We start from the raw sequence: 144,179 nt of genomic DNA, 5'->3' as shown, positions 1-144,179 counted from the left end.
TGAAATCCCAAGCAAAGAAGTAGGGGAGACATGGCCACCTGTAAAAGCTTCTTGCCAAAATGAATGGAACAAACTCTCCTCTGTGTCCATTGCAGATCAGGCACAAAACGACAGGCTGTCACTTCAGCAGCGGTGACTGAAGAAAAGCATTTTACCAGAAGGGGAAGTGAGTCATGCAATAAATTGCTCAAGAAATTTTTTCAGCCCTCAGCACCAGGGGATTTAGAGAAAAGTCAGATGAACCGTGAAGACATTAGTTACAGGTTACCCTGGCCTGGTTGGGGAAAGGGCATCCAGGTGCCCTCCTTAGCCCTCCTCCAGCAGACTCATGGTGTTGTATGTCAGCCCACTGTGTCTGGGTCTGCCACCCTTCTTGCACAGGAACAGAAATGTCTGTCCTTCTGTCACCATCACATAGCTGAAGACATATTAAGTGAATGTATATGCATATCTTTATAGGAAATATTTCACAGTTTGGTTATGAGACAGTCTTCCAACTTAAAGCTCCTCAACTGTTCACAAAGGAAACCTCTTAAAGTATGAAATGTATGAAATGAAAAGAAATCTCACTTGCACATGCTATGGCTCATATTGCATTGGCTGGAATAGCATTGAATTTTTAGGATTTAAGGGATAAGGTTTATTATGCTTCTGTCACACCATGACTTTGTTTCATAGGAAATAAAATGATGTGAGGAACAAAATGGGGAAAAAATGCTCAACAACCCAAAGAATCCATCTGAGTGAAGGCTCTGGAAAACACTGTCATTTTATGAATTATTCCAGTGCTATGCTCATAGTTGTATCCTAGCTGACAGAAAAAACCCTGATCTGCTCTTTATACAAACACCAGGGGAAACTGGAATCTGACCTTGTCTCAACCCTGTTTCACCATTTCCCTCCTTTGGGAATCTGGGATCAGTCCAATGTTATCTGTTAAACGATGCTCCTGTGTCAGCTCCCCAGCCTGGACATCCAAGCAGTGCTCCTTCAGACTGGGGAGAATAGGGAGCTTATTTTGAGGAGGAATGAGTTGTTCTGAGGACAAACATCCACACAAATTAAATTAACCACTAGCCTAGAAACAGGATCACACAGCCATCATCCAAAATGCAGCACTGGAGACATTCATTTCCCACACAGCTCTCCATGATGCTGCAGGGCACTGTCTGGGGATGAATCTTGTAGCTCAATTGTTCAGCAGCAGAAATGGAAAGGGGAGCTTTGAGGAGGAAGCCTGAATCCATGAGGGTCCTGGGGAGCACATGAGGATGTAGTGGGAAAGGGATGATGGATCAGGATGAAGCTAAAGGTAGATTGAGGTTCTTCTGCCTGTGAGCCAAGCCATCCATGCATGGATGATTTTTTAATTAATCACAAAAAGAAGCAGAAGCAGAATGTTGGCTACTGGGACTCAAACCTTCTGGGTCCTGCTTACCCCAGGAACCCCACAGAGAGCCAAAATAGAGTTTTCCAGATTTTCAGAGCCCTTCTATGACCAGAGTTCCATTTCCACTTGTAATTACTACATTATACAGCTTTTCAGGAGAAATATTTCAATGTGTCAGTCCCAGTTCAGTGATGCTCTACACTTATATCACTGACAACTCTATTTATACACATTTAAATCAAAATTATAAGCATCTGACATTTCAAAAACTATGAGAAGGCAAGAGTTCAGCTAAATTGCTTGATTGTAGAATCACAGAATTATAAAATAATTTAGATTGCAAAAGCCCCCTTAAGATAATTGAGTTCAACCATTTTCACATAAAACATTTACAATAAAATATTTGTAAGTGAAAACACATGACTTTTGTTTTTTGGGTTAATAGCTGAAACAAAATGTTCCACCAACCTACTTTTGTACGTCTCTTTTCAGGAGATCTCTATATATGGTCACAATAGGAAGACCTTCTCTTTTATTGAAATTACAAGGGCAAACAACACAATTACTTGTATCATTATCTTAAAAATTAGTAACAAACCCAGCCCATTGCACAACACTAATTTTGATACGTGGTAAGAGACATGCTGCCATCTGACCCGAACAGCTACATGCTAGCTTGGAACTGACCTCTCTGATAGACAGCAGGGAGCTCAAGGTAAAACGTTTCTTGGGGACAAAGGTGACTCCAGCAGCCAAAGCGCCCTGCATTTTCCAGCATTCCATGGTGAGTCTGGCTTTACAAGAAAAGGTGTTCCTGAAAAGCAGATGACTTTTCAGACTCAAAACTTGTGACATTTCCCTCATGGCTTGTCTCATGCAGCCTGTGGAAACTTGGAAGTTTCCGCATGCTCAGCAGTGCCGCTCCGGTCCCCAGGAGACGTTTGCAGCCCTCAAAGGACAGACAATAGTAAACCACGACAGACATTACGCCAGACCCATCCTTTACCACTCCCTCTCCCACAGGGAGGAAGCCTCCAAGGGGAAGAGCACTGACTTACAAAAATCACTTGGGCAGGACCCAGTAAGTCTTATTCCCACTAGTATAGATGAAGCTGTCAGTGGTGCCTCTGTGTCACAACCTCCTCCAGTCACCCAGGTTTTTACAGCGCCGGGGGCAAAGCCCACAACTGTAAGCTGCCCTGCTTACAGCGCCTCTCCAGAAAAGCCCACCTAAGGCCCTGGGAGACACATTTGTTAGTCTGTGGTGGAGTGTGACATGTGTCCCTTGGATCCAGTAACCAGTACCTGTTTGCCGGAGAGTGACCCACCTCTCATCAGGTATTTTACTTGCAAGAAACGTGGCATTCACAAAGCAGTAGCTAAAGGCAGAGTGCTAATAACTACCATAGCTGCCTTTTAACAGGGCTCAAGTCACCAGGGAATGTAGACTAATTTGCTGCAATTGGTTTAATATGTTTAGTCTGAGAAAAATATTTTCAGCCCAATAGAATTCTGAGAAATCCCATGTCAGTTTTAATTGGTAGAGGGTTATGGAAGCACTGAGGTGCCCTAGGGCCAGGGGGTGCAGGTCTCTACAGGTTTCCTCCAGGCAGGGCTCAGCCTCCTTTGGGCTCACCCCAAGGCACCCCAGCTGGGGTCTGACCTTGCTGCTCTTGGAAACAAGATCTTCACTCACTGCCTTTCTTTCTCCTTTCCTGTTTTTTTTTTTTTTTTTTTTTTTTTTTTTTTTTTTTTTTTTTTTTTTTTGTGTTTTTTTTTTTGTTTTGTTGTAGTAGTTGTTGTTGTTAGTTGTTGTTGTTGTTTTCTTCTTTCTTTTTCCCATCCCCTTTTTCCCTTTTTTCTTTTCACCCCCTCATTATCCTTTCTTACATTTTTCTTTTTTCTTCTTTATTTTTTACACAGCCAGAATAATAAACAAACAAACAAACAAACAAACAAACACCTGAATGTCAGTGGCAATATCTAAGCAAGAAGGCCAAATGAGTTTAGGTTTTGGAAACCCTGCACAGGGTCAGCCTGAGTTTTTGCAAGACTCTCACATACCTTTTCATGAGACACACAAGGATTTGTGTGTGAGGTGCTCACTGCTTGTCGTCTCCCTCTGAATGGAGCTGATAGTATCTTCAAAATATCATTGTCACCACTTCTGGGCAACCAGGAAGGTCTGGACTCAGGAGTGAGGAATTTCCTTCTGCAGAGACAAATGACTTAAGACAGATACAAGGTACCATAACCACATCAAATTTATTTTGAAGTATGTACATTCCTGAACAAGTATATTAGATGGCATAAGTAATGAGAGCTTAATAGTTCACAGATGATGTACTCACATACACTTTACAAGCTCCAGCAGGCAGCTGTAGCCAAGTCCCCAGTTTATGTCCCTGACTCTTTGCTTTACTCAAACACTGCTCCAAGTGTGTAAAAGTACTAAATCCTACAGCCATTTCCCTCTTCCTTTTGGCCTTGGAACTCTGCAATCTGGAATTAAACTGAAATATTTTCCTGTGCTATTTCTTTTGAGTCAATATTCAGTCTGGACGTGGTATTTGTCAATTAATACTGAGATTATAGACTAAGTTTCACATATCTGATTGCACAAATCTAGGAGGGATGCTCCAGCAAGGAAGGCAGAGAGCAAACATGGGCTTGGAAGGAGAGTTTTTGTGGGTCAGACTTAAAGCAACAAAAGTTTAACCAAGCAAGAGGGGTATCATCACCAACCCTGAAATGTAATATTAAGAATTGTACATCGTAGTGCAGTTCTTTTTTCATAAAATTCCTCATTTTGTCACTATCTGGCAGGCTGAGGAGAAATGTGGGGCTTCTAACCATGTTTTCCCCTCATTTATTAAGTGTCTTTGCTCAGGTAATGTCTAGAGCTAGATCATTTCTTATGTCCTCAAGAATGGATGGAATTTAGCTGTTGCCACTAAAACAAATGGATGAGTTTGGTAGCTCATATAAACAAAGTCAAGCCTGGAGAGGAATGGTGAAGCAGCCTGACAAATCTTCCAAACAGCAAAATGAGCATCAGCTCCAGTATTTGGGAGATGCCTGTTCTGGATGCTAAAAATGCTGGCTTTCTCTTCTGTTTGACAGTGACATACAACCAAAATGTTTTCCCGAGACAGCAAAACAATAGAGGAAATTTTAGGCAGAATATAAGGAAATAAGTCCTAATGGTCAGGTCTGCTACTCTGTTGCACATCCACCCCAGGGAACACGTGCAGAGAAGCTGCCCTGGGTTGTAGTATAGGATGTGCACAAATTATTCTATCACCATCTTCATGAACTGTTGAATCCAGGAGGGGCAGTGCTCTTCCCAAGGCCCCCTCCCTCAGGGCTATCTTCTGCTAATGGCCCATGAGATGCCTTGCCCATGACCCACAGATAACCCCCTCCGGGAGCTATCTCTGTTTAATGGGCCATCAAGGACCCCCTGCATGACTCATCATCCCATTGTGAGATGCTCCGCCCAGGGGGAGGAGCCAAGCATTCTCACCTGGATATAATCTGGGGTTTGGGACTGTACAGGCAGCCCTTACCTACTGGATTCCCAGAGGACCAGAGCTACCAGACCTTTCTACGGGATCACTGCTTCAGGAAGACCACCTCATCTGGACTGCTTCCATCACTCCGCTCAGGTTGTATTCTGACTCTGTCAGTGGTCTTTTGTATTATTGCATCTATTTTATTTTACTTTTTTTCCCCCCTTTCTTCCTATTAAATTGTATTTCTGACTTGGAGCCTCTCACTTGTTTTGCTTTCAAACCACTACAGAAGCCTAATTGATTGAATCATATAAAACTGTATTGAAGTGAACACTGGAAAACATGCAGTGAAAGAAGAACTATCTTCCACTGACAGATCTCTGATTTCTGTCATTATTCAAAAAGCCAACATCACTGTCATTATGGGAGTGATATATTGCTGTGGCTGGGGAGCCGAGGATGACAGATCAGCCCCATCTGACAGCAACCAGAAGGCGCTAGGGCCATGTTGTGTACAAGTGGGCTCATTGCACTGTGACTGTGGGAGTCACTCTGGAGCTGACACCAGCCCCTGCCCTTGGGAATTTGACCCATGGCTGGCAGGGAGCAGCAGCCCGCAGCAGCCCCAACCTGCACCAGTTCCGTCCACCTCACCCACATGGGTACCACACACATGGGACCACCGCACGAAGCTCAGAGCCTCAGAGCTGTTCAAGGATTGAGATGGCTTTGGTTTCTTTTAGGTTGCAGGACTTTTGGCAGTGATTTGGTTTTAGGCTCACTAAGTTTATCTGGAGCTGGAGGGCTCGTACAACTGTTCACCATGCATCTGATGAGGATGCCTTTCTCAAACCAGTAATTAAAACCCAGTGCTAGCTGGAGTTTCCAGACTGAAGGACCTTACATTGAAACTGTTATGAAACCCTGTTATGGTTATCCTGAACCTTGGAGGGTCCCATGCTGCTAGGGGGATCAGCAAAGAGATGAGCTCCCAGGGAAGACACAAGACTGCAAAGGTATTGTGTGTCCTGATGGAGAGTTTGAGGTTGCGTGGAGATGTTCAGTCTGGGAAGAAAGCAAGCAGTCAGGGAAGACTGGGGGAACTGCCCTGACTGTCCTACACCAACCTGATAGAGCAGACAATGGTTACCATTGAGGAAAGCAATTAGAGAAAGGGGGAAAAGCACACCCAGCAAGTCCAGAAACCCTACTGTTCATTAAAAGAAACTATACTAAAAATTATGACACCCCATCACGTTATTGCTTTTACAGAAAACCTCTATAGCTTGTGCAAACCTGGTCCTGTCTGTTCCCCTGTGGAATAAAAGTAGGGAATGAGAAAGACAGGCACGTTATATTCCAAAGTTTTCAAGACTGACAGTCGGTTCAGGGATCTGCTAGTTTCCAATCTGTTAGTTAGTTCTGCACACCATCTCTGTGACCCATCACTGTCACCCTGAATAACAGCACCTTCAGCCTGCAGAAAGTGCCTTGGGGTTTTCACTGGTGAAAATAGATGAAGCACAAAAATATCAGTACTGGAACAAACTTCACATTGCACAGCTGCAGTGTAAGTGCCGTCCCCTAGAGACCCTCTAGAATTTGATTAAGGTATACGGAAACTCGACTCATATTTTATGGACATTCATTTTCATGATACATTTTTAAAGAGACAGCATATATTTCCATTCTTTGGAAGAAATTAAGGTTGTTATTTTAAGAGAATATGTTTATAACATGCAGCAGATCTTGATGGCAGCTGAAGCAGCCGCTGTGGGGGGCTCTGTTTGGTGGGAGAAGCACCATGAACCATTGTAGAAATCACAGTGATTTAAGTTTCAATATTTAAGAGGAAGAATAAGCAGGAGAACTTTAAAGCTGCCAGGGGATGTGTACCCCAGGCTTATGGGAGCAGAACTGAGTGTTCAGCATCAGCAGGCAGGGAAGGAAGCAGGGCTACATCCTACACCCACTGGCAAAAGCCCAGCCAAAAAAGTTGTGATACGCTCTGGGACAAAAAAATTAACATTGAAGAAGGATGAGGTGCCACCTATCTTCCCACAAAAGAACCTTTGGGCTTTTAAAAAAAGAAATGTTATCAGACTGGGCGTGAATAAATTAATGAATGGGCAAACACATAAAATGGGCTAATTAATAGCAAAGTGGGGTAATGCTTAGCAGAGCACATGCCCTTTAGGGCCATTCTGTGTGCTGTGAGACCTGCCAGCACGTGCTGCACCTGCCCCCAAAATGTGGGGTGCATACAAAAAACACTTACCTGTGGACTTTAACATTTCTGCAGGTTATGAAACTTGCAAGATGCTCGAGCAACAAATGCAGGGTCTGCTCCACCTTGTACCTGGGGCCCCAGGAAAGACAGGGATGCTGTTGGGGATTCACACCCCTGGTGACAGCAGAATAAACCCTGTTGTTTGCAGAAAGATGGTGACTGTGAAAGGCATACTTTGCTAAAACCTCATTATCGCAGTAGGAACACTCTCCATCTGTTTTTATGTAAATAATTTCAAAGTGTATGATTTGTGTAATGTATTTTGTTTGAATTAGTTTTCACCAGCAAGATGAGGATAAAGATTTTCTTTTATATTACACAGCTGGTTTTACTTCTTCTTAGCATCCGATACTTTTATTATTTCTATTCAAATTCCTTTACTGCAGGAGATTTATTACTTATAGTAATCTTGCGTGCTGTGAATTTCTTATAGCTCATTCATTTGGTCTTTCATGTGACTACTCTAGACAGGAGACAGAATGAAAAGGAGATCTAAATCTGGTCAATTTTATGGAGTGGTTCATCAGGAGTCATGCCTGCTGTCTTTTTTACAGTATCCAAGTTTTTATGTACATTGCTCAAATAATTAACTAACTAGTTAACTCAAATAGAGCAGCAGAACCAAATTATTTAATGTATCAAAATCCCTCAGAGATACTGAAAATTAAGAGTCTTCAGAGACAAATATTGTTTTTATTACATAGCCAGACAAGGACCCCTAAACCCACCAATGCTAATGCAAATAATAAATAATAATGAAACCTGCAGGAGTAGTTTCAGAAAATGCATTGATACTGAACATGAAACTACATGTGTCTAGCTGAGAAATTGGTTGAGTACAGCAAAATTTTGTTAAGTGATAGAACCAATAGCAAATGTGATGTGATTTCCTGGGTCATTTGTCCAAAATAGAGAGGATAGGAGGAAGGGAATGATGTACATTCAGATAATTTTCTTTTGGCAATTTCAGAATAAAATCTTTTGATGCTTTTGTTCTGAAACAGCATTGCTTTTAGAAGAGGTAAAGGCTTTAAACTGAAAGAGGGTGGGTTTAGATTAGACATTAGGAAGAAATTATTTACTGTGAGGGTGGTGAGGAACTGGAACAGGTTGTCCAGAGAAGTTGTGGGTGGACAGTTCATGGACAGGTTGGACAGGGCTTAGAATGTGGTCTAGTGGAAGGTGTCCCTGCCCATGGCAGAGAAGTTGGAACTAGGCAACCTTTAGGGCCCTTTCCAACCCAAACCATTCTGTGATTCTATGACCTTTGCCATAGGATGAGGTGTTTCATGCAGCCCAAACCATGAGCATATGGACGGTGAAGTCCTGTCACATCCTTGGCTGAGCTGCTCTTTACACATAACCATGTGGAGGATCAAAGGTTATTGACAGAAGTCATACAGGTTCAAGCTGTATATACTGATCCTTCTTCGTCTAACACTAAATTATTGCTCCTCCACCTAGAGGGATATCCCCACAAGATTATGTTGCCTGCCTTATGAGTCTACTTGATATGTATCAAAACAGCATTTGTAAATGATGTGTGTGAGACGCTAGGAGGGAAATGTAAAGTAAGCATTGCAGAGGTATAGCCACAGGGCAGCACCACGTAAAACACACTCAAGAGATTAGGGAGTGTAAGCAATTTCCAAATATCACCTGAACTGATCTCTACAAATAAGCAAGAGTAGTGAGACAGACAGATACAGAGAGGCAGACATGACGTAGGAATCTTTTTTCATTTCAGTCCGAGCCCTGACTGCAGGGGATGGATTTAACAGTGGGAATGTGAAAGGCTGAGGATGGCAAACTAATGCTCTCTTGCTGAAAGATGGAACCCACAAAGCCCCTATACCACCCACACCACCCATTTCACATGTAAAACTCAAATCACCTCATCCCTGAAAGCCTCTGGACTTTTTGCTGCATATAGCCTTATTGCAGGTCAAAGTATAAGTCTACCTCTGAACCTACAGTGGTCTGGGGAACAATGTCTGGCATCTTACAGAATCAGAGAATTTTTAAGGCTGAAACAGACCTCTAAAAATACCAAGAGCTCTAAAAATACCAAGATCTTGAACCAGACCCACCCCTACAGATGGGGCTCAGGATAACTGAGCATCATAAGGTGTGCAACTCCATTTCCACTTTGGGCTACTGTATCAAATCTTACTTAAATCCTCCATGTGGGTGTGTGTGTGGTAGAGAGGGGATGCAAAGCATGAAACTGACACTGCGTCCCAAAAGCCAAGGGCTGAAACAGGCTGAGTAAAACCAGTTTTCCCTCATCTTTCTCTTTGGTTTTAAGTAAATGGATTAAACACTATTAAGCCAGTCCAGTTAAAGTAAATGGTATAGAGCAGTGTAAAATTCAAGCAATGTTAGAAGGAAAGATGCAAAAATTGTTTCTTTTATTGTTTGTTACCTTTGCCTACTGAAAAGACTTGTTCACTAGACTGGATCACTATATAGACCTACAGGATGTGACTTTGATTTTCAAAGCTTTTTCAAAAAAACCCAACCAAGCAGGCAATTACGGATACCCCTTATGACGATTAAAATGAAAAACAAATCAGCATTGCTCAATTTTTTCATGAGAAATGGAGTTCAAATTGCAGTTTCTTTTTGTTTCCTTTACTTTCACCACTAAAAAATGAGTACTTAGACTTTAAAATAGCCACTGGAGGCCATTGGATCAAGGTATATGTGGATCTGCCTAATGAGTTACTGCACTCTTACCACAAGGCTAACATCAAGCTATGTTAGACATAAATGAAGTGAGGTAAGATGACTTTGTTGACTTGCAGTATATGTTTCATTATTGTACAACTCCCCTGTTGTGGGGAACATTTTTAATCTCAGCTTCCATCAGTTGTTACAGCTTAAAGGCAGAAGAAGGAGTACACAGGACTTCCCGAGGCCTCCTTTGAGCTAGAAGAATAAATCAGGGTGTGTTTATTTTTTAAGAATTAATTTTGTTTCTTGTCTGCCCTCAGTATTGCCACAAGAACATTGTGATTTCTTCAAATTGTTGTTTTGTCCGTCACATTTATCATAGTCCTTATAGGTCTGTTTCTATTCTACAGACAGTTCATTAACCATTGACAGCATTGGATAGCCGGTATCCAAAATTCATTGACTCCAATTGACTCCATCCTCTAAATCTAAATAACTCCACACTCCATCCTCTAAATCATGTGGTGTAAATAACTCCACACTCCAAACTAGGGGACAGAGGAAGCAAGCTGCTCCGCCAAGCAAGATGATAACTTTCAGTAATAACCTTGACAAGCAGCAGAGTGAGGCGGCAGGGCTTGGAGCACCATCTGCTGGCATCCTCTCTGCTGACTGCTTTTGCTTTTGGTCGCTCCCTCGCATTCCCGGACACCGCAGCTTACTGCACCCAGAGGACACGGTGGCCAGGGAGCCTTGCCCGCACTTGAGGAGCATAGGACACGGTGGGAGCCCCCGGGGCGTGCAGGAAAGGGCAGGAGAGTGGGTTTTCTCCCCACCAAAGAGTGTCAGGAGCCCAGGGGGCTGCGACAGCCCCAGGAGCACGGCCCGGAGCTGACACTCCATCCCCCACGCTCCCACTTCCCCGCGCCTGGGCACCAGGGAATCTCGCCACCACTGCCGGAGAGGCAAATCTCTCCGCAAAAACAGCTGCGAATTGCGGTGTGATCAACTTTCCAACACCTAATTTTTGGCATTCTGGGTACTGCTGACCTTGCCTGAGGCCTTCCCTGAGCAGAGCGGAATAGATTTTTGCAAGGGTCGTTGACTGCCAGGAGAATTAAATATGATTTTTTTTGGGGGGGGGGGGGGTTGGGGGGAGGGGGGGGCGGGGTTGGGTGGTGTTTGTGTGTGTGGTTGCGCGTTTTTTTTGTTGTTGCTGTTGGTTTTTTTTTTTGTATTGTTTTTGTGGGTTTTTTGGTGTTTTTGTTTGGTTTTGGTTTGGTTTGTTTTTGGTTTGTTTTTTTTTTTTGGGGGGGGGGGGGGGGGGGGTGTTGGGGTTTTTTTGGTGTTCCGGTACATCACCATACCTGTTCTCCCTGTAAAACATCCTTTCAGAGTCTGGTTTGGTAACTGTCAGAGGACATTCACATATTTTCCCTTTCCCCACATTAACTGCTGCAAACTCAGTTCATGCATGGATTTCTTGCCACATGCATTCCATAGAGGACAGAAGGGCCCAAGCAGCTGTGGAGAAATCCCGGCTCATGTGGAGGTCTCCACAACTTGGAGCATCCACAGGTGCCAAAAGAAACTTTTTACATGGCCACATTTTCTATTTAATAGTCACTGAATAAAATACACACACAAGAAACTGCAAAGGAGAGATCAGTAAGAATGATCTCAAAAAAGTGACCTATGAGGTCACTCAGAGCCCCCTTAGGATACAAAAACCAAGAAAAGGGGAAAGTAACTGTCCTGTCATGCAGCACAGAGGAACAACACATTGTCCTCTGTGTCTGGGAATAGGACACTGTGTTCTCTGTGTCTCCGGGAGTAGAGAGCTCAGCTTGCCAGGAAAAAGTTCAGATTGGACAGTTACTAGAGCACTACAGCAAGCTGCATGTGGGGTCTCTATGGCCAGGAATAAGTCAGGCTTTTCTCAAGAATGAGGGAAGAGTAACTGACCTTGTCCCAGTTCGTATCTTGAAATCCTCTTCCAGCTGTGTCTGCCAGCCTTAGTGTCCTGAGAGCAAAGTCATGCACCCTGGTGCAGACTTGCCAGAAGGAAACACATTTGTCCTCTTAGAGGCACATCTTGGATGTCTGGAGAATAAGGGAAACTACAGATGAAGTTAGGAAGCAGATGAAAGTGGATGTTCAGAGTTACAGGTTTAAATTCAGACAGAAATTAGGATCAAATTCTACTGTAGCATCCTAAACATTTTTTCTCCCACTTTGGAGCTGAAGTTTGGTCCTCCCTACCACAGTCTCATAACTAATATTTATGAAGACTAGGCCAACATCTAAGCATGCTCAATGTCCTAACATTTTAGGGCCCAACTGTATTATTATGTATTATTATTATTCCTCTACACATTCTCAACCTTATAAGCAAAATATGGCTCAAAAAACTCAGGTGCCATTTTAGGCTCCAACAGGCAGACAGAAAATTTGCCATGTTAGAATGAACAATAGGACCCTTGTCTGCATAAAACTGAGAATTCCCATGGTGAACAACTAGATGTGGAAGGAGTGAGAAAACAGGGAAATTTTTAAGGAAAGATAGCAGACTGAATTAAAGACTAAGTTTCAAATGTTTCCAAGCCTCTGTCACTAGCATCAGTGCACTTAACAGGAATCATGCTAATATGCAAATGTTTTCAATTAAGCTATTATCTTTTCATATTTCATTTGCTTATTTAGCCATGGTGTTAACAGTAAAATTATCTTTTCAGCACAGGACCTTTGGGGATATTAAAGAAAGTTCCTTTATTGTTTCAGGAGGATCCTGGGAATAGCATATATGTTTTATGTAGATGTGGCAGATCAGTGAAAGCATTTCCTCACAAGACACACAAATCTAACGTTTTGTATTTTGTTCTCATGCAAATGCATAACAGGGAAAAAAAGTTATGAAAGACACAGAGCAGCAAGTTAGGAAAAATCCTGTAGTCAAGCACCACAAAGAGCCAAATACTTAAACCTCTTTAAATCAAGTCTTCCTAACTTGCCTTCTAGATCCTGGTATGTAACTGACACCTCACACTCTCACCTGTTTGGGTAGAAGTCTGGAAGAGAAATGCATACTTCATCTTTGGATTTCACCCCGCATGCAGAACCACATGTGCACCTCAAATGTGTCCCCAGTTGAGGATTAAATTTTAATCTGCATTTTAAAGCACATGTGGTGGTGATTGAAAAAAAAAAAAAAAAAAAACTGGGGAAGAAACATTGCTGTAACCACAAGTTATTTAAAATGTTGACTCTTTGAAACTGTCCTGAATGCTGTAGAGCTGGATTAACCCAGCTGGTGAGGTAGATTAATATGCTGATGTGGCTGATGTGCTCATGTACCTCGTAAATTATACACATATATACACAGTACACAATGCTAGTGACATTTAAGAAAAAGACATGGTAGGAATTTTATCAAAAGTACAGAAGTTTCTCCAAATTTCTCTATTATGTGCAGATGTATACAAGTAAAATGTGTTTGAACTCAGTGATTGTCAAGATGGCAGCATGAGAAAGCTTCTTTGTTGTGATGGTGAACAACTCAGGGGCATGTTTTTCTGAATAAGGAAAGTCTCTGGTGGTTAATAATTTCTTGAAAGCATACCAGGCTGCTAGCTACACATTTCTATACTGTGAAAGAAGACGAACTTGTGTAAAACGATCACCCTGTATCATCTGTATCCTGCCAATATATAGGCTACACAGCTGACCCCTGAGTATGAAAAGCATGGAATGTGAAATTTGTTACATAAGCCTAAGCCTTGAGATAGAGCTAGTTTCCTATTTCTCTGGACTGCATCAACATTGTAATGAAAACAAACCAAAGTCTAAGGAGGCCACAAATGCCACATTCTGTCTGCTGTGCTGATGAAACTTTTAATTACAAAATGAGTGAAGCTAGTTAAACTCCGTAAAACTGTTGATTGTGTTGGCCTAACACAATTACAGTTCTTGCAGAAACATACCTTTCTGCTAGCTCTTTCTCCTTTCTCTTAGGCATATTGCTCAAAAAACATAGAACCGAAGAATTTTTAAACTCCACAAAATGTAATTTGCATCACTGGATTTGTGATGCTGTTGTTAATGGCCAAGATCAATAAACTATTTAAGTGTGTCAGTATGCTTTGCTGGCTGCCTGTAGGTATGAAATAAACCCAGTTTCTGCTGTAGCCTTGTGAACTGGAGAAACTGAGTGTGTTGGAATAAATCCATATATGCTCACTGGAAAAGTGTGGAGTTTATCTCTGAAAGCACACTTTCAAATTTTCTAGCTGTTGAATGTGATCAGTATGTAAAATGGATCACATTCATTTTTGATGGTATTATGTCATCCTCAAAAATGGGTTGACCTCTACATGTTTCAAATTCAAAATAATATACTTGGTCCTGTAAATTTTCTGCATGATTTTGTAATAGCAGTGTCCATCAGTGAACTCAGCTTCAACTATGCTAAAATTGTGAGTCTTAAATTCATAATTCATGAAAATAGAACACTGCAGGAACTTGAAATAAATACATGTGAATAAAAATATTTCCTAACAGGAGCTGCATGGATTTTTAAGAAGTCACAATGAGCACTCTTCTGGACAATTACTTTGTACCAAACTATTAGATGCTAAGGAAATTAACTCATTAAAAACTTCTTCATCAATTCTCATATGAATTCTGTTATACAGTATTTCTGTGCTGCACGGCTGAATAAAGAGGGAAATCATGTTGTGTGCTGGAGCACATGTTAGCAAAGCAAGGCATTGCCTGTACAAGGCATGGGGAAAGCAATTTTGAGTCAGCTAAGTACCTTTTGATGTTTCTCAAACCAGATAGCAGAACAGATCCTGAGAAAACCAGGCACCTGATAAAAAATTATGACTAGAATATAATCCAACAACAATGACCAAATTTCTGCAGGGATAACAGACCAGGCTCCCACAGGTTGCACCTACAGAGGTAAATCAAGAAGTGTCAGGGAACATACTGTTGTAACAGTCCCTGCCTGTTGTCTCAAACAGTTCTGGGCATAGGGGAGAGAAATTTCTATCTCCACATTGTCTTGGTGTGCCCGCATTTACCAGTGTGCATCTTCCTAAGGTGGGCTTCTTGCGCTAACTGCTCCTACAAAGACTCTGTCTGCCACTGCAGCGAATAGGTTGGTGAAAAAAGATGAAAAAGAGCCTGAGATCAGAAGAAGAGGATCTTTTTAGATCCTCCCATATTTGCTGCAGTTTCATCTCACAGATACTTTTGGAGAAGTGAAATTCTCTGAAACAGAGGGCAGAGAGCTGGCTTTTGTCAATGCACCCAACACTCCTACCCTCTGGCCACACTGTGCTTGTCAGCTTCCTTCAACAGGTTTTGCAGGTGCTGAGGAGTGACAGCTGCACGTTTCACTGTGAAAGGAGCGTTATGAACTGAGGCTGTGTTCACTTCCCCCAAAGCACCTGGTGTATGAGGTGCTGAGAGCAGGCAGAAATGCTGCAGTGATGAGCGCATGGTGCCTATTTCCATTGCCCTGTGTTTCCGGGATGAGTTGACAAGGTGTGTGACACCCCAGGACTGCACTCCCCTCAGAGCTCCCAGGCAGGGTTAGTGCTGGTGTCACCCTCACCAGGGAGTTGGAGGGTACCAAACTGGGGCACAGCTGCTGCCATCAGTGCAAGGCCAAGGACTGCAGAGACACGATGGAACCACCTCTGACTGCAGCACCCGATTCCCCACTCGCTCACACACACACTGAACCACAAGTGACTCCGAGACAGCACCATAAACAGCCAAGAATCAGACCAAATAGGACTGAGATCTCTACAAACCTTAGTATTTTGAGCAGCTCACAAAAGAGTTTCTTTCCACTCCAGGTTTGTACCATCACAGTTTGCTTGTCAAAATTGGAATCTTTTGTTTTGCTCCACCAGATATGTAGGCTTTGAGTGGCTTTTATTTTTTCCCTAAAAACAATCAGCACAAATTAAAGGCATCTCAGGCACTTGCTGAAGTACAAACACCCATTTAAACTATATGTGGAAGGCATAGCTACCTCCATACACTAGTTATTCAATTCTGACACATTTCCAAGTCCAGAAACATCAGGCAGAGCTGAAATACTGAAAACCAGTTAAACCCACTTTGTCTTCAGAACACAGATAATTGTTTTTAAGGTCTTTCTTTTTATGTCATCTGAAATTCATAACTGTCTTCATACCTAATATACCATTTGAATGTGCAGTTTATTTCTACTAAATACCAGTTTGCCACAGCTGAAGGCCCTTGAAAAAAAGCCCTGTTAGATCATGGCTTACCTGAATTCTGTTTTTCCAATGGTACTACACAGAAAAGAAATATGTATGGCAAAGTACACACTGCCGCTGGCAGCTAAATGAGGCTTGTTGTAGTATTTAAGTAGTGAATCTTGGGGCCAGCCCATCACCATGTAAATCCACACTCCTTTGTTGGTGTTTTTTTGTAGGAACCTGGTACCATTAATGTCTCCCCAAGTCCAACAAAACAGTTCATCAGTGGGGAACCCACCAGTCCTGCTTTGCAAGTGAAAGACTCATCATGAAGTCTTTCAATATCAGCAGACTATTTAAAAATTGAATTTGTGGCAGTCTGCAAGAGACTTCTGTAATTTCAATTAGGCTTTCTTTGGAATGGGTTATCTGAGAAAAGTATGGCTTTGGAAAATAAAGGCTTTATCTACTTATTAGCAAGTCAATAAAAGCCATGAAGACTCCAAACTTCTGCTTTGGCTTTGTGTGCCTTAACAGACCAAACAACCTAGCTTCATTTGAAACTGGTTTCAAATTACTTGCAGATGGCTGGATGCAGATGAAAGACTGCATAAAGGTGTTCCTTATTCTATTCTCTACTCCCTAGACTATTGGGCTATGTGCTGACACTTGGATGCTTGTTTTACAGTATCATTTGACATGTGGGATTTATGTGTCAAAATTTCATTTAAAGCCAAGAAAATGTCAACTAGCAACTACAGAGAAGCAGCAAAAGACTGTGCTTTTCAAGACAGAAGTCAGTGAGTTGGACACTGCCAAGTCTTAACCCTGTACCAAGCACACACAGACAAAAATTTGACCCAACTGCCAGCAAACTAAGATTCCTTTGGTGTGTTCTGCTGAGATTCCATTACTGCCTTTATCATTAAGAAAATAATGCAATAAAATGAGACCTTTTCCCTGAATGCATTAATAAAGATAACTTGTTGGTCAAGCTCCAAAACCACTGGAGCCACATTTAATTTACTGCCTTTATGGATTTAGGATTTGGTTTGCTGCTATGTTCAGACCACTGCAACAATATAATGGGAAATTGTAATGGCATGTTTGAAGGAAAGGGTTTATAATTTATCACTGAAACTTTAAAATGTCTTGTGCAGACATCCACAATTAAATGCTACCAAAAATGGGCTTTTCACATGGTTTCACCACAGCTCACCAAAGGGGAAAGTGCGGACGAGCCAAATAATCATCAATGTAACTATTTATGCCAGTCACCTTAAACCAGCTTGGTGCAAAGAACAACTAAAATAGCTTTTGAGGGCATTGCAACCCCATTTTGCTACTTGTTATGTCAAGAGTAACTGTGTATTACTTCATAAAATATCAGATATACTGCTTTATTCCAAATCAATAAAAATAATGAGTTATCTAAATGTCCTTCTGATACCTTATGAATAGCTGCTCAGAAAGGCACTAGTATTTTGTCCATGCCTAGTTTAGGCTGAGGAGACTTTGCCATCACCAACACATGAAGCACTGAGAAAACCAGAGCACCTGTGAGGTGGCATACCACGGCATCACATCATGACAGAGATAAAGGTGGCATGAGAGACCTGTATCCCAACACTGTCCACACAGGAAGAGTACTGCTTATTAAGGGCCTGATTCTGCAGCCTCCCACATTGAGCAGAAACTGCTCCAACAGCTGCATTCTCTTGGGTTTGCTACCACCTTGTGATACAGGAAAAATGGGAAATTGAGTATTCACTAGTTTGAAATGTCCCTTACCTCTACTGGAGAACATTCTTCAGAATGAGTTTTTAAGGTAAAAGGCCAGCCTGAATGATTAGACATAAATTGGCATGGCTTCAGCTCACTGGCAAAAGATGGGCTCGAGGTCCTCTCCAAAAGCCATGTGTGTTCCTCTCCTCCTCCTGGGAGAGCAGGATCCTCCTCTTCCTCCTGCTTTAGGAGATGACAGCAGGAGCTTGGTCTTCATGCGGCTGAGCAGTCCTTCATGACACCGCAACATGATCCAACCCCTGGCTGAGAACACATAAAAGCCCCTGACAGAGGGTGATCACCAAACTCACACAGTTCATTTAGATTAATTCTAAGATTGCAGAATATGGTAAAGAATATCTGAAAAAAATCTTTCAAATTGTCCTTGGAAATGTGATCAGCTCTTTACTTTGGGGCAAGGTAGAAAGGAATTTGCCATTTTAAATTTACCATCAGAACTGATTAAATGCTTTGTAGGTTGTGTTGAATAAGGCATTCTTCCACTCAGGTGAAAAAAAGGCCTTATTTAGAAAATGCAGCTTGTCCAGAGACTTGCTCTTACTGCAGAATTAAACAAACACATTTTTTGTGTTTAAGAGTTTCCACTTCTGCAGCTTTTGCCAGAAGACTGAAGAGGTCTGTGATGTGTAATTTACTGCTCAGTGATTTTAAAGATGAATATTTGGGTTCTCATTGATATTTGGTTTTTATTAGCTCATTTTGTTACCAGGGAGGTTTCCACAAGCAGCTTTATATAAACTCAATCTATTTTCTTGTTCTGTCTTTGGGATACAGTTTGTCTTGCTTCAGGAAGAATTTGGAAACAAATGCTCTGGGGTTTTTTGGTTTCCTTTGCTTTTCTTCCTCTCCACAGCTCATGCTTATACTTTCTATTAATTCCCTGCTGAAGGTAAATTCTTTATTGCTGGGACTTCTGTCAGTAGTTTTGGGATTCCTCCTCCTCCTTGTAGACCTCGAGAGCCAGGCTCCCCAGAGCAATGGGGGGCACTGCCTGCATCCTCACATTTCACATCCCAAAACTTACCTGAAGCATATGGGCTTGTGTCTCCAATAGGGGCCCACCATAGCCAGTGAGAAACAGCTGAGACCCTGAACAGCCAGATCACACCAGGGCCCTTTGGACCAGTTCAGCTTTATCACCTTAAATCACTTTATATAGGTGCTGTAAAATCCACCATGGCCAAAGCAGCTTTTTAGGAACCTCTAAGATGTGAAAGACCACAGAAAGTCCTGAGAGACATAAAATCATGCTCGGATCAAGTTTAGAAGTGGAAATCCAAAATATGAGTCCTGACAGCCCATGCTCAGCAGGCAGCCAGCCCTTCTGGGAGCACCAGGACCTGGATGGCCCCTTGATAAGGGCTGAGCATGGTCCTCCTGTCCACACCGGGTGCTGCCCAAGCCTTGGCAGCTCGTCAAGCTTCACCCAAGTCAAGGCCCACAGACATGACCCACTTAGATGATCACTCCAATGGATGCCCAAGGACACACCTCATAGGAGTTTTCAGAACAGGACTTTTCACAAAATACAGCAGCAATGCTAGTGAAAGGTGGGCAGGGGGAGGCGACACACCTTTGCACAACAGCCGAACAGCTGGAAGGCTCTGCCAAGGAGCAAGCAAATCCACTTCATTTCCTCCTCCCTGTGGAAGGCTTACAGCTCACCAGGTTCCCTGATTGTGTTTCACCTGGGCACCTAATCAAACAAACTGTTCATGAAGTAAGAGCTGACTGAGCAATATTTCAAACCCTGCAGCTCTATGTACCATAGAAGTTGTTTTAAAATTACTTGCCAAATTAGCTCAAGCGAGCCAGAAGCACGAACTCCTAGCCAAAGCCCTCAGTGCAAGTCTGAAAGTTGAAATAAAACTTTTAGGGCTCTTGAAAGAACAGGAGATGAGGGAAATGGCATTCACATTTATTACAGAAATGTAGTTCATAATCCCAGTGGTGGGAATGTTAATGCCTTATGATTAATGACAGCGATTTCTTTGTGAAAGCAAAAACATCTCTGGAACTGAGGACAATATAAAGAACAAATGAAACGTCCTGTAATCATGGCAACGACTCAGAAAAACAGGAATGTGCCCTACCTTAAGTACCTGCTTAAGTGCTTTTCTGCCTAGTGCTGTGCTTGAGTCAATGTGTTCTTTTCCTGTATTAATGTTTGTCTTGCCTTTTTCTTGGTGAATGCATTCTGTTTCTTCTTCATTTAATTTTTAAGAAAAAATAGCTTTCCAGAAATGGCTAAAAAAATTCAAAATATTTATTCACTAATGTTTCTTATCTGCCATTAATAATGCATACAAGAACTGCCTCTACAAATTAGCACTGACTTCAGTATGTCTACCATCCCAAACAAAAAACATGTGTATTCCAACAAAATACCTCTGAACTCCTTCATTGGCATCAGATATTTTCACCGCAAAATTATTTCACATCTAATTTATTTCCTGTCCCATTTTTCTTCATGTTTGCCTGTAATATAGAAAGGTTGTGTAATAGATGCAGTGTATAAATCTGTGTATTAAAATATTGTACGTGGTAAAATTATACATTGTAACTAAAACCTGGATTCTTGGAAGCGAGGGCGTCTCCAAAATTCCAAAGTCCATTGTCCAGCTGTGAAAACCACCAAATTTGCAACAGAAACAGTGAAGCTAACCTGGAGATGGGCCATTAATCAAGGGTGGACTGCACTTTCACAGCTACTCAAGAATCTGATATCGATCTTGGTGGAAGATCTAGGAGATGAGTACATCAAGTGCCTCAAAAGAAGATGGGGGAGATCTTTTGGGATGTCTTTTCAATTCACCAGGAAATCCTTTCAAAATCTTACTTGGAAATAAAAGAATACATGAATATTTGGACTTTTCAATGGACCTTGCCTCCAGGCAGAAAAACTGTATAAGAACCTTGCACTGAGACCCAGCATTTGTGGGCAAGATTGGAAGGCACCTTTGCTGCTGTTCCATTTGTCCACCCAGCATTCAATCCATGTTGTCCTGATTTATCATGGCGTTTTGAAAATGATTTCTGAAATTGCTAAATAAATCTTTGGATTTTGGATTGGGTCTTGATCATTTATAACAGTTGTGACAGGCAGAACAAGATAGGTACTATCTTATTCTGTGGGTATTCCACCACAGCATACGAACCACTACCTATTTGTTGTTCCGTTCATAGAAAGTGAGGTTAATTAACTGTCCCAGACACACACAAAAATGACATTGTAGGAAGAAAAGACATCCAGCAAAGTCTGAATTACAGTCTTATGTTCACATGTTGTGCAGTTTCCTATCACTGATAAATCCCTGAATTCTTATAAACAGGTAACTTGGCACTGAGCATTTCCCTGTCTGAGAACCAGATGCTCTCTAGTTGTGAGGTTCTAAACCTACCCGATCTTTCAGTCAGTCTTGCACAAGAAAAACAGTGATTTTTAATTGAATGCAAAATGACTAAGTAGATTTCCACAAAGTTTCAAATGTGAGAAGTATGTGTCATTGCTCATTTGGAGAGAAGGACTCCTAAACATCTGCAACTGAAGGCTTCAAAAGAAAGTGCCACGCAGTAATCTAAGCAGAGTGATCTCAGTGTCATCTCTGGGACATCAGCAGCAAAGCATAACAATTCAGGTAACAAAAAAATTTGCATTAATATGCCATGATTCCTGTAAATTTCTCCTATGAATAAGAATGTTTTCAGATTAAGAACTGGTACTTTACCTCTGCTTGCTGCTCCACTGTGGTTACTTCAGCTGCACTCCCACCCTCGAATCACAACAGGGAGTGAAAGCTGGCAACCGACAGCTTCCCTCCTCCTGAAAAAAATTATTTATTTACAGCAGGGAGTGGGCAGGGAAGAGAGGAAGGAATATAACTGTTAAACTATAGGCTATACACAGAAATTTTTTTTTCCCCAAGTAATATACATTGGAATCTCAAGTAAATGGAGTGTGTAATTCTTTGTGAAATGGACACAGAGTTGACACAGAAACAAGTACTCTGAAACACAAACCAGCACATGCACAGAAATGCATATATGTCTGTTTTGCACTTGGACACGCACAGAAACTGAGATTCTTTTTATCCAGTTAACTGTATGTTTTTCCCTAGCATCTTCCTTTCTATACTTTCAAACCCTTATTTTTTAATTAAGAACATTTTAAATTTTTTTTTAATTTTTTTTTTTTTTAATGACAAAGCCGCAGCAGACTTGTGGTAGGCTTCTGGAGTGCAATTACCCAATTCCACAGCACCAGTCCCTTCTCCTTTTGGATGGGAGTCACAGACTCCAGATGCCAATGTACTGAGGCTAATTTTTTCCATCAGCAACATCCAGCTATTTGGCAGGCAGCTCAAGAATTTTTGCTGGCTACCTCAGAGCAGTTAAATGGCAGCACTCTCCATATATTGCCTGGGAAACTGATTTACCTGGGTGGTATTTTAACCAATGTTTTACCTTATCCGTACATTTTATGCAACCGTTTCCTACCAATAAACATGCCTGTGAATTATCTTCACATTAAATTTCCACAAAGACATATTTTTATTTGTAGTCAGAGTGCTGTGCTTAAATGTTCTTTCACTATTCACAGGCTCCTGTGGTCAGAAATTCAGGGTACCAGGATTCCTGAACTCCTGTGTTGAAGGACAGTGGAAGCCATGCAATTAATCTCCTCAATTCACTGCTTAGCCTGGAAGAGACAAAAGCAAAATGGTTTTGGCCCCTGATCCCAATTTCAATTTGCATTTGTTTGCAGTACATTTCCCTTCTCAGTGTTCCTTCCACTGTACCAAAACATTCTACATGATTCAAAAGTTTTAGAGCACACTTATTTCCAAGTGAAAAATCTATTAAAAATATATATATATTTTTAATTTGCTTAACAAATGTTGAAAAGAGGTGTGCTTTTTTGTTTACTTTTCTGATTTTTTTTTTTCCTGACCAGAAGCATTCATGGAGTTTTTTATGCATTCACAAGAAAAAATATATGCCTGTTATCCATGTCATGAACTTCATATTATACCATACAGATCATACACAATATTGGTGCTAAGTTCACATATATTTCTAAAAACACATAAATATATATATATAAACATAATGCATGCTATCAGGCGCCCAGCTTGAAAAATAGAGTTTACTTGAAAATACATAATGCCTAAGCTGAGTGACACAAAACTAGTCCTCAGTAAAGGCGAGTGGAGGGCACAGTTCCAGTTGGCGAGATCGAAAGGAGAATTGAGGCTCTTGGTTTCCATGTGGTACTGGATCAATGGGACAGACCTGCACCTGGGGATGCTGAAGCTAAGGACCAAGATAAAGGTTTTATGACATAGCTAAATATCGTCCAAGCTTGTCTGTGGAGGAGGGAGGTACTCAATATCAGATCCAGGGAGTGCCTGCTGGAAAAGGTTTGGTTTTAGCTGACGTTCCAGTATAAAAGGGAATAGCATCTGGGTGGTCCATGAGCCCACACATCCATCACAGCTCTGTGAGACCATGACCCCCGGCTTGCTCTCCTGACTGTCCTCACCTCTTTCTTTCACCAGAACTTGACTCCCTTACAAATGAGAGATGACAGGTCATTGCTTACATCCCCTGCAATCAAACCATCCGGCACTTTCCAGGGAATGGTGAATGATAGTCTCTCCTCAAAGGGGGCCAACAATCTGCTGCTGTTCAGCTGAATGCTGGATGTCTTTCCGTGAGCTGAGTCACAGGGATTAAGCCTTCTGCCGGTTTGTCTATTAAACCTTTGGATTTTAATTAGGGGTCTGGGAGGAGGGCTGTTTTCTTTGGAAGAGGAAGGGTGTCATTCTCATTTTTTCCCTCTGGTGTTCCTTCCTCTTGGGAAAGTTCCCCCATGGAGCTTAAGTGTGGATAATTTGCTTTCTGCGTCAGGAAAAGCATCATGTGCGGAGTATGTATTCCAGTGGACAGTGTCCCTTGGCTGCAGGACACATGCCTCAGAGCAGGCAGGTATCCATGGAGAGGTGGGCAGCTCTCCCCACTGCCCGTGATGGGAAGTGCTTGCCCTGTTCACTGCCTGTGCACTGCTCCAAGCAAAAAGAAGTCTCCCACCCGTCCCTACAGAAACAGGTACCTTTGTGTGTCTGTGCTGTGTCGTTGCAGAAAATGTCACGTTAAAACACGAAGGACCCTCCACAATTTTTCATCACTGCAGGGTTGTCTTTACAGTTTGTGATGGGTTCTCTCCACATAGGAGACAGGTTCTTCATCACAGCACTGTTCCTTCTGTGCATCTTCTTCTGCAATCCCAGCTGGTTTCAGTGCTGTCAGAGCCTTCACGAGAGCTGTGCCTGCCTCCCCTGGAGCTGATGACAAGCCACATGAATGACCACAAGAACATTTTGTCTCATTCCTCTGCCTGGAGCCTTTCTCATCTCCACCCCAAACCACAGACTTACCAAGAGCTGGGGAATGGAGATGAAGAATTAAACCACATTTTACTCTGTTTCTTAAAAAAACATAGCAAGCAGTCACATTTTGTAGAAAGTGGTAAACAATCAATTTTTGTCGAACTGAATGCATCAGAATGACAAGAAGTACCTCTTGAACTTTCTCTGAAGCTACATTTCATATCCATTACTGACATAGCAATGTACAATGTCCATCTTTTCACCAACATACCATATTAGGAAATAAGATAATGACTGGAACTAACTGTAATTTCTATTTTAAATTTATGGAGGTCAGATCCTCTTTAGGATGAATTGAAAAGTCTTCCTCTTGCCTTCATCATTGATTCAGTTTTAGTGTGCTGGACTGTGCCCAAGTGCTGGCAAACCACCTGCAGGTTGATATGTCCTTGCTGCAGTTGGAGCCCCTGGGAAGACCTGGCAGTGCCAGGGCTCCCAGTGGAAATCCAGGACTCCATTCATTTATCAGTTTCACAAGGAGCTTGCCACTAGCTTTAGGCACCTACACGCTCTGCAAAGCTGACTCCACTGCCAAATAGGACTTCTCCCTATGGTGTGAAAAATGTATCATTTTTTCCCTTAACAACAATTTAAGAAGCCTCATCCCCATGCCAATTGAGATACTGCAAAATTCTGAGGAGCTATATGTAACTTGCAGCCTGACCTCCAGAGCTACTTAACAATCTCAATTTGCGTGTAACTCAGCTGAGTCACCTCATTCCCCAGTGTCCTTGGCCAGGTTATTTTGTCTTACAAAAGATAAATTTACAGATGGAGGCCCAAGGGCTAAATTGCATAGGGTACAAGATCAAGATGAACCTATGGAGGCCTTAAGAAGTCCTGGTTAGATGTCAGCTGTAAACCTCGTGCTGGCACTCTTGGGTTATGCAGAAATGTTAAGTTCCACACACATGCTCTGTTGACACTGCTGTTTGTCCCATGAAGTGTTTCTTCTTGGACAGACAAGTCAGATCCTGGGACATAAATACCACTATTTTATCACTGACTGCTGCCACGTGGAAGATAAAACTTGCTACTCTCCCCTGCCTTGCTGTCAGCCCTTTCTCCCCCAGCAGTTTGTCAAATGCTGTTGGCAGATCACACAGCTTTCATCTACCCAGCCTGCCTGCTGTGATTCCACATGCTCACAGTGCAGGGCACAGGGAAGGCTGAGCACCATCCACCCCCTGATGCAGCCAATGACTGCCCCATCCTGAAGCCCATCGGTGGGCCACTGGGAATAGGAATATCCAGTGTTAATGGTGAGCAGCAACTGGCATTGCAATGGTGCTGTGTAATTTTCAGACTTGAGGCTGCAGCTTCTCGTGTCCTTAGCCAGGAACAGTTTGTCAGCTGCCTTTGTACCAGCTGGGCCCCAGCTCTGCAAGGCTTCACCCTTCCAAGAGCAGCAGCAGTGAAAAGGAAATACAAAGAAATCAAATAGAATGGTGTGACAGGTGGAGGGCTGTGTTCAAGTGTGGCAGTGCCTCATCCTTCATTTTTACTGCATTATCTGTTACAGATGTCTGTAGGCTGTGACTTTCCAGTCCCCTGTAAGATCAGGCTCTGAACAGGAGAGACCAGATGACGGTCTTTAGCTGAGGAAGAGAAATCAATTACCATGATAGATGGGCTGTAGCAGCTGGAGGTGAGGAAAAGAAAAAGAGCCAACGAGCTCTCCTACAGCACACAGCAATAGTTCATGTAAAGCAGCTGTAGTTCCCCTTCAGGAGCTGTTTCCAGCCACATGAAACAGCCATGGCCAGCAGAGTAAATGCCCACCACCAGACAAGTGTGTTACCAGGAGCAGCTCCTGTCAGACTCAGAAGCTTCTGACAATTCAGTCTTGAGGAGATCCTACTGGTATTTGTGTACTTCCATGGCTTGGTGATTAGAAAATAGTCATCCTTCAGTAAGGAAAAGTGCTGGTGAACAAAAGATTTTTTCCCCTTTGATAAATTTGTTGACTAACCAAATATTTTTTTCATTATTTTTTGAATGAGAGTGGGTAAAATTTAAAAAATCATGGCACTGAGTGCATCACATCTTAGCTGTTCATGTGAGAGACTCTGACAATGTCAGGTCTTCAGAAAGCATCAAGAAGTAACCTTCTGAAAATGAATCCTTCCTAAAGTTACTTTATGTAGATATCCAAGACATATGACCCCTAAAATAACAGTTGCTTTTAAAACCTCTTTCTATAAACTAGGAATCATTCCACTATAATTTTGATGTAGCAATAATTAATCAAATTCTGTTGGAATATCTGTACATGTAGTCATAAATGAGATCATTATTTTCTTATCTCTTATTATGTAAATATTCAATTGCTTGCATAGAACAAGTTTAGTTACTGTTTTAGGAATAGAATACCTTGGTTTTACACTAAATCCCCTGCTTATCTCCTGTACTTTCTGCCCAACAGACGATCTGAAACACAGCACTTTTTTAATATCAAGAAAAATACTATATATGAAGTGCTTTTTCAGTAAGAAAAACAGGCCCTCCCAGATATGAATAGTGGCCATGTGCTAGACAATGGTGCTTGTTTAATTTGCAATCATACACAAACTTAGCAGTAAACAACCTCAGCAAATAATGAGCAATTGATGGAGAGCATTTTTTACAGGGGACAACAAACATGAAAGCCAAGATGAATCCATTGCTTCAGTTTCACAGACAATATGAATTAGAAACAGGCTGCATACATTCTATTTTAACTTAAAGAATAAAGGGTTCTCCTTGTCTAAAAATCTAGATTAACTTTCAGTAAAATTCAAAACTTATTTTACTTCCTCCTAGTGGTTTTTCCAAAAATTTTATAAGTAGGGATAGCTGTGGTAAATAAGGCAAATTAATTTTATAACTTGGATAGATGTGAGACAGCAAACTGTCTTGCTATTAAGCTACAGAAAAGATGCAATGGATCACCTCAGACCGCTCAGATAAATCTTTTTGTGTTCAACATTTGTTTTGAAAACACAATTTTTCAAGAGATTAATGAGAAGAAAATTGGCTACAGTCTCCTTCTGCCATATTATCCACAAATGTCTATATTAAAACTTAACACGCCCCCATAGAGATAAAATGTGCATGGGAAAGAATACCACAGCTCAGCAAAGCATGGGGAAAAGAGCCCACTGGGAAGAGCACAGAAGCAGCAAGAAGAGGATGCCACAACAAGCAGGAGGATGGTAAGCAAGCCCCAGAAAAAGTGAAAGGAGACAAAGAGCAGATGGCAGTGAATAAATAAAGCCAGAAACATAGCGATGATTATAAAGTATTTTTATAGTAGATGAAAAAGCCTATAAGAATGGTAAAATATTTTTTATTAACTCCCAGTCTCTGATTTTATGGTGCCCACCTAATTGGCAGGTGTATGAGCCCAGTTCCCACAAAGAAAACTCACTTCTCAGGCACATTGCTGCATCTGGAGGGAGGTGTTCTGTATTTGTTTTGATGTGGATTTTTGTCTACATCCACAGGCTGTCATGTTGCAGAGAATAACCCCAAATGCTGCAGGGAAAAACCTGCCACAGTTCCATTTGCAGCTAAGGACCAGGGAACTCTGCCAAGCCTCTCTAAAAAATGATATTTTCTCACTTCCTCAGAGCAGATGACTGTAGATGTCACACACAGGACATTCAAGTTAGAGAACTGAATTGCATGGAGAAAACAAACATTTTGGGAAAGTTTGAGCGCTCTGAAACTGGAGAATATTCTTGGCTGAATAAAAAGAGAGGAAACAGTCTACACTTGGTATGCCATATATTCTTACAACAGAGAAGATGAGCTGACAACTACCTCACCTGACAGCCATCTATGAAACTCCAAAAACGTGTTATTTTTACCAAAGCAACAACAGTGAGACACTTGGAAGTACAATACATCGTGGTGACTCCATACAGGGACGTTGAGAAAGAAACCTACCCTGAAGTACAAGTTCTATGTTAGATCCTGACACTTCTGTATGGATTAGATGTGGATGGGTATGCAGTTCCCTTCAGGAGCCACTATATTATTTACTAACATTTTTCCATGTGCAGTGGATTGAGCACAGAACAGGATAATATTATCTATCCAAAACTGCGCTCTGTGTCAGACTGACTAAAATCATGCGTCCAGCCTGAAAAGTGACAAGTAAAGTGTTGTAAGAGTACAATAAAACCCCAAAGGCTAGGTATGAAATGGATAATATTTAATGATAAAAGACAAGTTGTTGAGTCATGTCTGACTAAATTAGATGCAAACTATTTCTGTTTAGCTATATTCCCCTCTGGAGGGGAACTATGACAGGGGTCTATAGCAGTGGATTGACAAAACCTGTTTAAAATGAGAACACAGTTTTTGCAGTAAGCCAAAACTGAGAGGAACTTCATTCACCTCTGCCCCCTCTGAGGGGGCAGGGATTTTTGTTAGCCATCAACATTAACTCTTTCATTTGCCAGAGTTCATATCCTTGGCATGTGTGATCAGCTTTATTGGCTTCATCTATTCTTTTAAGGAAAGAGTGAATTGTCTTTCCTTGATTTTACAAATTTGAATATAGCCCAGACTTATGATTCTGGATGTACTTCCCTCCATGCCACTTAGGAATCCTAAAGACACTAAACTTTTAACTCCAGAGTTGCAGCTGGCTTCTTTTTTTAAAAGGTTTTTACAATAGAACACTCAAAAGTGTTTGTTGGTGTCTGCAGTGCATAATCTGCTGATCTAATGCTTTAGGTTTTAAATGAAGTTGATGCTTGTATGAGTCTTAATAACTCATTTTTGGTCACAGAGAAATATTCCCAAACATACACATCACCCAAAACAGCTGATTTTGGATGCCATGAAGATAAAGAAAGGCCTTTTCCCACATAGTGCATGAGGATATGGTGAAACATTGTCCTCACCATACGGAAACCAGAAGTGTAAAGGAATTAAAAAAGAGATTAGGGCAGTTAACAGGAGACAGGGGAATGCAGTGGCTCTTGAAGGCAATTTTGCCCCTCCACCTTGTAGCTTACCATGTGTCACAGTGGATGCCAGGCTCTCAGTGGACAACTCTGTTCTGGTTGTGGTATTCTTCTCCCAGACATCTGTTGTTGCTTGTGGCTGGGGCAGAATGTTGGATAGTTCCTATGATCTTCACTGCCTTCCTTAGGAGCTGTGGATACAGCAAGCCTTCCAGCAGCTGCCTCTGGAGCAAAATTATGACTCTCTGAGGAGAGGTCACCGAGGCATTTGAGCTGTGTCTTTGGCAGCTCAATTTTTTCTCTTTCCTCTCATGGTACACGCTCCAGAACCATCACAGAGTACAACTGGGCTAAATATGCACATGGGTGCAGAGAAAAGTTTTTGCAAAAGCAGATACTACCATAGTCACTCTGGGACTATGATGAATGTTTAAGTTCACAGAACTGACTGTTCATTAGCAGAAAGTATCATTCTTTCATTGCTGGTCTGCATTGCTGCAGCTCTGCTGGTGACACACAAACTGGAATTCAAGCTTCCAGTGTAGCTGGGACTTGGCTGATCAACATGGTGGAAGACTGGGGCCTAAGCCCTAAGCCAGAATCCAGAGCTAATGGACAACTGAAGGGCTGGAGTGCTGGCCCAGCCTCCTCTCCACATGGAGAAGGCAAGCAGCCACGTGCTGCAACCACAAACATCCTGTCCAATGGTCACACATCTAAATATTCTACTACACTCCCTGGCAACAAACAAAACCAGAACAAAATTGCAGAAATCTTGCAGATCAGTAGATGTGCTCTGAGCTTTTGGAGACTAGACCACTTGGATTAAATTGTCTAGCTTCATAATGTTTGTGGGGCAAGGAAGGGAGGGACCTTTAGCCTTAAACTCCTCAGTTTATTATCATATCTAAGCTCTTTCTCCCATTTTTTATCAGATGGAGCAGATACTCAAAAGGGAGTAACATCCTCTGATGGGGTCTTTACGCAGTTTTGCGTAACACGTTAATGATTTTACTTGGATTGTTTATAGTGCTCTGTTGACTAAAGAAGGGTGACCTTTTCTTGAAGAAATGCTTTTCTCTAAAAATGTTTGTTTAAAGCAATCAAAATTCTTTGTGATTTGATTGATAATTTTTGGCCAAAAATAATTGGACCTTCAAACAATTCAGAAGTTCAAATGTTTTGATTTGTCATTAGCTTGAACTGTTTTGCCTCCTGCGTTACTAAGGACTTAAAAAAAAAAAATGAATGCTTTTACTGAGCTTTCAATGAAATCCATTTTTGGTGGTGGTCATGATTTTACAAGGACATAATTAATTGAACCTTCTTCACCACTTCCTGCAGTTTTAGGGGTTGTCTACCAAACCCAAAAACTTACTGTCTTAGCACCTCTCCCATGCAGGCAGCCAGGGATAACCATTAGTCCAGCTTACTGAAATTTAGAAATGCCTTCCTAGTGAGACTTGCTGCTGTATAACATTAATACTCCCTAACCCTTCTGATCCATAAGGAAAGAGTTCATAGGCAAAGTAGCAATGCTCAAAATGCTCAGGGAGCTTATGATCACTGCATGGGCACTATGCTCCAAACCTGGGTGCACAATCACAATTTTCCTAAAGCTGGGTCCGTTTTTACCTACGTGAGACTGACTGTTGTGTCTTTTATTTCATTAAATATATCACACAGGAAGTTACACCCCTTAAAGCCCTCTTGGCTCTACTTTTTCATGCCAGTAGAGGTAGCCTCTCCCCTGTGAAAAGTGCTTGTGCTATTGCTTCCTCCTAAAGCTTCAGTGTTATACAGTCAGCAGTTACTTGGAAGGTAAAGGCCCCAATCAGCAGTTCAGAGGCCTTTCTCACTTGACTGGATCTGGATTTATTTGGTGCTCAGCAGGACAAGTTCAGCAAAGGGAAATAAGTGTCACTTATCAATGCTGTTAGCACTGGCATGCCTCAACTCTAAACCCAACCAATAAGCAACATATTCTTGAATAACAAGTGCTGGAAAAGGACAAGAGTTTGCACAGCAGTCACTCTGTAAAGTACAAACACAAGAAACAAACATGAGAAAGTTGCCACACCATGTAAGATCTCCTTGATCATAGATGCAAGGCTGAAGGCTCAGCTCACATTCACTTGAGAGAATTGAGCAGGCAACCTGAGTTAATCCATTAGCCACCATGATTCCCAACTCTTTCCTCGGACTGCAGAGCACTATGACAAATGCGGCCAGCATTGCACCAGGACAGAGTGCCATACCAGAACCAAAAGTATCTGACTGACCCCTTTTTTCTCTAACACTTCCCTTGGGTTATCTTCATTCTCTGGTCTCTTGGTGAACTGCAACTTACTCTTCAGATAAAAGGTAAGAAACTGCACAGATCCAAGATGTGATCCTGTTGATTTCATTGACTAGAGATCATAAGGATTTTACACTCTTATGTCAATACTAGAACAGCCAGGAAAAACAAGTAAAATACCAGACATTTTGTATCACTACAGCAATTATTAGCAAGCGAATTCACAACCTCATCACAGGTTTTGATTTACTTCATGAATTATATTGTAAATTATACTGTATATGCAAGAACACAAATTTTCTACAGAACGACGTAGTAAATTATCTTTTCCCTTACCTCAAGTCTCACCTTTGTGAACTGACATTAGGTATTTTATTGCTGTTTAACTCCCTCTTGAGTCACATTTCAGCCTCTCCAACATTTTGTTCAGCCAGGCTGACAAGCCCACAGTAATGACTCCAGTTGTCTCAATGTCAACATTGACTTAATATTTACATTTATGAGTTCCCCATGGTGTGAGGAACTGCCCCATTTAAAAACCGGCCCCTTCTCATGTAGCTCTTTACAAACTCTCATGAACTAATTATTGAGACTTGTGGGTTAACCAACTTGGCTATGTCAGTGGAAAGCATTGCATGACCAGCAAGAACAAGAGCATTGCTTGCTTGCCTCTTCTGTTTGTCACCTCCAGTATTTCCCTAACAGGAACTTCAGTGCTAAGCCTTTCTCCTTAGCTTTATCCACTGTGGCTGACCCAGCTGGATTAACAGCTTGAATCATTTAAAAGAGAAGCCAGCTGCAAACCCAAGAAACAACTCCCAACGCCTCGTCTTCACGAAGCCACAAGAAGGCAAGACCTTTCCCCAGCCATCTTTTGCAGGAGCTCACTGAGAACAGACCCAGCATGTCTGTCTGACTCCAATGTGGGGCGCTAAAAGCTCTCAGGATGTTTACAATGACAGCAGCCACAGCAGGAAAATGATGCCTATTTTTTTTCCATGGAACTTAAGACAAAGCAGTAAACATTCAATCTTCTCACAGGAAGCCTCTCTTCACCCTGCTGTTGTTTTGTCCACCCAGGTCTGTGCTAACTGGATCAAAGCTCCATCCAACCCAAAAAATCTAGTTTTTTCAGAATATGTTCCCAAGTTCCAGCTAATTGTGGCTGGAGGATTTCCTGAGCCAGAACAATGTCTTTCTATGAAGATGTCTGCACACGGGTCTTTACCACAAATTTCTGCAAGACATTTTTAAACTTTACATACAAACACAGGCATATGTATGTGGCACATTTTTGTTGCTATAGATATATTAGTTCAGAAGAGACTATGTATCATTGATAAGCAAAGTTATTGTTAGAATAGCTGCTTAGTAGAGGCCCAATGGTTACATAAGCAAAATGAATCCAATTAAAAGTCCATTTTTCTCATAACCACAGTCTTCTGAATCACTCATTGCTCAGGCTGAAGTTTTCCATGCCTAGAGAGAGAGGTTTTCTTATCCCCTTACAGTCAAAGCAAAATCCCTGCAACCATTTCTAGGTTATGGGAGAGTGATTCTAACCATTTTTTTTTCCAGAAGAACTGCAGTAAAAACAGATGAAATTTGAAACTTGGCCATGACTGACTAATCAATAAAAATTAGTGCCCTTGCATGCTTTGAAAGTAATTTGCTTTAATTTAGCAAAGTTGCGGCTTTTCACAAATAGCGTGCTGTGTACTCATGGCTAAGATGTTGTCTACAGGTGGATGTACTGCAGGGGTGAGTGAGCACATGCACTGATTTCAAAAAGATTTCTGTTGCTGCAGAGCCTGCTATTCACTGAAGTCACCCTGTGGAATAAATAATTCTCTTTTATGGGTATGAAGATCTGAGCTAATCCAGCCCTTGAATTTCTTCAAACTCCACCAGGTGTGAGGGCCTTGTGCTCAGAATGCAAGAACAGGGTAGCGCAGGTAAAAGGCAAGAATCAATAAACCAACTATCTTTTCTAAGAACTTTACTGAGTTTGAAAAATCTGCTTCTTACTCTTCCCTGTTTTAAGAAAATCCTTGCAGCAGCTCATCTTTGGAGAAGAAAGAGTCTTCCCTCAAAAAAACCAGTGGTCCCCAGGCAGTCAGGGATGCCCCTGAGATAAAAATGTTGGTGGCGAGTACTCCTTAAGATAGGTCTTACCTCATAATTCTTAGTTCTTGAACGAGTGCTTTTACTCCTTTGCAGCCAGGGAACAGCAGGAGTTCTGGGTGAAAAGAGGCAACTGGAGATTCCTGCTGTGTTCCATGCATTCCCTGAGACAGTGATGACAGCCAGGTCATCTTCTGAGCATGACACTTTAGGGAGTCAACAAAGTTAAAAGCTGATTGCTCAGGGCACATCTCCCAGAGGCACCTGTTGCCTCAGTAAGGACTTCACTGACTGAGTAAATAATCCAGGATAGGCAAGAACGCTGGCAAGGCCAAATGCTTAGAAAATTGAAAAGCCAGTGACTAAGATAGGCCATTTGAACCTCCCACTCTGCTTTTAGAGGAAATATTTCTTTTAATGGTGGCCACATCTGATTGTTTTAAAAGTTTCATTGTGCTTGAAACAATATAAGAAACCACATAAGGCCACAACCAGCAAAGGAACAAACAAAAATCAGCCTCAGCTTCACCCAGTGACGTTTTCTGAGAGTTCTTCTGAAATATCTCAATATCCCTACACATCACTCATCTGCGCCTCTTTGTTTACATGAATAAATGGTTCCCACAATGTCGGAAAGGTTTCAATTCTGGCAGTAATCTTCAAAGAAATTCCTATTAAGCAATTTCCTCCATGTTGATTTTCAGTGATTTAAAATAAGATTCCTCTTCTGGGAATTGTTTCCTTGGACAAAAAGTTACAAGAGAAACTCTTTCTCGACAGAATTTATAAATGCAAGAATAAAGAAAATAACACCATTCTGACTAATCTGAAAATTACGGTTGTGTCTTTTACCTATTCTTAAAGACTTGAAAGCATTTGGACGATACATGACAGATTTTTACCTTGAATTTATACACCACTGGGAAATGTCATTATCCACCAAGCAATACTGAAACACAGAACTCTAGAAGTTATTTATATCTTTTGTACATTTTTTTTATCAAGAGCTTATCAATTTATTATATTTATCTATTTTGTTCTTTGTTGAAGCACACAGTGTCAAGTTCTGAGCACTTTTAGAAAACGAAGTAAACAAACAAGGCTGGCCAGGTAAAATCACATAGAAAATTATGCACAAAAATGATACTAGAATTACTTTCAATATTGAAAACACTATCATGGATGACCAGGGAAGCATTAGGTATGAAGAAAAAGATGTCTTCAATACTGTAAAATCTTAGGTTTTCACTGCTTTACTAGTTTCAATCCATTGCAAAGTTGCAGCTGTAACTGAATAAAACCTGCTACATAAAACCAGAGAGAAATAATCCATGACAATTCTCATTTCTTTGAAAACACAGAATTCTTTTCAGTACTAATTTTAGCAGTATTCAAGACTGAATTGTGAAAAGTATCTAATACAAAATAAGCAACTTATATGTTCTTTCCAAAACAAATCAAAATATCAAAGCTATTTTACTGTTGGGTTAACCAACCTCTAGCAACCAGTGAAGTACCAACTGGAATACTCTGAAGCATCTCAGCATAGGCAAGCAAGAACCAAGTCAGACCCAAGAAAAGAGTTATTTTTAAAATGCTTTGGCAACATAATAAAGTTGTTTCTATTAGAAACCCTAATTTACTTTTTCTTTTATAGGCTCTCAATCCCACTACTTGAGATTTTAATTTTTGTCACTTGCCATGGAAAGACTTTGAACATGTGGTAAATGGTTTTACAGTAAGAGGGCAGGACTGCAAGTAGCAAGATGCAGAACAAGAAGCATATCCTCAAGAGTTTCATTTTGATGGGTTGCCTTTGATCCCACAAAGACCGGATGACAACTTTAACGTCCATCCTAGCAGTGGGTGCATCACCTCAGGAACCCACCAGAGAACAAAGCACATTCCAAAGACAGAAATTGCAGGACCTGGTTTAAAACTCTTGAGCTGCAATTCAGGGAATTTACCAAAAAAAGAAACCTGATACTTGTGCCAAGCCATCTAACAACCACAGAATTTGGGAGAGTGTTCAGTTCACTTCCTTTTTGATCTGTTTGTCCAGTTTCCAGGTTTCCCCTTTAAGATCAACAGGTTTGTTCTTCACTAGCCACTGTAAAACAAAGTTCTTTCTTGAATATTGTATTGAACTGTATTCTGTTCTGCCTATACCTTGTCCAAATGAAAGGAACTGTTTAACGTTCATAGGAACGCAACAGAGAAAAGAATTTGAAATGCTTCAAAACTTCACAAGGTGAAAAAAGTAAAAGCATTCAAAATGTCTACAATAAAGGAAGGAGAAGAAGGCAAAAGAAGTCAAAGATTAGCTTTTCCTTTGGTGAAAGCCAGCCAGGAATTCTTGAAATTCTTCAAGCTACATTGAGCTGCATCTTCTAGATCTAAACATGAAGCTGCACAGGATTTAAGCACATGTTTCCAAAGACCTTTCAACCACTGGCAATTTCTGCTCTGACAGAAAGACCATCTCTTATCTTATTGGGTCTCTAAATCCTTTACAGACTATTCATTAAAGTTGTCTCTGACTCTTAAATTCTGTTTCTGAGTAGTGAGTTTTGTGGAAGTCATAAAGTGTTAGATTTAATGCAAAAGCAAGCATAAAATGATGTAATTTTTCATATGTGACCACTCTTCCACATATCTAAGAGATCTGTCCTGGGCGAGAATTCCTACTGATGCCCTGGGGAAGAATTGGATTCAAATGCATCATTCCCAAACGGCTAAGTTACAGTCTTATACTTGCAGGTACTGAAAAGAGGGAAAACATTGACATTGTGGCTAATGTCAAGAAGAGGAAACATTAGAGGGAAGAAAAGCAGTTGGACTTCTGTCTCCTGTGTCCCCTGACATGAACAGGCTCCTGGCTTGAAGTCCATTCGGGAAAGGACATTGTATTGCATTTGAATTGAGCACTCTGACCAGGAGGAGCATCCATAGGGAAAAATAACTAATTAAACCACCAGCAATCCATTTAAAACAACAAAGCCTGCTGGGAAGGCTCCTGGGGAGGAGGTACTACTGTTGAATTTGGGGCATTTCCTCCAAGATTTCCACATAAAATTATACAATTATAGGCTGTAATACATAAAACCCAGTGATTAATTCAGCCTTTGAGCTACAGATGATGCTTTGTAGAGTATCAGCGGATAGGAACTTGGGATTCAGCTGCGGTAGTTTTGTATGCACAGAGGACCCAGACACCAGTCCTGTGAGCAGCATGATGCTTTCTCCAAGTTAACTCCTCTCCCCCCAAACAAACCCTATGAATCTCACCCATTGAACTAGCCTGCTCAGAATAAAACCTACTGATAAGCCTAATGACCTGCCTAGGCTCAAAACAAAATACTTAGTTTAATTAAAGAAAACAGGAAGCTCTTCCTATCTGTCTATGGTTTAAAAAGATCCATCTGTCACTGATCATGAGATATTCTGCTTTAGCAAGTGCCAAAAGTTCGAAGATCCTTTCTAGAGGCTTCTAAATGCATTATTTACAAGTTCCCTTACTCTCACAGAATTCTTTATAGCTGGAATTGTAGTATTAATAGAGCTTGGCTTTACAGGCAGAGACAGAAATAGAAACAATAAAACTTTAAAACTTACTGAACTATTTTATGAATAAGCTGCTGTAAAATACCAGGCATCTACAGAGCATGCTGTGGTGTGAAATGTGTGGCTTCTTGGAGATGACCTATATAACTCATTCACAGCATCTTCACTCAGAAATACTGAATCTTTCCAAATGCACACTGCAAAACTTTCTCAGACCACATTCCAAAAATGTTACAATTTTTATACCTATCCCAAACACATATCTTCTGTACTTTCACATCTCTAAAATGGAGTGAGATGATTCAGTAATGCAACATTTAATAGCAAAATATGCTTTCAGCAATCTCACTACAGCTGTCCGGTTTGAGTTCAATTCCCAAAATAATTTTTGGCAGGAAGAGATACTGGGGGGATGGGGAGAAAGAGAGGCAAGGAAACAGAAAAAGAAGAAAAAAAAGTAGATTTGTGAATCTGGAAGCTTAAGTAAAATGTGCCTGCCTTTGAATTTTCGTGCATTATTTATTAAATGTGAACATTTCCATTACATTTCAAAATTCCTTGATGAGAATTCAAACAAAATATTTTTAAATATTTGAGTCCCTGGGCAAATTTTGAAAAAACTCAGTTGGTCCCAAACTCCCATCAAGAAATGGCAGCTCTAGATAGCCTAATGGATTAAACAGAGCTCTGTGAAATATGGTACCCTGAAGAGTTCTGAAGCCCATGCCAATACGCACATTCTCTTCTGTACTTGCATTCATGTTTTATGCAACCTTTACAAACGATAGTATTTTCTTTCTCTGCACAAATAAAGGTAAATTCTTTCTTCAAATATAAGTGTGCGTGAAGCACTGTTAATTCAATAGTGTTCAATATTTCTTTCTGGTTTGCTCTTCTGAAGGAACATGAAGAACGGCCAGCAGTATTCACGGATAATAAGCATTGTCCAGTCCATTAGTAAGGGAAGGAATGGGATGTTATGAAGGTCGGAGAACACATAACAGGATGAATATGGCTCAGTCAGAAGCTGGGGTACTTTGCAGACAACAATCAAATAAAAATTGGCTGCAAATACCTCAGGTCTACAGATGTTAAGCGGCAATTATTTTTGGTATTTAAGAATACTGGAATAACAACTGAATTAAATGTATTTCAAGGTGTTGAAAATGTAGGTTCTGATGACAGCCACAAAAATTTCTCAAGGACTAGAAAAAATGATGTATTGGTGTGACAGTAGAAAAGGCTGAAGAGATTATATTAGATACAGTTACAATGAGTAATCATATCAGGTGCTCCTTAACCTAAAGCAGAAAAAGATATTGTATGATCCAATAGTTGGTGGATGAAGTTTGGCCAACTCACATATGAAATTAATCCAAATTCCCTTTTTTAAACTGACCAAGTTCTGTTTCAATCAGGCTTGTTTCTGTCACTGGCTTTACTGGAAAATATTAAGCAGTCCAGAAAAATCTATCTGTCTCTACCAGCGACCTCGCTCCAACTCTATTTTTCCCTGCCAATATACTCTGCAATAAATGTATCGTGTTGCAGTTCTAGAATTAACTCTCACTTGGCACCGTGTCAAATGCCTTTCACTCAAATACATGAATTCCAATGAATTTATGCATTGATTTATCTTCTCAAAGAGTGCAGTGTTTGGGCACGTGACCTACCCTGAAATTCATGCACAATACTATTGCATCTGTGTGTCGTGATTTTTCTCCAAAGCTGATTTCATTTCAGTGGAGGTAACTGTTGGAGGGCTAGGTGAATCCTTTAATTTTCCCCTTCTGTGCTAGGGGGACTCCATCATGACTTCCCAGTGGCATAGTTTTATCCTTTCTTTGGTTAAAAGCCACACAATTTCATGCCATACCATACCATGCTGTTTCGGCAAGCTAACTGCACATCCACATACTCCTTTTCAGCCTTAGGACAAGGACTATTATTTCCCCTCTATTTGAGCACATTGTCTTCACCTTAGGCATGGTCTCTTTTCCTTCTCTGCCATTACTATTACCTTTGTCCTGTCATTAATCCCATGATCATCATTATCAGTAGCTTTTCTGCAAATTAAGGTTAAAAATGCTTTCACTTTAGCTAGAAGAGATTATTTTTAACTTCTTCCTCAATTTTCAGGGTTCCTACTTCTTTTCTTTCTTCTTATGAGCAAAAGGTCTTTGGCAGTTTGCAGTAATATTCTTAAGTCTATTTACTGACTGTTTGCAATCCTTTTCCCCCTTTTAAACATAAGCACTTCTTACAGGACAGTCCATACCCCGTGGGGTTTTTTGCCCTGAATAATCTTTGCTATCCAGACAGTTCCAGTTAATGTTCACATCTTTGGCTTGATACAATTCTAAAACTCTCCAGCATTCAGACTGCTGTGTCCCAACGCTTTCACCTCTATATTTATGAAAGTTTGTTCTTTGAAGTCAGTAATCCTAGAATTTAGCTTAAACAACACAGTAGGGAATACGATCAAAGCCTTTTTGGGTAGCATAGCTATGTCAGTGTGATGTTCCACTTGAGCTAGTGAATTTGAGTCTGTTAGCTGGAGCAAAGAATGTAGCAGTACAGCTTCAGATATTCAGATCAGCCTGTTCAGAAGTAAATTGGTTCTCTTTGCTGGATAGATAATGTTGTGTAGACATAATTCTTAGTTACAGACCTATTTCTTCCTTTCTTTGGAACAGGCTTTTTATTTTTCATTTTAACAAAAGTAACTTCTGGTTACAGATACAAGCTTGTATTCCCCAGTAAAGTCTTCTGTAGCATGCTAATTTTTTATGAAAATAAAAATAAATATAGGTCACCGTTGTCAATAACAATGTGAATAAGTGTGCTAGCTCTATATAATTAGCAGTATCTATTTACCAGCCATATATATACTATTACAGAAAACACCCCAGCAGTACAGTTATAGAAAATCCTAATTGTACATATATACATACCTGCACCTAAGCCAAACTTAGAGGCTACAGCAGGCTTTGTAACCAACCAAAACCCACTCTACCTGGACAGTGCACATTTTTTTGAATTGGAAGAATTACAATTGGAACTCATCTCACCTCCTCACCTGATTTTTCTCTTCCATGTAACCCAACCAGGCTTGAGAAACCATATGTGTCCTCCCTGACCTTCCCCACACTGTCTTCCCCTATTCTTTCCCTCTTCTTGGCTGGCCAGCAGAACTCTGCTGAAGGTCATTGTCATGGTTTAGGAATGGTGTTCTCCAGTTTAGTGCTCCCACACTGCTGCTCGCTCCCCCTCTCCACCCTCACTCCTGTGTTGGGATGGAGAGGAGAATTGGAGGAACTAAAAGCAAAAATCACAGGTTGAGATAAGAAAAATTTACTGAAAGAGCAACAAGGCAAGAAAATCAACAGCAACAGTAACAATACTAACGACAGAGGGTATAAGAAAAGAAATGATTCACATGGAATACCACCCAACAATAGACAATAATGGATTGCTCCCCTCCAATGGAAGGGACCTCTGTTCCCCCAGAAGAGAGGCCGTGGCCCCACCTGGCTACTGACAAAGTTAACCTTGTCCTGGCTGGAACCAGGACAGTCATCTAGGCTGCAAGGTCCTGAAGCCCCAGCTTTTCATCACTATCCTTGACAGACTCCTGTAGACAGTTTCTTTTATCAGGAGACTGCAGATGAGCAAAGAAGCTTTTTTTTTCTTCCTCAGAGATTAGTTCTTTGTCAGGTCTTTAACAAGTAATTCTGTCCCTGGCAAGACAGCACAACATTATTTTCTGAAACAGCTGAGCTGTCAAATAGTCAGTTCTTTTTAACAGCGAGTCCTCACTAACAGAGATCTACTTTTTGTCTGTTGTGTATCTTTGCTCTTCCTTTCAACTCCAGTTTATCCAATCTTCTCTATCATAAACCTTTATCTCTCTATTGCTGAGACTCACAACATCTCTGCTTAGGAGAGTCACCCCAGTAAACAAATATATATACATTTCAAAAGAATGTAATCAGCAGGCACTTGGAAGATTTTGCTCAGATTCATAATTAATTTCTCTCTTAGGAAGAATACCCCAAAATCTGTCTTTTTATTATTTATTTTAGGCAGATTTTTTATGAACTAAGAAACTCAGTGAGTGGCAAGTTTGATGGTGTTATTTCAGTCCACAGTAATGCCATAAGGCATCATTAATTCTGCCGTGAGATACAGTATCAGGCATTTTTGTTTATACATGTGAGAATTATCATTGCTACAAAACAAAAGAACTGTAACAAAGAACTAGCAGGCCTGCACTGCCCAATCTTCCAGTATTGATTGACACAAGATCTTCCTAAGGAGTCAAGGTCTCAAACACGTGTATGGGCCTTTTACTCACTGTCATGTTTTAAAATTCAGTTACCAAGATGTCCTCCTTGCTTCATCATCTCACCTTTGCACTAGTTGCAGTAATCAAATTTCCTTGTTGCTTTTTGTCTTTGTGCTAGAAACTTCACTACTTAACTCTGTAAATCACAGAAGACCTCATTAAACCCCACACAAAAACTATCGGTAAGAGGAGGCTTGTGGTACTAAACCCCCATGTATCTCTAATTATAATTCTTCTAACAGGAAATATTCATAACTTGGCTCCACACCTTAAGTGCTTAGGGATCAGAATGACCAATTTTCAGTTATTAAAACTAAGTTAAAAGAGCTATGTGAAGGGTGAAAATGGTGAACAGTGAAGCATTTTAGCTACATATGGAAAAAAATTGAAGTAGGGAGTACAAACATATCAGTGATCAAGCCTAGAGTTTATGACATCCAGCAACAAAATTAAATAGTTTAATGCATTTCTATTGCCAGAGAAAAGAGCAGGCTGCTAAAATTTACCAATCTCTACCCAGTTAATAGGTGATCAGCCAATGGCACAAGATGCTCCATTAGTGTGACAGAAGACACATTTCAAAGTTCAAAAGCTATATGATGGTGGATTTCAGCCTAAAACTGAAAAAACCCCTATGCATCTCTCAAAATAACCCAATCAAAAACCAACGCCACAAAATCTCCCAAAACGTAAATAAACCCCCAAACCCCAACAACCACTCAACAATTCCCAAATCCTTCCTGGTTACCTTAACAGTTACTAGGATAATCCTGAAGACTAATTCTACCCTGCACTTCACCTCAGGTAGAAAAGTAGAGAAGACAAGTAGAGAAATCCTTGTCTGAAGGTGTAATTATTCTGTGCATTCAGTAAAAGCAGTAGCAAATCAGGAAGCCAATGGTAGTTCACATAAAAGAAGAATAAGGAAACAGTAAGTGACCTTTCCCTTACAAACCTTCCCAGACTTCTCTAAAAGTCACTCCAAAATAAGCGTATAAGGCAAGGTTTGCATCAATCACCTGGAAGCACAGAGGAACCTCCACTCCAAATCCCAGCCCCCTGCCCCATGCTGGTTCTACTCTTTTCAAGGCTCTTGATTTCTCTCCTCTTAATGCTCCCTCCTGCTGGTTTACAGCCCTGTGTACTGGAGACCCAGCTCTCCACTGCCACTGACTCTTGCGGGAGCATCAGCAACACATATGTTGCCCATTTCTTCCAGGTGCATTTTTTATTCCAGTCCTCCTGAAATCAGTGGAAGAAGTTTTGGGATGGTGGATCAGAACCCAGTATTTAAAAAAAACCTTTTAAATTAAATAAACCCCACAGTTTGTTAAAAGCAAGGTGCTGGAAAGTAGTCTGCACCCAGAAAGATGGGGTTTGAGATAGAACTTTCAGCGGTCAACGCAAACAAGTTTGACTTGTGACTCATTTCTTTTGCTTATGGCACCAGTAATACCAATTTAGAAACTCTCGAGTTTCCCATTTGAAAGTTTCCAACAAAATGGTGGAGGTGGATACAGGCAACAGCCAGGTATTCCCCCAGGTTGAGCTAGGGAACAGGCACCATCTAGCCCCAGCCACTCTGCAACGTCACTTCTACACAACAGCTACTGGCAGCCAAACAGCTCTCACAATCAACAGCTTAACTTCCATTTTCTGAGTTTTCTGAGAGCTTTTCATAGTCAATTAACATGCAGTTTTAGGGAAGGTGACCAGTATTATGTAAATACTAGCTTTCAAAAAAAGTGTCAAACATAAGACTATTTTCAAGAGCATAAGGTTACACAAATGTGACTTAAAGTTTTCAGTATAGTCTGCAGGGCAGAAATACCTTTTTTAAAACATGATAGTCAAGAAATCTGTTTTCTAATTGTAATTAAATTTTCATTTGAAGTTTTGGAAACCATGATAGATTCCTTCAGTCCTTTACCATGACATATGCATTTTCAGGCATAAGGTTTAGCTCCTAATGCTTCATCCAGTACAGGATTTATTAGGGTCAGTCAAACATTTATACAGTAACAAGGCGGCAATTGTGATTTTTGTGACTATGATCAGCTAAAAGATTTGGTACTTTCTTCATTGCTCAGGTAACTCATACATGTCAAAAACCAGAATCATTTTGCAATTCTAGCCTACCCTGCTGCCTCTCAGTATTCCTTATCCATGCTCTTGTATTACTTTTTACACATTTTAGAAGAAAAGCATCTGATGTTTTATGAGGAATATCCCTAGCAGCAATGTGAAGTCTAAGTCTAAACCAGAAAGTTTTCATTTTTTCCCTCCTATAAGGCCCCTTTTCTATTGCTTAGGCATCCACACTTTTTTCCAATGTTTTTTAAATGTTGTATGTATTTATAGAGGAATTTTCAAAGCCACCAAGAGGATTTTGATGTCAGACTGCAGCTTTTTGAATGAGTTCTGAACACACAAATCCATGCACAGACTGAATATACATTAGGCTTTCCATATGTGCTAGCAAACAGCTAACAGAACTAGCAACTATGAGGCACCCAAAACTATGCTCAATTTGATTCTGCAACACTTTAGTTATTGCAACCAGATCATCTACAGGCAACTAAGCTGCATATTGCCATGGTGAGTTGGTTCTGTTGTGACAGATATTAAGAGCAAGAAGGTGCAAAGTGATTTCACTTGCCAAGCAGGCCAAATCCTAAATATAAACCTCCCACCACAGTATATTCAATTACAAAGTCACAACTGCCTCCTATTCCAATTAGTGCTTTTACAGGGTTTTAGGGAACATCCCCTTCCATTTGCAGCCAACCAGTGCAAATCCCTTCCTGCAAGGATTCAATTCCTCTTGTTCTTCACCCCCAGAGGGCTGGTTTTCAAGGAGCATTGTAGGCATCACCACTGGGAGGAGGTCTAATCCCAATGGCTTCACACATGGCCTTTGGTGGCCAATTGGATTGCCAACTGGTCTTTGAGCTGGAGAAGTACAGAGCCATATGGGCAAAATTGTCAGTCTGGTACTAGCTGATATCCTAGTGACTCTTTTTTTTTTTTTTTTTTTTTTTTTTTGGTCAGGGCAGCATGTTTGCAGTTTATACATGTCCCAAAGAGAACAGTTAAATAAAGTTTTCAGGAAGCTATGTGTCAGTTATAGAAAGCAAGTGACATACAGCACAAAGGATGGATGGCTACCAAATGTAAACAATACTAGGAATTGTCAGTGCAATAGACTTAGCAACAAGGGTTCATTTTTATCACAACTATTTTTACCTAAAACTGCTTTCAGAATAATATTTGTCTTCAGCTGATGATAAAATACAAACTAAATAGGGATTTGTGTAGTTAACTCATGTTTTTTTAGTATCATTTTAGAAAACAGGTATGCAATGTCACAATCTGTAAATAATGGGTTCCCTGAAAATATGAAGGGGTTTTTTCCCCTTTGCACAGAAAACTGCTTGAACATCAATATAACAATTACTACCGGTATATGGAATTTTTATATCCATTTGGTAGTGATTTACACCAGTGTTTTCAAGGCTGCCAACAAGCAAATCCAGAAGGCAGGCAGCCAAAATTCCAGAAGAGACAACTGTCTTTTATTTTATAGCTTATGCTTTTTGAGCTTAATATGATTTTCCACTAACAAGTTCTGTACCTTCTCCAAAGTGCTAAAACTTGTGTGCAGAATTGCAAAGTAACAGAGCCTCTTCAAGGCAAGCTAATATTAAAGTCATGGTAAATTATAGAAGTTATACTGTTTTCTTAGGGGGGAAACAGTAAGGTTAAAAGAACTCTGCATGATTTATTGCAGACACTTGTTTCAAGTTTTTGAGCTTGACTATATATGACAACAATATATCAGCTAAGTGTTGTCTCCCATTTGATTAAAAAAATCAATAAATACGTAAGAGACGACGAAAAGATTGCTGTAACACTTAATAGGAGCACGAAGTATGCATTGGTTATATCATGTGCTTGATAAATAGGACGCAAATCATATCTAATCTTCTTTAAAAGATATTGAAAACAAGCTGAATTTGAAGGAGCTAAAAATGCACAAACAGAAACAGTTTTCTTGGTTTTCAAGAACACTAGGAGGTGGGCACCCATTAGCAAGGTGAGGCCCAAATATTGTCCTAAATATGATTACTGATGCCTTTTAATGATTTTTAATGCTAATAGTGCTAGAACATTTGCAAGAGCCATATTAGCAAAGAAAAAACTACTCATCCATTAGCCTAGACTCTATACACGAAATGAAGGCCTTGTTGTTACCTGCTTCATATCCATCAATGTGAAGGATGAAACAGTTTTGCTGTGCAAAGCATTCATTCTTCCACTGATCCTATGTTGGTAAGGTGACCCCTCTAAGGATGGCATGTGCTCATTGCTCACCAGAGCAATAGCTGCCACTTGTCCATGACCATCTGAAACTAAAATCAAATTAGCAAAGTTGCTGACTTCACAGAAAAGGTAGTTCTGTGTGCCTTCTGATACTATAACTGCACAGAAGTGAACACAAAGAACACCCTTCCCTGTATTAGAAATTACTTTATAACTTCAGACATATAAGTTAAAGCCATTTAGGCTGTATATAACACAATGCCAACAGAGAGAGAATAACATTAATTCTGAAATAACATCTTTAAGCTGAATCTGTGTGTTCAGATGTGAACTGGGAATGACTCCTTTTTTTTTTTTACTGCCTTCTCCCAGCAGAGTTTTTTGCCTGACTTACTATCCCATTTTCTTTCACAGTTAAATTTGTCTTTCCCAATGAATTCCAAAGCTATGTCTCATTTCCGACACCATGGCAGTACAAAGAACAAATGCCAGCTTTAAAAGAAGCACTCTCGCATAGCATCATGGATCCTGTTGCATGTGCAGGGTATACAGTGTCAGTGTAGCCTCAGAAACAGCATCTTAATAAAGACTGGTTATGAGCCCACAGGCTGCAATTGTTGACAAGCATGCAGGAAAAGCAGCCACAGCACACGTGCTACTGATCCCACAAAATCACCCAGCCTAACCACACTGCGTGCTTTCCCTCCACCTGTTATGACCTATACAATATAAACCTCTGTACACACCCAACTCGCAGGAGATTCACAGGTACCAATTAGACACTTCCTTATAGCCCAATTTTAATACATGTGATGCAAAAGACTTTTAAACATACGGTGAAGAAAAAACAGAGTTATTCTAGATATATTTTCTGTGTATTTTATTGATCAATATACAATATACAAGCATATACAGTATGTGTATGTGTCTGGATATACATACGTACACAAAATGCCCTGTGTATGATACATACAACAAACAAGGCCAGATTATCTGGTCTTGCGGAGATCTTTGGTCCATCACAGAACCAAGGACCAGGGAGGAGGCATACACTACCTTCAGAACTGTAACACTGTCTGTTCTTACAGCTGCCTGAGCACCAGGGAAACCTTTGTAATATGACAGAAAGACAATAGATATCTATTTCAGATCTAGTAATAGAGAAGATGGTTGTTTTTATCTTACCACTGGTTATTCTGTTTTCCAAAGGTGATCAATTATTCAGATTATTGTGACCTGCTGGCTTGAACCAGGAGATAAACAAAAGGTGTGCAGAACCTGCCGAGAAGGTTACACAGCACAAAGATAGCTAAGAAAACCCACTGGGGAGCCATTGCAGATGATGAAACCACACCAGGCCAAACAGATCGTTGGGACCCAGAGGCTGAGATGTGGGAAACCTGGGTGAACACTAGAGAAAGAGCTCAGAAGGAATCCTTGTTTTAGTCTTTGCCCACCCCCAAACCTGCTGCAGTTACACATCCCTCCAGTACCCTCTTCTAATACCACTACAGAAGCAGTCAGAACCCACCAGTATGATAACGAATGTTTTCCACAATAAAGAATTACTTCCATTTATTTGTTATTAATGCATTTTGTAAGAAAAATGGTAAAATTGGTCAAACTGGCTATCAGGCACTTGGCTGTGTGTTTTACATAGGAAACCACAGTTGTGAGCTGAAAGAGAAGCCTCATGCTCTCACTGTATTCTTGGAAGAAGAAGAAGTATAGTTACCAAATTTCTGACTATTTTATATTTTAATTTTTTTAGGCTCATGGAAACAAAAAGAATACTGGTGATAAAGCTCTGTGAGGCATATTTTGCTGTTAAAAAGTAACAAAATACACTTTAAGCCAGATTTTTTACCATAAAATACTGTCAGTTAATAACCTAAATCTGAATTTCTTCTTCTGTTGTAAGTTCATAGCTTGGATCAATAAGACATGTTCCTATCATTTTCCCATCAGATATTACTGGAGAAGCAGAAGGTGTCTGCATGGTAAGTAAAGACAGAGTAGGAGAAAATCTGGGGGTCATTGTTGGTGGAGGGTATCCATGATTATGGATAATGGGAGGATAAGGGTATTTATGAAAAGCTTGCCCTGATGTTATATTTGGCATTCTTGGTGGCACTGTCCTTATGCCAGGCTGCGCTATTGACGTTATCAAGGGAGGAGGGAAAACAAGAGATTTCCTCTCCTTAGAGAAGCTGTGAATGTGAACATTTTCATCTTTCAGTTCTGCAATATCATTAAACACTGAGGCAAGAGGTAGAAATCTGGGTTCACAGCTGAGCACATAATCCCAGTTATAACCACCTCTCAGATCCTCATCAGAGATGCCAACAGTTGCAGGCAAATCATGCCCAGAGTCTTTACTATCTGATATCAGGACATAGTCTCTTGTGAGGTCTGTCATTCTGCCTTCCTCTTTTATTCCAATTTTTGTAAGTGTTTGAGACAAAATTTTATGCACATAGGCTGTGTCACAGGCTTCTTCTCTGCTTTCTCCTTTAATGGTCTCCACATTCTCCATGCTTTGTATGGTAGCTGTGACATCTGTTTCTCCAGACTGACAGGAGAACTGATCAGACTCTCTTGGGATCCCTGAATCTGGCATCTGCGAGCCATGCTCACTCAGTGCTGAGTCAATACTTTTTCTGCAAGGATACTCATAGATCTCTTTGATTTCCTCATCCTCTGCAGTCTCTCCTTCAGCAGAACCATGGCCACTGGAGTCTGAATGCCTGCAGGAGACATCATCATCCTTCCCCTCTTTGAGTCCTGCTAAGCTCAGCCACTTTGCTATAGCACCCATGGGAAGCATGCTGCTCTCAGTACTTTGGATTTTCTGGCAGTCCTCATCTTCTCTTATTGAATTCACATCAGCAGCTGAAGAGGATACTGGGTTTTTTTTCACACAAGCATTTATGAGATCTTTCTGCTTAAGTCTCAGAGTAAGTGTGATGAGACTGATGGCAAGCAGCAGGAACACCATCAGTGAGATGGAAACACTCACTGTCAGGCTGTGTGCTGACACTGCAGGATCACTCTCCGGAGAACTGGAAACATTTACAAAAACAGTGCATACTGTGAACCTTGACACAATTTTGGGGCTATGAGCTCTTACCAAGAATTTCAGAGTATCCTCATTCCTATTGATACCATTTTTCCTTCTGTGAACAGTCTGAGTCAAATAAATATTGCCACTGGTTTGATCCACAGAACAGAATGGAGAAGGTTTTAGAAGGGAGTAATTAACAACTCCGTCCAGTCCACCATCACTGTCTGATGCTGTCACTCTTCCAATCAACTGGCCTGCTTCATTCTTCTCAGGGAGATTAAAGAAATAATGTTCTTGTGTAAACACTGGGTCAAATTCATCTTTCCCCTCAATATCCACCTGAACTGTAGTGGTAGCCAGTGAATCACCTTTGTCTTTTGCTTGGATTATGAGACAGTACCTGTTTTGACTTTCATAATCAAACATTTGCTTTGTATGAATATCTCCTGTTAAAGGATCAATGAAGAACATGTCATGGTCTCTAGCAGCTTCATGATTAACCAGACATGAAGACTGAATGGAGTAGGTAAGGTGCCCATAGGAGCCTTTATCAAAATCTAATGCACAAACAGCACACACGAAAGAAAAGGTAGGCAGATTTTCACTAACACTGCAGCTCAGACTGGGAAACAAAAAAAGTGGGGCATAATCATTGTCATCTAGGACACTAACAAGAACAACAGCAAAAGCCATATTTTTCACATCAGTTCCTCCATCCGTGGCTTGGATAACCAAAGTGAATTTCGTGGTATCCTCATAATCCAGCGTTTTCATTAAATTGACAGATCCTGTTCTACCATCCAAGCAAAAATACCCTCTGTCATTTCCAGAGATGATGGTATAAGTGATCTCTGCATTGGCACCTGCATCACAGTCTTTTGCTGAAACTTCAGTGATGTGACTGCCTATGGGGATGCTTTCTTTGACATGAACATGATACTCAGGGCTGCTAAATACTGGAGGATTATCATTAACATCCAGCACTGTAATTAGCACTGTGGCAGTTGAATTCAAGGAGGGTGTTCCACAGTCAGAGGCAAGGAGAACCAACTGGTGAGAAGCAGCAGTCTCCCTATCAAGAGCACTGCTCAAAACAAGACTACCAACAAGTCTGTAGGATGCTTCCGACCCCATGACACTTGTTTCCACGGAGAATAAATTCTCAGCATTGGCACCAATAACAGAGTATTCAACAAACATGTTTTCACGCTTCCAATCACAGTCGATGGCTGAGAACAGCAGGACACTTTCTCCAACTGAGGCATCCTCACTCACACTGAGATTGTACAGAACCTTTGTAAAGTGAGGGGCACAGTTATTGAAATCTTCTATGTGCACTTCTACGGAGGTAACTGCACTCAGAGGGGGACTGCCACCATCTGTGGCCTCTACCAGGAGATGAATAATGGAAATATTTTTCAGCTGCATAACTGGTTCTGTGGCAAACAATGAACCTGAAAATAAAACAGAATTAACAAAAGACCACACTTCACAGGCAAGTAAATGTGATTCCAAAAGCTGATTCCAAACAGTCATATTTGAAAATGACCCAGCTATAATGGCTGTACATAACAAAATAACCCTCTTGCATCTGGAGAGTAGTGAGTCAATGCCTAGATGGACATCAGTAACAAGCAGCATCCCCCAGGCATCTATGCTGGGACCAGTACTGTTTAATGCCTTCCCCAGTGACATAGACAGTGGGATAGAGTGCATCCCCAGCAAGTTTGCAGATGACACCAAGCTGAGTGCTGCAGCTGATATGCCTGAGGGATGGGATGCCATCCAGGTGGACCTGGACAAGCTCAAGAAGTGCGTCCATGGGAACCTCATGAAGCCTAACAAAGATGAGTGCAAGGTCCTGTACATTTTGATTTCAATAGATGGTGGGGGAAGAAGGGATCGAGAGCAGCACTGTGGAGAAGGACTTGGGGCTACCAGTAGATGAACAACTGGACATGACCCCTCAATGTGCACTAACAGCCCAGACAGCCAAAAGCAGCATAGGCAGCAGGGAGAGGGACATGATTCTCTCTCTCTGCTCTTTTTGGAGCCCACCTGGAGTGCTGCATCCAGCTCTGAAGTTCTCAGCAAAAAAACCACATGGACTTGTTGAAACGAGTCCAGAGGAGAGCCATAAAAATGATCAGAGGACTGGAGCTCCTCTCCTATGAGAAAAGGCTGAGATAGTTCAGCCCAGAAAAGGCTCCAGGGAGATCTTAGTTTTGCCCTAAAGGGGGTTTATAAGGATGGGGACAGATATTTTAGTAAGGTCCTTTGTGATAGGACAAGGCATAATGTTTTTTAACCAAAAGAAGGTAAATTCAGATCAGGTACGAGGAACAATTTTTTTTGATGAGGGTGGTGAAAACACTGGAACACATTGCCCAGAAAGGTGGTGGATGCCCCATGCCCAGAAACATTCAAGGTCAGGTTGGACAGGACACTGAGCAACCTGACCTGTTTGAAGATGTCTCTGCTCATTGCAGGGGGATTGGACTAAATTACCATTAAAGATCACATCCAAACTATCCATGATTCTAAGAAATCATAGCTAATGCTGTGAAGGCAAGACTTCCTCTCAGTGATGCAGTACCATATACACATACTGCATTTAGACCAGAAAAAATATGCACGGTTAGGGGACAAACTGCGAACTCCAGTCTTTGATGCGACAGTTCCCCAGCGAGAATGGCAGATGTAGCAAAAACATAATGGACTTTGGCCACCACTAATTTCCAAAACTCAAGTAATCACTGGCAACATGTGAGAAAGGAACAGGACTCTTGGATTTATACTTCAAAACTGAAATAATAAACCATGCAGACTCACCATTCTTGTGATCAACAGAAAATCCCTCAGAGGAAGAGAGGATCTTGTAGGAAATCATTCCATTACATTCAGAATCCCTATCTGTGGCAGAGAGTGTCAGAACAGTGGCATCCATAGAAATGAACTCTGGCAAGACCACCTGAATATAAAGCAAAACCAGAGTTTAATAAAAGATTTTAGACATTAAAAATTTTGTCTTTATTAGATCTTATTAGTAAAAGCCACACAGTTACCAGCTTTGGAAGAAGTTTTACCTACCCATTTTCTTCTGGGACAAAACCAGAAAGAGTTTAGATACTGAAAACTATGCCTTCAATATGTCCAAAATGCATAGTAAGCTTTAAACAGTAGTATAATCCATCTAGTTCATTATGACAGCAATTTCAGAGAATAAATGAACCACTTTTTTTTCAAGAATACACTTATGGACTGCAACTAAAGGCTTTTCCCCTTGCTTTTAAAAACCCCTTCATTTCCATACATGGAATACAGTCTGCAGTCTCTGTCTGGAGTATATGACTGAAGGTTTAAAAAACCAGTATATGCACCCTGAAAATTCCAGCACTAGGGCACTTAATCACCAATGGATTATTCCTCAAATTTAACTTCTTAAAATGCTCCTTTTTTTTTTTTTTCTAAGAAACCAAGAAAGTCCATTCCCTTTTTATGAATTTTCATTGTTTCAAGTCCAGATACGGCACTTTTGTGACCAAAATTTCCTTTCACCTTATAAATCCAATTTCAAATGAACAGTTATGACACAGCAGCTATCCCGTCATGATTTGAAGTGCTGGTTTAAATAATTTAAACAAAGAGATTATATGTATATAATAACTACATACATATATTAAACTATATATGATGAACATAAATATGAAAACACTTGAAGGAACAAGGGTAAAAATACAGGATGATGAATAGGCAATTATACATATCATCAACCAAAAAGAAGCAGTGTATCTTACTTGCCAAGCAACACATCAAAACATCAGGATTGTGGAAAGAGAAGCTCAGCAGTTCACATTAAAAGAGTAAATAAAGCTACACTGTTTTGAATCTATTTATAATGTTCCCTATAATGTCTGCTCCAATCGACAAAAAAAATTTCTAGCACTTGCAAAGCAAGTACTTGCCTAAACTACTCTCCAAAATCAGACACGTATAAGGGTTGAGGAAAATTAAGGTCTAAAAATCACTTGAGTATTACTAGTGCATTTTTTCTAGAACGTACATTTATGATTTTAAGTTGGAAATTTACACAAATTCTGTCCACTTAGGCACCCAAAAGTTTCACAGGTGCCTACAGTTTGTCCCAGACTTATCTAAGTGACTAAACTACTGTGCCTGCACATGCTTAGAGGCTGAAAATTCTTTACTAAACCAAATGTTTAGACTTGTTTCTTTACTAAAACTGTCTGAGACTTACAAATGGAGCATTATTAAATCCAAGTCTTCTGTGGTGCCTCAAATTTTTGGCTCTGAGGACATCTACCACACACAAAAAGCACCAAGTCAAACAGCTCAGTTCACAGGATTGCAGAATGACTGGGGCTGTTTGGCACCTCCAAGGTGCAATCCTTGGTCAGAAGGGGGTCACCTAAAACAAGGTGCCCACAACTGCATATTGCTGAGTTTTCTCCAGAGACAGAGACTCCCCAACCTCTCTTGACAACCTGTGCCAATACTTAGTCACTGGTAAGAGTTTGAAGGGGAAAAAAACGTGTTTCCTGATGTTTGAACAGAATTTCTTGTGCCCACTGCCTCCTGTCCTGTCACTGGACACAACAGAAAAGACTTAGGTTTGCCCATCTTTACTTGCCCATGCTAGTATTTACACAGATTTGTATGATTGAGCCTTCTCTTCCCCAGGCTGAAATATCCATGCTCCAGGTTCTCCTGGGCCTTAGCCCAAGCTGCACAACCCCACACCAACAAGTCCTAAGGAAACAAAACCTCTGGCAACTTACTTTCCCTGTGGCAATTTTACTAAGGCTTAGACTGGACATTCAGAAACATTTCTTTACATAGAGGGTGGTCAAACACAGAAACAGGTTTCCCCAAGAGGTGGTCAATGCCCCAAGCCTGTCCATGTTTAAGAGGCATTTGGCCTTAACAACATGCTTCAGTTTTTGGTCAGCCCTCAAGTGGTCAGGCACTTGGACTAGATGATGTTTGTAGACCCCATGCATCCCAAACTATTCTATGGCTCAATGATTCTGTTTCACATATGCTCCACTTTCTTTAATCTCCACTTTTCTTTATGGCCCACAGCTGTCCATAGCCACTAAAAGAGATTTGTTTTCACTGTTGGACAACTTCACTTCTACAACAGTACAGCAGTTCAAATGCTTGTCCAGGAGTCCAAAAGCTGAGCTCTGTACTCTCCTGAGTCTCAGGGGATGTTGGGGAGGTCAAAACTCATATCCTTCTCTCCCTAGGTGAGTACCATTGCTTTGAGGCAGCATTACACATAGCAAACTTTATGTGCACCATCTACCACAGGGGCATTTACTACACCTCTGTGGACCTGTGTAACTGGAAAAGAAGAAATTCATGCCATAGTAACAGGGCCAGTATAAAGGTACCAACTTGTTTAGCATTCTCTCAGAAGAAAGAAGTTCGAAACACCGGACCCTGCTCTCCAGACTGGATTGGATTTTATCCAGGAACTCCTAGTGATGGATGCATCATTTATGGAATGCAGCTAGCATTCACACCAATTGCCTTCTGAAGACAGAAACCACAAATACTGAAACTGAATAGTTTCCTCAGTCCTTTTAGTAGAATTCTTAGGAAGGGGCTGGAGAAGAGCTAGAAGAGCTCTGCTCTGTTTCTGCTCTATAATAGTTTGCAGACACCTTTCTTCTCAGTGCTCACAAACATTTTAAGACAAATATGAACAAGCAGTCCTACTATTTATCATCCTATATGGAAAGATACCATATGCTGATTGTCCATTTGCTGTGTCCCACCTGATAAAAATCTTGAGTAAACACTGGAGGGTTGTCATTGATGTCCAAAACAAGGATGGTGAGTTCTGCTTCTGTTTGATGCACAGAATCTGAAACCATGATATGCAGCGTATACACAGCAGTTTCTTCAAAATCTAATGGTTCCACCACTATGATGACACCAGTGTGTTGATCGATGGCAAAGTTCATTTTAGGACTATTATCATAAATGAAACCAAATTGAAGTGCTGGCCTGGAGTCTGCATCACTTGCTGACACTTGAGTGACTATAAAACCAGGCAGGGCATCTGAAACAATAATTTGGAGAATAACTCAGAGTTAAAAGATAATGTTACAATTTCTGAAGAGTTTGCCTATTTCATAATATTGGATCTTGGATATATGTAATCTTTCTGTATAGCTTTTGATGTATTTAAACTTTGTGTTTTACAGTAATCACAACATGCAGAAAAGCTATGGAAACAGTAGTGGATTTTTTCCAAAGGTATGTGCTGTATCCCAATTTTAATTTGGGTTTTCTTTAGACTTTCCCAGATCCAGTATAGTCATAACAGTTTCTTCACCAGCAATAGGAACTTACATGGTTTTCCACAAGCATTTAGCTGATGTATATTTACTTAACAATGGCACAAGAATATTTAACTGAGGCATCAGAGACCCCGATCTGTGTAGAACTGGCAAATACAATTCTGGAGCTTTTCCAAAGGAAGAGAAGGCCACTAGAGAGAAACAAGGCCTTCAGACAGACTTGCATAACAATATGAAGAGATCAAGGTATAATCCAATGAGACTGAGAAACTGGATACAGACATCTTTTGTCCTGGGCCAATTTGACAGTACTAGTGATTGCAAACTGAACCTGATAGTGATCATTTTACAAAGCCTGGAATTAAGAGAAGCTAAACCATTTCTCATTTGCATGCCTGGGCCACGAAGCCTCAAAAATACTGTGCTGTGTCCTAAAGCAAGTGTTCTTAAACAGAATACAAAAAAAAAAATTAAGTAATCAGCAGTTTACGGCTGCTGTGCATCTATGAATTCTGTACTTGTCATTACCAATGGCAGGTAAATTTAGGAAAGACTAAAACATACCAGAAAAGACAAACTTGATATCTTTTGTTGACAGGAGTACTGGTGTTTATAATTTTTCTGCTGCGTATCCTAATGAATTCACATGTATGATGCTTGTATTTGAAAATTACAGGCTTAGGACTCAAGCTGTGCAGATGTAGAGCTCATGTCACACAACACACAAGATGTATGCTGGGATGAGAACTCAGGAGGTCCTGAGCCCTTCTCTTAATGATCATCAACTGGATCTAGCTATGGAGTTTGATTAACATTTCATTCAAATTTATAGGAAATATTTCTTTCATCAGAATGAAGTTCAAAATGTCCCCTTTCTAGCTGGTTTTAACACCAAACATTTTTATTGGAGAAGAGCAGAAATCAAAGACATATGAAGAGTACAATACTGAAAATGAATGCATAAAGGTTGTATTTCTTCAGATTTTTTCCCTCCTTCCGGATTACCTATGGTTTTATTGCAAACTATTCTTAAACACAATGTCTTAAGATTAAAAATAATGCCTCTGAGAATAAAAGCAGATCACAACTTGCTTTGATATTTCATCTTTAATACCATCCATTATAGTTTTTACTACAGTTGTTTGGTTACACAAATCACCAAAAGCACTAAATCTGAGAATCCCTAGCCTTAATAAAGCTTAGCTGTGCTTTCACACTTACTTTCTGGGACCTTCACTTCACCTAGTGGTTGGACAACTGGAGCGTTGTCATTAACATTTAACACTTGTATCTTCACAATGCTCGTAGCTGAGAGTCTGGGATTTCCTTTATCAGCAGCTTGTACAACCAACCTAGAATTAAAGGAGGCACCAACTGTCACTTTTGATCAGAAATCACTGAATCATCCATCACTATTAAAAGCAGGGGAAGTTTTAAACCCGAAAAGATTAGCCATTTCTGTTCCTCACTGCAACTCTTAAATTCCACCTTTCTGTAAAGGTTGACTGCATACAGTTTTACTTTTTGGTTTTGCAGGAAAAATGTCCAGGAGATTCTACATGGAAAAAGGATGGTAAAATCATACAAAGAAAAGGATGGTAAAATCATACAAAGAAAAGGAAGTGTTCATCTGTACTCATTTCATCCAAATTCATATTAAATGTAAGTGGTTAAACAACTCCTTCAAATAAGACACAGTTCTCCCATTGGTAATTCAGAGCAGGAAGTAAAATCTAAGTGCTAAATTATCATTTGCAGAAACCTTACTCTTTTCATTGTTTATAAAGGGACAAAAGGGAAAATTGGAAAATACAAAAACCAAAATAGTATTCAGCCAGACTGCCTGCAGACACAGAGTAGGCCTTCTATTACATTATTAATGCGAGTGACAAAGTGAAAACCTTGAATATATGCATCATTTGACAATGGCAAATTTCCCACCGATTTTAGTGGGATCAGAATCTTGCTGTCAGATTAGGTGAGTTTTGACTGTACACTTCCATTTCACATCTGCATAAGAAATGCGTTGTAAATTCTGTGAACAACCTTTTCATTTCCACGAACAATATTGCAAAGAAAATGCTAGGAAGCAACATGGTAAACATGGATAAAATGTTTACTCTTCAGGGGAAGCAGCTTCTCAACAATAAAAAGCAAATGTAACCTAAGATTATTTGGAAGACTTTATCACTTCCCAGTAGGGAAGATTCCAGAAAGGAATTCAAAATTAAATCTAACTCCACAGGTGATCTTTAAAAAAAAAAAACCAAACCAAACAAACAAAAAAACCCCAAAAAACAAACAAAATGCAAAACCAAAAACTAAAACAAACAAAAAAACTCCCACAAAACAAAACAAAACAACCCAAACTGAGTTATGCTAAAGGATATACAGGTCAAAGCTGAGCATCTCAATTAAATGTTTTATGTAATAACAACTGTTTTCATTTTGCACCATTTTTTTTTTGCCTCCCCGAAGATCTTCTAAACGCTTCATTTCTCCCTCTTTCTTCTAAGTAACAGTTTAAAAGTTTCAAATAGATATTATTTCCTAAATGTTCACTTGACAGTACAGAATATGAAGGCTGTAACTCAAGCTGTGGCTTGCAGCCTTTCCATTCCTTCAGGAGACCAGCTCTACTGTGGGTATTCTTGTGGTTTCTGATCTGACAGAAGACAACTTAAATTGCAGGCTTGTATTCAGTGACTATGCATAATTCCATATAGAAAGTGTATTTTTCTAGAATGAATATTAGTAAGGTATACACATGGAAATATTTTACTAAAAATAATCACTTTCTAAGGTTTCAGGAAAAAAACCCTGTCATAAAAACATCTTAGCCAAGGCATTAAAATTAAGGTTCTGTCAACACTTTCATTATAAACCCCATTGTAAGGGACTTAGAACTTCTGGGGATGAAAATGTTCAATTCAGATATATAAACAACTCCTTGCAAATTGGAAAAAAAATAGTAACATTTTGATATCAAAGAGGGAAAAAGTTTTGAAAGCTTCTTTTGCTATTTACTTTTCACCTAACAATGTACAGATTAATAACTTATTTAAGAGACAAAGAATATGAAGCTACAGATTCTCTGAACAAACTGTCAAACTAAAAGTCTTGAATTTGAACATAGATACTGAAATACATCAGGCTCCCAGTTAAAGAGTGATGTGAGAATTATTATGCTCCCATGTTCAACTTTTCACCAACAGTAAACATCCTTCCTTTGAAGGGCTTATTCCAGGTGTTCTTTAAAGTGTTAGTTACAAATAAAATGTATTTTGCTATTTAAGCTTTTGAAAATCAGAACTCATGCCTTTGATTCAATGAAAAACTGAAAAAAACCCTCCAAATTAAGTGTCCTGTGTATTAAGTCAAAACAAAGTATTTTGGGGACATTATTATCAAATCAGCCTGATATTTAAAAAACCCCCATACTTTGTCAATCTTCTTGGATGTGGTTTTCTACAAGTTGATCTAATTCATAAGGATTCTTATTGTATGTTTCAAACTTTGAGGCCCCACAGGACAAGAAAACTTGCAAGTATTTTAATTGATACCACAACCAGATGGAAAAAAACGTAATTTCTACTGACACACAGAAATAATACTTTTTGTGGAGATTGCAGTGCTTAAAATGAATCTATTAATGAATCTGTATAGTCATATTTTCTTTTCAAGGCATATTTATTTGCTTTCTAATTCCAACTGTGACATGACCCATAAAGAAAAACTGTCATGTCCACTTGACCATATTTATTCAGAGTTTCTGAAAAACAGGAAAAAAAATAATGCTTAGTGCAAGACATGCTATAGATAAAAACAGTTTAAAAAGAGTCTTTATCACATTATTGAGTAGAAGTTTTGAACTATATACCAATTAAAAACTAGAACATATCCCTATTTATCGGATTTGAGTGTTTTTATAAAGAACATTTCCTGAGAGGGAATGGCTGTACAGTTATTAATAAATTAAAATCCAGGAACTGTCATTGTTTCTATTGGGAATAATCACACTTATATCAATGAGTGTTGTCATTGATTAAAATACACTATATTGCTTTCTCTAAATTTGGTAAGTACACAAAAATCTATAGTACAAATGGGCAGCTTTAGTGCTGTTCTCAGTGCTGTCTTGCTTGCACTCAGGTTCTGGATAATGGGTAATGGATATCAACAGGAAACTATGAAATATGTAACATGAATATTCTCAAGTTAGACTGGACAAAAAAAAATACATTTTTATGAGAAGTTTACATACAAACCTGTAAGATGAAGAGTTTTCATAATCGAGGCCTGTATTAGTCGCCAGAATTCCTCGTGCTGCATCAATTAGAAATGTTGCATTTTCATTACCAGATAAAATTGAGTATTCAGTTTCTCCATTGAGGCCACTGTCTAGGTCAGTTGCAAATACCTGTTTGTGAGCAAACCTGAGGCTTAATTAAAAGCAGTAGAACCTGATTTCAGAAAGAAAATCCTTATACTACAGTCAGATATTTCTGATTACTTTCCTTTTGACTGCACATATTTAAATAAATCAACATCTTTGTCCCCAGCTTGAGTGTTGTGTAAGGTCACAAGATCTGGTCATGGACTGCAATGGGCTGCACATGAATGAGTTATTTGAAATTCAGCTACATAAAGCATTACATCTGAATGTAATAATTTTACTATTAGACTGCTGTTAGAATGCTCTTCCTGTGGAGCACATAAAAATGCACTTTCTCAGTAGTACAGGACTGACTTTTAAAGTATTGCTGCTATACAAAGAGACAAAGGATAAAAGAATTTAACTACTAAGCTTTAGAGCTTTCATTGAATAGTTCATTAATTTCCTTTTAAAAACACCAATCAGAAAATGTAAAAAGGGCAGAGGCAATGTGTAAAGATTTGCCAACAGAATAAGGAATATTCAGCAGCAGTGAACAGGTTTCTCAGAGTCCTCTTACTCTTTGAAGAGTCATCTTTGTATTTTTTTGGTTGCTGAACAAGCAATATAATGAGTCTGGGATCCAAAACATAGCAAAGACAATCAGTCAGATTGAATAAAGGAAACATAATAGAATGTATTCTGTCATAAAATTTTGATTACACATCTGGCTTGACTGCCTTTTGATTTTTCTCCATTCCTGGACATATGTTTCTCTAAATACAGTGTCCATCAGTTTCTAATCACTTTGCCCTGGAGGTTTGTAGCTTTTCATTTATTTATTCTCTAGAGAGGGAATATCTTTAGTACCTAACATGACCCTCACCGTGACCTGACTTGCAATGCAAGAACATGTACTGAGGAAATTATGTATTCTTCTAGTCCAACTGATGTCTTCTTTTGCTCTAACATGGCCAGCTGGAAACATTTTGGGAGAATGGATCCATTCAGAGGAAGAAGTGTTTGCACATTTAAATTAAGACAAGCTGCTCTTAAGGCATCAGATTTTAAACTGAACACTTGGGTTTGACTCTACTAGTCGGATGAGTAGAAAGTATTCTTTTTATTGCTGTAGTCCTTTCACTAGAGGCATTAATACAAGACCCAGCCTATATTGTAACCAGAATCACAGATTTGAATGGTATTTTTCAATTGCTTGAAGATAGAAACGGAATTTTTTTAAAAAGGAAAATTTAAATTCCAGGTGCACAGTTATTAAGAAGATACAGAATTCTCTTTCAACTTAACAGATCTGAATGAATGATCTGATGTGACATGTGGTCTAGAAAAAAAAAATCATTTAATAATTTTAGGTATCCAAGCAGAGTAGTAGCAAAACCAAGAACCCCACTCCGAGATTTCAGGACAGAATGGTCCAAAACAGAACTAGCAGGACTGTAGTGATGAACAGATCAGCCAAACTTCTTTTTAACTACAGCACTGTGCTTGGGAAAATACACTTCCACTTACCTGTATGATGTCTGTTTTAGGACTCTGGCCTTCCCATACTGATGCTTTGTAATAGCTCTGCTCAAATTTAGGTGCATTGTCATTCACATCTTGAATCAAAACTGTCACTCCACAGAATACTGAAGTGAAGCTATTTTCAGCCACAACTGTAAGATGTATTTTACTCTTTACTTCATAATCAAGGTACTTGGGCTCTTTTACTGTGATTACGCCTGGTTTATTACAAGAAAAAAAAATCCCAAGATGTGACACACTCATTGAGGAAAAAACATGTACAAATGCAGTTACAAAATTCCTGGCATATCTGGTCACCTCCACTGAACACATGACAGAATTCCAGCAAGCTTGCCATTATGTCCTTTTTCTACCAACCATCACCCCACCATGCTAGTTACTGAATAAATCTTGGATAGCTAAGTTTTCACCAACCACCACTACACAGGCAATTTCCTAAAACTAAACCAATTTTCCAGCAGAAGAATAGAGACAAAATGTCTGCATGATGTTTCCTCCTGGGCACATGACCAGAAGACAGCCATGCCAGGGGAGATTCTTGTTCCTCATCTGACAGTGGCTACCCCTCCATCAAAATCCACATCAGGCAACAGCTGTAGCCATTTCTGTATCTGACTGACACACAGGCAAAACACTCTATCCTTCTGATGCACCGACACCCCCCCCCCCGAGCTGTTATTCTATCAAAAATAAACAAATAATGAGACTTATTGAGATGACAAGCACAACTGGCCACCTCCACATTAAACATGAAATGTCCTTAGAAATCTGCAGTCATTGTTTCAATGTCCTAGGAACATACTCAAAATTCTCCATTAAATCTAAGCATAAAACATACTTGATTTGTATATTAATTTTCATTAGAATTCAAATTGAGTTTTGCATGGATTTTTCATCAATGATGTCATGAATCTTGTTATCCAAAACTTGGGCTATCATAAGAATGCATGAACTGTGGCTCTCCAAAGTAGTGCTTTTTGTTTTTTATTTTCAAGGATAAGCAAACATTAACTATTGTTCATGGACCTACATCTTGAACATAAAAGTTTCACAGGTGTTTTATTTTCAGCACAACACTTAAAAATATCACATTCTGTTTACAGAGAAAAGAAAACAGACAGTGACAGAAGAGATACACTTCCAGATGACTGACAGCAAAGTGAAAGACTCTAGTGTAGAGGAAAACACATAATCAAGTTTGAGGTACACCACCTAGGAGGAACATGTGAAAGAACCAGAGTTTCTCATTCTTAAGAAGTTCACTTGAAGAAAAAACTGGGTAACAGTTTTCAAATATGTAAATAATAGGGGGGGGTTTCTTTGTCTTATGTCTACTCTTACTAGATTATTAAGTAATAAGTTCAAAACATTTCAGCAAACATTCAGATAAATATGAATAAAAACTTTCCAACTGCCAAGACCTTCGCAGACTTTTGAAAGGGTTTGCAGAATCACTGTCCCCGATGGTTTTTAAGGACAGTACAAATTTCCGTCAGATTTTAGCACAATTGATTCCACTCCTGCATCGAAGGACAGACCAGTTCAGGTCTTCGAGTCACCTACTACTCTACTTTCTACAATTCTACAGTATAATAAAAAATTACAACATTAGAAAGTCTTCTCCAAAGTGTGGTTAATTAACATCCGTGCTTGAAAAGGCAAGTAGAGCAGACCTTTGGCTGTCCAGAACATGTTCTACAGACAGGGTCTTGATACAGCTCAAAATAGTTCTGGCTGTAGAAGCAATGGGTAGAGAATTACTGGTGTCAAAATTATGCTAATGTAAGCACTGCTCTTAAAAAGTCCTTGAAGGTTGAACTTCAATTAATGTTTTCTAAGAAACAGAAGGAAGGCTTCAGAGGAAAGGAAACAGAAGAAACCACAATGGATCAAATGTCTCAAAAGAAGACTTGTGACACATTCACTGCTATAGAAAATCCACTCCTGTTTGTGAAGAGAGTGCTTATGAGACTCTTCAAAGCATCATGTAACAATTTTTTCAGCCTAGCTTGATTTAAAAAAAAAAAAAAAAAAGAAAATCCCATTTTAATTTTATTTCTTTTTGAAGGTGATATTGGAAAAGATTCACTTCCTCAGCAAAAAACCTGTCTGGGTCAAAGATGTTCTTTAAGGCTAATCTCTCTAGTTTTATTTCAGTGAAATAAGAAGGACTTGAAAATCAGAAGTATGCACTTCAAGAGCCTCTCATCTAAAAAAAATAATTTTAGTGGTATGCCATTTGATGTCTGGAGACATCAGGATAATCAGAGGTTAAAGCCTTCAGAAAGGGATAAAGCTATTTATTAAGGGTACAAACTATTTACACGGTTTCTGAAGAAAACTGCTTACACTGTCTATATGCCATCCCAAGAAGATGGACTGCAGCTATTCAGAAGGCAAACTTATTGCAGATGTTTAGGAGTTGAGAGGTAACCAGAGTAGCTGTGTTCTCTTACGAGCCTTAGAGGAGAACATATATATGTAACAGGAAACACTGCACTCTCCTGCACCTGGAATTCCTGACTGAAAAGCAGGTGAAAGCAGAACTGCTGCAGAACAAAAATACAATCACAACAAAGTTAACAGACTTTATAATGTGTTGAGGTTTGCCTGAAACAAGGAGCATTAAAATCAACACGAGTCTAATGCTTCCACATTCGAAGTGTTTTGAAGAATTTTATTTATTGAGTTTTTGGGAAATTGTATGATGAGAAACAAGATGGAATCTCAGCTTGGATCACGAAGCAGTAGTTTATCAACTCTCAACACCTGGTGGTCAATAGTAAATCAGAACTGAGTGTTTTAAACAGGTATACTGATGTCCAATTTCTTTGTACCCCAAGTTTATGACAGTACCTGGATTTACTAATGACCTTCTCATTGTAACAGAATTATTACTAGGGAGTATTCTTAAGATGTCTAGCCCTTGTTCTTGTCGTAGGAACTTACTACTGCTCCAAAGCACACACAGACACATGAAAAAAATTATAAAATGTACCTGTAACAGGGTGTATGGAGAATATTTCCTGGTCACCGAAGATGCTGTATTTTATGTCTTCTCCTGTAAATTTGTGTTCATAGGCTTCTACTGTTAGAAGTGATGTACCTATGGAAGCAGTAAGACATTTTCATCACGACCACTCTAGAAGGTTTTGTTCTAATTTTATAGTATTGGCATTAATAACAGATACACAACTACGTACTAGGTTAAGTGATCATCCATTAGTTTAGTAGACAGCAAGAATAATTCTCCATGATTTTTCCTATATTACAGATTCACAGACAAAGCACTGTTTACCCCTCCTTCCTCAATAAATTACACATCTGATAACAACTTTACCTGCCTAAATAGAATTATGAGATTTAACATTTCCTAACTGCAAACTCACAGGAATCATTGGAGTTCTCTCGTACCTGAAAGTCACGTCTAATTTTTTTTTTGTTTGTTTTTGGTGCATCATTTCACCCACAAATGACCGGAAAGATTTTAATTTTTCTCAGTTTATCAGGATTCAATTTGGGTTTTGGAACAATACCTTGAATTAAACATCGTTCAGAATTTTAATTAGCCACATTTTGACAAAGAGAAAGAAAAGATGAAACTATGTGCATAGGTATGTGCCAATTCACATAGAACCTAAATTCCATGAAAAGACCAATAATTTAATAGAGAGTGCAGGAGACATGAAATAAAAATCCTGTTTGGAATAAAATAAAAGGGAAAATGTGGAACTCAATAAATTATCCTGCCTAGAATCATCATATTTAACAAAAATACAGCAAGTTTAAAAGGCATTATCAAAACTTCCAAATAATTATTCTTTTCAAGAGACTTAGGAAATTGTCTAGCATATATGGCCATTGATTTTAATGTTTCAAATTATTTAATTAAATTGTAATTGATTCCATGTAACTGTGATGGAATGAGGCATCCTGAGCTCTTTCAAACAGCATTAGAGGCAACTAGTCATTATATCACAAAGGTCATACTGCTTATACTCCGTGTCCTGGATGTTGCAGGAAAAGGCTTTAATATAAAAAATGAGAAGAAACATTGCTATTACAATGATCTGATACTTTTTATTTTAGCAGTTCCATATTACTTTCCAAAAACCAGTATTTTTCTATTAAGGTTTTACTATTTCCTCTCAAAATCTTTCTGTCAAAAGCAAAAGTATGCCAATTTTGACATGTGATTTTCTGTACTTGTCAATATACTTGTAAGACATTTACTAGAAAAGCTGTGGAATCAACATCCATCTGTCCAATATGTAAAGACAGATATACGAATGCTGAGCTACAGTTTTTTAGGAACTAAAATAAGGGGCAGTAGGTTGAATTTTCATTGCCAAGCAACTTTGATTTGCTACAGAAAACTGCAAGGACAATCATTCATAGCATCCTCAGTGCAGAGTTAAAGATAAGAAAAAACTCCAATGCCTGAAGAATATCCTTATTTATCTTTTAACACTGTCTGAATCTTTTTGTTTGCTGTGTGTTTAAGAAGAAAAACTACCAGAAAAAAAGGAAGCAGCAGCATCATTTCTGCTTGAATCCCTGTTTTTCAGAGGTTAGGTTAATAAACTCTTGCTCTGAGTCCTCATATCCTAATCCTTTAAGCTCCACATTTTTCACACAGACAGAATTGTTTACAAGCTCTTTTTAACAGTGAACAAATTTCTTGTGCTCTGATACCTTTCACAGAAAAAAAATCCTCCAATGAGTGAATTTTTATAATTCATTTTCAAAAATATATGACCAAAGTGTGAGGTCAGTTGTGACATAAACAGGCCTTATACAGATAAAGAGCAACAGAAAATGTCCATCTGCTGGAACTCGCCATTTCAATCACATGCAATTCAGACATTGCCTCAGGCAGAGGTCACATTATGTAGCTCTTAACAGAGAAAAATCAGGGAAAGGGAGCTTTCTCCCTGCAAAACACACTGAGGATGAGATCAGCACTGAAGACAGAGCAAGGCAGCAGGGAGATCAGGTTAAAAGCAGAAAGCAGTCAGATTGGCTTGAAATGCTAGGCAATTGACCTCTGAATTAGTTAAAAATATTGAAAGACATGAAGAGTGATATAAAATACGTAAATCTAGGGTTTTTTCAGTTTAATCACAATCTGACTGCATTTGGAAGTATCTCAAACTGTTTTATGCAGCCTAGATCCCAACATTATGCCTGCAGACTCAAAACGAAAACATGGCAGAGTGAACAGCATTTGCCTACCTGGCCAAATCAGCTCCAAAACATTTGCTGAATTCTGTGTTAGGACATATGTTTTATATATATATGGGGTTTTTTTATATGTATGTCCTAACACCAGCACCACACTGAGCTACTCTATCACTGTAGCATTTTCCTCTTTCTTCAGTACTCATTATAGTAGTCTCTTCCCCCCCCATCTAACCCGTGTTCATCCCTGTCATTATTTCTTTAGGCCTCTTAATTGCCATGAAAGGAAAAGCTGAGCACAGAGATTCAAGATGATTCAAGAGCCCTCTGGACACAATCCTGTGCCATATGCTCTGTGATGACCCTGTTTGAGCAGGGAGGTAGGACCAGATGATCATTTTGGTCCCTTCCAACCTCACTCATTCTGTGATTCTGTGACCTAAAGAATGAGGGGATACCTATTTGATATCTAACAGAAAAAGAAAATAGAGGAGTCAAGAAGCTTTCCTGGTGCATCTGTCTCCAAGGAATCGTTATACAAACAACCATTCATCTAAAAGTTGGGTAAATAATAAAGGTTTCTTACCCTCTGAAGAGCACAGTCATTTGATTATTTATTGATTAGCTTTTAAGTGCCTGTTTTAATACAGTTTATAATATTTAAATACATTAAATATTCAATATTAAATTTAAAAAAAACAAACAAACAGAAAAATGGGGTTTTCCGAAGGTCATTAAACTCGGAGGTCAAACACATAAAGAAAATGTGACCATAAGGACCACTTCCTGAGGCACTTACCCATTTGATGGGCTTAGACTAAATTAAAACTAAGGATGCTTGGCTTTGGTTTTTTGTCATTTATGTTATTCACATTTTTTATTCTTTTTAAAATAAACGTAGCATTTTTCCCTCCATCAGTTAAGGGAGAAATAAAATTATGAAGAGAAGCCACATTTATTAATACCAGTTCTACAAATAATCAGTATGTAATGTAAATCTTCCCTGGACTGAATACACTGGTGCCATTCACATTCATAGGGGGCCCAGGATCACATCTATCCTATAAGCTAACTTCTATGAGAGTTTTAATTACAATCATGCTTTTCTTCCCCACTGAAATGTAAAATATTTGATATTTATTTATGCTTATAAAAAAAGGAAAATAGTATAAACAGAGACAAACAGTACTAGTATTTGGTAAAATTTCTTATATTCTTAAAAGAATTTGATCTTCTTAGCAAATGGAAGTACTATTAAACACAAACTAACATTTTTTGATCAAACCCTCCTGTTTACCCTGAAGCTTTGCTAAATTTTCTTTAATCAAAACAACTTAAATTGAATCTTAATTATATTTCTATAGATTGAATGAGAGAACACAATGGCATTCTAATACCATGGTTCCTTGGGGCATTTCTGTACTTTCAGGCAGGCTTTTCTAGCCTGGCCCAGGAACACATCTACACTTAAAAAATCTGAGATCAGAACAGTTTATCTATTGCCATAAAGCTCTGATCTTTATTTTCTTTTGTTAAATGTAACAATTTGAAAATTTGGCTTGTAGTCCCAAACAAGCACAGAGGAAGGAATGGCTGAATAACCACAGCAGTAATTACTACAACAGCCATCTTCACCCTTCAGTCTCTTCTGTTGGCAATCATCCAAGAATATTGATTGGTTTTCCAAAATTACTAACACGTTTCTTATTTACTGATTCATAATCCAATATACAGGCTGTAACTCAAGATCTATGAATTAACTAGTCTCACAAAACCCTTAGGATATAAAGGAATACTGCTCTTGTTTTACAGAGGGAAGTTCGAATTATAACAAAGATAAATTACTTGTTCAAGGTGAACCTCATGAGCTGTTTGAATTGAGAATATAGTGCAAGACAGATCTCTAAATACATCTGGCCAATTAAATAGTGAGATTTGTGGACAGAAATATGTGAAAGGCATTCCTTTCTGCCCCTCATCAGGACAAAACCTATCCCTGATGCAGAAGAAGATACATCTAATTGGCTGAAGGGATAACTACTAATGTTCTTTGAATTATAAAAAGTAGAGCAGTAATTCTCATCAATACCCAGAACAATCCAAATAAATCTTTAAGCACCTTGTGACTGAAGCTGGTTTGTCTATAGGTAGTTTACTATAGTGCAGTCTCTATCTAGAGAGATACTGTAGAAGCCTGTCCAAGTGACCATGCAGCAATAGCTTCCAACCTTCTCTACCCCATCCTACTCCCCTTTCTCCTTCTTCTGCACAGTCCAAAACTTCAATAAGGTATTTCTGAAAGCTACTACAGTCTGTGAAGGGTATTGTGAAAACAAGAAATGCCAGGTTGCAACTGGTTCCCAACACTCAGCTCATCTGAGCTTCTGTGCACTGCCCAGTGAAACAAGTAAATGCTGTCCACCCATCATTAAAGAAATTTTGCTAAATGAATGATTAGACAATGTCTCCTCCATTGCATCTTTTTCATGCTGGTGCACTGGAAAGGTGGAAGTAGGTATTGGCTACATCCACATTAACTTTTCTCTGCTGCTGCACAGAAAGAAAGGTTTCCCTATCCTATTCATAACAATTACCATTCCAAAAGGCAGGGAGATTGGTGACTCCAAGAAGAGGGATTTCATGCCTACCTGCTGCACTGTTCTCAGGCACATTTGCTTCGTACAGGTTGTGGCTGAATGAAATCACCTCCTCTTGTTCTTCTGTAAAGATAATGACCACAGCTGTGGCTGTTCGAGGTGCAACGCCTTGATCTGAAGCTGTCACTAGCAGCTGGGTACTGAAGTCTTTGGAATCCAAGGGCTCCCGAAGAATGATGTCACCCGTCGTCACATCAATCTGAAATACAGTTTCTGCCATCATCAAATTAAAAAAAATAGCTCCATTTGATCCCAGATCTACATCCTCTGCTCTCACAGTGGCAACTGTCTCATTCACAGCAGTTTCAGCAGGCACAAAGACCCTGATAGGATTCTGCAAAAAAAAAGGATCATTGTCATTGACATCATCAACATGCACCACAACACGGACAGTGGTGCTCCTTGGAAAATGGGTGCTACAGTCACTTGCCACAGCCCTAAATGTGTACTGGGACTTGGTCTCCCGGTCCAGTGCCTTTGTAGTAATGATGGATCCCGTGACACTGTCAATTGCAAATGCTCCATAGGTGCCATCAATGAGGGAGTACATAACTTCACCATTCAAGCCAGCATCTTCATCAGAAGCAGAGAGGTCCAGGATGACTGAGCCTTCCTCCAGGTCTTCTGTCACAGAGATTTGATACTGGGTCTTTGCAAACAAAGGGCTGTGGTCATTTTCATCCAAGACTGTTAGATGGAGCCGTGCAGTGGAGCTTCTCGAGGGACTGCCTAGGTCATGGCACCCAATTACAAGAGTGAAATTGTTGACGTCTTCTCTGTCTAAGCTACGAGTGACCAGCAGCTTCCCTGACGTGCTATTTAGTGTGAAGTATTCTCCAACATTTCCACCTTTCAAACACATAAAAGATGAAATGATCACAACTACTTTTAAAAAAGAACCCTTTGTGAATGCTCTATGCTAATTACAATAACAAGGTCCAATTGCTAGTGTGCTCATACACCTTTCACATATTTTATTTCTCATATAAATAAAACCTGCATTTCATTTAAATCAGTGAGTGGCAATGAGAGCAAATGCAGAATGTCCTATTTATTTACAGACTGGCCATTTGGCCAAATGCATATCTTTTTTTCCAAATCAGCCCACCTTATAAAAGCTCATGCATCTATGCTGCTACATGAAGTGACCTATTCACAACCTTAGTTACAAATTCCAGAAATCTATGAAATATTGCTGACAATTGCAATTGTTTGCTCCTTGTTCTCTTCTACAAACCTATCTCTTGGAACTCAAGAGTTGTGCAAGGTTGTGATTTGGGGGCACTGCAAATAAATATGAAGCAGTCAACTGAAAAGTCAGCATTTTTAGTAACAGTGAGTGGCATACATACTTTATAACATGCAGAAAGACTAAAGGTAACTAAATTAAATGTCATAGAATATCACAACATTAAAACCAAGAAAATAAAGGAATTCATAATTGTTTCTTCAAAGAAAAACGTGATGGTTTTTACCACAGAAGCTCTCTGCCTACATTTGAGCTATTGCTGAGAGCCACAAACCAAAGAAAGCACAGCAAAATTGTATTTGTGTAAAGATACTACAAGAGGCTTTGAACAACTATGGAGCTTACATTGGCATAGCAGACACAGGGAGAGTTTGGCAAGATGGAAGCCAAGTATGACATTATTAATTGCTGGGTAAAAGAAGTTCTCACAAAATAAAATTTATGAAATAGAATTAAATAAACAAAATTCAATTAATTTCTGGGCATATTTTCAAGGGTATATTTACATTCAGACTTCTACAACTATAACACAAAAAGAACAAAATTATGCCTTCATGATTAATGCCTCATTCCAGCATTTGGGTTTGTTTTTTTTGTGTTTTTCTCTTCTGCACTATTTCAAATCCAGAAAGCAGAATGAAAGTATGCCTGGGAAGTGTTCATTAGTGCTGACAAAAGGGTGAAAGATCTCTTTTCCACATAAAAAAAGCATGTGGACAAGATGGGAGCTAGGAAGGCCTGGTAAAGTCAAGACTAGTCTAAAACTTGGATGCTGCTGTTAATAAATTTCTGAGTTATACTAACAAAACAATGGAATGTAACTCACCGATTATTTTGTATCTTAGAGCTCCATTATTGCCAGCATCCATATCTACAGCCCGGATAACATAAACAACAAAAGGCTGTTGGTTCTCTGGAATAAAGATCTCAGAAGGAGGAAGAAGAAAGGTGGGAGAGTGATCATTTTCATCCAGCACTGTGCAGATTACTGTCACTGTGCTTGACAGCGACGGGGTTCCACTGTCCCGAACCAAAACTAAGATCAACAAAAAAAAAGCAAATTTCAGTCAGTGGTTGTGGGTGCAATAATACATGTTCTTTAACAATATCAGAGTAGGAGAGTTATTTGTGCTATTCAAAAAGCATATGCTCTTCTGTACTGGAAAATCTTACCACTTGCATCTAATTCAGAAGGCATGAAAAAAGTAATGCTGATAGTATCACCTCACTCACTCTCATTACCCATTGTAGAGGCATTCATTGATATTTTACACTGCTACCTTTAATACTGAAAACCTCCTGGGTTTCCCTGTCCAGTGATGCAGCTGTTACGAGTTCTCCACTGTCCAAGTTCATCTTGAATTTCTCATAACCAGCTCCTGGTAAGATTTCATACTGAAGCAAGGAATTCAGTCCTTTAAAACAGAATGGAAATCTTAGTTAAATACAGCAACTGTCCTTGCATTCAGGTCTATTTGTATTTGTGTTTTTCTTCTCCCTCCAAATTCTTCTCAATGACAATTCCATACAGTTCCTGCTCAGACTTACAACTTGTATATAGTGCAGGGATATGAGCCTTCCCGTCTTTCTCTAGGAAATAGGCTAAAACTGTACAAGCTTTTAGAAACCTTCCTTTAAAAGTTGTCCACTTTAGCTGAACAGGAAATGAGACTCAATGTTCTTACCTATTATGGTTGTAAGGTAACTCTTTTCATATTTCTTCTAGTTTCAACATCCTCCCAAGGAAAGTATAATGTCATCTCCATCACGCTTATTACCTCTAATGAGTTTAATCCTACGTTATAGTCAGGGGGTTGGACTACCGTGCCCTTTTCTTTTTGGAAACTCTTCTATGTTCCATTCAACCATTCTGTGTTTTTCCCACCCAGAATTAGTCCTTTAGTATGGCAGGGACAGTTGGTACACCTGAAAAATTACATGACACTTCTAATCATATGAAAACTCCTATTCAATGTCAAACACTGCCTACCTGTTCTCATCTGCTGCAGTCAAGCACAAAATCTGCATGGGATTTGATGGAGAAACACCCATGTGAGAGAAGACACTATTCACAACCAATGCTGAAAAAGCATGGGTGCCATCCAAGTTGACTATTCACACAATGCTGAAGTTAAAACTTTTAACCCTTAAAGTACACAGATATGTGAAATCTTAATTACATTTATTTAGTAAGCATTTACTGACTGCCATATCCAACTGCTAGGAGTGTAAAGTATTATTAGGAAAAAGCTGCACACCCCGCCCAGGAGAAGAGCATACTGACTCTATACTTTCACATACCACAGCACAGCAGCTAGAACATTTGCACTCAATCCAACCTGCTGGTTAATTATTCAGTAGCACTAGTCACATTTTAGGGGCTGAAATTACAGGCTGAAATAAAAAATGTCCGTCCCCCCCTGCCCCAAATCCAGATTCAAGTCTCATCTTCAGAGGACCTTACAAAAGTGTCTAATGAAAGACAGTAAGCCTGTCTCAGCACAATAAGTTGATGGTTCCTATTAACCTTTTAAGATTTTTCTCCTAAGGCTCCAGACATAACTATTGAACCACAGAGGTGAACATCAGCTTAACTGGAGACCTTGCCAAGTGCCAGTTCAGTTATTCTGCAAAGACCTACCTCAAGAAAAAACCCTGACCATATCTTAAATATCCTGCTGGTATCTTTGCTTTCCCACGCGTATTTTTCCAACATGCATATTTTCCAATGTTAACATCTTTTACACTTGAATTTCCTGATGTTAAGCTGTCAGATGTCAGCTGGGTGGGAGTGAGGGCATGGAGGGCTCCCTAAAGGCTCCCAAAGTCAGGGAACACAGAGATGCAGTGAGTGCAGGTGTCATAAGGTGCAGGAGGGACGTGGCTGAACAAAAAGGTTTCAGGGATATTCATGTGAAAGAAAACCATGCCAAAGTCAGAAATTTTACTTGTAATTTTCCCCCAAAAAGACCCCCTTCCAGTCACAGAGAATGAAGTAGAAAGGAAAATAAAACAAAAGGTTGATAATGACTGGTTCCTCCCAGTGGTCACTCAGGGAACATATGAAGTGAACAAAAAAGTGTGATGGGAGAAAGTCCTCCACTGAGACTATGTAAATATTACTGGGATGTGAACTGCAATTTAAAGAGTGTGTATAAACAAATATGATGTAAAAACAACAACAACAACAACAAAAAGTACACCATGACAGGAGCATTCTTATTCAAAAATTGTGTTCCAAAAACATAAGAAAAGTGAGTAACATATTTATACGACTCCTATATAAATCAAGTTTTCTTACATTATGAACATCATTTCAGTATTAATTTGAAACAATACTATTACACATCCACATCATGGGGCCAAATGTGAGAAAAAGACCCAACAGAAGGACTGTGGTTACTGGAAAATGTACTTTTAAAAATAGCAGGAAGGAACCATCAGCCACAACAGTGCTCCAGCCCAAAGTGTCTGCACAGGCAGGCACACACTGTGCCACCCAGTACACTTGGAATGCCCTTCCTCTCCACCCTGCCAAGCCACCCTCCCACTAACTGCTCTGGAAATTTCCTTTCTGCTGTATTTCCCACAAGATGTGAAAAAAATATAAGGGATGGAAAAGGAGCAAGAAGAATTTAAGAAAATTCTCAGTTGTCTCCTTTACCTTCCAAACCTTTCTTCAGGGATCATCTTTTTTTGTGATCCGCAAAAGAAAGAAAATATTTGGAAGAGTGAGATACAGAGGCAGACTGCAGTACAGCTCAGCTGTTATGGAGACCATAACAGACAGGGATACCTACCCATTCGTAATTTCTAAATACTTTACATACCTGTGGGGAAATGTCTTTTCTATATAATACCTCTATTGAGCTCACATCAGCCTTTTGTAATCATTATGTGCTTTACATTAAAATTACAAATCTTACTGAATACAGAAGACTATTTTGCTAACAAATTCCATTATCTGCTTTTAGGATAGCAGAGTCTTACACAATTCTAAAGAAAGTATAGAAAGTGAAGCCCCAGTGAAATTGAAATCATTCACAGAGTTGAGACTACCTTTGGGCCAAAGACAGCAGTATTGTAATATTTAACTCTCTTTCCATATTTTATTATTTATCACATAGACCTTGCATACCTGCTCCAGCATATGTTCTACCTCTAATATCATATGCTATGCATTTTAGACAGTTCAAAAGAGCAGGAAATTGAAGAACTGGAGGGAAATTTTTGTTGCTTAGCAGACTCTCTCAGGTTTAGTCCTTACATGTGATTCACTGAGGAGATGAACCATCTCCACATCATATTCATCCATTCTGTGTATTTTTGAAAAGCAATGCATTAACAATCTTTAACGTGTAAAGGCCTACTTAAAAACCGGAGCAGCTTCCTCTATTCCTTCACAGCTCAGCCAGCTGGAAAATCTTGGATGACAGTGCCCCTCTCTGGTCAGAAAAGATGACTGCATACTTGCCGGTTTTGTTACAAAACCGCGACTCTTGACTAGTGAACTGCTTTAAAACTATCCAAAAGGCTCTGGCTGAGAGAGACAAAATGTTCAGATACTAACTTGGAGTTGAATATTTTTTTGCTGATTTATACCCAGAACACGTTGGCTTTCTTCACGTGAAACCTCCAAGGTTTCTCACACAAGGACACATTTTGCATTTACTATACCCATCAGAGCTGAAGTTACCTCAGAATGCAAGTCAGAATACCTCCAAGCTCCAATTAAAGATTGAGAGTCTGAACCAAAACTGATATTTTGAAACCCAAAAGTCGTACATTACCTTAGGAAAAGCACAACAGCTGCACACACAAGGCATCAAGATTGGATTGGTCTGCTACAGTCCACAAGTAAATTACTAGCAAAAGGACAAAAATTACCTGCATCTCGGTCCACAGCCTCCACTCTTATGATAAACTCCCCTGGATCTCGGTTTTCATGAACTGCAGTCTCATAAAGTTGCTTCAGAAATACTGGGGTCTCATCATTCACATCAAGAACAGTGATGGTTAGAACTTGTGTGGCAGAGAGAGCTGGGCTGCCGTCATCAAGAGCTATGACTGTCAAACTGTAGCGCTCCTGAACCTCACGGTCTAGAAACTGGGCTGTAGTTAAGAGTCCTAATTTAAAGAAAAAAGTTTTTCAAAAAAGTGTCCTGGTCCAGGTTAAGATCCTAGTTGTTCCAGCACTCACAGCTTCAATGTAGCATCACCATGCCACTGCTGCAAGGCTTCCAGACCTTGCAGTCATTCATTACCTGTGATTCCCTCTACAGTGCTAATTGGCCCAGAAATACTGCCTTTGGCATCCAGGGAAATTTGGATTCATGGAAAATTCAAGTGAAGTTCAGAGACTGCTTTTTATTTAACTTTGGGCTTAACTTTTAAACTTTATTTAACTTAAACATTTGTCCTCTTTTGCATGTAAGTTATGCAGTTAGGAGCCCTACAAATCAGTGTCAGCTGCATCACCTAATGAATTCAAAATCAGAATAAGAACCAGAAAACATTATAACTATTAAGGTGATATTTACATTTGTGAGAACACAGTGTAATAGTTAGAAATCAGAGAATTTCAGAGGGCTGAAGAATGAAATTCATCAGCACTTTGAGCCTCCACTAAACATGTTCCAGCCACAGTGTAATGCACACTCCTGGATCTCAGCTTTGCCTTTCCTCATGTGTACATATCATAACATACATGTGTGCACACGCTTTAAGTATGCATCATGCCAAAGTCAGAATGAAGTATTTCACTGCACACATTTTCTTCCCGCCTCCCTTAATGCACTATTGGAAGATGCCCCAGTACACCTATATAACACAGTAACAGTGTTATGCCAAAAGTTTTGAGCTGAGTCCACAGAGTTTGACCACTGTGCACGCTACTACCCTGCTTGTGTGGTGCTCTGCCCAAAGCAATCATCCCTGAGGACAATAAGTCACCTGGGCAGAGTGCCACACTAATGTGTTATTTCACTACTGCATGGCATGTACTCCCAAATGTTACTGTGAGAATCACAACACAAGAAACCCCAAAGAAGGGAAGTTACAGTACCTGTGATTTTATCCAGTACAAATGCTTTGTTTTCATTGCCTGAAAGAATGTGATATGTAACTTGTCCGTTTCTTCCCTCATCAGGATCTTTTGCAATTACGTGGTGAACAAGGAAGCCCACCTCCACATCCTCCATGACATAGGAAAGAGGCGAAGACACAAAACTGGGACTGTTGTCATTGATATCTAAAATAACAATTTTCACAGCCAGGGAATCCAGTCGACGATCAGTCAAATTTATTGCCTGGTCTTCTGCAAACACCGTCAAGATCACAGAACGAGTAATCTCCCTGTCCAGTGGAGAAGCTGTGGTCAAAGTGCCATACAAAGGGTGAATAAGAAATGGATTTTCACCCATGTTACTCATTTCTAAGGAATACTCTATTTTGCTGTTCAGATAACTGCCATCTCCATCCTTCGCATTGAATGTGTAAACCAGAGTGCCAACAGGTGCATTTTCTTCTATGCCAATCACCACAAAGTCATCTTGAAAATATGGAGAATGATCATTCTTATCTTCTACATCAATACTTAGGAAGACAGTGCTATTTTGCGGGGGATTATTATAATCCTTTATAATAACTTGCAAAAGAAAGTGTGAATCTGTTTCATAGTCAAGCTCCCTGGAAAGATAAAGGTCTCCTGTCAAGGTGTCTATTTCAAAATGAACATTATCATCTTTAGCAATACTAAAATGCCGTTTCCTGTTAGGTGCCAGATGGTTACTCGGCGCCTTCACAGAATCCAACACTTGTGCAGGTTTAAAATTTTCAGGTATGACAAAGTGCTTGAAGTCTTGAGAGTAGTCAGATCTCCCATTGGCAAGTGGGATCACCTGAAACAAAATATAAAGTCTGCAATGTTTTCCCACTGTAATTATGAATATTTTAATATGTAGTGGGCTGACCCTGGCTGGATGCCAGGTACCAGCAAAGATGCTTTCTCACTCCCCTCTGCTACTGGACATGAGACAGAAAACATAATGAAGGTTCATGAGCTGAGACAAGGACCAGGAGAGATCACTCAGCAAATACCATCTCAGTCAAAACAGAGTAGAATTAGAGATATTAACTGAACTTATTGATAACAAAATCAGAGCAGGATAATGAGAAGTAAAAAAAGACCTTAAAAACACACCTTCCCCCATCCATCTCTCCTTCCCAGTTCTACCTCCTCCTCCGGGGATGCAGGGAGACAGGGAATGGAGGTTACGGTCAGTTCATCACCTGTTTTTTCTCCCATTGCTCAGGGAGAGGAGTCCTTAACTCTCTTTAACTGTGGGAACAGCATTTGCCTTGCCTGGACTGAAGAATGTTACTACAAGCTATCCAAAACTAACCATCTTTAGGGTGACTTGAAAACAGCAGCCTCAATGACATTCAGCCTCTGACAGAGGAATGCACAGGTGGCCTGGACAAAGCAGCCCCATTGTGGCTCGATGAACAGCAGGTGGCTGGCTATGGAATGACCACACACTGACTTTCACACTCCCATGAAGAGCAGCTCTGCATAAACTAGCACAAAGAAATGAGATATCCTTACAGAAGGTTATAGAGAAAGAATTTAGAAAAGAGAGCAACTTAGTGGAGAAAACAAAAAAGTCTACTCTCTTCCCCAGTTTCAGTCCCACTTGATATTTGTTTTTCTTTCTGCCTAGCTGGATATTTTTCTCCTATTTTCCAGTGTTTCCAATGATCTCCTGCTAAAGCACAAGCATCATCTATTTGCAAGATGATCAAGAATACTGTTGTACATTCCTAACAAATCAAAATGAGTCTGCCCTCTCATTTCCTCCCTCAACAGAAAAACAGCTACGGAAAATAACCATAAGACAAGGTACTTACAATTTTGAACTTCTGTTCTTCAGTTTATTTCCTAACTTTCTTCCAAAATTGGATTTTATCTTCAAAGAAACTAAGCATTTAACATAATTGTTCTATCAGTACAATGCAAATAAGTACCTGGATGTAAACAGCAGCATGTCCTTGAAGTGAAGGCATCCCTTGGTCCTTGGCTGTGACCGTCATTCTGTAGTCAGATCTCTCAGCATGTGACAGAGGCCGGGTTGTTCTTAACTCTCCACTGACAGCATCAATTTGGAAGTATCCTACATCCTCTTCTGTGGGGTAAAAATGGATATGTGTTATTGCAAATCAGTAACAGCTTGCCTCTGTAGTACTGAACATCGTAACAAACAGTGAAAAAGAGCAGGACCCAGAGGAAAGGAATCTGCTACACGCATTTGGATCTCTCTGGCTTGTTTGGTTCACCTCCTCTTCTTTCATTGAGCACACAGTTATTATAAACCACATAATGTGGATTTAGAAAAATATGGAGAGGAACTCCATAGAGTACTAAAGCAACTGCCCAGTTTTGTACCAGCTTTACTCACACAAATGGTCTATGCATCAGGAGGGCAACAGATAGCCCAGGACTGGTCCTCCTATTTCTAACCTTGGCAGACAGGGCCAGAGAAAGAATTAAGTCTTAGTCTCCAAACCGGCACGAAGGGTAGAGTATGTCCTGTGATTCACAGATTACGGGACCAGCAAAGAGCACTGTTGACCCGTATGACACATGGAGACTGCAGCGATGCCACCTGCCCTGCTTGTGCTCTGTACCAACAGCCAGCTGGGGGTAGCTACAATCTCACAGTAAGCTGTTGCAGAGAAACATGTGAATATTGGAAATTATGCTTATATCTTTCATCAAGGACTGGTGGCACTCTAATAAAGTGGCTTTTAATTAACTTGCAGCCCCATCATTTGAGAGTTGCAAAGAATAATTTTACCACAGATTAATAAATAGCTCCCCATGACTTAGAATTATAGAATCATTTAAGTTGAAAAAGATCCTTAAGATCATCAAGTGGAGCCTTTTAACCCAACACTGCCAAGTTCCCCAAACCATGTCTATGTGTCTTTTAAATACCTCCAGGGACGGTGACGCCACCACCTCTTTGGGTAGCCTGTTCCAATGCTTGACAAATCAGTAGGTAAAGAATTTTTTCCCAATATCCAATCTAATCCTCCCCTGGGAAAAGAGACTGACACATAGCTCCTCCATTTTCAAGAAATGGAATACAAATTACTTTCAAATTTTAGGAGAATGGGAAAGTATCTATTACTTTCTATACATTACCAGAAACTGAGAAAATCACAATTGTTCTAAGCACTTCTCTCTTAGAATACTATCCAAACATCTTTCTGTTATGTGAATTTTTAATAAGGTGGGCTAGTGGGTTAAATAAAATCATGCAGCATTACGGCTGCTATTATAGTAAACAACTGCGGTAAAAATAAATTCAGTGCAGATGTAGCACACAAAACACGCATAAAGAATGATATTTCCATAGGCACCTAAGTGAGCATGAAGCTGTTTATGTTCTCCAAATCTGCACATTCAAATTAGTTAACTGCATATATAGATGTTCACTTTTGTATCCAATTATATCACCTGCAGCTGTAACATATTTGCACCTGCAACATTTGAAGAAAAAAAAACCTACTCAGCAAACTAGTTAGAAAACTGACCAAAAAATAGGAGTTCTTTTCAACACTTTTCTGCTATTTTTTGTGTGAATATAGCTTTCTAATTCTCCATCAGTCCTTTCTGGGTTGAGTCTTTCTGTCTGGAACATTAAAAAGGAAATTGCCAACAAAAGGAAACAATATATAGACACAATTATATTGAATGAGACAGTCATGCATTTTGCATGGTCGTTTCAAAATATTAATGCTGCTATATTACTGTTTTCATAAATAGCTTTTGGTTTACTTTCCTGGCGTAGGTCCCAACCAATACGTCTGCAGTCACAGATCTACTATTTTGTTCCATATAATGTTTCATGACACAAAATCCCAGCTAAGCAAAAGTCACAGGAGATATGAGAAACAGAACACATAATGTGAATTGCATGCATTTTCAGTATTTTGCTAAAACCTACACTTAAAGTTACACTAAAATTCAAATACTGCATGAAATACTTTTGTGCATATTTTGGTGACAGTGAAAGTAACACAAAAATTTGGAAAAATTGGAAAGAGACGTACAGAGGAAAAACCCCTCGGGACTTCCATTTTGTGTTTCACATTTTCATTTTTTGTCTGATAACACACTATAAAGAGAGTCAAAATTGAAATGCATCATATCGATTTTTCTAGTATATTTATCAATCCATTTTTAAAATGTATTCCAAGTGTAGCCATTTGATTGAAAGTCAGAAAAAACTCTTACACTGAGAAAAAAAGTTTAGCACTCATATGTCATGTCAGTCATTGCTCTAAAAGCTTATGCTCAATGCATTTCCAGAAACATTCCCTTAGCTCTGATCTCCATAAGTCACCTGAATTAGACAACCGCTGCTTCTATCATAAACCCTAAATATGTCCTTTTGTGTCTGGGGAGAAAAGGAAGAAAGTTTAGGAGAAATGGATAAGAAATGAGGAAACTGGAAAGAGCAAATGAAGCATGGAACAGAAAAAAATTGAATCTCTCAATAACTAGACTCTCATGGCCCCAGTCTCTTCTTGAGCTTGCAAAAGTAACCTGCCATAAATACATATGTTTTTACAATTAAATTTTTCACCTCTGCCTTGTCTAACCTGTTGGCCAGACTTTCATTTACATGAGGTTCACCAAAACTCAGACACTCTCTCAGCTCTGTGCTCTTTCAGATGATCAAAGCAACTAGAAACTGTACTTTAGAACAAAAAAACCCACTAAAATAATCCCAAAACCAAAACAAACAAACACCCCCCCTCCCAAAAACCCAGAAACACCAAAGAACAAAACAAAACAAAACAAAAAAACACAAACAAAAAACCTGTGGCCTGAGAAACACCAAGTAATGTGTTACTGTGAACTTTGACTGGCTGAACATTCAGGCCCTACAGAAACTGGCATTTAGGCAAAAGGGCCCAGAAAGCAGACACTAACACTAGAGATTTCTCAGAGATTAGTGACCTAGGCACACAGTGATAGATAGCTATGTATTTTTAACCTAATTTCCTGAACAACTGTTTCTTTCCTAGGTGTTAAACAACTCAGTGCCCTGATCATGTCCTCCTCCTTTGAGACGATGGAAAAGTTGTTTCCCTTAACAGCAAAGAGGAAGGCAATGCCATGGGTCCCAAAGAACCTGAACATGATGAGGACTTCTGCAGAAATGTACCCCTCTCCAAGTCTAGGAATGCTCCCTGCACATTGCTTGCTACTCATTACTTCACAGACACATGGGCAGCACTTGCCAATTTGTGCATGTTAGCAGTGTAACTAGGCATCTCTTGGCACTTGGGTGGTCAAAGGCTGATGTTGCATTCACATAATTGCTCCAAATATAACTGTAAAAACCTCTGTCAATGCTAGTCTTAACACACTAAGCAGTAGTTCCAGATACCCTATAAACACACACTAATTTCTGTTATAAATGCTATTCTATATCCTATTGACAGTCATAAAGAAGACCAGGCAAATCACTTTCCAACTGCCAGCATTACTAAGGAATAAGAAGTACACACAGCTGGGATTAACCTCCCTCTGAATAAGTGATAACACAGAAGTGGGTGTAGGGTCATGTGACCACCCATTTCAATACATACACATTTTTAAAGGATGATATGCATTGATCTTCTAGGAAGAAGAAGGGGCATTTTGAACTTTTAGGTTACTTCCCTGTAACCTACAATTCATCTGGTGTGTAAACCTTATAGTTCTTTTACAGATTTTTCCTCATATATTTTGCTGGCATTTGTCAGTAACATCCCTGCATAGCTTAATATATTGCTTCTATCTTGTCATTCCTTTAAGATCTCAAGAACATTAAAAATTACCCAGTAACATTTACAAGTTTAGCAGCTGACACTTGCAGTTCTTCATCTTGTGGCAGTCCCATGACTAAAAAATAGAGCACTGGTCTGCATGGAGCTCTCCAGTTAACCTGCTGTCTCTCTGTTTAACAAACATGGCTGTAAATCAGATCATATTTCTTCTTCATATTTAAGTACTGAACAATGTCCCAGAACTAGAAAATACTACTTTAAATATAAAACAGGCAAAAACTTCACCATGAAACAGAAGACCAGATGTTAAAGGTTGTGAGCCAACTAACAACAAAAATTAGTATCAGAGAAGCTCAGCTGTTTCTGGATTTGTTTATCAGGAAAATATCTAGTTCCAAAGCTGGGAGGGATTTTTTTAGTGGTTTTTGCATTTGAAAGAGGGAGAGACAGGGGTGTGTTTGTCGCTGTTTTTACTGTTCTGTTCTTTCCAGAGACAGCTTTTGCAAGCCCAGTCATATTTTGTGTTGCTAGTAAATTTTATAATTTGAACTCTTACTCCCCTCTGGGGCTGTAAAGGGGAGCCAGTAAGAAAATTCCATGTGCTGTTTGAAGGAAGGGGATATAGTTAGATACAGGAACAGGAAGAGACCCCTGAAAAACACTTCTGGTATTGCCTGGCCATCACTTTTCAAATGAAGGGTTGCGCACTACTTTTCCACAAGGGGGATCTTTTTTGTGCAAAATATTCTTAATCACAATGCAGAAGTCTAAGATACCGTCCAATTCCCTCTGGAATAGGCAGTCATTTATATTCAAACTAAGGAAATATTATTTTCTTGTTCTGATGAAACAGTACGCTCTACATGTAAATTACCACAGATTAAAAAGCCCAAACTTAAAAAGTATTGACTACATTAAACTGGTAGAATAGAACAGAAACCAAACAAAAAAGAAGCAGTTCTGTTCCTGGTAGCTCTTACTGTTTCGAAGCAATAGTGAAGGAACCAGGAGGAACAGAGCTGTTCTCCTTCCTGATTACAGATGGAGTTCTCACTTTCATGAAAGTGTAGCAAGTGGTATGCAGCAAAACCAGACATCACGTCTAAGTCTCCTATCAGTATTAAGGCCCCAGTCCCACTCATATTCTAATTTAGGACTGCTCTGTTATTATTTTCACCACAAACAAAACTGAGTCCTATAGCTCAACCCAGAAGTGAACTATTACATGTAGAAATCATGGGGAAAACTAAAGAGAAGTGCTTTTCGGTGGCCACGCTATGTCAGGTTAACAGAGTGCTAAACAAAGGGCAGAACCTGAACTAAAAACTACAAACCTCACTGTTTGCCCAGCTTATTTGCTGATTCCTCTGATCCCTGTCTCAGACTGCCAAAAACTGTTATTTTAGCAGGAAAATTTTCAGCTGGTCATGGGAAAATGGAGAACATTTTTCCTTTAAGATGCCATATAACTGACTGAAATACTAAACTGTACAGGACAAGATCATGGTCCTAATCTTTTCTGAGTGCTGTTTGGACACACTCTGGCCAGGCACGGAAGCAAATAAACCCTGTGAAAGATGGGGCAGAGAGCAAAGGGAGGAAAGGTAGCTGCTTACATTACCTTAGTTACTTCATAAGGCACGTGATGGTGCTGATTCCTATTTACAAAGACAGTTTTATTCTACCAGACACAAAAGAAACATAAAAACTTGTATGATACGTGGCTTTTCTAAAATGCTAGTTATTTTAATGTAGCTCTTTGTATTAATAACCCTTTAAAAATTCTTACCTGATTCTAAAGAATATAATACAGCACCGTTGTTTCCAGAATCGAAGTCTTTTGCAAAGATGGTGGTAACAAGTGTCCCTGACGGCTGCCCTTCCAAAACCTGTCACCAAGAAGTTTATAAATGATTTGCAATTATACATGGATAAAGCCAGTCTTAAAACAAATCCCTTGCCATAACACAAGAGTCAAGCTGCTGCTTTACTTTCGATTTCAGTAATATTTATAGCGAGTGCAACGAGCATTTCAGGAGATGGTTAAACAACAGAGTCCTAGCAACGCCCTGCCGCGGTCTGCATAGAGAGCTAACTCAGACATCTTTACTACGGCAGACTCGAAGGTCGGAAATCCAAAGGGATCCCACCGCACCCATAGAGAGGTTTACGCTCGCGTTATCCTTTCGGCCTGGCAGCGCACAGCGCGCGGCTCCCGGGGCGGCCGCGGGGCGGCGCTGCGCGCTGCGCTCTGCCCAGCCCACCTGGCGGCGCAGCGCCCCCTGCGGGAAGCGCGGCGCGTGGTCGTTGCGGTCGCGCACGGAGACGCGCACGGCGGCCGTGGCGCTGCGCCGGGGCCGGCCCGCGTCCGTCGCCAGCACCCGCAGCTCGTGGTGCGCCCGCTCCTCGCGGTCCAGCGCCGCCCAGTTTATGATCTCACCTGACGGCCAAGGAAAAGCGGGGAGAAATGGAGTTAGGCGTTTAGTGTACGCTAGCACTCAGCGCGTGCAATTGTGCATTTAATTTAACGTGAAATAATAATACGCGCCCTCTGATACACCTGATCACTGACACGAAAACCTCAGCTTTCCAAACGTCATCCTGTAGAAACATTATGGTAATCACAGTTTTGCGTATGTACTTTAGTGCCTTATGACATCTTTTACTGTACACTGGGTGCCCCAGAGCAAAGGTATAAAACAGTATGAACCAAAGTGCTGACCTTCCAAAGAAATCCATCTGGCCTTCACCATGCTTCAAGGCAGATAACACCTGAGCACAGGGTATAACTGCTGACAAGGGGCCTTTATTAATTATGTACATTAATCATAAACCCTTATGTGTCCCATACATTCTGGTAAACCCAGCAAATAAATCTGACCAATCTTCTCCCTATCTGCTTAGCCATACGCAATATAGACGGAGATTTCTCGTTGACCAAAGCTCATCACACAGATCAACCACGTGGGGTTTTTTTAAATCTTCTTGATTAACTCCTAGTATTCTGTTTGGCTGTAAACTTCTGTAAGTGTACTCAAAAGGAACCTGATTTTGAGATTCCTACTGAGAAATTCTGGGAAAGCCTATTCATTCCCCATGAGGACTGGATATCTGGAAACAGGAATTTTTAACAGCAGATCTTTTCTCCCTATGTCTCATTTTTCTAAACTGGATTATTTACAGTGCCTGTGTCCCTTGAAGGATTCCCTTCCTTTAGGCTCTCCATGCTCTGGTCTCTGGTGTTACACTGTGTACACATAACCCCTATTATTGAGGCATTTGAGATTCACTGCAGAGTACACCCTGTGCTGTGAAAATTTTCTCTCGGCCAATCTGGCTTCTGTGATGCCATGTACAACATGAACTCAGTTTGGATGTCAGTTATAGAAGCATTCACAAGTATTTTAAGTCACTTTGTCTAACTTCCCAAGTACCTTTGTAGTTACTTATGGCTGATCTGTACTTTTCAACTCTACTTGATCATAGGCAAAAAGATCTCTCATATGAGCTAATGAAGCTATAACTTAAAACTTCTCTTTTTATTTGTCTCAGCCAAACACCAAAACTTCTGACCTGAACAAAGTCATGAAAAAAATAAAATCTTAAGGGCTAGTCCATTCTTCATGAAAATGTATTGCGTATATTTCATTCCCCAAATTGTGAAGCTCTGAGTTAAAATATTCATATATCAACCCAAACGATTCACCACAGTTCCTGAAAGCTTTATACTATACTTCCATACCCCTAGGGAAGACTGCTTTCCAAAACCAGTATTAGGCAGATTACAAATCATAAAATGCTACCTGTATTGGAATTTATCTTGAAATACTTTCCATCAGACAAGAGGAAATAGGAAAGCTGTCCATTTCTTCCTGAGTCTTTGTCAACAGCTGTAATGGTGCCAACCACACCACTGGGAATCGGATTTTCCTCAATTTCAAAGAAGTAGCTCTCACGCATAAACATGGGAGAATGATCATTTTCATCCAGGACATTAACTATTATAGATGTACTTGCATTTTGCCTGAGGTTTTCATCCTCAGATGTGCTGACCAAAGCTCTAAAACTCAGCATCTGTATGCATTCATAGTTCAAATGTTTCCGAAGATAAATCCAGCCAGTATCAGAGCTGATTCGAAATGCAACAGAATCAGTGCTAGGCTCTAAGGAATACGTCAGGTTGGAGGTAATGCTGTGTGGATCAAGTGAGTGGGCTTGAACCTGAAGGATTTGGGCACCTGGAGAGGTAGCTTCACTGATTTCTACTTGATACACCAAGCTTTGGAAAACCAAAGTAGGACCCATCTTCTGCTCTTCAATAACCACTGTCAACATCAGCAGAGAAGTCAGAGGAGGACTTCCACAGTCTTTGGCTGCTATGTGTAGAGTATATTCCTGCTGCTTTTCTGCAAACACTGTCCTGGTAAGGTTTACCACTCCAAGACTTGGATCAATGCTAAATGCATCTGACTGCTCGCTTGCAATACTGTATTTGATTGCCCCATTTAGGCCACTGTCTTTGTCTTCTGCATGAGCAATGTAGACAGCAGTGCCAGGAGGCTGGGTATGTGAGATGGTTACCTTATCATATTTAGTAGGAAATACTGGAGGGTTGTCATTAATGTCTGTCACAGATATGTTGACTTGAGTGCTGCTGTAGACAGCGGACTGACCCAGCTGTGACTGAACAGTGAGCACCACAACAGACTGAGCTTCGTGATCAAGCAGTTTCTTGGTGCGGATAATGCCAAACTGGGGGTCAATAGAGAACTTTCCATGTGGATCACCGGAGCAAATTTTATAAGAAACCACTTCTAATGAATCTAGAAATGGAAACGACAACAACAACAAAAAGGATGTGATAACAAACATTGGCAAGAACATCTGGGGAGAATGCATGCTGTTAAATTCAATGGAATAAATGTAAGCTACGCAGATGTTTGACATTCTTGGGCTTTTTATGCTTCCTTCTTCCTATCCCTGGAGCCCTTCAGTAAAACATGAATGTATACAGTTTGTCCACTTCTGCACTGTTTGATTTTCATCACACTCGTATTATAAAACTCTATAGAGAAAATCACATAATAGCCTCTTGTTTTTCCCTGATCTGAAAAACAGAAAAAACACTCCTATAAATTAGTCTTGTGGGAGCAATTTCACTACCCACAGGCATTCACTATAGCAAGCAATGAAACAGGTGGCAGTTCCCTGAAAAAAATGTATTTTAATAAACTTACTGTTCATAGGTGACCATTGTTGTAACATTTATACATCAGATGCTACCTAAAGCACAAGCTGTCTAAAGATTCAGGCTTACTACCAAGGCCAACCCAGGGGTGCTATCTCCACCCTGAGGACAGTTCTTCCCAAAAGGAGGAAATGGGAGGATATAACTAATCAAGCTTGTATGAAACCTTGTCATCTACCACTTTACATTTACAGATCCATCATCGGCTGTTACGTGGACTCCCAGATCCCACTGCTCTGCATAGGAACCAAATATGTACTGCTCTCAGGACAGGGATTTTTATGACCAAGGACTGTCAGGGGCTAACCGATTTCCCTTTACAAATGATAACAAAACCAGATGGATTAAATATCTTTTCAAAAGATCCCACAAACATTCATCTGGACTTCTCCACTTAAATTGAGACAATGTGGGGTTTTGTTTGGTTGATTGGTTTTGGTTTGGTTTTTTGAGGGATGGCCAGGAGCACTTCTTGCAGATCCTCTGAAACTTCTGAATACTCTCTGATTTTAAGTATTGCTCTGAGATTTGCCTTGCATGGCTAATGCTTTAATATGAGCCAGACTGTCACACTTACTTAAGCTTTCACAACATGCTTCCTATTTCCCCATTTACAGTTATAGAAATCCATCAGGAAGAAAATGGAGACCATTGCCAATCTCTATGGACCACCAAGGAGAGTACCATGAATCTCCAGCTGTTCTGAAGAGTATCCTGATAAACCAGCCATTACACCAGTGGCTGTAAATACCAACAGTAAATTCTATTTAATGCTTGACAGACTGAATGAATAACATGGAGATTTACGGGAAAAAATCATCTACAGCTACTTCCAGTTAATGATCACAACAGAAATATAACATAATCTCTGACTGAGAATGTGACTTACTTGGAGGCTCTCTGGCCTTTACAGTGCCAATCACACTGTCTTCAGGTGCATCTTCTGGAACAGAAAAGCTATACCGGGATCTCTCAAATATGGCAGGGACCAAAACAGTCTGAAGGATGTTTACTGTGACAGCTGCATTGCTGGCAGAGGGAAGACCACCCCCATCCCGTGCAGAAACAGACAGGAAAAGTGCAGAACGTGCCAGGTGGCCAAGAGCTGAGGTCAGGTAAATAATTCCTGAAAGTACACAGAAATAAAAGAGCACTTAAGAGAGGTGTAAGATAAAATTCAGCAGGCTGTCAAAATAGTTCAACTTGTATCACTACTCAAAGAGAAGGTCAGACCACGTGGACAAAAATCAGCACTCCCAATTCAATTTTTGACAGCCAAGTTCTTTTCAAACTATATGATCTTCACCATTCACAGAGTCACTGAAACACAGCAAGTTCTGTTTCAAAACACAGTGTCCATAATTCTGATTTTAGAAACAGATTCAGTTAAATCTTTAACAATGTTAAATTTTAGTACTACTACTAGTCTTCAGCAATTTGGAAATGCATTGGGGTGGAAAAAAAGTACCGTTAAAAAGATTAACTTATCTTTTCAAATAGTAAAGTGAATGTTATTTCAAATAGGGTGCAGAGACATTCTGCATAAGTAACTCCTAAAATAAACCATCCACACAAATGGAGTCAAAGCCCCAAAATATAAATCTTAGGAGCAGGGGGCTCTGTAGAAAGCATCTGGGAAGCAATCACCTGCTGTCTGATCACAAGTTTCTGTCAAAATACCCTTCCATAGTAACTTCTAAGGTCCATTGAATTTGCAAGCTGCTAACAATTCCATTTTATATAAACTGTATGAAGTAATTCTTTGAAAATAAAATATTCAGTCTCAAAATATAGCACATTGGACGTACATTTCTCAAGATAATCTATTTGTGAAGTAAGTTTTTCAACATGAAAATGAAGATAAAAGGTGGCCAAATGCAGGAAATTTTTTCTTAGCAATGAGTTTAACTAAATATACACTAAATGCTAAAATCACAATGTGCTGAGTAGTAAAATTACAGTAAACTCAAGTGATTCAACTAATAGGTACAAAATTTACATACCTACAGATATTTTTAAGAAATCACTTAGCTTTTTGTAGAAGCTGGTGAAGACACAGCTCTGGTGAAGACTCGGGTGGTTCAGTAAAACCAAACCTTTAAACTTTGGGCTACCTCTATAATTTCCTGGCTGTCAAGACAAGCTTAGTAAGGATGATGTCTGCCATTCAAGTTGGACATTTGGTGGTTAGACGAGATAAAACTAGAGTTATCTCAAAGTGTCTTAGGAGAATCAATGCATGATTCAATGAGATTATATCTTCTCAGAATTTAGGGTGAAGCTGCAACACTAATTTTCTACAATCCATTTTTAAGCAGAATAATGGAAATATAAAACCCTTATAAATATTCAAATATGCATGCAGTATACTTTCCAAATATACTGCCAGGACATAATAAACTGTGTCCTGACATCGTTAAAATGCAATAAAACTGTCTTCAGGATCAAGGAAAAATGCTTTGCACTAACAAAAAAGGGACACTTATTCCAATGGTGACAAACCACACCAAAAACTCAACAGTGATACAGATGGATTCGGGGTTCAGTACTGATCCAGCTCCTTTGCTAACAACTGATGCAATTCTAAGAAAGAACATTATTTTGGCTTTTAAAGTTTTTTTTTTTCTTCTGATGGTTAAGTTTTGTGATTACTTAAGCAGTTCAACAAAGTAGTCCTTCAAGGATATAAACTTTTGGCATTTCCTGAGGTAATCTGAGCAATTGTAGCTTGAAGGAAAAAGGGGTTTACCTGTTTTTCTCCAGAGGATAAACATATACACATGGATTTTTAACATAGTTTCTGTCAAATTAATTTAAATCAATCAAATGGACTGTATGCTACTAATTTGACCAACCGGATTTTTTTCTATGGACAAGGATATAAACATATCCTTCTCATTTTAGATACTTCAAGAGGTATGTGGAGAACTGGAAAAGGTCTACAGAAAAGCATCAAATTGAAAAATCTTACTCTTGGAGCAGTAACTAAAGACTTCAGAACATCCTTTAGCAAAGGGTGGAGCAAACAGTGGTCCACTCCAGGAGCTCTGAAGACCTGATGGAACAGATGTATTTCAGAACCAAAGCTCCTTCTCTCCTGACCTAGACACATTGCAGCACACTCCACGCCAGTTCAGTTATGGAAAGCAAAAAGAAAATTAATAAAAGCTTTTGTTTTCTTTCTTCACTCTTTTGCTGCGTCATAGGGGAAAAGGGGAAGAGGCAAGTACATCTCACCAACTCAGCTCTCTTTTGCAGGACCAGGGACACCGTAAGGACAATGGCAGAATCCAAGTAAAAAGTATGTGTTTTCCATATGGTTCCCTCCAACCTCAAAAACTGTAGTATGCAGAAATTTAATAACCCTTTCTGACTTATAACCGTGTACATTCTGTTTCATTCAGCATTTGTAGGACTGGGCATTAGCTTTGCATCTGGTGATACATAATCTATAGAGATATTTGAGATAGCTCTGCCATATGTTGGTGAATATGCCTCATTAGGCTCTATTATGGCACCACATGACGGGAAAGAATCTGTAGAAGAAAGCAGCATCTGGGATTTCACTTTCTGTATGATTAGGTAAAACAGCAGACTGACAAAAATGTATAGTCAGGACCACCTGGGCCATAAGCAGTTGCCAGCACACCTCAGAGCAGGCTAGCTGGGTGCATTTCATCTGCTGCAGCAGGGTGCATGAGGTGCCTGTGTACTACACTGCAAAGGCAGAAACACAGATGAAACTGCAAGGAGCAGGAACTGCCAAAGTCACAGGTTCAGTGTGTGAAACTCAGAGGCATGTCACACTAAGTAACAGGCTGAAGATGAACCATGGTTTTCCTTTCTTCCTCATTCTGTAATTAAGATTAGGGCTTATTAATGTTATTACCACAATCATTTGCAGCCTTTAATTCAAGGCTTCAGAGAACTTGAAAGACAATTAGGTTGCTGTGGTACAGAATATATTCTTCCATTATGCAAAACAGTTTCTATAAACATTGAAATGAAAAGGGAATAATGAGACAGCTCCTATACAAGGAATGTTTTACTTAAGCTCCCATCAGGGGACCACAAAGACACAAGTGTGGGTCCACTTTAAGAAAAGTGCCACCTTTCTTACAGCTTGACTTACCATATAAATGAATAGTTTTATCTGCTGCCTTTAAAAACATTTAATTACCATTTTTCAAATTAATATTTATATCACTGCAGTGCTTTGAAGATTTTACCTCTGATTAATTCCTTATTCTGCATGCGAGAGAGCTGGAATCAATTCTGCTTCACAGGTGAACAATTCTATAATTACACACCAGATGAATTACACATCTAGCCTCAGTCACACCTTGGCAATCTCATTTTCTTGACTAGATCCGCATGGGCGTAACTGACTGCAGATCCTAACTCTGATAAATCAAAAGCACGACATAAAGACTGCCTGCTGCCTGGATATGATCTGGATACAGATTTCAGGCAGAACCTGCAATGCTGGATGCATGCTGGCAACTGCCACTGCAGGCTGTAGTCTGGGAACAGCTCTGCTCCCAGGCAGGTCAGCACAGCCAGTCTGGAATTTACAGGCATTTTGCTGCAGAACAATCTGTGCTTAAGGGCTAGCAGAAATCATTACAATGAGTTGGAGGACTGAATGTATGGGGAGGACTAGTAGTATTGAAGGCAAAATCATGACTGCCAACTCTTTCATCTGCTTCATACTTCCTCACTTGCTGTACATGGTAGGACATGAATTTCCAAGTCATCTGGCTCTTCACTTTGTGCCTATTCACCCAGAAAGTGCAAATGGACTAATGAAGGATGGGACATCCTCTAGCAATGGCAAAATTTCTCATGGGATTTTGCTGTTCTTATTTTTGTGGAGGTGCATCCTATTCCACAAGTGAGTTAGCTGCTGTTTCTCAACAGTTAAAGGCAGGAGACAAAAATCCAAATGTAATGGTTCTTTTAAAAATATATTTTTTATTATATTCATGATCCTGTGCTCAGTCTTAATCTTAAAACAGAACACAGCACCAAAGCAGGTTCACTCACCAAAATAACTTCTTGTATGGGAAAAAAATCATACTAGTTAACCCAAAAGGATTTCCACATGGATCTCCATCTGAGTATTTTGAAAATCTGTTTTTGCACAGGGGTCTCTCATAAGGAAAAAAAAAAATCAGCTCTACATTTATAGCCATTTGTAGGTAAACCAAATATTTTCCACTAGTCAAGTGCTGCAAAGATAAAAATCAGGATGCACCGACTTCAGTAATGAAGTCTGGATTGCACAGGTATGCCAACTTAAATGGCTTCTAATATTGTATCATTGTTCATGAAATGAAAAAGCAACTTTAGAACATAGGAAGAGGAAAAAAATCAACAGTTACCAGTGATTTTACCTAAGCCCTTGAAACTAAACACCCTAACAAATTTAAATGATGGCACTATTTCTTCAGCAAATAGCCTCGGATGGGCCAGCTGGCATCACCTGACACAGCTCAGACAACAAGCAGATGGCCAAAAGGTCCATATGGTTCCTCACCCCAGTTCACCTTCAAAGCTGGCCACTGGACCTGCTGTTCACTACTGTGAAGGTCAGAGCTGACCCACTGATCTGCCCAGAGCAGCCACCTCAGCTTGGCAGCTTCCCAGTGCAGGGGGTGCCTGCACAGTTTTGCTTCTTATATGTCAGAAAAAACTTCAAGATGAGTACAGACAGGGTGATCTTCCAGAAGATGCATGCAGTTAGGAGGTGTGAATTTTGCATTAACATTAAAATTAGCATTGTTTTAAGGAAGAATAGTAGTGTTTCTGCTTGACATTTCTATTTAAGTTTATCCAATTTACTGTCTATACTGTCATCTTGGCTCTGCATACAAGTTCCAGCTGTAGCATTTTATTTGTACTTAAAATGCACCTTTTTTAGTGAAGCTGCATTCCTGATGGTAACCATAACAACACTGCCAAATACACTGAATAGCTGGTTTAATAACTGCCAGGGGAAGGAAGAAATTAATAAGGAATGATATTGTTATTTACAGTCTACCTGCTGTAATACACATCGGTTCAGCTCACATGAAAACCTTTAAAAAGCTTATTTTGATGGCACAAACACTGGTTTGCATTTTGGCAAAGAAAAGGACTTCTTCAGATTAAAAATATTCAGTGTTTGAATGTTTTTGTAGTACATAACTGATCAAACCCATATCAATCTTCTGGCTACATTTGTACTTTACAGGTGTTATACCCCTGCACTGGAGATGCTTTCAACATTGGTCCCTCTTAGCAAATTATTGTGCTCAATTCACAGTTTTCTTCTTAGAAAGAGAAATAGATACAAAAGGACTTAGTGTCTACAACCAGTACTATATAAACATACTGTGTTGAATCACAAGAATTTGCTTAGCACATGAAAGTCTGTTCCAGAGTACTTCATCAGACCCTGAACATGTTGGGAGTCTGCACATAACAAACCAGCACCTGGATCTATAAAGTAATGTAAGCAGTTTTAACCTTGCAGCTCCCCCAGAAGCATGACACTACAATTTCAAATACTATAGGTAACAGAGAGTTTTATTGAGCTAAGAAGTATTCAACACAAAAAATATGAATTTCTAATTACAGCAGTTCCATTAGTCACAAACAGAGTACCCACCTGAGCATCAGCCTCTCATGCTGAGCACAAGAGGGCATGAATATAGTACTAGAATGGTTTCATCTAGACTCAGTTTTCTCTTACACAAGTGCTTTTTAGACAGTCTTGCAAATTGGGATGCAAACTTTTATGTCCCTAGAGACTATATTTTGCCAGTTTAGAAGATCAGGTTCCTCCTAGCTTTCTCTATTTTGTACTATTACATGTTTAGATAATTATTCCGTAAAAAAACCACAAACAAACAAACAAGCAACACCACGAAAACACCAGCATAATTCTACTTTTTCAGTAAAGCAGATAACTGAAGAGATATCATTTGCTGTTACAAGGAGATTTCCTTTGTTTCCGCCCTGGTTTATTTCCTTTAATCTGACAGAATCGTAACTCAGAGCCTGTGTGCTGTCTGATTGTGTACAAAGCAAACACTCTCATGCAAACATGGGTCCATCCAGAAATCAAAGCTTACACCAGTAAGCAGGCAGGACTTTGGCCTGGTGAATTGTGGTTTTTTCAAAGACAAAAGACAGAGACCTCTCCCGACAGTCTGCGTTGCTCCAGTCCTGCCACACCTTCTCAACAGGTCACGTTCCCTTGCTTAGCTTATCAAAGTTTTCCAAAAACATCTTTTTAATCAAGGATGTTTTCAGTCAAGGACCTTTTCAATCAAGCTGCCAGCCTCTAGATCCAAAAATAGCTCAGTGCACAACCTGGTAACAAAACTCAACTGCAACCGTAACCAGGGATGGTATTTCTTTAAAGGCACTGTACAAAAAGATGTATCAGGACAGATACAGAATGAAGTCTGCTATAAGCCAAAGAAGACATGTTTGCTGTTCTTATATTAAGAGCATTATAAAACATACATTCCAGATGCTGCCCTTCATTTTAATGAACTGATTTTCTGCTGCACCCCCTTCCCTGCTCCATCCATTCTAGCATTGTGTCACAGTTGTCTGCTCCCTTGGTGTGACCTGCCACTTTCTTCTTTTCTTTTGGTTAACTGAGAACACAAATCCTGTACTCTGAGACCCATACAGTCTCTAGCAAAGAAAAGAGTTGCTTGTCTAAATTTCACTGTATAAATATCACACTATTCCCCTCTAAAATAGGAGGGGAGGTTTGGGCATAACTTTTTCCTTTTCACCATTTTAATCAGCCCACATCATCTGTGCAATGCCATGGAAGTTTGCTCTTTGCCTCTGGTGGGCTCTTCTGTTTCTGAGATCTGACATTGGCTTAACCAGGAGAAAGGAGGGTGGGCTAGAGTATTTTTGTTCATACTTTGCATTCTTTTATGCACAATAAACTCGTGTGCACCCCACTATTGCATGGTTGAGGTTTTGGCACATAGCTTGTAGGAATATTTCTCTTTGTAGATAGTTGATTCTATTTGATTTCATACATCAAAGAAAAAAAGATACATTAGGAGGTAGCAGTATGGATATTTTTTCATGCTGTTCTGCTACACAGCTTTCTTCCAGGGACAAAATCTGCACCCTTACACTTAATACAGCAAGTTTCATGTTCTCCTTGGACAATATACTATTTTCTGCATTCTTCATGGTAAATTTCTCATTAGATGAGATCTCAGTGAAGGTAAATGTCCTCAGCTGAGGCCACTAATTTTTCCTTTTTAATTTAACTCGAACTTCTTCAAAGGTGAAAACTTATTGTGTTAAACCAACATCTCAGGCATATTCCTCTGATTTGCAGCATTCCAAATACACTATCAATATCATATGACAGATCAGAAAGACAGTAATTGAAGAAACTGAGTTTAAAAAAAGAAGTGGCCCCAAAATGTTCCAAACTAAAACACTCCTAATTTTAAATGTTATTTATGTGAAGCTCTTCATATGTTTAGCAAATGTACTACATGCTGTAGGAGAATGCCAAAAGTAGTTTAAAAATAAACTATTTTTTCATACAATACTATACAAAAACATCATCAATCATTATAAATATGGCCTTGTTCTCTTTAGAAATGGTGCATCCCCATTTTACTTTGATGCCTAGTACAATCTGCTATATATTAAACACTGTATAATACATGGAGTTAAGTTAGGTTTTGAGGTTTTCCCCTGCATTAAAAAAATGTTGGTATTTCAACTTACTTTTCAACCTGTATTGCAATAAAAATAAAACTTTTTTATGCAATTAAAATTTCCTAAGATGCATCTGTAAAAAACATTGCTATTATTTAATAAAACAAAATTTGTCAGCATCCTTAACTGGAATGAATCTATTCTGAACGAAATCAAAGTTTATTGCAAGTTAGTTTGCCATCAAATTGCATTTACATATGGTTCCATAGTGCTGTAATGAAAGTAGTACAGCACTAAAATGCACACTGCCACAAGAAACATATCAGTGAGGCACTGTTCTGTACAAGCTCTACACAACTCCCTCTTCTTGTATCCTTTACTAGGCACTGTTAAAGTGATAAGATGCTGAAATTAAATTTGGCTTTTGGTTAAGGTAATTAAATTCTTAAATTTGCATGATCTTTAGGTGTATTTATCCTTTTCATCAATAGACTAAGCTCCTAGACTGCTCTACAGTCTTCTACAGGACATTTTAGTCGCATGATGCCCTTTGCTCTTCTGTTAAAAAGAAATCATAGTGCATCTTAAAGGGAGCAGGTTTTTAGCAAGTCAAAATTTCCTCAAAGGAATGTTCATTTTGCAGGAGCTGTACTCCTGTGCTGAAATTTCTTTCTCATGTTCAACTACTAACCAGCTCTTGCAACAAGGCTTGTCTGTTCCCCTCAAAATGTGTTTTTTGGTGTAAATAAGTTACAGGAAGTACTATAACAAAAGGGTGATCCAAGTATCTTCAAGTCAATGGAGAGATCTCCAAATATCTCAGTGTACTGTGTTTATGTGGCAAGGGTTTGGCTGTGGGGGAGCTACAGGAGTGGCTTCTGTGGTGCAGACCATGGTGAGGCAGCTGTTCCCCTGCAGCCTATGGAGGTCCACAGTGGAGCAGAGATCCACCCCCAGCCCATGGAAGACCCCTCAATGGAGCAGGTGGATGCCCAAAGAAGGCTGTGACCCCGTGGGAAGCTCATACTGGTGAAGGTTTTCTGGCAGGACTTGTCACCCCACAGGAAAACCACACTGGATCATTCTGTTCCTGAAGGACTGGACCCTGTTGAAATGACCTGTGCTGGAGCAGAAGAAAAGTGTGAGGAGGAAGGAGCAGCAGAGACAACCTGTGATGAACTGCACAGTTACCATTCCCCATCCTCCTGTGCTGCTGGGGCCAGAGGAGAAATAGAAAATTGGGAGTGAAGTACAGGAAAAGGGAGGGTGGGGGGAGAATGTCTTTTATGATGTAGTTTTTATTTCTCATTACTCTCCTCTGATTTGATTGGCAATAAATTAAAGTCATTTCCTCAAATTGCGTATCTTTTGGCCATGACAGTAATTGCTGAGAGATTTCTCCCTGCCCTTTTCTTGACCCACACGCCTTTTGTCATCATTTTCTTCCCCTGTGCAAGTGAGGAGGGGAGTAATAGAGGGACTTTAGTGGGCACCTGGCATCCAGCCCAGGTCTATCCACCATGTTCACAGAAAACATTATAAAATACACAAAAGGAAGGTCATAGCCTTTGTTCTAGGCATCTAAATTAGGTAGGAATCACAGAAACATGAGCCTAAATATCTTAGAGTTGAAAGAAACAGACACTAAATTAAATGCTTATACTGCTGTAACATACACTGAGAGAATAATACTTTCTCTACATCATTTTCATGCTAGGCTTAAATAACAAATACATTCACATTAAGACAAACCACTGGCTGCTGCCTTTTGCTTAGCCTTCATAGAAGTTTTCTTTGCACACAGGGATTAGCCAGGGGATTTGTTTTAAGACTACAAACAGACCTTTTACCTGAAGACTGACACAAAGTCACACTGATCCAGAATAATTTTCAAGGACTAGTATTCATTTTGTTGGTTTGAAACAACTTCCCTGAACCAGAGCTATGATGATAACCATCTTTTTACCCATCTCTCGAGAACAGCATCACTAAGATCAATGGAAAAATTAATTACATGCCCTTGGCTGAAGGTAAGTATTAATGCTGTTATTGTAATGGAATTTTACAAATTCTGTTGTTAATCCTAAAGTCTAAAAATTAAGCACTGCATAGGTTTTCTGCCACACTTAAGATTGCATTCTGTGACTTACATTTTTAATTACCAGCTCAGCCATAACTATAAATACACTGTCTTTCAGATAGCTTGTTAGGTAACAATGGGAAAATAAACAAAGATAGCTCAAACAGTTTCTTAGCCAGAAGAGCTCTTCAACTTGCACTGTTCTAATCAATTCACGAGTACTGTTCATAGATCATGCATGGATCAGATATCTACAAAAGGCAACATAATGAAGCCAAGATGTTGTTTACACCAACACTAGAAACAAATGATAGCAAGAGTCACGAACCAGCAGAGGAGCTGGTTTACAGTTTCCTATCCATGCATTTTTCTAGTTACATAGTTTTTAAAGTGGTTTTTCTTGTGGAAAGTCTATCATTAATCAAATGAAAAACACTTCAGCTTTTTAAAAAATGGAAACACAATAAATGTTATTTATGAGTACAACAGCATATCACAAACAATAAATGCAGTGTCTAAAAGCTAAAACAGCAAACAAATATAAATAATAAAGCTCATTTAGAATAAAAAAATAATTAGCAGAATGGTCTGTCTGGTCAATGAAAGGACATTGAGACCACTAATTTTCCTTCCCACTCCCACTGAATTTATCTATTTACAACATCCACATGTCCCATTGCCTGAAACAAAAGATAGAGCCCCTTCAAAGAGCCTGGATGTGCCTCAGCCTCATGATATCTATGTATCAAAAGCAGTACTGTTATATTCTATATAGTCAGGAGTTGACCAGCCGGTAGAAAAACTAAGAGCTTTAATGAACAAGAGGCAGAAGCAAGCCATAGCAGTGAAGAATTTGGGTTTCAATTGTTACTTTACTGTTTTATCCATTTCTCTTCCAAAAATTCAAAAGTTAATTTTTTAGTGAGTATTCTAAGTGCAGCACTCAACAAACACCCCTGAAGAAAATTACAGTGAGATAAATTTTCCTGAAAAAAAAAGAAAAAACGCCAAAAAAAAAAAAGCATATGTCATGGACAACAGCATCATCTTGCATTTATCTTAACGTATCATAGTATAATGTGACAAACTGTTTGCTACTAATTATTTTCAATCTCATAATACTGAAAATATCTCTGTCTACATAAAATATTAAAGGACTATAATGAAAAGAGGCAGTCAAAATTACTAATGCACTGATTTTCATTTTTCCTTTCTAAATGCTCTATCAGTGAGAAAAAAAAATATTTTACAAAATAAAACTTATCCGGCAGGCAAATCCACGGAATTCTCCAGCGCCATAACTGTCCCTCTGTTTAGGTCCTCTAATAATGAGAAGAGCAGATAAAACAGAATATGCCACACTGTAAATTGGAAAAACTGCAGAACACACCAGTAACAGACTGCACATCTGTAAGATCAGAAAAACAGAGACCAAACTGTAATATCATCTCATTTGGCTTTCTGGTTTGAGCATTCATCTCCTGGAGAATGCCTGTTCCTTCACATGCTTGTCCATTGCCCTCTGTTCACAAAATGCAGCCCAGCTAACTAGATGAAGTCCCTCACATAACCTTCAGAGAGGCACGGCTAAATTAGGCCATATATCAGAGCATATGAAGACAGCTTTAGCACAATGAACACTGGAAAATATCTCTGTTGTAACAAGAGGTAAGGAGGAAGAGCTCAAAATCTCTGTGCCCTAACAGTGAGCCACTTGTTTCATCTCTCTGAATACTGAACAGGTTTTGGAGCTCAAAGACTGCAAAATTTCTGTGTGATAAATTGGCAATTTTAATGTGAGGGTTTTTTTTTGTTTAAAATATTAATTTTTTCTAATAGTTTAAAAATCATTCACCTCACCAGTGATTGAGCACAGGCACTATTGTCAGTAGATGTGGAGGAAGATAAATGGAAAAAGTGTATTCAGAAAAAAAAAAGTCCACAGCATTAATATTAATAAGTTAAAATTAGACACAGTCTGACCTTGTGAATTACCCAGGAGATCTGATTAAGTGCAATCAGATTCCAAGCACTATAATGCTGGGAATAGTGTCTGACCTAAGAGCTTTTCTCATCATGAAATGTCAGCAATAATGACCTCAAGCAACTTCACCCTGAATTTGGTCTGCCTTTGATAAAATACCATGATAGATCCACAAGGTAATAGTAACTTACAAGCTTATAGAGTCTTCATCATTAAGCATGACATTTCTCCTATACAAAGTGCCAAACTGGAAAGAGAGGCCAAAAGGTCACAAACCAAGGAAGAAGCCTTTCAAAAGGCTTTCTTTCAGCAGAGGGTTGCTGCAAAGCCAGTGCTGCTAATGTGACCCACAGGGGCTCTCTTCGACAAGCCTGATGGGACAGTTTTAAAATGACCAGTTAAACGCCTGTGGAGATCCAGCTCCCTAATTATTGACTGACCTACATATTTTTGACATCAGTTATGCCCCTGAGAACCTGACTTGACAGGTAGTTAAGAGTCCACAGTTAAATAAATTCTGAAATAGCCAAGACAAGCAGCCTGACTTCCTAAGAAGATTAGTTTCTTCTGTTCATCAGAATGTTTTGAGAACTGTGTAAAAACAGACACCTTTTTAAAGAGTAGATCCTTGCAAGATTTTGTATGCCAAATAGCTAATATGTACACACACGTACCACAATCTAAAAAGATCTTAAAACATATAAAATAATCTGTGCCATGACCATCTGTTGATCAGGATACATTCACATGCAAGAGCTGGCCCTCAAGAAAAATGGCAATTCCAGTTTAGTCAACCACTTACTGAAAAACACCGTGGCCAGTTGTAGATGCAATGCTCACGTTCTCTTCAGCTGATGTTAACAGCTATTTTAAGGTTAGAAAGCTGACTACAGAGGCTGCTTTGTAGCAATGGGAAGAGTAATTCAATCTGTGAGAGTCAACCTTTCTTGGAAAATTTGGTTTTGCCATAATTGGTTTTCTGCTCTCATTACCACTCCTTCATTGAGCCTCTCTTCAGAAGGGTGAGGTGTCACATCAGAAAGTAAAAGGCAGAAAAAGACACTTACAAAGCCATATATTGAGTCAAACAGGGAGGCAAATATGCCTTGTAAGACCGATCAGAATGAGGATTTATCCTAGCACAGTACAGAGAAGGATTAGAACAGAAACAGAGAAGAAATGAAAGGAGGAGCATCTTGAAGGGTGTTTTATTGCTCTTCAAGATTAAGCCTAAGAATTTCAGAAATTCAGATATTTTTGTAAAAAAAACCAATGTTTTATTATTTCTTACAACAATCAATATTTTTAGGGCTGAAAGTAGTGGATAAGTGACATGCTGCTTGCTCTTCATTGTGCTGGCATGAACTATGTTTTCCATTCTTCTGCTTATTCCAGTGAATGTAAAAGTTTAATATTAAACCTAAACCCTCCATCTACCTCTAGAATTATTATTCATCAGAATCTAGGTTTCACCTGTATGCCATGACTCCAAATACAAAAAGCACCATCAAGGAAAATGGACATCTTGTATAATTATCACCTTTCTGAATCATAGACTCATACAAGTACCTGTGGATGTATCTATTGTGAAAAAAGAAGAAAATTCTCCTGGGATCAGTTCGTATGTGACAACACCAAAAATTCCTGAATCTCTGTCTGTGGCAACAACATTGATGATTTCTGTTCCCGGCTGTGTGTGACTGCTGATACTTGTCACGTAGATGTCTTGTTCAAAAACAGGTTGATTGTCATTAATATCTTCTATCTCGATGCGAACAAAAGCTTGGGCACTCAGACCACCCTGTTGGATATATAAGAAAAAAGAACCCAAAAAAACAACATCAATTTTTAAAATAGGATGGTACACAACTTGCTTCAGTCCATCATTAGGAAACATAACATACTGCAATAATATTGATCAACAAAAATGTCCATTAAAAGCAACTTACAGTGTCTGCAACACCCCAAAACACTGCACATAAGCAAGCAGCATGTGCAGCACAACACCAGGGGCTGATCAAGTACATAGAGAAATTCAGCTTCTCTACAACAGCGAGGCCTGAACACAAAGTCAGTTTTGTTAATGCTAATGAGCACCACACATCAAAAACCCTGCTAGTCTAACCTCACCTGCTTGTGCTGACATCAACAACACTCCACCTATTCCTTCACAGATAAAAGTCAGGGCTTTGTGCCCCAGAAAGACATGCCCCTCTCTGGTGACTGGTGCTCCAGTAAAGGAGGAATAACTTCTCTCTATGAGATTTTCAGATGTAAAAGCATGACCCTCATAAGAGTGAATATGAGGCTTTTTCAACCAGGGACACAGACTAAAAGCAGTGCAGGACAGCCAAAAGCTGACCTGTCAGGCTGCTGTCTACAAGACCTATCCTCAATTTACTGACACATGCCCTTCAAAAGCCCACTAAAATACCACATGGGACCACATTTAGCCTTGCTCTGGAGTAAAACTGGAGAAGAAAGGAGCAACTGCAAGCTGGCTTACCAGCCTATGCTACAGAAAAATACTGATTTGCTATGACAAAGCACTGAATTTTGTGACAATCTGCAAAAAAGACAATTCTGTGGGTGCTGAAGTGTAGACCCCACAGGCAACTGAGTGAAACTAATGGCAATTTACTTCTCAGAGGACTCCCTGCATGACTTTGGAGGGGTTCATATATCCAAGCTTATTTTACAGCCATAGGAAGTGCAAGCATTTTTAAAAGAAAGCAGGTCCACTGTGGCAGAGATAACAGTGAACACTGAGGCACTGGCATGTTCAGAGGCACGAGGCAGCACAGACATGTACAGTCTGCCTGTGCTTTACGAAGTACATTAGAACACAGATGGAGGAAGAATCCTGAGCTCTTCAAAGTCACACTGAGCATGCTGTGCTTGTAGCAGTCACTCAGGGAAACTGCTGACACAGATCAGATGTTCATGCATACACATGACAAACCATGCTGAGCTAGGGTGAGCTCCATTTTGCAGTCACAGTAGCTGTGATACAAAGAAAACCAAGTCAACCCCAAACCAACTACGCTGCATAATTCTGCAATCCAGTTGTTCATGTCAATTATTTTTAAACCTGACCTTCATCAAACTATCCAAGGATTCAGACTGGATATGACTCCTTTAGACTTACCGTGCCATATAACAATCTCCCACAAAACTCTTTGAGGGCTTGCTTAGTGAGTCCACAGGTTCAGACTTATTTTTGGAAAAAAACCGCTATCAGCATTTACTTCTACGTTTTCATAGTGATTTTTGCTTTGTCCTGGTTTTTGTTTTTTCTTCTGTGTTGTAATGTTACCTCTCTTGGTGCACTCACAGTCTCATAAAGGCTTACGTAAGTGGAAAATTAAGATGATCTTGTGCATCGTGTGTCTGTGTTTCACCCACAAACAAGATCTATCCCACATCCTCCTGGTGTGCTTCTGAAGAAAATAAAGCATGGCATGTTTCCAGGGCTCATGCTGCTGCACAGGCAGCCAAAAGCCAGGACTCTTGCCTGGGGACCAGGACTAAAGGACAATCATCAGCCTACAAATTACTGGGACTACCACAAAACCCCATGCCAATATGGAGAAATGGAGAAGGCAGTGAGCCCAATGCCAACACCCCTACTTCAGGGCAAGCCCCTTCCCCAGGCTCTTGATTTCCATGATGAGGAAATCCCTGCACAGGAGCTAAAAGGGAAGGCAGGGGAAGGGGGAAAATGTGCTCTGCTCACTGTCAGAAGATGCTCTGTGTCTCCACGGCTTTCAGGTACTTTAGAACAGAAATCAGAAGGATTTTTAAGGGAAGAGGACCAGGGAAGAAGTGAGGTAAAGAATAAAAAGCATCTAAAAATGATGGTCTGAACAGCATGAAACCAAACTCACAAGAGCTTGTGTTAAACTGTTTCTTTCAAGCTTCATTATTGCTAAACAGACATGAAGAAACCCCAAACCCCACTCTTCAGCCAATTTGTATTCATGCTACAGAGTTATGTAAAGACTGAAAAGTATTTTTAAATTATTAACTACGTATATAGAGAAACCTATTCTCTAAGAAAATTGACCAAGTTTTACAATGGAGGCAGAACCTTCTTTTCCTGAAGAAGCAGTGTATATCCTCACATGCCACATATGACATATACTTAATAAGTTATTAACTGGTTATGGCCCAATTCTTGCTCTGACAACTGAAAAAAAGTATCATTCCAATGGAGAAGGAACTACAACTCCTTTTATTTCTAAAGATGTGGATGTACTTAATCTACTCAGAAGCAAGCAAAAGACAGTTCTTCCAAAATATGAAGGCTGACTTATATAAAGTATATTTCTGACAGAAAATTACATTCGTCAAAACATGTTAACAAGCAACAGAAAGCCACAGCTGTTCATTTAAAAATCCCTTGTCTTAAATGTTCAAGTATTTTAACTACTGTCGTACTCTCTGGTGCAACAAAAAGTAACAATTACAATGACTTCTTTGTCAGAGTCCTGAGGGTTGTGTCCCTTATGGAAAAAAAAGGGACATAAACTACCATCAAGTCAAAATAACAACGATTAATGCTTTCATTACTTCAGAAGGATCAAATTTGTGTGAATAGCTAAAGCTATTAGTAGACCTCTTTACCAAGACTTTAAAAAAAAAAAATTACCCTGCCTTTGGCAGGGGAGACTTTGTCTTAATAAGTAGAAATGATGCTATTTTGAACAGCTGTATTTCTTAATGTCAGTGCTGTAAGATGCTTAAAAGGCCATCAAGATTTTCATCAGAGCCTCCAAAGTTTTTGTCACTGAACCACGCTATCAAATTTTTGTGCCAAACTGAACTGTTATCAGATACAGAATCTCTGACATAGAGGCTTTTTTGGTAAACCTAAAGGATATGTGGTTTTGAAGTTGTAATGCTGTCAAAGTGGATAGAGATGTCTCCAATTATTTCAAAAACCTTAGGTTCTTCAGAAGCTTTGCCTGTGAGTGAGTGTCAAGTGTTTATATCTAGGTTTCACTTGCTTCAGTGTAAGACAAAGAAAATTGGATAGGCAGGGTGGATAACAAAAAAGCAAGAGACAAAGTGTCTCTCTATGCAGAAAGGCAGTAAGAGTCACTAACACACCCGCTGAAGGTGTACTGAACCTTTTGCAGTGATGATGAAGCAGCTGAAAAACTGAAGACCTACCATTTCATATAGAAGAGACAAGGATACTTCTTTTCATCTTTGCTTCATCAGTGAGAGTACTCTCACAGGATGTTTATTTAAAACCAGTTTAACAGAAGCTGTTTTCCACCTGCCTCTCCACAGGCTCGTGTGCAATTTAAGTTCACTCCTTACATTTTCTGCACAACACAAAAGACATGACTGACAAGCTCTAAAGACATGAAATGGAGTAGCCAGGAACAGGTGGAGGAAACTGATAGTTTTGCTGTAAGATAAACTGCACACCACCTGGAAAATACTTTATTTTCCTCCTCATTTCTAATTAACTGTGCTATTTTCTTTCCTTTTCATCTCTCTACCCTCCCTTGTCTCAAGTGACCCTTCATTCTTCCTCTCTCTTTTCTGTCCACATTTCCCCCCTGATCACAGCCTCCACTCTAAGCCCCATACCTAACATCTTTAATCCATCAAAATCAGCAGCAGAATGTCAGGAAATAAATATTCTACTACAATTCTGCTTTAAAGGTACAGAGTTGGTCAACACAAGTTCAGGTGCACTGATAATTTTGAAAAGCTGATAATGAGTTTAGGTGCTATAGTATTTAGGTGTCAGATGGGCAAACTTCTACAAAGTGCTGACTTCCAGTAAGAAGACCAAGTCTTGCCTATCACAAACGAAGCAATAAAAAAACTGAACCTTTCTCCCCATTATTGAACTTCTGAAAACACAAGGTCCCTAAATGAAGCAATTTAAAAATTAAATACCCTATAGTTTCAATGCATTGGCTATTTTTCTTTGAGGTAAGATTTATCAACAGAGCAGTAATTGAAGTAAAAATAATTAAGGGATCAAGCTTTTTTCATGTAAACATTTTCTTTCAGATTTTCAAAATAATTTCCTGTACCAGACCGAATATCTTAGAAACTTTTCAGAATTTCACTGCCATTGTCCTGCTCTCACATACCCTTTATAAATGACTAATCTTGATATTCGAGACATGTATGTGTCCTTTACATTTATACAGCTTCAAAACATGTGAATGAGAGGAAAAATGGAATAATGAAGTATAACAGAATGCATAATTTTCTGCTGTTATACATTTCAACACAGACTGCTTTACTCTTCGAAGTTTGGATATCTGTACTCAAGCATAAATTTTGAAGACAGAAATCACATACAAATGAAATTCCAAACTGGTCAGATAGAACTACCTCTGCTCTAGACATCACAGGCACTGTCCTGGAAAAACCCACTCTTATATTCTTATATTAAAATCATAGAATGGTTTGAGTAGGAAGAGACCATTCAAAGGTTGTTCAGCCCCTGCAATGAGAAGGGTCAAGTTATCAGACATTCAAATCAGATGAGTATGGAAACAAACATACAAATATATTTATGGGGGGTTTTTCGCCTCTAAAGAAAGCTATGAGGAAGAAAAAGCACACTGCTAAAGGCAATATTAATAAAAGAATATTTCTGCAGCCTCTGAAATGAACACTGAATTGTGGCAACTGAAGAAAAAACCAGATTGTTTAGCTATTACACAAATACTTGAATTCAACAAAACAGAGATATAGCCTCAACGACTACATTCTCAAAATGAAATAATTACTACAACTATCAACAGCAGCTATTTAAATATACCTACTCATGAATATGGAAATCATACTTCACTAACTTTCTTCAGTGTACAATAACAAAAACTACAGGCATGTTAATGAAAAATACAGCATGTCTAGAACAACTGCATTTTTTAAAATTTATATTAGATACACTTAGGACATATCTTAAATGCAAGTTTAATATTCAAAGTAAGAAAACTGCATAGCCTATAATAATTGAATTTCAATGTTTTTCAGGGCAAATTGTATGGCAAAATGTGAACTGAGCAACATTTTGAAAAGTGTCCTCATGTTAATTTTACATTTGAAGGCAACCAATAACCTTTACTTCAGCTTCTTCACAATTCATTATTGAGCTGAAGAAGGTAAAGACAAGTATGGACTGGGCCTCACAATGCAAACCACCTCAGACTGCAAATCACCAAGCAGATGACAAAATTAATATTTTATAATGAAAGTAATATAATAAATAACTTTCTTCCATTATTTTCCTGGAGCTTACTAGGAAAATATTTTGTTATATGGCATCAGGTAGGCAAGGTGTCCATTCCTGACACCTTAATGTGTTCCCACCACAGCAAATGTCTCCTCACCCTCCTTGCCAGGATCTGCAATGGTCTATTTCAGGCACATACAACAACCCTGCCCGTGCTGTACCATAAATACCCACTTCTGAGCACCAGATCTCATAAACTGGGAAAACTTTCAGATATGCAGCTGCTGGGAGGCTGCACCCAGCCACAGCAGCAGCAATGGCATCAGCCAGCTAGAAAGGACAAGGAATTTACCCAGGAAAGTCACTGCCACCCACAGTAGCCATGCAGTTCTAGCCTATGGTACTGGCTTATTACTGCTGCAGTGATCTTGAAAGCAGGGAGCAGAAGTAACTTGGAGTCCAGTGGCTCCAATAGAAGGAGGAAAGTTAGCACTAACTAACATCCTAGAAACATTTTTCCAAACATTGTTTAGGAGTCATTGGATATTTCACAGCCAATTTTATTAATTTGGGTAAAAATTCACAGTTCATGAATATAATTTTCTGCACTCTTTACAGATAAGACATTTTATTCAAATTCATGCAATTTTTACATAGTCACTACATTCTACATTTAAAAATATACCAGACACCCAAATCGGCAAATGCATTCAAAAATCTGACAGTATAAAAAGGTGAAACTTACCCCATCTGTAGCTTTTACTAAGAGATCATAAGTGGCTGTATCCCCTTCTCTGTCAATGTCTTGAGAAACAAAGATCTGACCTGTGTGTGGGTCAATCTGGAAAGCTTTGGATTTTTCATAAAAATTAAATCCATCGTAAAGAGAATACTCAATTTCTCCAAACTGGTCAGCATCTGCATCTGTTGCTTTGACCTGCAGGGAGGCAACAAGAGATAGCAATGACGCCAGTGAAACTACTTCTCATTAAAACAAAGTGTCTGTGATTTTTGAACCTGTTTGTGCTGTAAAAGCCAATGTGTATACACAGAATAAACACAAACATGTTCTGCTACCTAAGCTGGCTGCCTGCAGTTTGTAAGGTACCTCCGCTACTGACAGTGTAATTATCAATCTTCTTCCTTTCCCATGACTGAAAAAAAGCCATTCTCATTAAGCCATGTCAGTAGACCACACGTTAAACTATTTTCCCTTTATGTTATTTTTACCAGTGGAGGTGGCTCGTATGAAAAATCAGAAAGCTCTTATGTCACATGTAAATCAGAAAAGTGCTGCAGGACATCCTTACCTAATGTATCCTATAAAAGACTCCTCAGATCTTAACTTAGTTTTCATTTGAAAGAGGGCATGGTGGTACTCATGCTTTTTGACCCACAGGTGGGTTGTTTTAAAATGTATTTGATAAACACAAAAGTTTTGTACGTTGCTCCTTCAATTTTAATCCCCTAATATTTTGATAATAAATGTTTTGTGCTGAGTTTGGCTCTTCTCTGGCACATTCCATTGTGATAGTTTTCACTTAAATTTAGAAACATTTTGGTAGAAAGTAATTTATAATAATATGTATGCATTAAGAAAGCCAGTGTTTTCAGTTCTCTAATTTGTCATTATTGGAGATACATAAAGAGCTTCTCCTTTGCAATTGGTTTCCTCTTCTACTTTTTCTTTGAAAATGATAAATTCTGTGAGTTTTCCATCAGCCTGTCTGTACAAGCACACTGCCTGAAGACCTTTACAGAGCTTTGGAAACTTTAGTATCACAAAGCCCAAGAGTTAGAATTGGTGGGAGCTCACAGAGAAGACCTGTGCCAGTCACTGCCTGCACCTGACACAGGCTGACAAGGTGAGACCCACAGCCATCATCCACAGACAGGGCAAAGGTGGAGGTCTGCACTGCCTGCCTGTACAGAAAACCATCTGGCAGAGTTTTAGATCGAGTTTCAAAAGAAACATTTGAGGCCAGGGAGTATTCCTAGAAGTAAGTTTGGATTAGGTCATCCTGTTTGGGTGATACAAATTAGTTTGCATGGACACAAGTTGTGCCAGGTCATTTGGCCTTGGGACTCAGGACAGCCTTTGGCTGCTGCTCCTACCAGAACAAATGTGGCCATGAAGACCAGTTGGTGCCTGCATCACAAGCTCCCTTCTTTGCCCATACAGGAATTGTTTTGGCATTAAGATACTTAACTGGGACTGAATTAAAACCAAATGAACAAAACATGTCTTGGGAAGGCTGAAAGGCATGGAAGTGGGGAAAGGGAAACCACATAAAAAGTGCCAATTCAAATTATAAAGTTAAAACTTACTCTAAACAAGTTACATCAATCAGAATTTTAAAATGACAGCCCAAAAGATACACGTGTTATTTCAATTATTATTTTTTGCTTGTTGTGGTTTGCTTTTTGCTTGTTTTTCAGACTTTTCCACTTCTTCATGGAAACTCAAGTTCTTTTGTATTTCAGAAGTATCACTGTGACTGCATCACATACCCCATAATGTTTTTCCTCCTATAAGAAGATTTTTCCTCCCATAAGGAGGTTTTACACAACACTAAAGGCCATTATACCTGAGTTTCTGAAAAAAAAAACAAGCTCCTTTAGGGGAGCCCTGTGCACACAGAGCCCTCCATGCCCTTCCCACACCCTTGCAGTTTGCATCCCCCAGCTGCAGCACAGTGTGCAACGTGTGGCTACTCCTGACCTCAGTCCAACCACCCGTTCTGGGCAATTTAAAGGCAAAACTCACAATCATGCACAGCTAAACAAAGATCCAGTCCTAAAAATGCTTTACAGCTGTATGTAAATCAAGTCTACAGCACGCATATTTCTCCAGCCTCGTACTTTGTTATTTCTGTCATAAAAACAAGAACAGAACATATGTCTAGTGTGCTCACAGTAATCCACCACCCTAATGTTATGGAACAATAATTCACTTCGCCCTTATAAGAAAAGTATTTCAATTTATTCCTTTTGCCTGAAATCCAACAGGGGTGACAGTACTGAAAAGTTCTGTCTGACTGTGCCTACATGCAGTTACATGTGTAAATGCTAACATTTTTGTCTGCAATTGAGCATGAGTGATTAATTACAGGTGAAATTTGAGGGTATTGTTAGAAGTTTAGCTCATTACGTTCGGTGACTTGTTTTCTTTGTTGTAAATTGTGCAGTCCTCAGACTTTGAACAGTACATGTAAAGGCATAATGAGTGATGAATTTAAATAAAAATGCTTCAGTTCAAGGCAATGCAAATTTGAAGGTCTAATTGTGATCAACTTCAATTACTATAATCATCTCTCAGGCAGCAAAACTAAGTGGTATCCATTTTTGCAGAGAAATGTCATCTTTCTCCCTGTTCAAGTACCTCAAATCTATTCAATTTCTACCCACTTAATAGTCCTTTTTTTTAATCACTCGCCATGGAACCTTTGATCTGAAAAGGGAAGATCTGGAATTAAAAGGGAATGAAAACTTTCTTGTAGCAGAGAGATCTGACATTGAATGGCACGACACTTGAGGTCAGGGAAACTGTTGACTAAGACCATAGAATCATTTGGGCTGAAAAAAGACCCTTAAGATTATCAACTAAATGCAAGCTGATTTAGAAGGAAGAATACAATGAAAAACATGCTAACAAATGCAAGGTTTTGGACACAATTAAGGGACCAAATTAGCAAAGATTTTAGGAATTAAAGCACACAGTAGTCACTGTCCAAAACACGTTGGGTTGTGACAGCATACTGTGAGTACCAATCCTACAGAGTATTGCAGCTGTTAACTGCCCAAGAGCTGTGAGTTACAGCAGCCCAAGCAGGAGGAAATGAAGGCAGCAGCAGGAATTTTTACAGTGGACTGATCAAGAGTGTTGTATGTTGGCAATATCACAAAGGCAATAGAGCTGAATGGATTTATGTGCCTTGAAGAAGTGGGAGGCAAGAGAGTACCAAATATGTAACACCTCTGACAAGCTAATACAAACTGGAATCTTGGAGAAGAATAAAGGGGAGGAAAAGAAAGGGTTATGCCCCCAAGCTCTTTGTCCTTTCACTAAGTATGTTTTCAATACAGTAGGTTGAACATCCAAGTTTTTAGGAGTGTAAACTTGGAAATAAGTTCAGGACAAAGTATTTCCCCAAGAAGCATTTTTTCAAACCAACAAGAGTCATTGTATGGATAGCTCCTGCCTGGACTTCTCATGTCAGTCATGCTTCCTGCAGCCTACATCCTTTGGACAGCTGGTACAGTGTCTAGACTAAAAATCTGCCAGGAAAAAAAAAAAGTTTCTTCTGTCCTGTTGAAACTGCCAATAAAGTGGTCAGACTTCAGATATCCTCTTAGAGGAGAAAACAGGGACCTAGAGAAACGTTATGCAGAACAAGTAAAAAAAATGTGACCCACCTATGTGATGTTCAGACAGACTATTGCAAGAGGATAATAAATGGTGTGAAGTGGTAGACGCTAAAGGGTGTAAGAAGATAAATAAAATTCAACAATGTTAGAAGTGCAGAAATAATCTTCTATTTGCATATGAAAAGCAGGGATGATGTCAAAGAATCTGGGATGTTACAGGTAACTACCCTAAATTCCTCACCCACATGTGCACTTCAACCCTGTAACACATGTCCAGGTTTAAATGGGGAAAAAAAAAAATCACTGGCAGTACACTTAAATAAGAGGGAACAAAACCATTTTTACCACTATGCTGAGAGAGACTTCAGAGCTTACAGAAGACAAACGTTTGGCAGAACTTCAGCTGCTTCCATTCATTTCAGTGGAATGATGAGAACTCATTGCAATGGGCAATATGTCCCTATATTTTACAGGTATTGAATAGCACAACCAATTAACTAATAGTAGTCAAGATTATAGAGAAATAGATCTGCTACTAAATTCCACATTGCTTTAAACACAAAGTCATTTAAGAGAAAGCTCCCCTTTTCTTTTTAACTTCCACCCCTTTTTATCCTCAACAAATTAAAATAAAGTCCCGGTGGTTATATTTAGCTTTCTTTATTTTGCTTCCTAAATATTATTTCCTAACAACATATTTTTAAAAGCAGAGTAAATATTTTATATTATATGCAAAGTGGGGGAAATGTCTTGTGCACACAAAACCACAACAGAAAAGACAATCCTATTACTCGGAGACCAAAAATTCAGAACTTCTATAAAAATGTTTTTTAGGATTTAGAGTATGTAGCCTTAAAGATGACTGATTGGCAAGGCTGAATTTCATGTGTGAGTGATCAGAATTAATTTTACATCTTTCAGATAGACAGACTAAAAGTAGACCAGATCACCGGAAAGACCAAGCCATTCAGTCAAAAAAGTCATCACCGTGGTCATCTGTAATAGTAATTAAATGAGACTAAGAAATATTAAATCAATTCTTCACAGCATAAGAATTTTTACCATACCACATATTCTGTCAAGTTTACTTCACTTGATTTAGCTAACAAAGATACAGATTTCATAGCTGTTAAAATCTGTTTGGTGGACTCAACGTCAGAGCATAAGACAGATTTTGTGCATTTATTTTGTGCACAAAAAGCCTGTTTAATTGCTTTCGCTCTATTGATATCATGAAAAGCAGGTTAATTGCCAGGAGCCAATTTTCAAAGAAAATTAGAATAGAGGGTAAATAAAAGCATACTACATTACTGAGGACATCCAGTGGACCAGGCCCAGCCAGCATAGGTTTAGGAAAGACTGGTTCTGCTTGACTAAACTGATCTCTTTTTACGGCAGGTGACCCACCAAGTGAACGAGGGAAAAAACTGTGGATATATCTACCTCAACTTCATTAAAGACTTTGATACTGCCTCCCACAGCATTCTCTCAGACAAGCTGGCAGCCCATGGCTTGGACAGGTGCACTCTTCACTGGGTTAAAAACCTGCTGGATGGCCAGGCCCAGAGAGTGGTGGGAAATGTGCCGCAACCATTTGGGTGGGGCCACCCTGTTCCATATCTTCATCAATAATTTGGTCAAGGGGACTGAGTGGATCCTCAGTCATGTTGCAGACAGCACCAAGTTGGGTGGGAGGGTGGATTTGCTGGAGGGCTAGAAGGCTCTGCAGAGGGGTCTAGACAGACTAGATTAATGGGCCGAGGACAATTGTATGAGGTTCAGTAAGGGAAAGTGGTGGGTCCTGCACTTGGGTCACAACAACCCTATGCAGGGTTAAAGGCTGGAAAGCTGCCCAGTGGAAAAGGACCCGGCGTGCTGGTCAGCAACAGCTGAACTTGAGCCAGCGTGTGCCCAGGTGGCCAAGACGGCCAGTGGTATCCTGGCCTGGATCAAGAAGACCATGGCCAGCAGGACCAGGACAGTGACTGTCCCCCTGTACTCAGCACTGGTGAGGCCACACCTTGAGTTGTCTGTCCAGTTCTGGGCCCCTCACTACAGGAAGGACACTGAGGTCCTGGAGCATATCCAGGGAAAGGCAAGAGAGCTGGTGAAGTGACTAGAGAGTAAATTATGTGAGGAGTAACTGAGGGATCTGCAGGTGTTTAGCCGGTTGAGGGGTGGCCTTACTGTTCTCTACAGCTGCCTGAAAGGAGGCTGTAGCCAGGTGGCCTCTTCTCCCAGGTAACAAGTGACAGAACGAGAGGACATAGACTCAAGCTGTGCCAGGGGAGGTTCAGGTTGGAAATCAGGAAGAGCTTCTTCACTGAAGGGGTGGTTAAACAATGAAACAGGCTGCCCAGGGAAGCAGTGGAGTCAACATCCTTGGAAGTGTTCAAGAAATGACTGCATATGGCACTTAGTGCTATCATTTAGTTGATATGGTCAAAAGTTTGGTTTTGGTCAAAAGTTAAACTTCATGATTTTGGAGGCCTTTTCCACCCTTAGTGATTCTATGACTGTGTAGTCCACAATATTCATATTCAAAATGGTGAAAACTACTCCTAAACTACAAAAAAGAAACTATCAGCAAGCTGAAAAGATTCAGTGATAGAGATAGGTTGCTGATCAATGGTGGTTCTGTCCTGCAGTCATCAACAGCACAAAATCCAGCATCCTTACATTTGACACACTGAAGGCCTGTTTCCGGGCAGTACAGCAATACCTGACAGCAGCAGCAGATGCTCACCAGGTAAGTGTTTTAATTCCTCAGGTATGCAACCCAAGGACCACTGAATGGTTACTACTGTGGATGCATCTGCTCTGCCAGACCTTCATGCCAGGTCCACAACCACAGGGAAGGAGAGGAGCAGTCTGAGTAGGTGGCATGCTGTCAGCAAAATGTGACTGCAGAAATATTGGCAGTGAAATCACTGGTAGAAGACATTTTTCAAGTCACTTGGGTGTATCTGTACGATAGATTAGCATGCAAGCTGCCACAGTCACACATCATCAAATGTCTTCACGTCAGTGCTCTGACTTAAAACCCTGGTTAGTGAGACGATAGCATATCAAATACAAACCAATGATCTCTACCTCACAGCTGCCTGAGGCAGTGCAGACAATAATGCCGACAGCAAACCTACAGAGTGTAATAAATACATTACTTTGGAATTTTATCTCTCTGCCTCAGCAACCATGATTAACCCTCATCTCCCTAGTGCAGCAGGTTTAACACACGGAAATGGAACTAAAGCTGCAGATCCACTTGAAGCCCTAAAAACATGAGCCTTGACTTCAAGAGCAGGAACTGTTTGCCTGAGGACTTAACAGCTGGTGCTTAACAATCCCGCTGACAGCAGAAAAAGCCCCATTCTTCATTCTCAAACTGGGCTGCATCTGGAAAACCGCAAATCAAAATAACAACTGGAATTTAAGCTGATCATTCAGCTGGCATTGATGCTTACTTTGCCAACCACCACAGGTACCAGATACTAAAAAAATCCCCAATAAATAATAAAATCCTTAGCCTTCATCCTTGCTCTGATGCAAAATATCTCTACTGTGCTGGTCAGGTCAATGGACTTGGCTAATGTCAATCTTTCTGTATTCTTTTGATCTGCTATAGGTGGAGACTTCCACAGCTGAACAACTGACAATAAGAACTACACAGACACAACCTAGCTAACCTGTATGGAAGCTGATGCTTAGTCCCCCAGCTGATTTCTGATTCACTCCAGAAATTGTCATCAGTCTTATGAAGGTGCTAATAAGAAGCAATTCCCATCAAAACATTCAATAATTAATTCTCAACAACCTTACAAGTGAAAAGAGAAAAGCCTAAATGCAAGCAGACACAGAGACCAGAAACCCTCTCTGCTCAAGGACAGCATGTGAAACGTGGTATTCGTGGTAACCTCAGCTAAACATTACATTTACATTTTTACCAAACATTATGGTAAGGCTTTTGGTTTTGGCTTTTCAAACAACTACATCTGTTTGGCTCATTTTTTTCTTAGCTTGTGCCCCCGTGGGTTGTACAGAAATTCCAATGAACTACATGGTTTTAAAATAAGGTAAAACTAGTCCTACTTCATGTATGAATCTCTCATAAAAGATTGCACTAATTTTTATCTTCTTTATCTTTTTATCTTCCTTATTTTTACAACACTATCTCCCCCACAACAAACAAATGAAAAAGAAACTTAATTAACATGATGAACAATTCTGAGATCTTAGCTTTTTGCCTTCTCTGCTCTTCTGTGTATCTAACTGATGACTGTGAACAAACCTGCCAATAAAAAATATTGACAGACCTTTGATTTACTCCTTTCAGTTAGTCTACAGAAAGCAAGAAAAATTAAAATCACTGGAGGGGAAAACAGCTTCAAGTACATTACAGCATCACACTTTCATTCTGAACACCAGACACCATTCAGCAAGCCAAGTCTGGATCCAGGAAGAACTAAGCATTTCAATCTGTATTGTAACCTGCAATTCTTGCTCTGATGCTAGCCAGAGCCTGAATTCATTGCAGTTTAACACAGCTATACCTGACATGTCTTAAGTTTTGCTACCATGCCTCCTGCAAAACAGCACTAGCAGCTAGATCCCATTGAGGTGAGCCGGGATCCAAAGGTGTGGGAGGCAGGTCCAACCTGGAATGCCTGACCTTATCACTCTTATTACACTGATAGGATCTGGACCACTACAAAACACAGTTGTCAATGTCTGAATTCATAGCAAGTAGCTGTACTGCTAAATGCCTACTTGCCACATGATAGAGTAGGGGTTTAAAAATGTCTTTTTGGGAGTACAAAGCTTGAGTTCCAGCACCAAAAGTGTCTGCTAAAAAGACCATCTACTCTGTCAGTCTGTTTGGTCTATATTGCCTTCCTTCTCATTGTGTAAATATAATCACATTTAAAATAATTTAATTTTATCATCTATGTAAACTGAAAGAACAGAAATGAAAAGAGAATGTATTTCTGAGGAAAGAAAAAGGAATTAGCAGCAACTAGCAAATATTTGCATGACTAAAGCCTTATTTAGTCGTCAAAGTCAACCCCCTACTTTTCAGTGAAAGCAGCTCCATCCATTTCTTAATGCTGTTCACGTACTCTGCTATAATTTTAGATTTTATAACATGCTAAAACCTTCCTATGCACAGTTAAGAATTTAAGTACAAATCCATTTTTATTCATTAGTAAGCTACAGAGCCCCAAGACTGAATACCTCTGCCAAGCAACAGCAGAGCACAAAAATTTCCCTATTCTGTACTAATTGCATAAAGCAAGAAGTGTCGGGTTTAATAACTGGAAATATCTCTCAAATATTCATACTGAATAGGTTATTTTAATGATCTTACACTAGAGCATGTTTTAGCTTTTAGTGGCAGGATTATTTTAGAATTATATTTAGTAAGTTGTTTTAGAAAACACAATTCAAGATCCCAGCTATCTTGTTTAGGGCAACTATGAAAAACAAATCAATAATGTAACTTTTATTAGTAGCATTTATTAAAGCATTAATAAAAATTATAAGAATACAATTTTTTTGCTTAGATCAATTAACATCACTATACTTACAAAGCTGTAATGTGATATATTATTTAACTGAGCCTAAATAATCAAAGTACGTATCATGAATTCTGAGTATGTGTGTGATCTTAGAACACTAATGACAAAAAAAATCTTTTGATTATACTCATATCTCTGATAAACAAATTGCAGGAGGATGTTACAAAGGAAAGAAAGAAAGAACTCTCTAAGTGGAAAAGCAACCTTGCATCCAGTTGCCTTCCTTTTGGCACAGTTTTGAGCAAATGGATTTTGAGTCAGATCAAGAAGAGGATCCAATTAAAGCTTAATCAGAGGACTTTGTTACTGGTCCAGCCTTAGATTTCAGCCAAGTCAGTTCCTGATTCAGCTGACCTGAGGCAAACAGTAAGAAGGTAGCAGGAAAAGTTGAGTCCAGGGAGAGCCTAAACCCTCTTTAAGCAGTGACATGGTCTTAAGATAGGCTAAATCTGAACACTTACATGCATTTGTGCAAATATGTTCCAAGCCCCAAAACCAGTCTGAGTCGCTAATTCCTGTCTAAAACCCACAATGCTCCAACCACTATTCCTGACTGGACTGCTACAACTATTTATGGAGCTTTATTGGGAACAAGATCACTAAGAGTAGTGGTCCATTTAAAGAAAAAGAAGACAGAATGAAGCCCAAGAAGCTTTATTTGTATATTGTCAGATTATTGCAGATTCTTTTCCTAGTTCATTTCCGAGTCACGTTAGCAAGCATCAGTGAGCAGCCAAGATTGAAAGCACAAACTTATTTTGCTGTCAGACTGAAAAGATTTGTTATTGCACCTTCACAGTAAGCAAAGACTATGCACGGGCTACCTAAATTGCCACTTACAAATACACTTGTAAATTGCTGCACTCCTTGGGTAGATATGGTACCACCAGGGAAAGGGTAGTATGGCAGGCCAGCTAGAGGCCTGCTGTACCTGGAGAAAAAAAAAACCTTTGAGATATCATTACTTGTCCAAAAAAAGCCCTAGCAGGTTAACTCAAAAGATGTAGAGTTTTGCTCAAGTCCAGAGAAGATGTCAGAGAGCGTACACCCAAAGTCCAGTCCCTCCCACATCTGTATTGCAGCTGTGGGTATTCAGTGCAATGTACATGGGTGTTTGCCAGAGCAGCGAGTTGACTGGTCACCACCTTTCCATAAATCAGGAAGGAGTCCTATGTAAAAAAAAAAAAAAATTAAAAAAAAAAATTTAAAAAACCCCAAAACTCAGAACAAGCAAGTCGATCAAAGTTAGACAGACTCTTTTGCATTCATCATGGCACCAGCTGTTTCAGTTTATTTATTTCTTCAAATAGTGGTAGGCTTCCTACTACCCACTCTTTTTTTACAGGTATTTACATTTCAGACTGCTACCAAATCTGTTACACTAGCAATGAGTTAAATAACAATGGACTTTTTTAATTTACCTAGTCATCCACAAACCCTTGAAAAACATGTATTTCTATTTTACCCATTAGAAAATCAGGTTTTTAATTACTGTAGCAAATGTACTAGTGTAAGTTAGATAAACAGCAATATCATTATCATCATTTGTCCCATTTTATTTTCATCAGCATGGTGAGGGTTCAAGAACACCAAGACAGGCTTTGCAGAACACATAAGTAAAGGAAGGCAAAGGCTTCTATCACTTTGCACGTCTAATGCTCTGAATCTGAATGCTCATTTAAACAGACTGCCAAATATTAACAATTATGAAATGCCTTCCAGAATTGCTTCAGAAAGCTGGCCTCTTCAGTCCTGACTCTGAGTATCTGTTAATGTGCTTATGTCCAAAACCACAGTATTAATAGCATCTTCTAGTTTGGCTCTCAGAAATATGGTCTGCACTACTTTCAGTTATTGCCTGCAAAATGTTGCGTCCTCAAGTGTTGAAAGAAGAATAAACTCTTTCCTAAGGAAAGCATACATTTTGTGTAATTGGAGTCTTATAAATCATGTCCAATTTATATTTGGAAGTCAGCAGATGAGGGCTCTCTTAGTTAATTTCTGCTTTTATGGAAAATTTAAAACATGGCCAAACTCACAGCTTGAATATTGTATTCATAGCACTTGAGAAAAAAAAATCATATTTTGTTTATTGTAGACTAAAAATTAGTGAGGGATCTTATATATTTCCTAATAATTGGTGCAAAAATGAAGCCTGACACAAAGTCTTGATACATTTCCCTTCTCCTTTTTTCTAAATCAGTTTTTCATGTACACACCAATGTGGTTTTCTCTCTCCAACACTGCCTGTCTACATTTCTAGCTGGCTTTGCTCTACACAAGCCTTACACTCACAGAATTTAGGAGCTAAGCAATCCTCAGAATTGGAAGATTTGCAGAACATGCAAATCTTAACCTCAGTTGCATGATATGAAGTAAAATCTGGGATAATGTCTAATAAAAAAAGAATCCTTTAGTGATTTATTTGGTTTGAAAAACAAAACCCACTTAGTGCACAATAAATGTAACTAAACCAGCAAGTTCTTCATTTTAAGTTAGCTGTATGTTTTATAAACATGTTCAGATGGCCCAGCTTTGAATATGTGGAGGTGGAAGAGCCACTCCCAAAGAGTTAAAGTGTATCACCTATGATCCATGATGTTTAAACAATGATATGCAGAAGCATGACAAACTCACCACCGCTCTAAATTTAACACAAGACAGAGCTTTTAAACACTCTCAATACTTAAAACTGAACTTACCATAAAAGAGTTTCCGATCCCAAACTAAAAGTGCTAATTGGTATTATGAGAATTACACTCATTCATAAAACAAAAAATTTACCTGGAACACATTATCATGCCAACTAAGTCATACACATCAATAACAGAAATAATTGTGTGTACACTGTCTTTCACAAGCTACAGATCTTCAAATGAATATAGTAACATCTATGTCATTCAGAATTACAGGGCCAGAGGTACTCTATACACTTTTCAAACCAGGCCACATGTCTGAATGAAACCATAATATGCACCTTTCTTTCTACAATCAGTCCCTGTTCATACAGCCTCCACACAGAAACCCAACTACACGGTGGCCACAAGACCAGCATGTTATATGTGCACATATCAGGATACACATCCAGACTCTGCACTGTGTGACAAACATTTCATTTGTCGTTGTGAGGAATGCATCTCCATCAGATGGTAACCCAGGAGCAGACTGACCCGCTGAGCTGCACACACCACACAAAAACGCAAAGTTACAAAAACTTCCAGGCCAGGACAGTCCTGAGCCAACTAACAGGGCCAAAGAGAAAGGGTCATGAATCTGCAGCACAAGTGGACACCCCTGCCGCCCCCATTATAACAGATGCATTACAAACTCCAATTTCTACATTAATCCTTTGTTCATGAGTTCAGAGAATCTAAATAGCATGATTCCGTATCTAACAAACCTTAAGACCTTTAAAAAATACACCCTGTGACTACAGGAACAACATATGAGGGAATAGTTCAAGCACATACACAAGCATAGAAAGTGACTAAGTTTCATAGTGTAACATTTCAGGAAAGCACAGTGTGTACTAGCAGCAATTTTTAATTCCTAAAAATAACAGACGGATTAAGTTCTGGGAAGGAAATGAGAGAGGCTGATGGTATAAATTGGCTACATCAGAGATACACACACAAACATCCCTTTCATTTGACGAGGCATTCTCCTCCAAACAGGACACTGAAGTCCTATACTGTTCCTATACTTCGTGCACAGCCAAAGTCAGCTGTTTTGAAGTGGGAGATTATGAAAATCAGATGGCTAGGTCCATTTTCTCAGCTCCAGAATTCTCCAAAGTCTCTTGTTTTCTCTTAGGAAAAGGCAATACTCTGTTCTGGGAACTGGTTCTGAACACTTTGAATTTAGCCCCTTCAGTGATCATAACAGTTAACTGGAATGAATTTCAGCTTCAGCGATCAGAAGAATGAGATGGTGCTGGCAAGTTGAGGAATTCTTCAGTATCTTCTCTTCAGAAGCAAAAATTAGAAACATAGCAACTTCAAAAAAGAAGTGTATGTCCAATTTGGTATATACAGAATTTATACATCCATAATTTTTGGGTGGATTGAGGCCTCCCTGAATATTCAGACAGTATGTCTCTAATACTACATCACTTTATCACATGTGCTGCTTTTAGACAACCCAATCCCTATTTCCTCATTACACTTTGCTCAAACTAGTGGATGAGACTATTTGAACCATGGTATTTAAACTACAAACAGACCACATATTCAGACTAAAACAGACAGATCCCTGCAGTTTTGCCACATCTATGTGCTAAATTTGTAGCCTCTTAGATTCCATCGCTGTGTAATGTTTGTCCATTTTCTGGAGAAGCTAAAAAGACACATTAGAATAGCAAGATTCTGCTCTCAATTGCTTCTATCCTTCATGCATATTATTGGTACCATGACATTAGTTATTCTCAGCTGCCTTTATTTGAACTTTTCACCATATGGCCAAAAAAGTGCTTTGTTTTTCCCAACCACTGCCTTGTCATTTCATCCCTAGCCCTGGTCCTGTCCTTTCCCATACCTCCTCAGAGAGTGGCAGCTCTCTCTCACCAGCAGCTATACAGCAAACACATAGTAAGTCTTTTAATTTAATTTTTAAAAGCGTTTCTCACTGAGACCTGGTTCCTGCTAAACAACAGAAATGGGAATCACAGCAACTAAAGTTTCACAACAGAGCGATTGTATTTCATCCATACAAGGGACCCTGGAGAGAACACAGATGAGAGATGGGGATATCTGGGCTACAGCATGTGCTCTTTCCACTTTGCACCACTTCTTTCCACTTTGCTTGTAAATACACCATATTTTATTCTCAAGATCTCATTCCCCGACACAGAATCAGAGTTTGTTTCCCAGTTTGTCTCGCCACATTACAATCTCATTTTCCCCACTTCCTTCCCAAGTGAAGCTGTAGCTTTTGAAGGAACATTATAAAGATATAAAACTTCCAGACTGGAGCAGAGTGACTGAACCTTTAGGGCAGGACCTGGTTACTGGACAATAGCCAGTGCCAGAGTCTGAAGATCTGAAAAGCAAGATGCAAGAACTGCACAGCTGACAAAACTACTCTCTTCTCCTCTCCTATGAAGTGCTTAATGTAAGTATAATAGTTAAACAGGCTAAAAACCACAGGTCAGGGTTTTATTATTTCTTAAAATTCTTCTAAATGAACTGTCTTTTCTTGTGTTAAATCCACAAATGTCCAAAGAAATCCACGAATGTCCAAAGAAAACCCCCTGCCAAGAAGTCATGGCTACAAATCTTCTTCCCAGGAAGAATGCTCTCATAATTTTTTAATTTATGCCTTTTCAATTTAATGAAGTATTTTTTATTGTTAGAGAAGGAGTGAAAAGCTCCCAATATCTACACTGAAATATTTAATTATTTAATAATTCCTTTACTTAGTGTCCCTTTGCTCATTTTCTGGCCAAGATAGAGAAACTGGTGTTGTTTTTCTCATTTCTGAAACAGGAAACACTTGACATCAGTCACAGCTTGTGTTGGGAAGCTGGGCTAATGTATCTGCAGAGTTCCATCATACAGCACTACAAAAAAATCCATCTCCTTAACAAGTATGGAGCCAGTGTTGCCCTAGAAAAATGACAGAGCAGTACCAATAAAGATCCTTTTCCACAGATAATGATCTACTAATCCTGGATATCCATCCACACTTTTATCCACATGGATTGCAGTAAGGTCCCTTTTTCCTCTGGGAATGCTGGTAATGACTAATAATTAATTGCTGCTAATGATCACTTAGGCATGAAAGTTGAAAAGTCACAAAGTGGTATCTTAAAAGAGTGACATCAACCCAACACAGAATATTCTGAGTTGGAAGGAATCGACAAGAATCGAGTCCAACTTTTAAATGAATGGCCCATACAGGGATTATACCCATGACCTTGGTGTCAACAGCACCATGCTCTGACTAACTGAGCTACCATCAGTTGACCCTGAATAATGCACCAGAGTCCTCCATCAAGAAGGAAGATGGAATTGGTTGGTCTACCTTTATCACTGTTGGGTCTGGCATCAACAGACACCACTGTGGCATACCTCCACAACAACTTCTGACATTTAGATTCACTTCACCACAAAGTATGGAAGTAAAATATATTAATCTTGCTTAATTGAAAGCTGTTTCAAATTTGAAAATACACAATTTACTGTAGCACTTGAAGCCTTCAGTGTGCTAAGTGAAAGGTAGGATGCAATAATAGTGCATAGAGCAGGATGGAAATCAATTCAGAAAAGCTAAAGAATCAAACCTGACATTACGGAATTACAGAACAACTCGTGGTCTAAAGCAAACACAGCAGCTCTACAGCTCAAATTAACTCCAGCAGAAAAGTGATGGCAGGGAAAGGGACTTACAGTTGGAGAACATCCACCATCTTAAATGAAAGAAGTTGAAATTAAAACTTGACATTTTTAATAAGTCAGTTCCACAGAGGGAAAAAAACAAAAAATCATCATGAATATACAAGTGCTACTATCAAAGAACTACTTTCCAAAGAGAAGTGAAACCTAAAAGTGAAAAAAACTCAGTCTTCACAGAAAAACTAAATGCTAGGGAATAATGTTTTAAAATGCAATTCTTTCTACAAGATGTTACAAAATACAATTCAGAAATTTATGAAAGAATTAATTATGATGAGAACGATGGGTCTTGGTGGTAAGACAGCTGATCTATCACAAACTAAGTGTACCCCATCTGGCCTACCAGTTCTACACATGCACACTTGGAGAATTAAATAAGGCTGAGCACTTTATTGGTCGGGGACTGTAAATGATGCAGTTTTTGGGACAGGAAACAGAAACATGATCTCCACATCGCCACCATTGTGCTATGTGCTCCATTACAATTCACAGCTCTGTCATTTGAGCCGCTTTCACATCAGTAACCCAATGCCTCAGCCTGAACACACATCTGGTAATGTCATGCACGTCGTGTGCACTGGGAGCACAGGTGAGGTGATATAAAATGGGTGTGTTTTGAAGTGAATCCAGAATGGATTGGAAATACATCTAGAAATATTAAATACAGTGACCATAACGGTAGCAGCCAAAGCTCATGAACAGTGAGCTGTCTTAAATAATTCTTGGTAGAGATACTTTGCCATTAACACACACTCATAAATAGCCTACATTGAAATAAGAAACTGCTTCTTCTTGACAGCAGCAGAGCTAAACAGAACTACAAAGCAGGGGATTCTCGCCAACTACTTGATTATCTGCTAGGCTGTGCAATGTGCTCAAAAATATAGAAAAAAAAACCCAACAAAAATGATACTTTGTGTTCTCATTATGGGGCAAAAACTTTCTTTGAAGTTATAATACATTCTCCATCTCCCAGAAAGGCAATTTCCAAAGACACCATAAGATGGAATGGTGAGATTTACATTTATTTTCTTCTCACTAATGGCAATTGAAAATGCTTTTTCTGTCTCTGAAAACTGTCCATAAGAAGTGTAGTATTCCGTACTCACAAAAGACTGTCATTATCAGAAGAAAATATGAGGCAAATAAAAGCACTGCTTCAGACAGGCAGTACTACTGCTTCTCTACTTTATTATATAAAACCCAAGCTGTTAAATTAAGGCAAGGAAGTGTCTTTTGTGTGTTGTTGTGCTAGGAACACACAATTACAGTGAATGGAAGATGATTATATATATATTTCAGTGAAGTCAGAGGAGATAGATTCATGAGTTTTGCATAATTTAATCCTTAAAAGATGCTTCCCATTATCTGCTGATTCTTCTATCACTTGTTCGATGCCAACATCGTGGTCTCATTTCCTGCAGCCTTCTCCCCTGCAGGATTTGGTCTACCTCTCCTGTAAGTTCAAAAAACTGGAACTGAAACTGATCCTCTACTAAATTCTGTAGCCATTCACCCTTTTATTTTCCTGTGAAGAAGTACTTATTTCATTTCCACTAGGTGCTATAGGCGTCTTCCCTAGGCAGAACTTTAAAAGCTACGGAATGCTTCAAAACCAGGAGCTGCTTAGTCATACATAATGAATACAAGCTATGGCAGTATCAGAAATACGAGCTGACTACTATGAAACAGTGCTGTGAAACTGAATTACAGAAGTAGAAAAGGAGCAAAGGGGAAAACTCAGCACAAAACTCCAGGAAAATGAAATGATGGCAGAAATCAAGGTCACCAGCTTTAAGGGAAAGAAGCAGGTACACATCGTGAGTACCAAGTGGTACAGTCCTTTGTGCTAAAGCTGCCCTCAATAATAACACCCTACTGGCTACAGCATTCTGGCTTTTCACAGCCCACAATGAAAAAGTCTCTTTTCTGATTCCTTGAAGATCCACTTCCAGCAAACTAGAGTAATTCACCCATTCATACCAAAGAACATCAAATTTCAAGATAATTTCAGAGCCAAAAAATACTTTCTCTCGAGTCACTGTGGTTCCTCCACCTCATCCCACCAGCAGGCAAAAAAAAAAATTCAAGAAAAAATTAAGCTTAAGAACCCAATCTAGTTACATTAGAAAGATAACTTTAAATAATAGAATAAATTAAACAAATAAAAGGATAAATTCCATTCAAGTTTTGTTGGTATGTAAAGAAATTAACAACTAAAGGGAAGATGAATGAGCTTTCATGTAAAGACACTGATACCAGCACTATGCATTGCTCTTGCTTGCCACAGCTTTTCCAGGAAGATGTGCAGCTTCACACACAGCAAACTTAAAATCCCAAGAGCAAATTCAAGTTCATCTATGTTTTGTAAATATATGGCCACAGGCCAACATCTCAAAGTATATAAAAAAAGAAGGCAAAGGAAGGATAGGATGAGACCAACTAAAAAATAGAAAGAAAACTGTAGAAACTATCTGAAGAAAAACCCAAAAACCACTTTGTAAAGCCATCAGACAGGATAGGAGAAAAATGCAGTTACAGGTGGGGGCTTTTTCCCCCCAATTCTAAGTAAAGGCATGAAAGTAGTTCTGAAATTCCACTATGAAATTATTATGAAATTATACTAGAGAAATGAAATTGGTCAAACACAATTACAGATTCTCTAACATTCTCTAATGTTTTTAAAAAATGGTAACATTGCTGTGAATTCCAATTGTACTGCAGCACAAGGAATTCAGGATTTTAATAACACTATCCCAGTAACATGCAAAGGCATTTGCAAAATGTATGTCAAAATCAATTTCCCAGCACAGGCAGTATTCTCTACTACTGCATGAAATCCTGAGGGACTAGTTTGAACTGACCATGACTGCAATCAACACATTTTGAAACCCACCCCACTGTCACCACCTGTGTTCTCCAGACAAAAAAAAAAAAAAAGCCCTTTATGCAGGGCAACATGCAGAAAAAGGATCTCTTTCTCAGAAATATTTTCTACCCTGCAAGTATCTCCCTTCTGTCCTTTCTGTACCGCCATCTAATCTATAATCTGATAAAAAAACCCTCTTTGCTCTAGCTTCCCACCAGTCTAAATGACTCCTTTAGTTAAAGAAATACATCGTCAGTGTTTGATTTAAAATTCTTAAACTAAGAATTTTCACAAATGAGAAACCTTACACAGTTTCTTCTTTGTTATGAAATTAATAAAAATAGATTTAATACAATATTCAAAGCAAATTATGTCATGGCATATTTGCCCTCTTTTAACAATCTTTCCCCTTGCAAAGAATTCCACTATTTTTTAACATGCTTGCCATGGACTGGGAAACTTCATAAAAATTACCATTAGCTTTATAATGTAATCACCTTGGCATTCAAAGGCAAATGAATGCAGACTTTGTGCCTTTATTAAGGCTCATTTTACACCTAGTATAGAAAAAAACATCACTCTGTGGCTAGTAATGTCAGTGATAAAACGTGAGCAAAGTCATGCTGGCATCTATTTATCTGACACTTGCACATTGAGATAACGTGCCCAAAGACAATAAAAATAAATTAATTACTAATAAAGCCATAAATACAAGTTATAGGAATCCTTGAATAATTGATGAAGTGTTTTGGACTGCAGCTGCATGACAGCCCAGGGCTTCCAGCATGACTGCTCCTATTGATGATAACACTACAAAGAGCCCTGCCCACAGCTCAGGCAGCCAATGCCAAAATATTGAATGCCACAAGGAAAAAAGATACATTTCAGGAATTTAACAGGCTGCACTATTCATGCATGAAATACAAAAACTCCCACTGTAAAACTGAAATCAAAAGCTAAGACAGGACGTCAATAGTGACTGGGATAATTCCATGACATGAGAAATGTCTCTTGCTGCAAAATACAGTGCTTCAAGCAAGTAAAATTAAAACAGACCTTAACAAAAGGATTAAATTCTTAATGAATACCTGCTTATCATAAAGCAGGTCTGTCAGAGAGATCTCACTTTGAAATTAAACTCATTAATGCAAAAATCAATAACAACCTGACAGCAAATGACATAACTCAAAAGATCAAGTGTAGAAAGTCACAGCCTTTAGTTAACAAATACAATGGTGAGCATGCATGTACTGTGTCTGTCTGTTTTACTTTATATGCAGCTCCTCTGCATTCTTTGAGGAATTATGCTAACTCCAAAGATCATCTGGCTTCATCCATGGGCCTAGAGGTCATTGATAGACACACTGTCAATTTTTTAAAACTTCCCATCTTCACCTGTGTTACCAACAGCAGCTGGGAAAGTAAGCTGTTTCTGCTGCTTTGCAGATAACAAAGATTTACAGTTTTGAACCTTGAATCAATGGAATTCCGAAAAAACCTGCTTGTTTAGTACAAAGACAAAGTTCTGAGATGAAACAGCATTTTTCTACATAATTTTAAAGTATGAATAGTACTAGAGCCTCTCTGTTGCATGCAACTTGTTTCGTGGACACAGCCTATGTATGAACTAGCAGCTGTCTCACATTAACATGCTTAACACACATACAGTTACAATATAGATGCAAAATTACAAATGTTGAATTAATTTTAAGTTAGTGTACAGTTGATATTAGCCCTTTTTTCAGTGAGAGTCAGAATCCCATAAATCTCAGCTACTGTTGAGGTCTTGGTCTTTATTTTCTTTGGCTGGGTTATAGCTAAACATATCTACTCTCCTTTTTTGAGCTTCAATCACTCAGTAAAGTAACTATTATTATTTTGTCTATTGGGTTAACCTGTCTACAATCACACACTACTTTTATCAAATTTGAAATGCCACACAGCAGTCATTTTGTGTGCAACAAGATAATGTCATGTGAACAACTGCATTTGGACATTTTAATGTAAACAAGTCTAATGAGACCTTATTAATTTTGTGGGAAACTCTCACATATTTCCTTAGCATGCATTTGGTTCCCACAAAAGCCCCAAACACCCAGCCCCGGCAAAATGAAACCCCTTCTTTCCTCTGACAGGACAAGTCCCTGTTGGAGTATATCAGCACCAACCACAAAGGAACCCACTTTTAGTACAGTGGTTTGACTATCTCTACAGTTTGGGACTGTTTTGTTTTCCACTTGGCTGCCAAAAGGTTTAGTTTCCTTCATAGTGAAATCTGTGACAAATGAAGCAGCAGTAACAAGTCCAAGACACCCAGTCCCATTCATGAAGGCTGAGAAGGTATAAAAGTAAGACTGTTCATTAGTAGCATGCTACAAAGCTGTTCCAAAGAATCTGGGTTCGTAAGATAAGGGTAAAATTTAACTTCTCCCTCCTCTTTTTCAGTTATGTCATATTCCCTTTAAAAAAACTTTTGAGAAGGAACTCTTTTGAAGCAAACCAAATTTGGCTATCCATTTATTCAGCTCCCCTATTTACTTACTGTCTGCAAACTTCCAGTTCCTGAGGAAGCCAAGTAAGACACTTGACAAGAATTGCCTCCAAGTCTATTCAGGAGCTGCCAAGAAGTGGGATTCCTCCCAGATGAGGATGTTACTGCCATAAACACTTCGCAGGGGTCACCAGGCTTGTGGTGAGCTGGTTTTAGAAGTCTTTTCAGAAGATCAAAGTGTTTCTGCTCTTCCTCTCCCCAAAACCACTGGGGACAACTTAAATATAATTTGTATGCTTATATATATTGTGTATATATATATATATGCCAGCATATAATTGTTGACTTAATGTACTGCCAACAACCCTCTCTGCTATGATATACAAGAGCATGATTTCACAGGTATCCAAGATGTAGGATATGTAGTGGACAGCTGATTGAACCCTAGCAATCCTAAATTTGTCCTAGTGGAAAAGAAGAGTTATAAAACCCTAACACCTTTCAAGTATCACTCATATCAAATGCAATATCCTTACGGAACATTAGGCTACCTGTTTTGGTATCCATCTGAATTTATCATCCTTGCCAAGCACTCAGAAAGCCAGAACAGCTGGGGTGGGGGGGATGAGAAGAGGGGGTGGTGTTTGGGGGAGTGGTGCCCATTTCTGCCACAGCTGGACTTAGTCACAATGATCACAAGTTCTTCCATCTTTAGGCCTGACAAGTTTGACTGCAACGGAGCAGATAACTGAAGATGCCACAGCCTCAATTCCTGGCAGGGCTCCTACCAGACTGAAAGACAGCATAGCAGTTGCTCAGCGGTCACAGTCAGTCAGCACATCTCTCAGTTTATTCTCTGACTAACACCCCCCCCCCCCCCCCCCCCCCCATTAAATAGCAGGTCAATGTAAGGCTCACAAGAACCACGGCTAAAAGCACTATTAGTTTCTGAATGAGAAAGATGTGTCCTTGAACAAAATCCTTCCCTTGAACAAAACAATTTTTTTTCCAGATGATTACAGAACTTCCCTTCTCAACTAGGCAATGAATACTGTGCACCTGTTCGGTGGGAAGAAAGTTCAGCTGTGGTTAAGTCAGGTCTTACAGTGCAAGAATGAAAGCTCTCAGAAACACTGGCAGATTCTGGAGAGTCAGAGGACCACTTGGTGATAACACAGTTACATAAACAAGGAGAGGGAAAAGAAAGAATAGAATCACTGGAGGGAAATTACAGCAAAAGAATTACTATCACATGGGGCTGAAAGAAAATATGTTGTTGGAATCCATTACAGGAAGAAAATCTGACAAAACATTGAGGAGGTAGAGGAGCATTCTCACATTTTCAACACTATTTATACAATTCTATCTGTTAAGTTCAAGTACTCTTGTTGACAAACAAAAACACCTTCACTTTCAAAACCGTATGAACATAGTTCACAGAAGAGAAGATCTTAAAACTTATTAAGGTAATACCATCGTATTAAGGTAATACATCTTTTCAATGTGGCCATTTCAACAGGCTAAGCAGTTATGGAACTACTAAACGACAATCGTCCAAGGAGGGTTTATGAAAACAGTATTTTTATAGTACCATTCAATGTGCTTAAAAACAGGAATTTTTTTCTCATGCTAAAAAACCTCAGTCATTAATAAGTTTTACAATTTAGACTTAATGTGCTCCTTTTCCAGTCACTAACGTCACACACTAAGGCCTCATCTTGCACTTTAATGACTTCTTTGTATACATCATCTGGCAGCGTCAAGGGTCTGAATAAGGAGACAGCACCAGAGCTCTGTTCCATAAAGACTTTCAACTCCCAAGAAGCAGCAGCTACACTCGTTTTTGTCCCAGAAGATAATGCATACAACTCCTTCTTCACTGTAACTGTATCTGCCGTGCATATAGCACCAGCATGAAAAAAGGTACTTTTTACTGTTTATTTCAAGTTCTGTCCAGTGTACTTTTCTTTATGTGTCTGTTATGTAGCCATCAGAACAAAGTTACTTGTGAGAACAAGTCTACTGACACCTACTCATCTACAGTCAAAGCTGAGGATAAACACCCATGGAAAGAGTCATCACCCCAGCACAGAGAATAATATGGAGGCAAGTGGAAGGAATGAGAAAATTTTCAAGCAGTTGGGATTCTTGCTGCCTAAAGAAAGTGAACACAAGGCTCATGGAGGCATGTGAGCCTTCTCCAGAAATTAAAACCAGCTGTTAATTTTCTCACTCTCCTTTGAGCCCTGATTTCACTGTGAGGAGTCAGTATCCTGTTTTACAAAGCAAAGTGGGCGGCTGGTTTCTTTTTCACAATGGGACCTGACCTGTTGGTTCTGCACCTCCTCAGATGAAGGCACTTGGACACACTACAGCTGCTCAGCTCCGGAAGAAAGCAGATTTCATTCTGTAATAAAATACTGCCCACAGTCATCCTGAGGGTAGAAAATGTATGGCTTTGAATTTATTTTAGGACTCTTGTTGACGAACTGTATCTGTAAGATACATAGACTATCTACACAGCTGGGGTGGATTTTTTCTGCAATAAAGACACCTGGAAATTTGACAATTACTGTCAACTAAATAGTCTCACAAAGTTCTTTAATTCCTGCTGATACACTGCTATCAAAAAATTCAAGCCTTGATTCTTATCTTAAACATCCCTCGACTCAGACAATGAAATCAAGCAGCTCTTCATTTAGCAGCATCTAAAGACAGACTGCAGAGGATCAGAAAGTTTGTTCAAAGTTATGATACTTGTCACAGTATCACAGAAACACAGAGAAAAACAATGCAAAAAAATTATTATGTAGAAAACATCAGACAAAACCTCAGTGATAAAATTAAAACCTGTCTTCCTCTTTATATTTACAAGCCAGGTGACCACATAATTACACGTACTTAAACGTCCCAGTAAAGTCCTAGCTACAGGACATGTTCTAGGGCTTAAGACAAGAACAGACTGAAAGATAGATTTTTTTTTTTTCCCATCATGTCCAGAAACACAAGAAAGAAATTTACCTTTTGGTAGAAAAAAATAGTAACATCGACAGAACCAGAGAAGCTTGACAGTTAATAGAATAGTCTCTGAAGCTTGGAAAAGTTTGCTAATGCATGTCAGCTTTTCTCCCCAGGAATGAAACAGACTGACCACTATCTTGGGTAGGACTGTTTGAGATTTACCAACCACAACACAGAAACCACAACAGCATCTTTTGTTGACTTAACTGGAAAAAGAGAAACCCTGCCAAACACAAAAAAACATCATGACAGGACTAAGTGTTCTGCATTTGTCACATTGATATTACTAAAGAGCTCCTGACTGCTAAAACATGGAAATGCAAATACTGCTGACAAACATAAAAGCCAGCTGTATTACGAAAAGCATGTTTTTTATAGGAGCAAGTTTTTTTAGCAGCGGAGAGAACAAGTTGCCATCTTGGTTCACACTATGAAAACTTCTAATATTCTACTGCAGTGATGAATATTATAACGCAAAAGTTTAACATGTGCAATTAGAAACCCCATGTCATAAATAGTCTCTTTCTATACTAGGAAACATTTTTCAACCACATTCAGTCTTCACAGTCTGTTATCTCTCAGTTGACTATGCTACACCTCACAACATGAAGAGTTTCACAAGATAAAGCACAGTGCAGCAAATTCATATGTTTCATACAAGTGAATTTGGGAGGAAAGTATCTGTCCAGACAGACTGTACAAGACACACATAAGAAGCTGAAACAGCATCAGTTACAAATCAAACAAAAAAAAATAAACTAACCAGCTGGTCTAGGGTAGAAATACTAGACACCTTGATAAAAAAGTTAAAAATATAGAAGACACAAGACTAAGTTCTGTAGTTTAAGCAGAGGACTCAGTGAAGAGAACCCTCCCTCCCATTCTGATTTAACCACTATCATACAAGCTGCTCATTAATATGGCCTTACCTGAAAGCACAACTGCAGAAGAGCCTCAGTAACTCTTAGAGGAGTTAGAGGACAAAAGCTTTACACGAGGCTGAATATGGTTTAGAGCTTGACCAGAGAGGGAAAGGTAGCTCATTACTTTTAATTCCTCTTATTAAAAACATAAGTGTCACCAAGAAAATTCAGTGCACTGTTTTGCACAATTCCTTTAGAAAATTCTGAGACCTAAAATTCACTGAAGATCTTTTTAAAGTACCTGCTGGATTTCTAAAAAGCAACATAAGCACTACTTCCATTAAGATATTAAAAAAAACCCTAATTTTGGCTGTGGAGGCTCACCACAACCTGTTATTTATATGTAAAGGGGCCTTTCCAATCAAATAATAAAGCTTGTCAGTGACAGAATAAGTGATTACTTTCATCTGGCAGCAGGATAACTGTAACACATTGTCCTAATGATCTTCAGCCAGGAAATTTTAAATTGGGCATGCCCTTACCACATCTCAATATCTTAACAATACCTTCCAGATACTAGCAAAATGAATAAAGACAACGAGCTAACAAAGACATCTACTGTTAATTTCTTAAACACATCCATTTCTAATTGCAGGGAACAACAGCATAAACTCTAGTTAAGCAGAGTTCACAAAAATACTGTATTTGTCAAAGGAAAACGCAGTCCCTTTTCAAACACGTGACATTCAAACACATGACATTAATAAAGAGGTTTCCCTACATACACCTACCAAAATAGAAAAGTTTTTGATCAGTGGACATTCAGGATGCTATCTACACTTACAGAGGTTTTAATTGCAACACACAGATTTAAGTTTCCAGTAATCCTGCTCAGAACAGATAACCAGGGACAGACCAACACACAGCAAACAGGTCAGTGATAGAATAGTGCACTAAGTGGCAAGTGAAGGCAAGGGCCACATTAAATGCTGAACAGGTGAAATTTCTAGGGAATGACTACATGAGTAATCTCTCCTGCAGAAATTAAATCTATTAGGCAATTAACTGCCTGAAGTGCTATATTCCACTACAGGGATCACAGCTGAAACTGTCCTCCTTCAGATTGTTAACACCTGGACAAAGCCATTAGGCTTGGAAGTAAATCACTGCCTTTCCCTGCAGCTGATCCTGCAGAAGCATTCCTGAAGACTTTAACGTTTTTATATGCGTTTCTACAACTTCCCTGCAGGTCCCTCACAAGTCAGTCAGTGTTCTCCACTTTACTTTGAACTAATTAATTCAAGACAATTAAGTCAAGCTTTCAGTATTAAAGAGGCCTCTGGGGGAAATAAAGCAACACCAATGACAGTGTGGAAGCACAAAGAGAACTGAAATTTCACAGTAAACTCTCCTTTATGAGAAAGAACCTTGCTCTACTGTCCAGGACTTTTTTTTCAACTTTCCTCTCCTAAGTCTTATTTTCACAAGATGAATTTCATGTCCAGGATTTATTATAATCAGTTTCCTGGGAAACATCCTGGCATGCTACAGCATCTCACCAGATTAATGTCACAATTACACCTTCAACACTAGAGATGTTTTGCAATAACAGATCTACAGCTGTGATTACAGAAAACATATAGGGAATTGTGTGTAAGTTTAATGTATAAGAAAAGCCTTCACCTACACGTATCACACACCCCTTTTCAGAAAAAGGAAAATGGGAGCTTGATTTCTGCCTCAGTCCCTTTATGAGTGAATTAACAACTGAACTATCAGGGAAAAATAATAAAAAAAAGAGAGAACATTTACTTTATTAACTTCTTTGCTTTCCTTAAGGATCAAAAAATGTGTTTTATTTCCAAAAGATGTCCATGTTTCATTCAGCCTGCAGCACCTTGTTAACTCCATATTTAATAGGAAATAGAAAAAAAAGCAGTGAAACTAGTTTCAGGTTCATTCTAAGTGAAAGCTTGTATCAATTTTTCAGTTCAGAAAAGGCAAGATAAAATCTAAAGCACTGGACCAGAGTAAGTATGACAAAAGAGCCAATAGAAGTCACATCTCTGTGGATTTGAACACATCTCTGGGATTTGAACCCAAGAAGATAACAACAGCCTCAGACTGCTACTACTTATTTTATGCTGCTGGTCTAAATATCAAAACCATATTGACGATCAAAAAAAATCCACCTAAAAGAACTTCTGACTAATGGTACTGGAGTTACTGAAAATTGATAAATTACTACAAAACGCACAGATTGCAAAAACAAATTAAAGATGGCTCTACAAATCAATGTTAGTATTTTAAGGTTTTGAATAATATATCACATAAAGATCATCCATATCATTGATGCTGCAGCTAGACGTGATCCATATACTAACAGCTTAGTAACTCTCTGACAATATAAAATCCCCCTGCAATTATCACAAATACATGCAATGTTTGTTTCCAGTATCTAAATCTGTGTACTACATTATGGTTTCCAAGGCCTGCAATGACTGTACAAATGAAGAGAATGTGAACTAATCCAGTGAAATGAATGATTCTAGAGGAGCTCCATGCAAAAAAAGTGTTCTCAAAGTTCACATTTTAAACAAAAGTAGCCAGATAACTAGAACTCAACTTACGGTTCCGTATTATATTGTATCCCATTTTTATTATATTTCAAAGGATAAGAATTAACACTATCACTTTATTGCTGCAAAAGAATATGGCAAGAATATTGACTGGTCTTAGTACTGTATACATGTAAGAAGCATTCAGATATCTAAAGAGAAAAAATTATTCTAGATTTATATGGTATTAAAGGGTGCTATCTGCCATGATAATGACACAATGCCTCTTTTTTCCTGGTCACTGTGGATGGCAGCTTAACATTCCAGTCTCATCTCTGTATTTGTTAGTCTGCCTCCTTCTTATTACCTTAAAACTGTTTTTACCTTCCATCAGGACATTAATTACCCATGTAATCTTTTCTCCCATTTTAAACATGCAACAGCAAAGTTATAAACAAAAGTAGGCTGAATTATAACCACAATTACATTCATGCTTAAGACCTTTACAGATTCAAGAGGCATACAACCGAGATGTTTATTCTTCCAAGTCAGAGATCCTAGCTCTTGCTTATTGTCATGTATATTATTTAATTCAATGAATATTAATTCTAAGATGGATTACAGATATTCTAAATATTCAGAGGTCCTGAATTTTCTGGAGGATTTTTAAAAGCAAGGTGAGGAATATGACAGATTACTGTCTGCCTCTTGAGGATCTGTGAAGGCTTCATTAACAATTCCACTAGAGAAAAGCAGTTTTAGTACTGCATGATGAGAATACCCACACTTACTGTGACAGTTCAGGAACCCTCCCTATAAACAACTCATGAACTTCATCTGACATTTGGAAGTTGTTTTATAAATACTGGGTTTTTTAATTGACTAACTCTCATACACACTATTTCCAACCATACCACTCCCAATCAGACTGGCCATTAAGAATAAAAATTGCTTCATTGAGTGAGGTTGATTTAAAGTCAGTAAAGAGTTCTCTCCTGTTTGTCCACAAGGAGGAAGTGCAGAGAGAAAACACACAAGCAAGAAAAATTCACTGAGAGGATAAAACACAAGCTTAAAAAGCTTTGAAAGAAAAGCCTACACAAGGGGCAATCTCAGTAATTTTCAGAAAGGAGAAAGAAGGAGGTCTTATTTAGTTGTAGACACATAAGTTCACATGAGAACAAAATGTCAGAGAAGCTTTGTTATGAAGAAAAGCCGGAAAGTGCAGAAGCCAAGAGGAGCTGGGCTGAATCCCAACAGTCACTTGAAAGATTTATGGCATCTCCAGAAGGTGCTTAGAGACCCCACAGAGGTTCAGATTCCAGGGGCTTAAAGAATGAATGGCCTAATGAAATAAATCCCTAACACATAAGCCAGTGAAATGTCCCACCAGAGGAGGAACTCTACTGGCAACCCCAGTTAACCTGTATGTTATTAAAAAAACCAAAACAGAATGAATTCATGTGCAAGTCAATGAGCCAAGAGAAACATAGATGGTTAGTCCTCAGAGCAAGATGATGAGATTTTAACAGCTGCAAAGTGTTGAGCTAATGCTCAGAGGATATTCTGCTGTTTGGTGGATTCTTTCCCTCAGAATCACATGGAATAAAGCTGAGTATCTGCTCTAGGTCTCCTTGGCCCCAGAGATAGACTTGAAAATATACAGAGAGAATTACCATACTCTTGGAGACAGAATATCACTGGGAATCATTTCTTTATAAGAAGCTTTGACTTCTCAGAGACTCATAAACCAGTGAAAATAGCAAAGCCATTGGACTTGAGTGTTTCAGACCATGTAATTATCACTTATGTTGAAATTAAATGAAGGAATGAACAACACTTAGCCTGTATCTCAAAGTTGATGTGATAAATACACAATGCTCAAATGAGCAGTTAACAATGACCAAAAAACAAAAAAGAGGGCTGGATATTAGAAAAGTCTAGGACTTCAGTTAATCACAATAAAAAAATATAGGTATTGCTGGACAGAAGAAAATAAAGACAAATGTGTGTACTAAGATGAAATTAGAGCATGCTGTTAAAATTGGCTATTGTACTAGAACCAAAGGAGTACCTTCCCCACTTCTGCTATCAGCAGTGACTGTGACCATCATAACTACAGTGAGGACACAACTGGTCCTTCCAGGTAAAATTCAAACAGCATTCAAAGTGGGAGGACTCAACATAGAATTATTATAAAATGGACAAAACAAACTTCAAGCTTGCAGCCATAACCATTCTAGATCTAAACAAAACAATATCTCTTACAAATATCAAATGGAGGAACTACAGAAAAGGGGAAAAACTGAATGTGGCAACTACAATCCTATCAGCCTGACTTGAATAGACTATTAGAACAACTTCCAAAGAATAAACACAGAAGATAAAGCATCGGCCAAGTACTTCAGTACTTCTAATAACAGATTTTTTCTAGGCACAGAAGAAAGCTGATCTGTATTTAATAAAGCAACCAACAGAAATCACTTTTCTTTACATAGTACTTAGAACAGACGGCACAGCTTTTAGTCAAAGAATCATATTACAGAAAAACAGGTAAAGCAGGAATCAAAACAAGTTGTCTCAAAAAAGGAAATTAACATATATGTTGGTTGTATTGATAACCCGCTTGTTAAATCTATCAGTTAACCAGAAAAAACCCAGGACATAAGCAATTCAATAACATTCACTAATTCTTGAAACTAGAAAGCACTATCAATGTGGGAGATTAAGAGAATCTTTATACAGAAGAACCAGAAGACTGATGTAACAAATTTAGAATGACAAAATATGAAATTACATACCAACAAATTAATATTTTTTGCTGGGAGCTGGGAATTTATTCATTGGGAACTGAAGAGAAGAAAAAAAAAACCCAAACATGGATGACTGTAAGTCAAAGTGATCCAGCCTAAAAAATGCAAACTGATTTAGGTGAGATGTTACCAGTTAAATACTAACATTCCTCTGCAAATAACTTGTCCACTTGGAAAACACTGAATATAGATGATGGAGCAGAGGGGTCCAGTGGTCTGGCTAGAGCCAGAGACTTGATGAAAACACCTGCCTGACCATGTGTTTTAGACAGCACAGCAGTTCTGATACATTTCCCAGAAATACGGGGTAGGCAAGGGGAGGTATAGACACTGGGAGCCTTTGGGGATGGTGGGTACTGAGATTTGCACCTGATAATCCCTACCAGTGTTTCTAACTTTGATCCACATTTACTAGGAAAAATTACCATGACTAGTGCATGCTCATAGGCCTAAAACATGGTTTCCATTAGAAGCAATTAGCAAGAATGATGAATGATAGCATAGCATAAAATCAAAGTCTCAAAAAGTGCACTATAAATGACCTCCAATAATATGTAATAGACATGGAAAACATTTGTGTTTCCTGGTGATTTCTGAACATGGCATTTCAACAACAAAGTTTTAAAAACTGAGGGATAACTTGTGTCCCACAACTACAGGGTTCTGGAAATGTAACACATGGCCTAGTCTAACTCCCAAATATTGGCTAGGGTCCTCCCTTCAGACAAACATTTCTGAAAATTAAAAGCAGTAAAACTTTCAAAAAGGCTGTTTCAGCTGTCAGGTCTTTCCCCCATCCTCAGATAGAGGTACAAGTGGATATTAAAATTTAAAAACAAAAAAAATATTAGTTTTGAGAAAATGTAAACATTACTTCTTTAATTGAATATTACAAACCTAAGAGACTTGAAGTTTGTTTTTTTATCAATGGAAAGAGAACACAAAAGCAGCCTGGTATCATAGCAAAATCATTATAAAACTGTACCCCAGCCAAAATTATTGCTAAAGACACCAACTTCAAAGACAGCTAAAAAAAGAAAAGAAACGAAATCCAGGATATGGAATTTACTTTCATAGCAACAAAAGGGAGCAAACAAACAAACAAGGGCCACATACATGGGAGGCTGCCATTCTTCTTTCTTTGGAAACCCAGAATGAAATGCTCTCTCTTAGATCCTTTAAAAGTTATACAAATCTAAACCGAAATGACAAAGAATTTTCTAACTTGTAACTTCATTTTCAAATTAAAGTTTTGGGGAAAATAACTATTCTATTACTAGTGACAGCAGCACACATTGTTTTAAAATGTGTTACATTAAGAAGGAGTTCTGTGCTCTAGGAAAGCAGGATACATTTAGTTTGTTTAGTATTAGTCTGTTTCATCCCCTTTCTCCTACAGTGTCATGCACACAGCACTCTCCTCCCCTCAGAAACTCATAGACACACATTACATTAGTTGGGATTTTCAAAGTGCTGAGAACCTGAAAATCCCCCCGAAGAACAAGCTGTGGCTGATTTCATTGCAGCTCGTGTTCCTGAGCTCCCTGTATGTTTGAACAACAACAGCTCTTTGAAAAAACCCTCCCAATTCTCCCCACTGTCTCTCAACTTGTCCAGTCACCAACTGGAGTGACACTGTTGTATAGTATTACTATAGACCTACACAAGCACGAGGCAGAGGCAGGAAACACCAGGTTCTGTCTATTTTAAAACCCATCACTACCAAATCTTGCGCTCTGATTAAACAGACAGTGTTCAATTTGAGCAATTTTTACTCTGTCCTACTTTTGCACCATGAGCTGGAGACTAAATCCTGATGGGTCTCCTAAACCTTTCAAAAAGGCTGTTTCAAAAAGTACCAAGTGAGCCTTGGTACAGCTGGTGCTGAACAGCTACCCCAGAGCCTCACTGGAGTAACTACAAGTGTAAGCACTGCACAGCATGCTTCAAAACATCCGAAGGGCTTTTAGTAATTTAATTTCTCTAAAAGCTGTAAATCAGGTTCTGTTGGATGTCTCCACGAGCAGCAGTAGGTTTTGAGTGTTTTGTGTACTGTACTGAGCAAGTGCTGAGTTGGTGCTTTAAGGTCGCTGCTTCCCTTCCCCTGAATGTAACTGCAAATTCTAAAGCTTAAACTCTGAGTTAATACATTCTTGAGATAATGTATCATTATGAACTAGTAGTACACCAAAACCCCTACCTATGCAACATGCACTTACAGTGCCAGTAAGGCTTAAGCACTAACAGAGGGATAATCCTTCTCTCCAAGAGATTATTCTTCTCCATTTGGGAGCATCTTAAGACAATCTTTTCAGAAGAGAGTAACAGACATGCTTTATGGAGTCCATGTCCATGTAAATGCACATTGATCCTACAGAAATGTCAATTAAGCATCATAGTGATTAAAGTACCAAACTGAAATCTATCCATAAAATTACCTAATAATTAAAAATGCAACAGCCTATCCAAAGATTAATGAAATAACCTTAAGTAAAAATGATTAGGTGTCTATGTATCTATGCAGAGTGTTTAATATGTGACCCTACTGGTGTAAAGAAGCAGAGATAAAGATATCAACATATCTGTGACTGATAACAGTCTATGAGAAAACAGTTTCACACAAATGATAGGTCTAATATTAATGCCACAATACAAAAGGACACATGGAAGAAAAGGCTTTGGTAAATCATGAGCTCAAAATTCAAAGCAGGAAAAACTGAATGTGTAGAATAAAATTCTATTTTGTTCAGTTTTATGCAACTGAAAACAAAAGGTCATGTAGAAGGTAATGCAACAGAAGCAGAGTGCAGTCATCTCCAGCAGTTTCTTTGATTGGTAAGATCCAGTTCCTTGGACACTGCATTAAACCATATGTGTTTGTTTATAACTGTTAGAAAAAGAGCATACACAAGTTGTTTGTCTCACATATGTTTAGCCAGACATTAGCTAAAAACTGCCCTTCCTGTTGCCCCTTTCCCAGTACCAGATGTAGGCACAAGTCAGTGGAAGTGGAGCAGACAAGGCATGACAACCTAATTCCTTGCATGAAGGAAGTAGCTGGGGACAAGGAGGGGGAAGGGGAGACATAAACACTTTACACAAGGTCAGTGCAGGAGATTGAGACATCTGTCAGGGCTGGAAGTTAGTACATTTGCTTTTATTGCAGCAAATAATGTTGGTACTGCAACAGTTCATGCTTAAGGCAGTGCAGCCTGTGAGCACAACTAAATAGGCATGAGTATCCTGATTTTTATTTCAAGACATATCCCACAGGAAATGGAACTAGTAAAGTCTGGCATAAATGTAATTCTTGTTTTCATTTAGTATAGAGAACAGGAAGAGAGAGAACCTAGAACTGCGTCTCTAATGTACTTTCAGTTATAGAATAAAAACCCACTTCTAAACAAAGCACTTCAAAGCATTTCAAAGTCTATATATTTGACCCATCTAGAGTAACCCAGGTTATCAATGGGAAGCTTGTGGAAGTGAGGAAATAGGCACAAAAAAGGATTGTAACATAAGCATCGTCCCTTAAAACATGTTCTGCTAACTCACATTGTCAGATGCTACAATGAAGCTTGGGTTGTACTGTCAAGTTCCCCCTCATAAAGAAAGCCCAGTTGAAACTTTCTTTACCCTATTTCATTTAAATGGGACTAACTGAAGAATATGAATTCACTCCATAGACAACTTAATCAGTAATCCACCTACTTTGGTACATATTTCCTTCCTCAACCTTCAAAACCCTTAACAAGTATCCAGAGGAGTCAGCAGAGTCAGATACATTTTATATCCAAGCATAGCCAGCCAGCCCACAGGTCCTTACAAAAATCCCTTCTGCATTAGAGTGCACTAGTAGTTACTGTAAATGCTTAAAAATACTACATTTGGTCATGTATGTGTTAGATAGGATACAGCTATTTAATCATCTGCACATTTATCTACATACCATATAAAATTATGTACGCAAGTGTTTATAGGAGAGCAGTTCAGTACTAAGAGGTGAGAAGTATCTGCACATCTTCTGTTGCAATGCTAAATACATCACTACTCTCCAGGCATGACAGAAATCCCGTGCAATTCAATTTTCTGAGAAGAATTATTTCACCTAAGTGCCAATGAAATTAATGATTTTGTACAGCTTCTTATATAGCTGTCTCTAAGAGCTTAGAACTGATTGAATGAACTGTGATTTATGAGCATCATTTTAAAAATCCATTACTCCTCCTGAAAGAAGTGCCTTTTTACACAGATTAGTACTCTTTTCTCATAGACTGAGAGGAAGGGCACTATCTTCTATCAATTCTATAAAATGTGAACTTTCTTCTGCTATATTTCCTTTGTAAACAAAGCTTAATATTATACTTTAACCAGTGGCACATTTCAGCATTTGGTGTTAAAGAGTAGCTTCTGGCCAAACGCCTCTTTTTTTTGTTTTGTTTTGGTTTGGTTTTGGGGTTTTTTTGGCTTGGTTTGGGTTTTTTTGTTGTTGTTTTTTTGGGTTTGTTTTTGTTTTTCTTTTCCCAGCTAACAAGAATGAGTACTGGAAATTAATGGAGAGGTGATACAGCAGATGTATGAAATCATAAGAAGTCAGGACCAACCCTTCTCTTTGTCTTCAGGTTGAGAGCAAAAGGTGCTTTCTCCTGGAATAGGCAGCTGATTGATACACCCACTACCACAGCATATTAAGGCCAATGATATTTGAAAAGCTGAGGTGAGGGCTAGGTAATTTTCATGGAAAAAAAAAATCCATTCAGGGTTACAAATGTGCAGAAACTACCTTGCCTGGGATGTCCTCAAGCTGAAAATGGTCAAACACCAAGTATCCATGAGAGAAAATTCCACGTGTACCCTGCTCTTACACTCATCAAGGGTGTATGCTTTTAGCTTCTGTGAGAAGGAGGATATGGGGCTAGATGGGATATTGGTCGAATACAATACATACACTGACTCTTGCATATAACACCTGTCCCAAATGAGCTGTGTGATATTTTCCCCCAAGGAAAAATTGTTGTTAGCTTGTGTTAGCTGATATCTCTGCTTCCATGCTGTTCACACAGCAGGATTTGAAAAATCAGTTGGACAGAGAGCCCCATTCCTCACTACAGAAGTGTTCACAATAGTTGGACACTCAATGCGAAGTACAGATTGCTCAAATTCTTATCATTGAAACACTGCAAAGCAAGTTTCTCCAAGCTATCTACATGGATGCTGAAGCTCATAAGATTCTAAATCAAACTCATGCACTTTAAAAGAAAAATGCAGACTCTGGAAATCATTGATTTTTTTTTTCAGCATGCAACTAGAAGTTTGTTTTCAAGAGTGAACTGAGCCATGAAGTAAAATAAAAAGGCTCATTCTGCTGCATGCCAATCTGCCTTCACAGTAAGATGGAATCTAAGGGATTCCTAACTCATCTGTTTCCCAATGCTTTAAAGCCTTCCAGGAAAGACTAAGCCTTCTGCTGACCCAGCAATTCATGAATATCTGTAAGGACGATAAAATGCCATTAATATTTGATAAATGGCCAGACCCAGCCATACCCATCCATTTACAGCTTATTAATAATTTGCTCTAGTGTACTATAAGACAACTGCTGATGCCAATTCTTTGTATAAAAATGAACACCAGCAAAACCCATCTGTTTCTGAACTGAAATGACTTCCATCTAAAAAAGTAGTTCATGACCATTACTCCAGGAGGTCAGTGGCAATGAATGAACCCTTGCTGGACACTTAACTGAAATGCTATTTATTATGCTGCATAAAAATCTAA

The 144,179-nt window shown here is 39.2% G+C and overlaps 1 protein-coding gene across 1 annotated transcript; it reads right to left on the bottom strand.

The window, feature by feature from the left end:
• Window positions 1–46,857: 46,857 nt before the first annotated feature.
• DCHS2 (dachsous cadherin-related 2) lies at window positions 46,858–126,823 on the bottom strand. The gene is made up of 22 exons (XM_066185083.1): window positions 126,818–126,823; window positions 120,565–120,636; window positions 118,501–118,563; window positions 108,196–108,387; window positions 101,807–102,038; window positions 88,366–88,602; window positions 86,032–87,051; window positions 84,493–84,668; window positions 84,018–84,117; window positions 78,410–78,567; window positions 76,449–77,283; window positions 75,272–75,511; window positions 71,665–71,799; window positions 71,211–71,420; window positions 69,127–69,984; window positions 64,296–64,403; window positions 61,283–61,494; window positions 59,646–59,797; window positions 56,599–56,729; window positions 54,850–55,136; window positions 51,878–52,016; window positions 46,858–50,499 (listed from the first exon to the last, which is right to left on the bottom strand). Exons 1-22 carry the CDS (start codon window positions 126,821–126,823, stop codon window positions 47,873–47,875), a joined length of 8,190 nt encoding a protein of 2,729 aa, XP_066041180.1. The 3' UTR covers window positions 46,858–47,872.
• Window positions 126,824–144,179: the final 17,356 nt, after the last annotated feature.

The sequence above is a fragment of the Chamaea fasciata genome, unplaced genomic scaffold (assembly GCF_029207755.1).
Source record: "Chamaea fasciata isolate MVZ Bird 193981 ecotype frontalis unplaced genomic scaffold, bChaFas1.0.hap1 SCAF_6, whole genome shotgun sequence".
NCBI lineage: Eukaryota > Metazoa > Chordata > Aves > Passeriformes > Sylviidae > Chamaea > Chamaea fasciata.
Note: the sequence above shows the minus strand (reverse complement) of the source record. Positions and strands in the feature narration are given on the sequence as shown.

What these genes read in the sequence shown, in the direction of transcription:
- DCHS2 (XM_066185083.1), bottom strand. An exon ending in CTGCTCTGGCAAACACCCAT is followed by an intron (nt 108,388 to 118,500) that starts GTACATTGCACT and finishes GCCTCCCTGCAG; the next exon opens with GTCAAAGCAACAGATGCAGA. An exon ending in CACAATAGATACATCCACAG is followed by an intron (nt 88,603 to 101,806) that starts GTACTTGTATGA and finishes GTGTACTTTCAG; the next exon opens with GAATTATTTACCTGACCTCA.